Below are 116620 nucleotides of genomic sequence, written 5' to 3'. Positions count from 1 at the left end.
AGAACACTTTTTATCTTGAAATTTTAGTGAGAGATCATCTTATAATGCTACCGTCAATCAAAGCAAGATAAGATGCATAAAAGATAAACATCACATGCAATCAATATCAGTGATATGATATGGCCATCATCATCTTGTGCTTGTGATCTCCATCTCCGAAGCACCGTCATGATCACCATCGTCACCGGCTCGACACCTTGATCTTCATCTCAGCATCGTTGTCGTCTCGCCAACTATTGCTTCTACGACTATCGCTACCGCTTAGTGATAAAGTAAAACAATTACATGGCGATTGCATTTCATACAATAAAGCGACAACCATATGGCTCCTGCCAGTTGCCGATAACTCGGTTACAAAACATGATCATCTCATACAACAAATTATATCACATCATGTGTTGACCATATCACATCACAACATGCCCTGCAAAAACAAGTTAGACGTCCTCTACTTTGTTGTTGCAAGTTTTACGTGGCTGCTACGGGCTTAGCAAGAACCGTTCTTACCTACGCATCAAAACCACAACGATAGTTTGTCAAGTTGGTGATGTTTTAACCTTCGAAAGGACCGGGCGTAGCCACACTCGGTTCAACTAAAGTGAGAGAGACAGACACCCGCTGGTCACCTTTAAGCAACGAGTGCTCGCAACGGTGAAACCAGTCTCACGTAAGCGTACGCGTAATATCGGTCCGGGCCGCTTCATCTCACAATACCGCTGAACCAAAGTATGACATGCTGGTAAGCAGTATGACTTATATCGCCCACAACTCACTTGTGTTCTACTCGTGCATAGCATTAATGCATAAAACCAGGCTCTGATACCACTGTTGGGGAACGTAGTAATTTCAAAAAAATTCCTACGCACACGCAAGAACATGATGATGCATAGCAACGAGAGGGGAGAGTGTTGTTCACGTACCCTTGTAGACCGAAAGCGGAAGCGTTATCACAACGCAGTTGATGTAGTCGTACGTCTTCACGATCCGACCGATCAAGTACCGAACGCACGGCGCCTCCGAGTTCAGCACACGTTCAGCTCGATGACGTCCCTCGAACTCCGATCCAGCCGAGTGTTGAGGGAGAGTTTCGTCAGCACGGCGGCGTGGTGACGACGATGATGTTCTACCGACGCAGGGATTCGCCTAAGCTCCGCAACGATATTATCGAGGTGTAATATGGTGGAGGGGGGCACCGCACACGGCTAAAATATCGTATATCAATTGTGTGTAGAGGTGCCCCCCTGCCCCCGTATATAAAGGAGCAAGGGGGAGGCCGGCTGCCTTGGGCGCGCCAAGGAGAAGGGGGGAGTCCTCCTCCTAGTAGGAGTAGGACTCCCCTTTCCTAGTCCAACTAGGAAGAGAGGGTGGGAAGGAAAGAGAGGGAGAGGGAGAGGGAAAGAGGGGCTGCGCCCCCCTCCCCTAGTCCAATTCGGACTCCTCATGGGAGGGGGCGCGCCACCTCCTGGCTGCTGCCCTCTCTCTCCCCTCAAGGCCCACTAAGGCCCAATACTTCCCCCGGGGGTTCCGGTAACCCCTCCGGCACTCCGGTTTTATCCGAAACTTCTCCGGAACACTTCCGGTGTCCGAATATAGTCGTCCAATATATCAATCTTTATGTCTCGACCATTTCGAGACTCCTCGTCATGTCCGTGATCACATCTGGGACTCCGAACAACCTTCGGTACATCAAAACATATAAACTCATAATATAACTGTCATCGTAACTTTAAGCGTGCGGACCCTACGGGTTCGAGAACTATGTAGACATGACCGAGACACCTCTCTGGTCAATAACCAATAGCGGAACCTGGATGCTCATATTGGTTCCTACATATTCTACGAAGATCTTTATCGGTCAGACCGCATAACAACATACGTTGTTCCCTTTGTCATCGGTATGTTACTTGCCCGAGATTCGATCGTCGGTATCTCGATACCTAGTTCAATCTCAGTACCGGCAAGTATCTTTACTCGTTCTGTAATACATCATCCCGCAACTAACTCATTAGTCACAATGCTTGCAAGGCTTATAGTGATGTGCATTACCGAGTGGGCCCAGAGATACCTCTCCGACAATTGGAGTGACAAATCCTAATCTCGAAATACGCCAACCCAACAAGTACCTTTGGAGACACCTGTAGAGCACCTTTATAATCACCCATTTACATTGTGACGTTTGGTAGCACACAAAGTGTTCCTCCGGTAAACGGGAGTTGCATAATCTCATAGTCATAGGAACATGTATAAGTCATGAAGAAAGCAATAGCAACATACTAAACGGTCGTGTGCTAAGCTAACGGAATGGGTCAAGTCAATCACGTCATTCTCCTAATGAGGTGATCCCGTTAATCAAATGACAACTCATGTCTATGGCTAGAAAACATAACCATCTTTGGTTAACGAGCTAGTCAAGTTGAGGCATACTAGTGACACACTGTTTGTCTATGTATTCACACATGTATTATGTTTCCGGTTAATACAATTCTAGCATGAATAATAAACATTTATCATGATATAAGGAAATAAATAATACTTTATTATGGCCTCTAGGGCATATTTCCTTCAACTGGCACCAACTGAGGGAAGTTAGGGTTGCTCATCATAGGGAATCCACCTGCCACCTACATCTGCCCTCCTTGCATTCCCATCTGTTGAATGTTAGGATTGGCTACTGCAAAACCACTGCCAGATCCCATCTCTCCATTTTCCAACCTGAGCTCTTTCTTGCTGTCCCCCAACTCTGCCTGAACTAAACATTCCTGTCTTGCCATCAAGATCTCTGCCATTCCCCATCGATGTCCCTTCTCCCCCAGAACCACTGCTGTTCGTCCTAGATCCCCCTCTGTAATTCCCATCTCTGCTTCTCCAATCAAAACTATCCTGATCTCTCACATCTTGCCTATTGCAACGTCTCTCAGAATTGTTAGGCTTGCTGTAGTAATTACCTCTTCCCCCGAAGCATGTTCCTCTCCCAGGCCTTGGCCGCCAATTCTCCTGTCTGTTTGCCATGATCTCTTCTTCCCCCCAGATTGTTCCTCCCTCTTCAGATCTGGTCTCTCTGCTAGCCGCCGCCTTGACTTTTTTAGGGTTTGGGGAAAGGAGGAAATATGGTTCTCGAACGAGAGGTGGGATGCCTTCATTATATATGGCCACTCCCTTAGTTCTCCGTCCTGGGCCCCCAACACTGTCCACCTCATTGGGCCAGATGTCCATAAGGCCAATTTTTTGAAAACTTCTCTGAACCAAATTTGCTCCTCTGTTGTCTCCTCTGTTCCCCTTCTCAGATGTCTGCATTCTGTCTCCCCTTAGAACTTCATCAGCCACTTCCTCAATCATACAATTCTCATTAATTTCCAGCTTAATTGCTTTTTTATTAATCATTTCTACCTCTTCAATTTCCCCAAAACTAATATGATTATTATTTTTAGTTGGATTAAACTCATCCATCTCAATATCGCTTAGATATTCAGGGAATCTGGCATAATCCCAGATTATTGGATTTTTAGGTTTGATTTTGATCAGAGCCATGTCTACCTTACTACAATGATAGTCTCCCCAACTAGGAGAGTCAACATTAGTAAAAATTCCACGACACTCAGTCTGGGTTGTATCATTTCCCCCCTTATCAACATCATCCTCATGTTTCAGAAGCAAACTCTGAACATATTGATTCATTTTCTTTTTCATTCTATGATTAAGTCGCCTAATTCGGCTTTGCATATCAATATCATAGGAATGTCCTCCAGATTTACATACAGGGGGTGTATATGAAGGTGAGAGGCAATAATCATTACCTGAATCAACGTCGTCCTCGTCAGAATCGCTACCTGAATCTTCGCTAGACAACCTCCAGAAGCGGTTGCTGGCTAGAGAAGACTTCAGGCATCGTTTCCGGCGAGGCGTGCCGAGCGGCGCGGAGTCGGGGTTGGGGGAGCTGGGGCAAGTCGAGCTGTGGTGGTTGTTCCACCGGGTCTTCTCGAATCTCAATCGGCGCCATGGCCGAACCTGGAGCGGGAAGGGCCAGAACCCCCTCGCGGGATCTGAGCGCCGATTCCCTCATGGCCGGGGCGAGGCGCGCCATCTCGAAGGAGGTGAACGCCACCCACTTCCTCGCCACGGCCCTGTCCGGCGAGTTTGCCTGATCCATCGCCCACAGCAGCACCTGGAGCGGATGCTTGCGTCCACCCCGCCCGAAGAGCGACCTCTCCTCTGCCGCTGTCAGCCCCTCGAAGATTGCCTCCGCCTCCGCATACATCTCCCTTTTGCTTGTGTACCACGAACCGATCTCCCGTAGGCGAGCACGCAGGCGCGCGTCCCTGCCTGCGAACCTTATCATCTTCTCCTCGTCGATCTCCACCATCGCCGCCGCGGTCGCCAACAAGGAGAGAAGGGAACGAAGCTAGTGGAAGTAGAGGTGGAGGACAAGGGGGAGTCGGGGCAAGCTCACCATAAGTATTGCCCGAATTTAACCCCTCACCGGCCGCGATTCCTCTCCCACCGGCCGCAATTCCTCCCTCGCGGACTCCCGAGGCGTCGCCCCCGCCCGGGTCCTCCTCCTCGATGCGCGCGACATGACAAGGAAACACAGTCGTGGCACCAGGGGCAAACACGAGCCCTCCCCTGGACCGCGTGTCCATCGTGTTTCCCTGCTCGTCGACGAGATCTACCGTCGTTGGGTGCGAGCCAAGCGCGACCACACCGCGGTGGTACCCGAGAGTCGTCGCCGCCCGGAAGTTGGCGGCGAACCACGCCGGCCACCGCCGTGGGGCGAATTCGCCCAGCGCGTCGCCAAGGAGACGTGTCGGGTTCGCCATTGTCGGGATCCCTGCTAATCAAACTCCAAACCGAGCCATTTAGTTGGGGCCTGTTGAGGATATAGACCTGGGAGTCACCCGCCAGGAGGGCCGGGTTACACTAAGGGTCATTGCCAGAAGCCCGGAGCTAAGTTTCAAGATAATGGGCCAGAGATGGGCTGAGACCCGGCGATGGCTTATTGCCCATAGTTATCATCATTGTTATAGTAGACTTGTAGTGTAAGGCAAGTATTGTTTAGAGTCCGAGCCGGACACTCTTATGAGCCGGCCGGGACTCTAAGGGCCGCTGGGTGCCAACCTCCCTATAGAAAGGGATGACCCGGCAGCGGTTTAGGGGCGACAACAATCTGATCGAGAGCTGGGCATAGCTGTTTAGCTCCCTGGTTATCGAAACCCTGATTAATACCACCTCAACTGGACGTAGGCTTTTACCTTCACCGTAAGGGGCCGAACCAGTATAAACCCTCATGTTCCTTGTCCCACTTAACCCCTTCAAGCTTCCCAATTGTGATGGCTCCACGACTAAGTCCTAACCCGAGGACATCTGCCGTGACAATTCCACGACAGTTGGCGCCCACCGTGGGGCTGGCGCACGGTGGATTTGAGTTCTTGAAGGGCAGCTTCGAAGGGCTCAAGGGATACGCTATGGGCCGGATGACCAAGAGTCGTCACGGCAAGCTCTACATCGACGATGCGGACTGGGGCCCCGACGCCGGCTCAGTGGAGTACGGGTACCGGGTCCCCTTCGGTGGGATTCATGTCTTCATCGGCAAGATTGGAGAGCCGGGCCCCGAGCCGGATCTCCGCGCCGGTCTCATCGAAACGGCTCAGCGCGCACGACCCGCCTGGGCCCGGCCTGCCTTAAAGCGCGCTTTTGTGGGATGCATCCACGGAGGGCCCTCTGATCCATCTGGGTCTGGGGATGAGGCGGCTGCCGGGTCTGACGGCGAGTCGGCCGCTGATGAGTCAAACTCGTTGTACCAACTTCAAGATGGCAGGCTCATGAGTTATTCCGATGGCAGCAGTATTCCGGACCTTTTTGAGCCGCCAAGTCAGGTTGGAGTTTTTATGGCTGGTGCGCAGCCTGTTCAGAACCCCGCTTCCGGATCGGAAAACCCGGTGCCTTCCCCGGCTCAGGTGCTGATGGATCTCACGGATAATATGACGACCCTGTTAACCACAACGGTCGACCCGGTGGATCAAGTTCAGCATGATGCGGCGGTGGCACAGCTAAAATTGGATCTGATAAAAGCTAAAGAGGAACTTGCAGCGGAAGGGATCAGACTGGCTGCGGAGCGGGCGGCTCTCGATGCCCGGACTCAGCTGATTCAGGCGCAGTCCTTCCAACTCATGATGGATCAGAACGCGGCCAATGAGGTCATGAGAAGGAGGCATCAAAAGGCTCAATCTCGACTCCCGCCGGTTTACGATCCGCGCAACCTCTTCAACACACCGGGTGCAGGGTCTAGTCACCCGCCGGGGGTCGTAGCACCCGGATCTGGACCCCTTATTCAACCACGAGTGATGGGGCCTCCCCAGGGGCCCCCCGCCCCGCCTCAGTATGTGCCAATACCCCCGGGCCATTATAATAACCCGCTGGAGAACATGGTCGCCGCAGCGGCACGGCTGGCGGCTCTGCCCGTTGATGGCGACTCTCCGACGGCTATTGAGACCCGCCGGGTCAGAGAACTCCTCCAGACAGCGCTGGCGCAGCAAGAGGCGTACTCCTACAGCCGGGATAGGATCCATTCAACCCCTCGTCCAGGGCAGAGCCCGAGTTACAGCCGGCACATGGTCTCGGCGACCGGCTCAGGTAATGTCCGACGCCATGACCCGCCCCCTGGTCATGGCCCGGCTCATAATGGAGCCTTCTACGTAGCAGACCAAGCACGCCAGGAGGCGGAGCAGGCGCCTCAAGTGATGGCTTACCAGACCCCCCCCGGCTTATCCGACGATGTCCGTTCATGCGGGTATCCCTACTAGAACCGGGGGTGTCCCGTGTTTGATGCCAGCTATCCGTAATGAACGTCTACCCAAGGACTTCAAAGGACCTAGGAAGGTGCCTAACTATACAGCCGACTTACAGCCGGCAGCCTGGATCGAGAGTTATGAGATGGCTATGGAATTGCTGGAAGTCAGCGAGGCGGCCATGGCCAAATATTTCACCATGATGTTAGATGGAACTGCCCGCACGTGGTTGAAAGGGTTACCGCCAAACTCCATCGGGTCTTGGGCTGAGCTGAAAGCCCGGTTCATTCAAAACTTCAAAGATACCTGCAGGCAATCTATGTCAATCGTGGATCTGACTAACTATAAGCAGCAGGAAGGTGAATCCACGACCCATTGGGTTCGCCGGGTCAAGGAGATCATACATTCATTGGATAAGATGGATGCCGGCTCTGCAGTCTTAATGTTGGAACAAAACTGTCGCTTTGTGCCCCTAAAGATGAAACTCGGGCGGCTTAAGCGTGACTGTACTGATATGGGTACACTGATGGCAGCTCTTGTCAAGTACGCCGATTCCGATGGTACCAAGGATCCCCCTTCAGATGATGAAAGGGCAGGGAAGGGAAAGAAGAACGGCAACGGCAAGGGTCCTCAGTTTAGCCCGGGGAACCAAGGAGGAGGCAAGCGCAAGGCCGATGGCAGCCTAGAGTTTGTAGCCAACACCAACTCTCAAGGTAATAACCAGCGACGCAAGGGGAGGCCCCCTCCCCGAGGCGGCGGGTCAGGACCTTCTCTGGAACAGCTGTTGAATGAACCTTGTCCGAGACACGGTTCTAGAGAGAAGCCGGCGACTCATCTGTGGAAGCATTGTGCTATCATGAAGGCCTTTACAGGCGCCGGCGGCTTTCATGGCCCGGGCGGCGGGTCAAATTCCGGTCCTCAGAACGGTCAAGGGGGCTTTAATCAACAGTCTGGTCAGGGTCATCAACAGCAACAGGGGGGCTATCAGACCAACCCAAAGCAGCTTAGCGGTGGACAGTATCACGTGTTCACCACTAGTTTGTGCAAACGAGACGAGAAGCTTCACAAGAGGGCTGTTAATGCTGTTGAGCCGGCGGTTCCACGCTACTTACGGTGGTCGGAGCAGCCCATAGTGTGGAGTAGGGAGGATCACCCTCCCCGGGTGGATAACCCGGGCCACCTGGCCTTAGTGGTGGCTCCTCAAGTGGGAGGCTATAAGTTCACAAAGGTACTCATGGATGGAGGCAGCAGCATCAACATCCTCTATTATGAGACTTTCCGTCGTATGGGGCTAGTTGATAAGAACCTCCGCCAGTCAAATACTATCTTCCATGGTGTGGTACCCGGTAAATCGGCTTATCCAGTCGGCAAGATCGAACTGGAAGTGGCCTTCGGTGATGAGAACAACTACAGGGTGGAGAAGTTGACCTTTGAGGTGGTCAAGATAAGAAGTCCTTACCACGCCATATTTGGACGGCCGGCTTACGCCAAGTTCATGGCACGGCCGTGTTATGTGTACTTACAACTCAAGATGCCGGGTCACAACGGGACCATTACGGTTCACGGCAGCCGGAAAGTGGCTCTGGAGTGTGAGGAAGGTGACGCGGCTTATGCAGAGTCTGTTTGTGCCACAGAAGAGTTGAAATTTTATAAAGACAATGTTGACCCAACAGATATGACCTCTCTGAAAAAGCCAACCACGGAGAATGAACCAGCAATGAAGTTTAAATCGGCTGATGAGACTAAACTTGTTGATTTTGTTCCAGGTGACTCGTCTCAGCAGTTCAGCATCAGTGCAAATCTGGACCCGAAATAGGAAGGCGCGCTCATCGAGTTCATCCGTGAGAATAGGGACATCTTCGCATGGAAACCTTCTGACATGCCAGGTGTACCTAGAGAACTCGCTGAGCACACTCTCAATGTTGATCCAAAATTTAAGCCGGTCAGACAGTTCCTTCGACGGTTTAACGAAGAGAGGCGGAAGGCTATTGGTGAAGAAGTGGCCCGGCTTTTGGCGGCCGGGTTCATTGTTGAGGTTTTTCACCCAGAGTGGTTGGCTAACCCGGTGCTTGTACTTAAGAAGAATGGCACCTGGCGGATGTGTGTGGACTACACGGACTTGAACAAGGCGTGTCCGGCTGATCCTTTTGCTCTCCCCCGTATTGATCAGATCATTGATGCTACGGCAGGTTGTGCACGCTTAAGTTTCTTGGATGCCTATTCCGGGTATCATCAGATTAAGATGGCAGTTAAGGACCAGGAGAAGACGGCGTTCATCACTCCCTTTGGAGCCTTCTGCTATGTCTCTATGCCCTTTGGGCTCAAGTGTGCGCAGGCGACTTACCAGCGTTGTGTACAGAATTGTCTCCATAAACAGATCGGGCGCAATGTTCATGCTTACGTGGACGATATTGTGGTTAAGTCCATCAAGGAGGAAACCCTGATAGATGACTTAAGGGAAACCTTCGATAATCTCCGGGTCTACAAGATGATGCTTAACCCGGCCAAATGTGTTTTTGGTGTTCCTGCGGGCAAGCTATTGGGCTTCTTGGTTTCTGACAGAGGAATTGAAGCTAACCCGGAGAAGATCAAAGCTATCACTTCTCTAGCTAAGCCGGCATGTATAAATGATGTTCAGCGTTTGGCAGGTCGCATCGCTGCTTTAAGCCGGTTCATAAGCCGCTTGGGTGAGAAGGCTATGCCCTTATATCAGTTGATGAAGAAAACGGATAACTTTGTCTGGAATGATGCAGCTAATACCGCCTTCGAGGATTTGAAAAAGCAACTGGCAGAGCCCCCCGTCCTTGCTGCTCCGGTTGATAAGGAGCCCTTGCTACTGTATGTGGCGGCAAACACACGAGCCGTCAGTGTGGCTATGGTGGTGGAGCGTAAGGAGACGGGTAAGGAGCATCCGGTTCAGCGGCCGGTTTATTATGTCAGTGAGGTGCTTATTGAGTCCAAGCAGCGATACCCGCACTGGCAGAAGCTTGTATATGGTGTGTTCATGGCGAGCCGGAAACTCAAGCATTATTTTCAGGGTCATCCCATCACTGTGGTCAGTTCTGCCCCTCTTGGGGATATTATCCAGAACCGAGAGGCTACAGGGAGAATTGCTAAGTGGGCTATTGAGCTTGGGCCTCATGGCCTCAAATATGTGCCACGCACGGCTGTTAAGTCTCAGGCTTTGGTGGATTTTATTAATGACTGGACAGAGTCGCAAGTGCCTGAGCAGAAGCCGGATAACACCTATTGGACTATTCACTTTGATGGGTCCAGGCAGCTGGAGGGCTCGGGGGCTGGTGTTGTATTGGCTTCCCCTAGGGGTGACAAGTTCCAGTATGTGCTACAATTGATGTTTCCTTGCACTAACAATGCGGCTGAATACGAGGCCTTACTCCACGGTCTTCGGGTGGCTAAGGAGATGAGCTTAAGCCGGGTACGGTGCTTTGGGGACTCAGATTTGGTGGTTCAACAAGTATCAGGCACTTGGGATTCTAAGGATCCCCTCATGGCGGCTTATCGCCGCGAGGTTGATGCCATTGCTGGGCACTTTCAGGGATATCAAGTGGAGCACATTGACCGCAGGAAGAATGAGGCGGCTGATGCTTTAAGCCGGCTCGGCTCTCAGCGAAAGCCGGTGCCGCCTAATACTTTCCTGGATGTCCTATATAACCCTTCGGTTAAGTTGCCTACAGAGGAGGACTTGGCTATCCCTGACCCGGAGGCACGACTGGTGGCGGTTCTTCATGTCATACCAGACTGGACAATGCCGTACTTGGTTTATATAACCCGGGGAGAGTTGCCTGAGGATGAAACTTTGGCCAGGCAAATAATCCGGCGGGCCAAGTCAATGATTGTTATCAACGGCGAGTTGCATCATCGCAGTGTTTCGGGGGTATTTCAGCGTTGTATTTCCCCTGAGGAAGGTCAAGAGATCTTGCGCGAGATCCATGAAGGGGATTGCGGCCATCATGCCGGCTCAAAATCCCTTGTGGCCAAGGCATTCCGTCATGGTTTTTATTGGTTGACGGCTCACGCTGATGCGGAGGACTTGGTCAGTAAGTGTGATGGTTGTCAGAGGTTCTCCCGACGGGCTCATGTGCCGGCTCAGGAATTGAGGATGATCCCGATCACTTGGCCCTTTGCGGTCTGGGGGCTTGATATGGTCGGGCCTTTTAAATGGTCCAAGGATAAGAAGACCCACCTCTTGGTGGCAGTGGACAAATTCACGAAGTGGGTGGAAGCTGAGCCAGTTAGCAAGTGTGATGCAGCCACGGCGGTTCAATTTATGAAAAAGGTGATCTTCCGCTTCGGCTTTCCGCACAGCATCATAACAGACAATGGCACTAATCTGTCCAAAGGCGCTATGGAGGAGTTTTGTCAACGAGAGCATATCCGGCTTGATGTTTCTTCAGTGGCTCATCCCCAGTCCAATGGTCAAGCTGAGAGAGCTAACCAGGAGATTCTGAAGGGCATCAAACCCCGGCTTTTGGTCCCTTTGCAACGGACGCCGGGTTGTTGGGTGGAGGAGTTGCCCTCCGTCTTATGGAGCATCAACACTACTCCTAACAGGTCTACTGGCTTCACGCCTTTCTTCATGGTTTATGGGGCAGAAGCGGTCCTCCCTAGCGACATCTATCACGATTCACCTCGTGTGGCGGCTTATGTTGAGACGGACAATGAACAGGCGCGCCAAGTTGCTCTGGACTTGTTGGATGAACAGCGTGATGTGGCAGCAGCCCGTTCAGCGATTTATCAACAAGACCTGCGCCGTTATCATAGCCGCCGGGTCAAAACCCGGGTCTTCCAGGAAGGCGACCTTGTGCTCCGGCTCATCCAGGATCAAACAGATGCACACAAATTATCCCCACCTTGGGAAGGGCCCTTTGTGGTCAGTAAGAACTTGCACAACGGGTCATATTACCTCATTGATGTTCGGGAGCGTAAAGATTCGCGTAAATCTGAGGAGGAGACCCGTCGGCCGTGGAATATCGCTCAGCTTCGGCCTTATTACACTTGAGCTACCGGCTCTTGTGGTGTACATATTTATCTCAGACATATATATATTATGATAAGCAATAAAGCAGGACCGCTGTCCTTTTTTCTCCTCCAAATATACGTGTCATACTAATTTGAAAGGAGGATCCGGCTTATGATCGCATTTGAGTCTAGCCGTAAGCAGTAAGATCACTCGGGGGCTTCCTGTTCAAACATGGGTCGTATTCGAACCAAAGAGAACATAGCTGTCGATACCCATTTGATTGGCAAAGTGCCGAGCTCATTGGGAGGTTGCCTTTGGTCATATTTGAATCATAGTGTAACCCCTCTGAGAACCGACGTGGATCGTATTCGAATCAGCGTCGTTAAACAATTTTCAGAATCACTTGGGGGCTTCCTGTTCAAACATGGGTCGTATTCGAACCCAAGAGAACATAGCTGTCGGTACCCTCTTGATTGGCATCGACACACCCATTGGGGGCTATATGATCGTATCCAAATCTTGGCTTAAACCCCTTTCGGGCCGGGTCTCTGGTCGTATTCGAACTGGAAGCCCCTAAGTTCCGATTTATCGCAAAGTCTACTCTGATTATGACAACGTGTGCATGGACGGGTTTCGCTTGACCGGCTTAATTTTGGAGTTATCTTGTTAATTGAACATCCTGGATGTCATCAAGACAAGTCCATTAGGGTTAAGATACCAACCATGCTACCCGGGTCATTTAATCCGGAGGGTGGTAAGCCGTCTTGAGACTTGTGATTTACCTTTCTATGCAGATGCTTGCAGGTACTTTTTTAAAGGTTGAGAAGCACGAAGGATAATTATGACCCGGAGGAGCATCAAAAGAATGACTTCAAAGGATTTCAGCATTCATTACGTGCACGATGGCACGGCAGAGATAAATTGTTGCACTTATTCTATTACAAAAATCTTTCAAAGTTTCAAGGGTGGATCGTTGTTTCGTGAGCCGCTAGCCGGTTTATGACGCCTGCTGAGTCGAAGTCCCCGGCTCATCTTCTGCTCCGGCTAATCCCAAGGCTTCGAAGGTCGACGATTTCCAGTTGATGCCGCTGAGAGCTTCGAACTGAGCTTCTTCGTCAATTAACCCGACCGGGTCAATCTCGGGGGCGTAGGTGTGTTGGCGAGCCGGAGGAATCAGACTAAGAGCTTCATAGCGAGGGGTTGGAATCCTCTGATTCTCCGCGTTGTACCCCGGCTGATACTTGGTTAAGTCGGTGTCGTTCCCGATGATGGTGGCCACCGGGCGTACAGCCTTCACGCATGCCGCGAAATCCTTCTGGTCGAAGGTGGAGCCGTCTTCCTTCAAGCTGGGGTAACCCAGGGCGATGTCTGCCGGGTCTAGCTCCGGCAGGAAGGCTTTGGCCCGGCTCAGCGCGGCAATTGCTCCGGATCTTGCGGAGGCTCGACGTAGCTCTTGGATTCGCTGTGGCAAAACTGCGAGCCGGCGCAGGACTTCAGCCAGATGGGTTGGCACCTCATTGGATAGGGCCACCACAGCTAAGGCGCGCTGTGACCCGGTGTAGAGTTGTTCCACCAGGGTGTACACGGCCTTTAGCTTGGTGACCACGCTCTGGTTGAGGTTGGCACTCCTGGGACCTGTTTAATAAAGGTCAGGTAAGCCGGTGACAAGGGTGAATCGTAACATGTGCAGACTTGATGAAAGCCGGTGAGGCGACTTACCGAAGATAGCAGCCACCATTTGGGAAACCTGGTGCTTTAGACCGGAGAACTCAGCGGTCTTCTCAGTGAGGGCCTTCTCCGCCTGTTCTGCCCGGGTCACCAGTGCGGCTTTCTCCTCAGCCCAGGCCTTCCGCTCAGCGTCGAATTCAGTCTTCAATTTCTCCTGAGCGGCGATGCTGGAGACAAACTTGGCATTCGCCTTCCGGGTCTCCATCTCTTGAGTTTTTAACCGGCTCTTGAGACCCGCAAGGTCCGACTCAAATTTCTTGCCAGTAGCCTGTATATATTTCCGGGTTATTAAACAGTCATTATATAAGTCCCAAGCACTTTCCAAGCAAAGACACTTGGCACTTGGGGGCTAATGCATATTGAACGTGTCTATCTACGTACTGCTGGTTCAATTAAGTAAGCCGGACTCTAAGTCTACAACATATGCCAAGTATAAGTTATAGACTTGGGGGCTAGCATGACAAGGATCACTATGCGGAAAGTAAGAAGACAGCAGAAGGTTACCTCAGACTTTTGTTGGATCTGATTGACCATGGCGATCTCCGCGTCCCGGCTCTTGTGAACCTGGCTGATGTAGCCAGAAACGAGCTCTCCAATGCTCAAATCGGGGTAGCCCGAGAGATCCAGATTCGCCCGGTGGGGTCGCAGCAGCTCCCCCTTCGCGGAGCATTGGGCCAGTGCGGTCGGCCTCCCCGGCTCAACATACTCCGTCCGGGTAATTACCACGTCCGGGTCGTTAGCCGGTGGGGTTGAGCCGGAGGCCTCCGGATTAGCTGACGCTTCGGTCGTTGTCTTGGTGGTCGGGGCAGGGGCTTCAGGCGCCGTATCCATGGGAATGGTGGCCTCGGAGGCGGCTGGCGGATCTTGAGCCGTCGTCTCCGGCTCAGGCAAGTCCGGCACTCCGGCTGACCTGGTCTTCTTTGCTCTTTTGGTGAGCTTTGCCTGGGCACTGAAAAGACAGAAGTGTTAGGCATACAAAGAGTAAATACAGACAGGTAATGTAAGGTGATTGTTATTACCCGGGTGCAGTTTTGAAGGCCGGCAGACTTGACTGCATGGAGTCACCAGAAGAAGGGGAGGTCTCCTGGTAATTGGAGTCAGAAGAATTAAGCGGTTGACGGATAACACCCGCCAACGGATGAAAAGGGTACAAGTGAGAAAAGACCTCGGTGCGACGTTTCCTTGTCGCGTCGGGTAACCCGGCGGAGAGGTCGGTGTCCTTGCGGGCCCGGGTGAGACGCCGGCTTTCGTGAACCTGCTGCTTCAAAAGAAATTGAGGGTCTTGATGAGCTAATGGATGAGAAAAGCTTACTTTCCGGGTTACCCTTCGGACTTTCAGCTGTGGCAAAGGCTCCGAGTCGGAGGGGAGTAATGTTACCTCTTCAATCACCGGGTTACTGGCGCCGGTGTCATCCTGTCAATAAGCAAAATGATGGTAAAGTGGACAGCAGCAAACAATAAATATGGCAAGAGTTTAAAGGTTTAAGGGTTACCTCTGACTCGGAGCTATCGCTTAATTGCAGCAGCTCCGAAGCAGTGGGTCTGTTTCCCTTTTTGCGAGGGGCGGTTCTCTTGGCGGCTTTCTTCGCCTTCCTGGCCTTCTTGGCCGCCTCATGGTCATACTTGACCCGCCAGAATTTATCATCAGCCTGAGAAATACAGTAATGAGTTCTTAGTAAGATGACAGGTAAAAAAATGGAAAGGTTAAAGTCAGCGGCTTACCGCTGGGGCTGGATTGGTCTTGCAGAACGGGGCTAGCCCGGTTCTTCCACAGTCTGCCAGGCTCTCGTTTAATAGAGCCTTGGTCTCTTCTTCGGCAACGTCTTCTGGAAGGTCGTTGCGACTGTGCCTCTGCGAGTCATCCTTTCGCCCGGTGTACTCACACATTAAGCCGGGGCGGCGGCTCAATGGGATCACCCGCCATGAGATCCAGACCCGGACCAGGTCTATTCCGTTCAGACTGTTGCCTAGCAGGGCCTTGATCTTATTGATCGTTGGAAGCAGAGGCTGGCGTTCCGCGGCAGTCAGCTTGTCGGATAGCGGATGAGTCGGCTCCAGGCGCGTTGGGCGAAAGCCGGGCAGCGGGCTCTCATCAGCCGGGGACGTGTCTTGGCAGTAGAACCAAGTCATGTTCCAGTCCTTGGGGTGACTTGGCGGTTCTGCGTAAGGAAATAGACAGTCCCTGCGCCGTTGGATGGAGATGCCGCCTAACTCTAGACTTGGACCGTTTGCGCACTCGGTTTGGCGGTTCAAATAAAACAGCTCTCTGAAGAGCAGCAGACTCGGCTCTTCTCCAAGATATACTTCACAAAAAACTTGGAAGTTGCAGATGTTGGATATGGAATTGGGTCCTATATCCTGAGGCCGAAGGTCAAAGAAGTTGAGCACGTCCCGGAAGAATTTTGAGCCGGGCGGTGCGAAGCCCCGGCTCATATGGTCTGCAAAGATCACTACCTCCCCGTCTCTTGGCTGAGGTCTTTCTTCGGACGGGTCAGGGGCACGGTAGGACATCACTTCCTTCTTGGGCAGATATCCGGACTTAACAAAGTTGGCCAGGGTCTCTTCGGTGACGTTGGATTTCATCCAGTTGCAAGTGATGGGAGCCTTGGGAGGCATGGTGACGGTTGGTGGTCTATGAGGAAGAGAAAAGTGTCCGGGTTAATTATAAGCCGGGGATTATCATTCAAACTACAGTGACGGCTTATGAAGGGGACTAATGATATATATTGATATGGTGGGTTATCTAAGCTGTCGGGGCTTTCAGGTTAAGTTGGTCATCTACGGCTTACTGCAGTTAAGTCGGAGGATTTTACAGAGCATGGTTCTCTTTAAACCGGACATGTAAGCCGCCGAGATTCAATGGTTGCGTTTTTACTAAGTGTGGTAAACAGGTTTCACATACTACCGTAACTTTTTTTTGGATCAAAATAGTCGGAGCAGAGAAAATTTTCTAGACCTAAAAAACAGAGGCAGGAGAAGTTCTTGAGGTTGAACACAGTTCTTATGCAGTAAAAAGAGGATTTCTTGCAGATGAAATGAGTTCCGAACGTCTACCGCAGTGGTTTTACGCAAGGATAAAGATCAACCGACTACAGTGGTGACGAGGACTGCCAAGTTTCTGGGCAAAGGTGACGAACACGAAGAACGGGAGGAACCCTACCACAGATCTGTTCTAGCAAGGCAGAGAAGACTCACCGGAGTTGAGGAAGAGCGAAGGTCGCCGCCGTTATCTGGTCTGGGTCAGGGTGATGCAGCGGCCGGGTCGATGAAGATCAGGGGCGCGACGGCGGCGGCGGCGGCAGAAGCTCGGGCAGAGGAACGACAGCGCGAGGAAGAAGAAGGAGAGTGTGAGAAGAGAGTGCCGGGCCGGCCTATTTATAAGGTAAGTCATAAGTGGGCGCGAGATTCAAGGAGACCACGGCGTGGTTATCTCCCCCTCACGGCGCCTCGATTTTCGCAAAGACAGTAAAAGCAGAGATCCGTTGCGGATCTGGCGGAGTAAAAAACGGACTTAATGGAGGATGACGTCACGGCGGATTATCCGGAGTCCGGAGAATGACGTCACTCCGGGTTATGGCCTTCACACGAACGGTAAGCCGGAGATTTTTCTGTCGGCAGAGTTGAAGATTGACACGAGCCGGCTCAAGTCAATCTGGGGCCTAATGTTGAGGATATAGACCTGGGAGTCACCCGCCAGGAGGGCCGGGTTACACTAAGGGTCATTGCCAGAAGCCCGGAGCTAAGTTTCAAGATAATGGGCCAGAGATGGGCTGAGACCCGGCGATGGCTTATTGCCCATAGTTATCATCATTGTTATAGTAGACTTGTAGTGTAAGGCAAGTATTGTTTAGAGTCCGAGCCGGACACTCTTATGAGCCGGCCGGGACTCTAAGGGCCGCTGGGTGCCAACCTGCCTATAGAAAGGGACGATCCGGCAGCGGTTTAGGGGCGACAACAATCTGATCGAGAGCCAGGCATAGCTGTTTAGCTCCCTGGTTATCGAAACCCTGATTAATACCACCTCAACTGGACGTAGGCTTTTACCTTCACCGTAAGGGGCCGAACCAGTATAAACCCTCGTGTTCCTTGTCCCACTTAACCCCTTCAAGCTTTCCAATTACGATGGCTCCACGACTAAGTCCTAACCCGAGGACATCTGCCGTGACAATTCCACGACAGGGCCCAACCTTACAACACTAATGAAGGAGTTGAGGGATAAAATGTGAGAATTATCTTGTCCGTGCAGCTGCACGGATTGGCGACTAGTAAGACTAATCGAAGATGGAAACAAAGGAATGTCCCAATCGTCCATCCTATAAGTACAAGAGAATGTGAAAAGAAGACTAATGCATCAGATATTTCTGCGAGAACTACGAAGATAAGGAACCCGGAACACACGGCCGTTAAGCGACCACACGCACCCGTAACAACCACAACTCACGTTATATACTTTTTGTATATGACTTCCTCTGCAAGGCGCGTGGTATCAGCATAGTACTCTACTAGCCTGTCGCTCTACTTCACACCATGGCGTCTGCAGGCAACGTGTTCGACCATGGAAGGCACGGCACCAGCCTTGCCAAAGTCGAGCAGGCCACGAGGTGCTGTGCGACCAGTCCCGTCGACGCGCAGTCTCCTCCGAAGCCGCTGCTGGTAGCCGCCCCGTGCGACGCAGGGGAGTACCCGGTGGTGCTGTTCTTGCACGGCTACCTCTGCAACAACTACTTCTACTCCCAGCTGCTCCACCATGTGGCCTCCCATGGCTTCATCGTCATCGCTCCTCAGGTATATTCATCAAGCTAATATCGGCGTGGCAATGATCTTCTTCTTCTCAACAGATGAACACTGAACTCGAGTACGTACAATTGTAGCTGTACACGGTATCCGGACCCGACACCACCGGCGAGATAAACTCGGCGGCCGCCGTCATCGACTGGCTCGCCGCCGGCCTCTCTTCCAAGCTCCCACCTGGTGTTCGACCGAACCTAACTGCGGTCAGTTACCATCGATTGCTCTGCTCTCTAATTTAACAGAACAATTATTCGAGCTCGAGGTACTAAAAACAATTGCATCATCAATCAGGTGTCCATCTCCGGCCACAGCCGCGGCGGCAAGGTGGCCTTCGCGCTCGCGCTGGGCCACGCCAAGACCTCCCTGCCTCTGGCGGCCCTCATCGCCGTCGACCCCGTGGACGGCACCGGCATGGGCAACCAGACGCCCCCGCCAATCCTAGCCTACAAGCCGAACGCGCTGCGCGTCCCGGCGCCGGTCATGGTCATCGGCACGGGCCTCGGCGAGCTGCCTCGCAACGCCCTGTTCCCGCCGTGCGCGCCTCTGGGCGTGAGCCACGCGGAATTCTACGATGAGTGCGCGGCGCCGGCGTGCCACCTCGTGGCGAGGGACTACGGGCACACTGACATGATGGACGACGTGACGACGGGCGCCAAGGGGCTGGCCACGCGCGCCCTGTGCAAGAGCGGCGGGGCCAGGGCGCCCATGAGGCGGTTCGTCGCCGGCGCCATGGTGGCGTTCCTCAAGAAGTGGGTACAGGGGAAGCCGGAGTGGTTGGATGCCATTAGGGAGCAAACTGTGGTCGCGCCTGTGGTGCTGTCCGTGGTGGAGTTCCGTGATGAGTAGCCAGGATAGGATGCCTTGTCAGTTGTCATTAGAGTTTAATCGATAGCGGTGACTCATACTCCGTATGTTCATAGGAGTACATCAGAGCATGTAAAGTGTTTACTGAAACTGACAATTTACAACTTGATTTGCCAGTCTCTTGTAATTGCCGTATATACATATTGTTTAGCACTCCTCCTCAATCACAACTATCTATGTTAAGCACATATGGATGAGTGTATGTGCATTCATAAGGATGAGTGTACGTGCATATGTATGAGCATCTGCATCTGTACTGTGTTAAAATATATCTAAGTTAAGACTGCGCTGAAAAGCCTCTATACGGCGCACTGGTTTTGTAAATCCATCTACTACTTAAAGCTTATTGGCCACCCATTCTCAAACAAAGTGGTAGTCAATTTCAATATGGTTTGTGGCTTTGTCACCAAGATTAGCAGATAGGTATGTTGCATCAATATTGTCACAACATAAAAAAAAAAGACTGCTTTTGGATGATCACACCCAACTCTGTTAGCAAATTTTGGACCCAAATAATTTTAGTAGTAGCATTGGCTAGAGCCTTATACTCGACTTCTGTGCTTGATCAAGATCCAGTAGTTTGCTTACAAGCACTCCAAGAAATCAAATCGAGATCCAGAAGATTTTTTGGAAAAGTGAATTTTTGAAATTGTTATTATTTTTTAAGATATCAACATTTTTTGTAAAATTCAAATATGTTTGGAAATATTTAAAATAATTGTAAAGAGATTTCAAACATTATTAAAAAACGCAAAAAAATTCTGAAAAAGTGAAAAAATATGAAATTTATAACCTTATATAAAAGTTTTGCAAAAAATTCTAAAGCAACTTTCAAAACTTTGAATTTTTTTAAAATTGTGAATTCATGAAAACTGAAAATGAAAAAAAGTAACCAAAAAATAAAATAAAAGAAACCAGAAAACCAGTAAAAGAAACCAACAGAAAAGTGGTTCAAGAACCTTCTAGAAGATTTCCGAAACCTTAAAAAAAACCATACAGAAAACCCTAGGCTAAGCTAGCTAGTGGACCGGCCCAGTTTGTGGCTCGCTCCGTCGTCTTTGTGCGAAGGTACAACACATTGACGGCCTCTCTGTTTCTCAAAATAAAATAAAAAATTGACGGCCTCTCACGAAGCACACGATGATGGATGGCGAGGCGAGTTGACGCCATCAATGATGTCTGAGAGTGTACTTTTATCTAGCGTGGTTGACTCGTTGGCAATATAAGTATTTCGCACGTGTCAGCTGATTGTATATTGTCAGTAGATTAGGCAGCTAATAATCGGAAGTATGATACCATCGATGACGCTCCGCGTACACTTCTACTACCAACAGACCAACTAGTCGTATATTGTCAGTAGATTAGTGCAGTGCAGATATTGCGTCTGACGTTCACGATGACCTGGCTGAGACCAACTAGTCGTCTATTTATTCCGTCTCCTCCAGGACAAGGCAGGACATCAAGCACCTGAGCTCCACATCGATCAGTACCCACAGGACAGCCACTCCACTCTCAGCTCAGGGACTCGGTGTCAGGGCGACCCAAGACAGAAGAATCGGATCCAGAAGAATCATGGATTCCCTGACGGCGTCGACGACGGCGAAGCCCACCCTCCGAGTGGCCGCCTTCGGCGGCTCCCTCCGCAAGGACTCGTGGCACCGTGGCCTCATCCGCGCCGGTACGCACCATTAACCAATCACCATGGTTGCCTAGCTCGCTTGCTAATTATGCACCGCTGAGTGCTGACTGCTGAGTGCGCCTTACTTTGCATGATGATCGACGTAGCCGAGGAGCTGTGTGAGGAGTGCATCCCGGGGCTGCGGATCGACCACGTGGACATCTCCGGCCTGCCCATGGTCAACCCGGACCTGGTGACCGACGGCGGCGAGGGCTTCCCGCCGGCCGTCGAGGCGCTCCGCGACAGGGTCCACGCCGCCGACTGCTTCCTGTTCGCCTCGCCCGAGTACAACTACTCGGTCACCGCCTCCCTCAAGAACGCGCTGGACTGGGCGTCCATGGGCGAGCACAACTGCTGGGCTGACAGGGCGGCGGCGATTGTTTGCGCGGGGGGCGACTTCGGCGGGGGCAGGGCGTCGTTCCACCTCCGCCAGATCGGGGTCTTCCTGGACCTTCATTTCATCAACAAGCCTGAGCTCCACGTGAGGGCGTTCGCGGACCCGCCCAAGTTCGACGAGGAGGGCAACCTCATCGACGTCGAGACCAGGGAGCGGCTCAAGAAAGTGCTCCTATCGCTCCAGGCCTTCGCGCTCAGGCTCCAGCCCAAGGACGACTAACTGAAGATCCATGATACTTGGCACCGTGTACCGTACGTGCTGGTTAATTTGCATTTTCCTTCGGTTTGACGATGTTCTGCTCCGTCCACTGGTATTCATGGTTTCGTGAAATATTGTAGGAAGTTATACATATGATGTAAATGTTTTAAAATTATATGTTGTGGCTAGATCTCAGTCGACTAAGATTTAACCAAGTTTCAGTCGACTGACATAACATATAAAATAAACTAAAAAAATAAAGAAAATTTTGCACATGACAACCTGCATGTTCTTCAGGCAGGGGGGAGGGCGCTGCCCACTAGCACCTCTAGGACAAGCAAGCACACACCCGATTAGCAGCCATGTGATTGTGGACAATATATCGGCGAAAAATAAACTCCCTGGACCGATCCCCTCGCATGATGCGGAATTGTTTGGGGCTGCGTACAAACGGCTCCGAAATTAGATTAATTGTTATAAGCTTGGCGAGATTGTTCTCACACAATATATCGTTTCATAATTTATTGGCTAGCGCGTAGTGATTCTTCCCAATGGTCCAGGTAAGGGTGTGTTTGGTTGCTTGGGTGAGCCGAGCCTGGCTCAGAGGAGGAAAACGAGCCAGGCTAAGTGGAGACATGTTAAGAAAATACAGGATAAACGTGTTGTTTGGTTGCTTGTATGAGGGGTTTGTCGCCAAAAACGTGTTGTTTGGTTGCTTGTATGAGGGGTTCGGCGCCCGTGTGTGTGTGTGTGTGGGGTAGCACCTGACAAACACACCCTATCAGCCATGGGATTGCAGTCAATATGTCGGCGAAAAATAAGCTCCCTGGACCAACACACGTGATGCGGAATTGTTTGGGGGTGCATCGAAATGGCTCCCCAACTAGATTAATTGCTTGGCGAGATTGTTCTCAGACAAAAACTAGTCATCGTCTTATACGGGAAGAAAAAAAAACTAGTCTCATCGTTTGATGATTTATTGGCTAGGGCGTGCCGATTCTTCCCAATAGTCCTGTTTTGAATGAAAAATAAAGAACGAGAGAGTTAGAATGAAAAATGATTCATCGGTCTTTATTGATGACAGAAGTGAGGTATTTATACCCAGACGGAAGTACACGTGGTGCTTGGCGGTCAAGTAAACACATAGTTACTTGAGAGCCAAGGAATTACATAGTTGCCTTGAAAGCCAAGTGATGAGGACATCTCTGCTGCAGTTACACCTGTCGCCACTCCTACATCAGTTATCCCATCCGGACCTATAACTAGAGCGCGCGCGAGACAAATAAATGGCCAGGTACTATCGTTCCTTTATAAATATGATCTGGCTAATGAGGATATAATATTACGATCATATTCGGATTTACTTGTACTTAGGAATAAAGGAGAGATAAAAGATGAAGACAGTGTGCATTCAGATCAAATGGAGCAACATTCTTGCATGCATGTCACGTCCCATCCATGTACATGCATGAAGTGCACCATGGGACTTGGATTAACGGGCCAACATCACCACGTGGGTGGGCCTCTGGCTTTCGGCCACGCCACCAGGTGCTTGGCGCAACTTTCAGGAAGGCCAGCTACGTACGACGCGCAGTCCGATTCGTGGACAACACATACCGCCTTCAACCGGAAGCAGTAGCGAAACGTTTCGACCGCATCATTGCCTTTTAATAAATAGCTAGTCTAGGTTAGGGTTTAGACTTGGGTTTTATTGTATTGTCTAGCCATCACTATAATTTTGCATCTACGAGACGTGTAGGACTACTGCCTTGTCAGATCCACAGTGAAACCCCAACTTTTGATCTAGTTCGTGTGCTTAATTTTTCATCCGCAATTTCAGATTGCAATTCACCTTTGTTCTTGCCGGTTCTTCGATTGCTTGCAGGAACTCGAACCTCGTTGTTCAGGTTGATCGTGCCTACGGCAAGGTCAATAACCATCGGAGATTGGTTTAGCGATTGTCGAGGCGTATCGTCGGGTACGGTATAGCCGGATCGTCAAGGTCAAAATCCACCAAATCGATAATTATCCCCACTCTTATCGAAAGATCGGGTCACCGTCACATCAAGTGGTATCAGTTTTCAGGTTCATCGGTGAGAGATTTACAGTTTTCGTAGTTTAGTTTATTTTTCGGTCCTATAAACCCACGAAAAAGCCAAAAAATAGATTAGTTCATCCATTACACCTATCTTTTTAGCCTTTAGCAATTTTTGCATCTGGTATTTGCGTAGTTGAATTGTTGGTTGCATTCATCCTAGAATTAGTGCTGGTTTAGATTTGTTTTGGGAGATAATCATCTACTAGATCGAACCTTGTTTTTGTCCATCATATTTTCCGCCGCCAGTTCGTTCGTAATCTAAAAAATAAAAAAACAAGTCGCATCAGTTTCCACGCGTACAGGCTTTGCGCCATGACATAGTATTCCAGACTCGGTCAACCTGCGCGTGCGTACGTGCAGCCTCGTCTCGCGTGTTCCCCCAGACATCAGCCACCCAGTGTCTGCCCTCCGCGCTGTTATTCCCACACGTACGCGAGTGACCAGACATCTTTCCATCGGTGTCTGCCTTCACGCGTCACACCTCCATCGGGCTGTTCCTATCCATTCATATACTAGTCCTGACTAATCTCAAACACCAGCGCTTTTATAGCTAGCTCGCGTAGCACTTTGTCCAGTAGCCTTGCATTGTTTTTCTTTTTCTCTCTTGTGACTTAATTTCTGTCCGTGACTTGTGCTAGCAACCGGTCTGAAAAAAAAGGAAAAAAACAGAGAACAAAAAAGAGCAAAAACAAAACAGAAAAAAAAAGAAGAAAAAAAGGAAGAAAAAAAAGGTTTTGCAAAGTTCCGGCCGGTTCACATCTTTTGAAATATCTCTTGCTGTTCAGAACTGTTACTTGGTGCATATACGTGATAATTGTTGCACATCTTCTGCTCTTGTCGTCATATGCCACGTTTGTACCTCACTTATGTCTAGCTATTTAGAGCTATTTTCGTTATCGGTTTTCACTCCCTTGATTCAGTATCTAGGTTTAGATTGTTTTATCTCTTACTATTACTAGTCGTCTGCCAGCACTAGTTAGGAGTTTGAGCAATTATTCAGCTTGCATTACTTTTTTGCTTAATTGTGCCACATATTGTGAGTTGAGGAAACCTTCACCAAGCTCCACTTCCTATATTGTACCCTGTTCGGTCACTTGGTAATCGCTATATCAATCTTTTGATAACTTTTGACATCGCCAACGGTCGACAACCACTGCAGCACGGTAAGAGTTGGTAAGAGCTTGGTAATTGCTCGAGAGTTGAGAGACATTTTCCACCGCCTCACCATAGTTATTGTAGGAGCAATATACTTGTGATTTTGTTCTTGTTTCATCCTAACCATGGCAGGTGACGAAGACAACATGAAAGCCACGGTCGCATGCCTTGAGGAGGATGTGCATGCATACACCGAGCGGTTCACATCGTTCGAGGGCGCACTTGATAAGCGTCTCAAGTCGATCGAGGATAGCAACGAGACGTTCAATCAAACACTTGCATCTATTATGAAACGTCTCGATGCCCAGGATGCCCGTCTGGGTGGCACCTCCACTGCCGCTCTGCGTCTTCCAGCCACCAACACAGGTCTACAACAAGCTTGTCGGGTGCCCCCAGGAGACCTGAGGCACCCTCTTTCATACACCGATGCCGTCGACCAGCCCCGTCCTCGCAACTCCAACTCGATAGCCGACGACATCCAAGATGACAACTATGATGGTGATTCTGAGGATCCTGATGCAGTTAATGATAACAATGATCGTGATCATCGTCGGCTATGCAATAATCAACAAGGTATGGGACGACACCAGTGTCCTCAGGTACGTGGCCATGACGATTCTTTGGGTAGAATTAAATTTGTCATGCCTCCTTTTGATGGGAAATATGATCCAGATGTTTATCTTCACTGGGAATTACTAGTTGATCAAAAATTTGCTTGCCATGATTTTCCTGATGATAAAAGAGTTAGGGCTGCAACTAGTGAGTTTAGTGATTTTGCTTCTGTTTGGTGGAGACAACATTGTCGTAAACATCCTAATAATATTCCTGCCACTTGGGAAGCTTTGAAATTAGTAATGCGTCACCGTTTTGTTCCTGGATATTATGAACGTGACTTGCTAAATAAACTACAACGGTTGAACCAAGGATCTAAATCTGTGGAAGACTATTATCAAGAATTGCAAATGGGCATGTTACGTTGTGGTTTAGTTGAGACCGAGGAAGCCTCTATGGCTAGGTTCTTGGGTGGATTGAATAGAGAAATTTATGACATACTTGCTTATATGGATTATCATTCAATGACCCGTTTATTCCATCTTGCTATACATGCTGAACATGAAGTGCAGGGTCGCTCGAGAATACGTTCTCATTTTTCTACAGGTCGTACTTCCACATGGGCGCCGCGCACCCCTGCTGCCCCGTCTACTCGCACCTCTACAACAACACCTGCAACCTCTCGACCGGGGTCTTCTTCATCAACTTCAGCATCACACACTTCGGCACCACTGAAAAGTACTACACAAATTCCAACAAAAAGTTCGTCGTCATCGTCCGCTTCCTCCAAAAGAACAAAGGATATCCAGTGCCACACTTGCAAGGGATTTGGCCATGTCATGAAGGAGTGTCCTAATAAGCGTGTATTGATCATTCGTGAAGACGGCGAGTACGACTCCGCTAGTGATTTTGATGAAGACACATATGCCTTGCTTGCTGCACATGAAGACGATGACACAAGACCGGAGCAAGAGGAAGAACATGTGACCGCTGACGACGCCGATAAGTACATGAGTCTTATATCACATCGTGTACTTAGTGCTCACATTGTCAAAGCAAAGAAGGATCAACGTCACAACCTCTTCCACATCAAAGGAGTCGTCAAGGAGCGTTCCGTTCGCATAATCATTGATGGAGGGAGTTGTAACAATTTAGCAAGCATTGACATGGTGGAGAAGCTCTCCCTACCTTCGCGACAACATTCACAACCTTACTACATTCAATGGTTTAATGATGGTGGAAAGGTAAAGGTAACACGCATGGTGAGAGTTCCTTTTTCTTTAGGTTCATACCATGATACTATTGATTGCGATATTGTGCCTATGCAAGCTTGTTCTATGTTACTAGGAAGGCCATGGCAGTATGATAAACAATGTTTACATGATGGTAGAACTAATCAGTACACTCTCACACATAATGGAAAGAAAATCATTCTACACCCTATGTCTCCTGAGCAAATTTTAAAAGATGATCTTGCTAGGGCTAGTAGAAACACAAATACTGAGCGTACTAAATCTGAAAATCAGAAAGTTGTTGATGAGTTAGAACAATTTAATAAGATGCACAAATCTGATCCTAGCACATCTAAAGAAATTAAATTGAAAGGTGCTTCTTTCTTAGCTACACGTGCTGAAATTTTTGAGTTAGATGCTCATACTGATGAAAGTTATGCTCTTATTTGCAAAGAAGTTTTGTTTTCATTTGAGGATATGCCTTCTTCTTTGCCTCCTGTTGTCGCTAACCTTTTGCAGGAGTATCATGATGTTTTCCCAAAGGAAGTACCACCGGGGCTGCCACCTATGAGAGGAATTGAACATCAAATTGACTTGATACCTGGCGCCTCATTACCCAACCGTGCGCCGTACCGGACTAATCCTGAGGAGACTAAGGAGATTCAGCGACAAGTTCAAGAACTACTCGAAAAAGGTTACATTCGGGAATCCCTTAGTCCATGTGCTGTACCAACTTTACTTGTTCCTAAAAAAGACGATACTTCACGTATGTGTGTTGATTGTATTGCCATCAATAATATAACAATTCGATATCGTCATCCTATTCCTAGATTAGATGACATGCTTGATGAACTCAGTGGCTCAGTTGTGTTTTCTAAAGTGGACTTGCGTAGTGGCTACCATCAAATTCGTATGAAACTAGGTGATGAATGGAAAACTGCTTTCAAAACTAAATTTGGTTTATATGAGTGGTTAGTTATGCCTTTTGGATTGACTAATGCACCTAGTACTTTCATGAGACTAATGAATGAAGTCTTGCGAGCTTTCATTGGACGATTTGTGGTAGTATACTTTGATGATATTCTGATTTATAGTAAGTCACTAGAGGAACACTTGGACCATTTGCGTGCTGTTTTTTCTGCTCTACGTGATGCACGTTTATTTGGTAACATCGAGAAGTGCACCTTTTGCACGGATCGAGTCGCTTTTCTTGGCTATGTTGCGACAGCACAGGGAATTGAAGTTGATAAATCCAAGGTTGAAGCGATCCTGAGTTGGCCGTGTAACACCCCGGTGTAATGATGCTACAGTAACCCCTGGGGTTAAGTTAATCTTTTTGCTAAACATGTGTCTGATCATTATTATCTCATGTTTCTTTCAACTTCCCCTTTTTATGCAAATTCAAATGCTAAGTGAAATTCAAAATTTCTCAAACATGAAAACAAAAATGTTCATCATGTGCCAAATATTCCACAACTAATATTGGTGGTGAACCAACATTTTTGCAAAGGGTTTAAGTGGCCTAAACTACTTAAAATAGTGACCTAAGCAATAAATTAAATGCCTTTTTAATTTATAAAATTGGCAAACTATTTCAAAAGTCTCACAATATTTTTGTGGCAGTGCACTTTAATTCTTTGACATTGTTTTGGCCAGTGGCATAATTTTGCAGCGTCATTATTGGCTAAAAAGAAAATGCAAAAGCTGCTGAAATTAAAAAAAGGAAAACAAAAAAAAGGAAAAAGGAAAAGCAGAGAGAGAGAGAAAGCCCCTGCCCCACTTGGGCTTCGGCCCACCCGAGCCAGCTGGCCCAGCAGGCCGGCCCACTCCCCCCTCACCGGTCGCTCCCTCCCCTTCCTGTTCCTCTGCTTCGTGTCGCTACATGGGCGAGGTCGACCCCGACCACCTCGCCGGCCTCACCGGGAGAGGATAAGGGCGACGCCTCGGGCTCCCCTCGTCTCCCCTCACCCACTTGCCCTCTCCACTTGCCCCCTCCCTCTCACTCTCGCCCACGCGCTCGCCTTCCCTTCCCCGGTTCCCCATCCACTGCCCGACGACACCGTCGCCTAGTCCTCGCCATAGGCGCGGCCGCCGGCCACCCCGCGCCGTTTGCGCATGTCCAGTAGCGCCGGCGCCTTCACCTACGTTGCCTACGCCCTTGGATCGGAGCGGGGAAGCTCCACTGTCGCCGCACACATCGTCTTCTTCCTCGACGGCCGCCGGGGATCCCCTTCCTCCCCGGCGAGCTCTGCTGCTCCTAAGCCACCAAGGGTCTTTCTTGACCGCTCGGTGAGCTCCACTCCGTCCTCTCCCCTCTCCTTCCTCGCCTCACCGCGCCCCTAGCTGTAGCTACCGTCCTGGCCGTAGCGCGCCTCCGCCGCCGTACCCATCGCCGTGTCCACACTCTCCATCCAGCTCGGACGAGCACGGCATCGTGCTCAGCATGCTCCCAGTAGTCCAACGCCACCTTCCACGGTCCTTGCCGTGCCCTGCAGCGATGAGCGCGAGCACGCCCGAAAGCCACCGCCTCCAAGCTCAACGCCGGCGACCTTTCCGGCCTCCCCAGCTACTGCCGCTGCCGCCACTCGACGTGGTTGGTTCACCGCGTCCGAACGGCGCCTCTCGCGCGTCAAATAGGCACCAGACGGCTATTTCCGAACCTCGCCGGCGATGCGCCACCGCGAAATGGCCCGCCAGAGTTACTCCGGTCACCAGCGCCGGCGTGGGCTGACGTGGACGCCTGGGGCCCGTCCCCTGAGCCACTGACCGTGGGCCCGTGGGGCCTGTTGACTGAGTTGACCCAGTCAACTGCTGACTGGGCAGCTCAGTACCACTGACGTGCGGGCCCCACCACTTAAATAACTAATTAAAATGATTTTATAATTAAAAGTAATTAGTTTAGCTAATTAGTCACTGACATGTGGGTCCCAGCTGCTAATTAACCACGTTTAATTAAAATAACCCACTGTTAGCCCTCTGTCTATGACATGTAGGACCCACTGGTCAGTTTGACCAGTCAGCGGGTCGGTTGACCTGCTGATGTCATGCTGACACTCTGCTGACGTCATAATTTCTTTTCTGTTAATTTAAGTAATTCCAGAAATATGCTTTAATCTTTGAAAATTCATAGAAAATAAACCGTACCTCGGATGAAAATGTTTTCTACATGAAAGTTGCTCAGAAAAATCCAACGAATCCAAATACGCGGTCCGTTCATCTGTCACATGCCCCTAGCATGCTGAACATGGAACATTCCTCCTCCGGTCATCTGTTTGATACAGGTCCGGAACCGGGATTACATTCCCGGTTAAATTCCCCCTTCACCTTTATCGTGTGGCCATATGTTAGGTCACACCCGGCACATCATATTGCCATGTTATGCTTTGTGATGTTATGCTTGCTTTATATTTATTGTTTCTTCCCCCTCTTCTCTCTGGTAGACCCCGAGACCGATGTCGCCCCTGTGATCGACTACGTCGACGACAACCCCTCCTTGCTAGAGCAACCAGGCAAGCCCCCCCTTTGATCATCCCGATATCACCCATTCCATTCTCTCATGCTTGCATTAGATTTTGCTACTGTTATTGGTTGCTCCTATTCTGATGCATAGCCTCTTTTGTAACCTGTTCATTGTTACCTACCTGCTTATCCTAAACTGCTTAGTATAGGTTGGTTAGTGATCCACCAGTGACCCCCACCTTGTCCTTGTTGCCCCTGCTTCATCATCGGAGACCCGATCAACGGGATCGAAGACCAGGCCCCGGCACCGCATATCACTTTCCCCTTAGTTGCTCGACACTACTTGGTTACTATTGAGTGCCGAGGGTGAGACCTCTACAACACTTCTGATGTTAACCCTGTAGTGTAGCTATTCGGTCGTGGTCATCGAGGGTGATTCCGCCTTAACCACTTCCGATACGACTCTGTCGTGCAACCCCTCAAGTGTGAACCTTGGGGGTGATTCCTCTTACGTTCACCTTGATGATTACATCGAGTGGAATTCACCGGGGGTGATTCCTCGGGTTTTCCCCTTGATGTTTGGACACACAGTTACTATGGTTACTATGACTTTACATTGAACTATGTTACTAAAGACGGGTCGGCCCTGAGGGGTACCCGCGCGAGCTTAATTGCGAGTGATGTGGAGTCGGGTTGACCTGGAAGGTGCCCGCGAGATAATTACGAGGCGTGGCCGGGCATTCCTAGCCCTTGCCACAAGTCCTCGAGACGGGGCGACGGGGTCACATCTTTCGTGATTCTCTGCTTGTTACCGCGCGTTCCTAATCCACTACGATTTGGATATTTGATCGAAGGGGCCTCTGGCCTGATAGCACTAACCATCACGTGGGCATAGTATGGGCGTTCTGCGTCGTATGCATCAGCTGAAGCTTAATAGACGTCAAGCGACTGAGTGGCGCGCGTCGGGTTGGACTGGTAAGCTCTTACCTTTTTAAGGAGGTAGCTAGGTCTGCTCACCGGCCGCCCACGCAACGTGCAGGAGTTCCCGGGGCAATGGCCCATGACCCCTGGGGGCATAGGTTTATTCCGGCGTGCTTGACCTCTCTATTAAGCCTAGGTCGGGTTGCGACGTATTGTTTGGCCGAGGCCGGCATGACCCAGGAAAGTGTGTCCGGCCGGAGTTAATCGAGCGTGGTGGGTAAGTTGGTGCACCCCTGCAGGGAAGAAAACATCTATCGATAGCCTGTCCTACGGTAACAGACACTTGGAGTTGTATCCCGATCGATACAACTAGAACTGGATACTTGAGATGAGACATGGATATGAGAATTGGATTATAATTGGAACTGGATAGTATGGCTCTGGGATTGCTTTCTCGCAGGGAGTCGAGAAAGGATCTCTGGCCGAGATTGATAACACTTCTACTACTTTACTTTATGCTACTCTACTTCCTCCTGTTGCTGCAAGATGGTGGTTTCCAGAAGATGCTAGTCTTCGATAGGACTAGGCCTTCTCTCTATTCTGGCATTTCTGCAGCCCAGTCCACATATACAACCTTCCTTTGATAATGTTGCATATGTAGTGTAGATCCTTGCTTGCGAGTACTTTGGATGAGTACTCACGGTTGCTTTGCTCCCCCTTTGCCCCTTTCTTCTTCTTTCCGGTTGATGCAACCAGATGTCGGAGCCCAGGAGCCAGATGCCACCGCCGATGCCTACTACTACGTGGAGACCGACGACGACCAGGAGTAGTTAGGAGGCTCCCAGGCAGGAGGCCGTGCCTCTTCGATCGTGTTGCTTTTGTGCTAGCCTTCTTAAGGCAATCTTGTTTAACTCATGTCTGTACTCAGATATTGTTGCTTCCGCTGACTCTTGTGTATTCGAGCTTATGTATTCGAGCCCTCGAGGTCCCTGGCTTGTAATATAAAGCTTGTATTATTTTAATTTGTGTCTAGAGTTGTGTTGTGATATCATCCCGTGAGTCCTTGATCTTGATCGTACACATTTGCGTGTATGATTAGTGTATGATTGAATCGAGGGCGTCACGAGTTGGTATCAGAGCCGACTGCCTGTAGGTAGCCCCCTTTCCAACTCCTTGGCCGAAGTTGAGTCTAGTCACTGAAAAACTTTTACTAACATTGGTTGTGTGGCTTACGGGCCCACGTTGCCATTGGGTGGTATTAGGATCTTTTACTCCTCATCTATACTCTGGGACTCTGATCTCTCTTCCATTCGGGTTAAACGAATTTACTAACTCTAACATTAGGATCCCGTGACCACATTCACCCCAAAGTTGGATAAGCCATAGTTATTCCTTAGAATAGTATTTTGAGTAGTGCACACACTGTCGTGTTGACTACTAAGTGGTATCCATCGTACCTCTTTCTTTATGCATGTTTCATCATGAATGATCCTTGACTTTGCAAATGCTCAATGCTGAACTACCCCCTTGTTATTTGTTAGCAGGATGGTTAGACCCGCTGGTCGTGGCCGTGGTGCCAACGATCCACCACCGCCCGAATTCTTTGCTGGAATGATGCAACAATTTGAGCTGAACCGCCAGTTCATGGAAGGAATGATGGCTCAGTTTCCTCGTCCGAATATGAATCAACAGCCAACCCCAGTAACTCTACAGGACTTCATGCGCCTCAACCCAACTATCTACCGCAGCTCAACTCAACCCCTTGATGCTGATGACTGCTCCGCGACATCACGTATGAAATGGAGTCTGCTAGTGTTGCCCCTGCCAGCTATGTCACCTTCGCATCCTTCTTCCTCAAGGGTCCTGCTGCTCAATGGTGGGACAGCCACAGGCGTACCCTACCTGCTGGAACGGTCATCACTTGGCCGGGTTTCCAAGCTGCCTTTCGTGCCCGCTTCATTCCTCGGGGAATCATGGATAGGAAGAAGCGAGATTTCCGTAACCTCACCCAAGGCAACAAGTCTGTAGATTCTTATCAACGGGAATTTCTGGACTTGTCACGTTATGCTGAAGAAGACATTGCAACTGATGCTCGTAAGCAAGAGAAGTTTCGTGATGGACTTCACCCTGATATCAAGCTAGCACTGCTCGTTCATGACTTTGCCGACTTCGCCACCTTGGTGAACAAGGCCATTCATGTCGAAACTGGTGTGCAGGAACATCAGGGATCCCTCAGGCGCAGCCGTGACGCTGGCTCATCTTCGGGCCCGTCCGTGCAGAAGCGTCGGATATGGATCCCCCACAGCATGTATCGTCCAACTGCACCCGCACCAAGACAGTCCTATGTTGCACCTCGTGTGCCTCCTCCACCGCAGAGGCAGCCTCTTCGAGATGTACCATCCCAAGCTCATGCTCCCGATCCCAATGATGGGCTGTGCTTCAGATGTGGCCGCCCAGGTCACCTTGCTAAAGAGTGCAATCAGAAAAAGAGCCAGCTGGCTCTACCTTCAACTAGTCGTAGCAATCAGCCCAATAGCAACAATGCCAGACCTTATGGTCGTGGTCAGGCTAATCATGTTGATTTGAATGAAGCTCAAGACCAGCCTGCCACTGTGATGGGTACTATTCTCGTTAATTCAGTACCAGCTTCTGTTTTATTCGATTCAGGAGCATCACATTCATTCATGTCAGAAAATTTTGCATACGCACATGACATTCGATGCGAGCCCATGAACACTCCGATAGTGGTACGCACCCCTGCGGGTCAGTGTCGAACTACCATGATTGGTCGCGATGTCCCCGTTGAAATTGAAGGGTTGGAATTCCTTGTTTCTCCCATTATTCTGGAGTCTTCCAATATTGACCTCATTCTGGGAATGGAATGGTTGAAAGCGCATACTGCCTCTATCGTTTGCGCCACCAAGGTCGTTCACCTCCTACATCCTTCCGATGAGATAGTAACCTACCATGCTCAGCTTGTTCAAAACGCTGAAGCACGACTTTATGCTTTGAATGCGTTGAACGCAGCACCTCTTGAGGGAATTGAAAAGATTCCAGTCGTTCGCGACTTCCAAGACGTATTTCCAGAAGAACTTCCAGGAATACCCCTTGCCCGGGCTGTCGAGTTCGTCATCGACTTGAAACCAAGCACCGTTCCTATTGCCAAACGACCCTACAAGATGCCACCTCATGAACTCCTTGAACTTAAGGAGGAAATCGGCAAATCTCTTCGCAAGGGTTTCATTCGTCCAAGTTCCTCTGCTTGGGGAGCACCTTCTCTCTTCGTCAAGAAGAAGGACGGAACGAACCGTTTGGTCCAAGACTACCGTCCTATCAACCAGGCTACAATTCAGAACAAATATCCCCTTCCTCGGATAAATGATCTGTATGATCAATTGGCTGGTTCATCGATATTCTCTAAACTCGACTTGAGGTTGGGTTACCACCAGATCCATGTTCGTGAAGAGGATATTCCCAAGACCGCAGTCGTCACTCGTTATGGTTCTTACGAGTACACCGTCATGTCTTTTGGCTTGACCAATGCTCCAGCCACATTCTCCCGTCTGATGAACTACATATTCATGGATTACCTCGACAAGTTCGTCGTAGTCTATCTGGATGATATCCTCGTATATTCGAAGAACAAAGAAGAACATGCTGAACATCTTCAACTTGTTCTAGAGAAGCTTCGAGAGCATCAACTTTATGCCAAGTATTCCAAGTGTGAATTCTGGTTACCCGAAGTCACCTACCTTGTGTTAGAAATATGCCCTATAGGCAATAATAAATTGGTTATTATTATATTTCCTTGTTCATGATAATCGTTTATTATCCATGCTAGAATTGTATTGATAGGAAACTCAGATACATGTGTGGATACATAGACAACACCATGTCCCTAGTAAGCCTCTAGTTGACTAGCTCGTTGATCAATAGATGGTTACGGTTTCCCGACCATGGACATTGGATGTCGTTGATAACGGGATCACATCATTAGGAGAATGATGTGATGGACAAGACCCAATCCTAAGCCTAGCACAAGATCGTGTAGTTCGTTTGCTAAGAGCTTTTCTAATGTCAAGTATCATTTCCTTAGACCATGAGATTGTGCAACTCCCGGATACCGTAGGAATGCTTTGGGTGTACCAAACGTCACAACGTAACTGGGTGGCTATAAAGGTGCACTACAGGTATCTCCGAAAGTGTCTGTTGGGTTGGCATGAATCGAGACTGGGATTTGTCACTCCGTGTAAACAGAGAGGTATTTGGGCCCACTCGGTAGGACATCATCATAATGTGCACAATGTGACCAAGGGGTTGATCACGGGATGATGTGTTACGGAACGAGTAAAGAGACTTGCCGGTAACGAGATTGAACAAGGTATCGGGATACCGACGATTGAATCTCGGGCAAGTAACATACCGATAGACAAAGGGAATTGTATACGGGATTGATTGAATCCCCGACATCGTGGTTCATCTGATGAGATCATCGTGGAACATGTGGGAGCCAACATGGGTATCCAGATCCCGCTGTTGGTTATTGACCGGAGAACGTCTCGGTCATGTCTGCATGGTTCCCGAACCCGTAGGGTCTACACACTTAATGTTCGATGACGCTAGGGTTATAGGGAATAGATATACGTGGTTACCTAATGTTGTTTGGAGTCCCGGATGAGATCCCGGACGTCACGAGGAGTTCCGGAATGATCCGGAGGTAAAGATTTATATATGGGAAGTCCTATTTTGGTCACTGGAAAAGTTTCGGGTGATATCGATAACGTATCGGGACCACCGGGAGGGTCCCGGGGGTCCACCAGGTGGGGCCACCAGCCCCAGAAGGCTGCATGGGCCAAGTGTGGGAGGGGACCAGCTCCAGGTGGGCTGGTGCACCCCCCCACCAAGGCCCAAGGCGCATGGAGAGTGGGAGGGGGCAAACCCTAGGTCCAGATGGGCCCTAAGGCCCACCTAGTGGTGCGCCCCCCTCTCTTCCCCCCTTGGCCGCCCCCCTAGATGGGATCTAGGGCTGGCCGCCACCCCTTGGGGTGGGAACCCTAGAGGGGGCGCAGGCCCATCCCCCCTATATATAGTTGAGGTCTAGGGGCTGCCCAACAGATGAGTTTTCCCATCTCCCTTGGCGCAGCCCTATTCCTCTCCCTCCTCGTCTCCTGCGGTGCTTGGCGAAGCCCTGCCGGAGTGCCACGGTCCTCCACCACCACCACGCCGTCGTGCTGCTGCTGGACGGAGTCTTCCCCAACCTCTCCCTCTCTCCTTGCTGGATCAAGGCGTGGGAGACGTCACCGGGCTGCACGTGTGTTGAACGCGGAGGCGCCGTGGTTCGGCGCTTAGATCGGAATCAACCGCGATCTAAATCGCTACGAGTACGACTCCTTCATCCCCGTTCTTGCAACGCTTCCGCATCGCGATCTACAATGGTATGTAGATGCACTCCCCTTCCCCTCATTGCTAGATTACTCCATAGATTGATCTTGGTGATGCGTAGAAAATTTTGAATTTCTGCTACGTTCCCCAACAGTGGCATCATGAGCTAGGTCTATGCGTAGTTTCTATGCACGAGTAGAACACAAAGTAGTTGTGGGCGTTGATGTTGTCAATTTACTTGCCGTTACTAGTCTTATCTTGATTCGGCGGCATCGTGGGATGAAGCGGCCCGGACCGACCTTACACGTACACTTACGTGAGACAGGTTCCACCGACTGACATGCACTAGTTGCATAAGGTGGCTAGCGGGTGTCTGTCTCTCCCACTTTAGTCGGATCGGATTCGATGAAAAGGGTCCTTATGAAGGGTAAATAGAAATTGGCATATCACGTTGTGGCTTTTGCGTAGGTAAGAAACGTTCTTGCTAGAATCCCATAGCAGCCACGTAAAACATGCAACAACAATTAGAGGACGTCTAACTTGTTTTTGCAGGGTATGCTATGTGATGTGATATGGCCAAAAGGATGTGATGAATGATATATGTGATGTATGAGATTGATCATGTTCTTGTAATAGGAATCACGACTTGCATGTCGATGAGAATGACAACCGGCAGGAGCCATAGGAGTTGTCTTAATTTATTGTATGACCTCCGTGTCAATGAATAACGCCATGTAATTACTTTAATTTATTGCTAACCGTTAGCCATAGTAGTAGAAGTAATAGTTTGCGAGACAACTTCATGAAGACACGATGATGGAGATCATGGTGTCATGCCGGTGACGAAGGTGATCATGCCGCGCCCCGAAGATGGAGATCAAAAGGCGCAAAATGATATTGGCCATATCACGTCACTTTATGATTTGCATGTGATGTTTGCCATGTTTACATCTTATTTGCTTAGAACGACGGTAGCATAAATAAGATGATCCCTCACTAAAATTTCAAGAGACGTGTTCCCCCTAACTGTGCACCGTTGCGAAGGTTCGTTGTTTCGAAGCACCACGTGATGATCGGGTGTGATAGATTCTAACGTTCGAATACAACGGGTGTTGACGAGCCTAGCATGTATAGACATGGCCTCGGAACACATGCAAAACACTTAGGTTGACTTGACGAGCCTAGCATGTACAGACATGGCCTCGGAACATAAGAGATCATCGAAAGGTCGAACATGAGTCGTATAGTAGATGCGATCAACATGGAGATGTTCACCGATGATGACTAGTCCGTCTCACGTGATGATCGGACACAGCCTAGTTTGACTCGGATCATGTATCACTTAGATGACTAGAGGGATGTCTATCTGAGTGGGAGTTCATTAATAATCAGATGAACTTCATTATCATGCACATAGACAAAAGGTCTTTGCAAATTATGTCATAGCATACGCTTTAGTTCTACTGTTTAAGATATGTTCCTAGAGAAAATTTAGTTGAAAGTTAATAGTAGCAATTATGCGGACTGGGTCCATAAACTGAGGATTGTCCTCATTGCTGCACAGAAGGCTTATGTCCTTACTGCAACGCTCAGTGTGCTGAACCTCAGCGTCGTCTGTAGATGTTGCGGAACATCTGACATACACGTTTTGATGACTACTTGATGGTTCAGTGCGTAATGCTAACGGTTTAGAATTGTGGCACCAAAGACGGTTTTGAAACGTCACAGAACATATGAGATGTTCCGAAGACTGAAATTGGGATTTCAGACTAGTGCCCACATCAAGAGGTATGAGACCCCCGACAAGTTTCTTAAGCCTGCAAGCTAAGGGAGAAAAGCTCAATCGTTGAGCATGTGCTCAAATTGTCTGAGTACTACAATCACTTGAATCGAGTGGGAGCTAATCTTCCAGATGAGATAGTGATGGTTCTCCATAGTCACTGCAACCAAGCTATTAGAGCTTCGTGATGAACTATAACATATCAGGGATAGACATGATGATCCTTGAGAAACTCGCGATGTTTGACACCGCAAAAGTAGAAATCAAGAAGGAGCATCAATTGTTGATGGTTAGTAAAACCACTAGTTTCTAGAAGGGCAAGGGCAAAAGGGGATACTTCATGAAACAGCAAATCATTTGCTGCTCTAGTGAAGAATCCCAAGGTTGAACCCAAACCCGAGACTAAGTGCTTCTGTAATAAGGGGAACGGTCACTGAAGCAGAGCTACCCTAGATACTTGGTAGATGAGAAGGCAGGCAAGGTCGACAGAAGTATATTGGATATACATTATATGAATGTGTACTTTACTAGTACTCCTAGCAGCACCAAGGTATTAGATACCGGTTCGGTTGCTAAGTGTTAGTAACTCGAAATAAAAGCTGCGGAATAAATGGAGACTAGCTAAAGGTGAGATGACGATATGTGTTGGAAGTGTTTCCAAGGTTGATGTTATCAAGCATCACATGCTCCCTCTACCATCGAGATTGGTGTTAAACCTAAATAATTGTTATTTGGTGTTTGCGTTGAGCATAAACATGATTGGATTATGTTTATCGCAATACGATTATTCATTTAAGGAGAATAATGGTTACTCTGTTTATTTGAATAATACCTTCAATGGTCTTGCACCTAAAATGAATCTCGATCACAGTGATACACATGTTCGTGCCAAAAGATATAAAATAGTAATGATAGTACCACATACTTGTGGCACTGCTACTCGAGTCATATTGGGATAAAACGCATGAAGAAGCTCCATGTAGATGGATCTTTGGACTCACTCATTTTTGAAAAGATTGAGACATGCGAACCATGTCTATTGGTATATATGCATGAAGAAACTCCATGCAGATGGATCGTTTGGACTCACTTGATTTTGAATCACTTGAGACATGCAAATCATACCACATGGGCAAGATGACTGAAAGGCCTCGTTTTCAGTAAGATGGAACAAGAGAGCAACTTGTTGGAAGTAATACATTTGATGTGTGCAGTCCAATGAGTGCTGAGGCACGCAGTGGATATCGATATGTTCTTACTTCACAGATGATTTGAGTAGATGCTGAGAATATTTACTTGATGAAACACAAGTCTGAATTATTGAAAGGTTCAAGTAATTCCAGAGTGAAGTTGAAGATCGTCGTGACAAGAGGATAAAATGTCTATGATATGATCATAGAGATATCTGAGTTACGAGTTTGGCACACAATTAAGACATTGTGGAAAGTGTTTCACAATTAATACCGCCTGGAACACCACAGTGTGATGGTGTGTCCGAACATCATAACTGCACCCTATTGGATATGGTGCATACCATGATGTCTCTTATCGAATTACCACTATCGTTTATGGGTTAGTCATTAGAGACAACCACATTCACTTTAAAAGGGGCACCACGCAATTCCGTTGAGACGACACCGTTTAGAGAAACCTAAGTTGTCGTTTCTTAAAAGTTTGGGGCTGCGATGCTTATGTGAAAAAGTTTCGGGCTGATAAGCTCGAACCCAAAGCGGATAAATGCATCTTCATAGAATACCCAAAACAGTTGGATATACCTCCTATTTCAGATCTGGAAGCAAAAGTAATTGCTTCTAGAAACGGATCCTTTCTCGAGGAAAAGTTTCTCTCGAAAGAATTGAGTGGGAGGATGGTGGAGACTTGATGAGGTTATTGAACCATGACTTCAACTAGTGTGTAGCAGGGCACAGGAAGTTGTTCCTGTGGCACCTACACCAATTGAAGTGGAAGCTTATGATAGTGATCATGAAACTTCGGATCAAGTCACTACCAAACCTCGTAGGCCGATCAGGATGCGTACTACTTCAGAGTGGTACGTAATCCTGTCTTGGAAGTCATGCTGCTAGACAACAATGAACCTACGAGCTATGGAGAAGCGATGGTGGGCCCAGATTCCGACGAATGGCTCGAGGCCATAAAATCCGAGAGAGGATCCATGTACTTGATGGTCGTAAGGCTGTTGGGTGCAGATGGATTTTAAAAGGAAGACATACAATGATGGTAAGTGTCACCATTAAGAAAGCTCGGCTTGTCGTTAAGATGTTTTCCGACAAGTTCAAGGAGTTGACTACGATGAGACTTTCTCACTCATAGCGATGCTAAGAGTCTGTTGGAATTGTATTAGCAGTCTTGCAGATAGGATGTCAAAACATTGTTTCCTCGACGATTTTCTTGAGGAAAGGTAGTATGTGATACAACCAGAAGGTTTTGTCAATCCTGAAAGATGCTAACAAGTATGCAAAGCTCCAGCAATCCTTCTAAGGACTGGAGTAAGCATCTCGGAGTTGGAATGTACGCTTTGATGAGATGATCAAAGTTTTTGGGTTTATACAAGGTTTATGAGAAACTTATATTTCCAAAGAAGTGAGTGGGAGCACTATAGAATTTCTGATGAGTATATGTTGTTGACATATTGTTGATCAGAGATGATGTAGAATTTCTGGAAAGCATACAGGGTTATTTGAAAAGTGTTTTTCAATGGAAAACCTGGATTAAGCTACTTGAACATTGAGCATCAAGATCTATAAGGATAGATCAAAAACGCTTAATAGTACTTTCAAATGAATACATACCGTGACAAGATTTTGAAGGAGTTCAAAATAGACCAGCAAAGAAGGAGTTCTTGGCTGTGTTACAAGGTGTGAGTATTGAGTAAGAGTCAAGACCCGACCACAGCAGAAGAGAGAGAAAGGACGAAGGTCGTCCCCTATGCTTTAGACGTAGGCTCTACAGTATAATATGTTATGTACCGCACATGAAGTGTGCCTTGCCATGAGTTGGTCAAGGGGTACAATAGTGATCCGGGAATGGATCACATGACAGCAGTCAAACTTATCCTTAGTATCTAGTGGACTGAGGAATTTTCTCGATTATGGAGGTGAAAAGGAGTTCGTCGTAAAGGGTTACGTCGATGCGAACTTTGACACTAATCCGGATGACTCTGAGTAGTAAACCGGATTCGTATAGCAGAGCAGTTATTTGAAATGGCTCCAAGTAGCGCGTGGTAGCATCCACAAGATGACATAGATATTCGTAAAGCACACACGGATCTAAAAGGTTCCGACCCGTTGACTAATAACCTCTCTCACAAGCATAACATGATCAAACCAGAACTCACTGAGTGTTAATCACATAATGATGTGAACTAGATTGTTGACTCTAGTAAACTCTTTGGATGTTGGTCACATGGTGATGTGACCTATGAGTGTTAATCACATGGCGATGTGAACTAGATTATTGACTCTAGTGCAAGTGGGAGACTGTTAGAAATATGCCCTAGAGGCAATAATAAATTGGTTATTATTATATTTCCTTGTGCATGATAATCGTTTATTATCCATGCTAGAATTGTATTGATAGGAAACTCAGATACATGTGTGGATACATAGACAACACCATGTCCCTAGTAAGCCTCTAGTTGACTAGCTCGTTGATCAATAGATGGTTACGGTTTCCTGACCATGGACATTGGATGTCGTTGATAACGGGATCACATCATTAGGAGAATGATGTGATGGACAAGACCCAATCCTAAGCCTAGCACAAGATCGTGTAGTTCGTTTGCTAAGAGCTTTTCTAATGTCAAGTATCATTTCCTTAGACCATGAGATTGTGCAACTCCCGGATACCGTAGGAATGCTTTGGGTGTACCAAACATCACAACGTAACTGGGTGGCTATAAAGGTGCACTACAGGTATCTCCGAAAGTGTCGGTTGGGTTGGCATGAATCGAGACTGGGATTTGTCACTCCGTGTAAACAGAGAGGTATCTCTGGGCCCACTCGGTAGGACATCATCATAATGTGCACAATGTGACCAAGGATTTGATCACGGGATTATGTGTTACGGAACGAGTAAAGAGACTTGCTGGTAACGAGATTGAACAAGGTATCGGGATACCGACGATCGAATCTCGGGCAAGTAACATACCGATAGACAAAGGGAATTGTATACGGGATTGATTGAATCCCCGACATCGTGGTTCATCCGATGAGATCATCGTGGAACATGTGGGAGCCAACATGGGTATCCAGATCCCGCTGTGGTTATTGACCGGAGAACGTCTCAGTCATGTCTGCATGGTTCCCGAACCCGTAGGGTCTACACACTTAAGGTTCGATGACGCTAGGGTTATAGGGAATAGATATACGTGGTTACCGAATGTTGTTCGGAATCCCGGATGAGATCCCGGACATCACGAGGAGTTCCGGAATGATCCGGAGGTAAAGATTTATATATGGGAAGTCCTATTTTGGTCATCTGAAAAGTTTCGGGTGATATCGGTAACGTATCGGGACCACCGGGAGGGTCCCGGGGGTCCACCAGGTGGGGCCACCAGCCCCAGAAGGCTGCGTGGGCCAAGTGTGGGAGGGGACCAGCTCCAGGTGGGCTGGTGCGCCCCCCACCAAGGCCCAAGGCGCATGGAGAGTGGGAGGGGGCAAACCCTATGTCCAGATGGGCCCTACGGCCCACCTAGTGGTGCGCCCCCCTCTCTTCCCCCCTTGGCCGCCCCCTAGATGGGATCTAGGGCTGGCCGCCACCCCTTGGGGTGGGAACCCTAGAGGGGGCACAGCCCCATCCCCCCCTATATATAGTTGAGGTCTAGGGGCTGCCCAACAGATGAGTTTTCCCATCTCCCTTGGCGCAGCCCTATCCCTCTCCCTCCTCATCTCCTGCGGTGCTTGGCGAAGCCCTGCTGGAGTGCCACGGTCCTCCACCACCACCACGCCGTCGTGCTGCTGCTGGACGGAGTCTTCCCCAACCTCTCCCTCTCTCCTTGCTGGATCAAGGCGTGGGAGACGTCACCGGGCTGCACGTGTGTTGAACGCGGAGGCGCCGTGGTTCGGCGCTTAGATCGGAATCAACCGCGATCTGAATCGCTACGAGTACGACTCCTTCATACGCGTTCTAGCAACGCTTCCGCATCGCGATCTACAATGGTATGTAGATGCACTCCCCTTCCCCTCGTTGCTAGATTACTCCATAGATTGATCTTGGTGATGCGTAGAAAATTTTGAATTTCTGCTACGTTCCCCAACACCTTGGTCATGTCATCTCCAAGGATGGTATTGCCATCAACCCAGAGCGCATTCAGGCTATTCTTGACTGGACCCCTCCGAAGACTGTCAAGCAAGTCAGAAGCTTTCTCGGACTTGCCAGTTATTGCCGCCGTTTCGTCGAGAACTTCTCCAAGATTGCCAAGCCCCTGACTAATCTGCTGCACAAGGGCGTTAAGTTTGATTGGACAGACAAATGTCAGGAAAGTTTCCAGGCACTCAAGGACAAGCTGACTTCTGCCCCAGTGCTTGCTCCCCCTGATTCTCGCAAGGACTTCGTCATCTATTGCGACGCTTCACGTCAAGGATTAGGCTGTGTCCTAATGCAAGAGCGCAAAGTAATTGCGTATGCCTCCCGTCAAGTGCGTCCTCATGAAGAGAACTACCCAGTTCATGATCTCGAGCTTGCTGCGGTTATCTTTGCACTGAAGCTATGGCGACAGTACCTTTTCGGTAATCGTTGTGAGATCTTCACTGATCATCAAAGTCTGAAGTACCTGTTTACTCAGCCAGACCTGAACCTCCGTCAGCAGCGGTGGATGGAAGCTATTGCTGACTACAACTGCGGTATATCCTATACCCCTGGCAAGGCTAATGTAATGGCCGATGCCCTGAGCCGTAAGTCTTATTGCAACAATCACATGGTCTACAAAGCTCAACCCCGCCTTTATGAAGAGCTATGCAAGCTGAACCTTCAACTAGTTCCACAGGGTTCTCTGAATAACCTTGTCCTGGAACCAACTCTGCTGAAAGCAATTAAGTCTACTCAAGCCAAAGATGCTCACGTTGATTTGATGAAAAAGGATCCTGCCTTAGAGAAATCTAGAGATTTATCACTTGGTGAAGATGGAACCTTATACTTCAGAGATCGCATTGTAGTACCCCGGTTCGAGCTTATGACAGAGAAGGTGATGAAAGAAGCGCATGACACCCCTCTCTCTATTCATCCGGGAAGTACCAAGATGTATCTAGACATCCGTCAGAATTACTGGTGGTCTAATATGAAGCAAGACATTGCTCGATATATTGAAGAATGTGACGTTTGTCGTCGCGTCAAAGCAGAACATCAGAAACCGGCTGGACTTGTACAACCACTTCCGATTCCTGAATGGAAGTGGGATAAGATCCAAATGGACTTCCTCACTGGCCTTCCCAAGTCTCAGAAAGGGAACGATGCTATCTTTGTCGTCATCGACCAATTCTCGAAGGTTGCTCACTTTCTGCCAGTCAAGGAGACAATCACTCCTAGTCAATTAGCAAACTTGTATATCTCCAGAATTGTGTCACTCCACGGCATTCCGAAGGAGATCAGTTCAGATCGCGGCAGTATATTCACTTCGAAGTTCTGGGATAGTTTCCAAGAGGCAATGGGAACTCATATTATCATCCCCAATCCCAAGGCCAAGTCGAGCGAGTCAATCAAATTCTTGAAGACATGCTTTGGGCTTGTGTTATTTCTTTCGGCAAGAAGTGGGAAGAATCTCTCCCTTATGCAGAGTTCTCTTATAACAACAGTTATCAAGCCAGCTTGAAGATGGCACCCTTCGAAGTGCTCTATGGACGTAAGTGCCGAACCCCTCTGAATTGGTCAGAAACTGGGGAACGGACACTCATTGGTCCAGACATTATTCAACAAGCTGAAGAGCAGGTTCGCATTGTCCGGGATAATCTCAAGGCGGCCCAGTCCTGCCAGAAGAGCAACTATGACCGGAAACACTGGGGTTCGACTTATCAACCTGGTGAACAAGCTTATCTGCGTGTCACTCCATTGAGAGGCACTCATCGATTCGGAGTCAAGGGCAAGCTAGCTCCGCGCTACATTGGTCCTTTCCGCATTCTGGCCCGTCGTGGACTGGTGGCTTATCAACTGGAGTTGCCACCTCAGTTCTCTCACGTTCATGACGTCTTCCACGTATCGCAACTTTGTCGATGCTTCAAGGATCCGGAACGTGAAGTGGATCCGGAGCTGATTGAAGTGCAAGATGATCTCACATACAAAGAGCATCCGATCTGCATTCTTGAAGAAGCTGAACGTCAAACACGCCAGAAGGTTACTAGGTTCCTCAAGGTGCAATGGTCAAATCATTCTAAAGATGAAGCCACTTGGGAACGCGAGGATAACCTCCGTGCTGAATACCCCGATCTGTTCCCTTCTACCTCTTAATTCTCGGGACGAGAATTTCTTTTAGAGGAGGAGAGTTGTAACACCCCGGTGTAATGATGCTACAGTAACCCCTGGGGTTAAGTTAATCTTTTTGCTAAACATGTGTCTGATCATTATTATCTCATGTTTCTTTCAACTTCCCCTTTTTATGCAAATTCAAATGCTAAGTGAAATTCAAAATTTCTCAAACATGAAAACAAAAATGTTCATCATGTGCCAAATATTGCACAACTAATATTGGTGGTGAACCAACATTTTTGCAAAGGGTTTAAGTGGCCTAAACTACTTAAAACAGTGACCTAAGAAATAAATTAAATGCCTTTTTAATTTATAAAATTGGCAAACTATTTCAAAAGTCTCACAATATTTTTGTGGCAGTGCACTTTAATTCTTTGAAATTGTTTTGGCCACTGGCATAATTTTGCAAAGTCATTATTGGCTAAAAAGAAAATGCAAAAGCTGCTGAAAATAAAAAAAGGAAAACAAAAAAAAGGAAAAAGGAAAAGCAGAGAGAGAGAAAGCCCTTGCCCCACTTGGGCTTCGGCCCACCCGAGCCAGCTAGCCCAGCAGGCCGGCCCACTCCCCCCTCACCGGTCGCTCCCTCCCCTTCATGTTCCTCTGCTTCGTGTCGCTACAGGGGCGAGGTCGACCCCGACCACCTCGCCGGCCTCGCCGGGAGAGGTAATAAAAAAAGGAAAACAAAAAAAAGGAAAAAGGAAAAGCAGAGAGAGAGAAAGCCCCTGCCCCACTTGGGCTTCGGCCCACCCGAGCCAGCTAGCCCAGCAGGCCGGCCCACTCCCCCCTCACCGGTCGCTCCCTCCCCTTCATGTTCCTCTGCTTCGTGTCGCTACAGGGGCGAGGTCGACCCCGACCACCTCGCCGGCCTCGCCGGGAGAGGATAAGGGCGACGCCTCGGGCTCCCCTCGTCTTCCCTCACCCACTTGCCCTCTCCACTTGCCCCCTCCCTCTCACTCTCGCCCACGCGCTCGCCTTCCTCTCCCCCGGTTCCCCATCCACTGCCCGACGACACCGTCGCCTAGTCCTCGCCATAGGCGCGGCCGCCGGCCACCCCACGCCGTTTGCGCATGTCCAGTAGCGTCGGCGCCTTCACCTACGTTGCCTACGCCCTTGGATCGGAGCGGGGAAGCTCCACTGTCGCCGCACACATCGTCTTCTTCCTCGACAGCCGCCGGCGATCCCCTTCCTCCCCGGCGAGCTCTGCTGCTCCTAAGCCACCAAGGGTCTTTCTTGACCGCTCGGTGAGCTCCACTCCGTCCTCTCCCCTCTCCTTCCTCGCCTCACCGCGCCCCTAGTCGTAGCTACCGTCCTGGCCGTAGCGCGCCTCCGCCGCCGTACTCGTCGCCGTGTCCACACTCTCCGTCCAACTCGGACGAGCATGGCATCGTGCTCAGCACGCTCCCAGCAGTCCAACGCCACCTTCCACGGTCCTTGCCGTGCCCTGCAGCGACGAGCGCGAGCACGCCCGAAAGCCACCGCCGCCAAGCTCGACGTCGGCGACCTTTCCGGCCTCCCCAGCTACTGCCGCTGCCGCCACTCGACGTGGTTCGTTCACCGCGTCGGAACGACGCCTCTCGCGCGTCAAATAGGCCCCGGACGGCTATTTCCGAACCTCGCCGGCGATGCGCCATCGCGAAATGGCCCGCCGGAGTTACTCCGGTCACCAGCGCCGGCGTGGGCTGACGTGGACGCCTGGGGCCCGTCCCCTGAGCCACTAACCGTGGGCCCGTGGGGCCTGTTGACTGAGTTGACCCAGTCAACTGCTGACTGGGCAGCTCAGTACCACTGACGTGCGGGCCCCACCACTTAAATAACTAATTAAAATGATTTTATAATTAAAAGTAATTAGTTTAGCTAATTAGTCACTGACATGTGGGTCTCAGCTGCTAATTAACCACGTTTAATTAAAATAACCCACTGTTAGCCCTCTGTCTATGACATGTAGGACCCACTGGTCAGTTTGACCAGTCAGCGGGTCTGTTGACCTGCTGATGTCATGCTGACACTCTGCTGATGTCATAATTTCTTTTCTGTTAATTTAAGTAATTCCAGAAATATGCTTTAATCTTTGAAAATTCATAGAAAATAAACCGTACCTCGGATGAAAATGTTTTCTACATGAAAGTTGCTCAGAAAAATCCAACAAATCCGAATCTGCGGTCCGTTCATCTGTCACATGCCCCTAGCATGCTGAACATGGAACATTCCTCCTCCGGTCATCTGTTTGATACAGGTCCGGAACCGGGATTACATTCCCGATTGAATTCCCCCTTCACCTTTATCGTGTGGCCATGCGTTAGGTCACACCCGGCACATCATATTGCCATGTTATGCTTTGTGATGTTATTCTTGCTTTATATTTATTGTTTCTTCCCCCTCTTCTCTCCGGTAGACCCCGAGACCGATGTCGCCCCTATGATCGACTACGTCGACGACGACCCCTCCTTGCCAGAGAAACCAGGCAAGCCCCCCTTCGATCATCCCGATATCGCCCATTCCATTCTCTCATGCTTGCATTAGATTTTGCTACTGTTATTGTTTGCTCCTATTCTGATGCATAGCCTCTTTTGTAACCTGTTCATTGTTACCTACCTGCTTATCCTAAACTGCTCTTCTCTTGTCCGGCCAAATCGCTCGATAGGAGAGCAAAGTGCATGATAAAGTGTTTTAAGTGAAAAATAAAAAACGAGAGAGTTTGAATGAAAGATGATCCATCAGTCTTTATTGATGATAGAAGTGGGGTATTTGTACCAGGCGGAAGTACACATGATGCTTGACGGTCAAGTAAATACATAGTTACTTGAGAGCCAAGGAATTATATAGTTGCCTTGAAAGCAATGGAAGGACATGGTTGCTTCTCGCTTGAGAACCAAACAACTTATCTAATAGTTAACTTAATTCTAATTAACTTAATTAATAAGCAACTATGCTATTCTTAACAAGTCCAAGTGAGCCTGTCATCATCCTGTAGCTATCTTCATATAGACCACACGTGGAAAGGCCAGAAGTCAACGTGTCGAGAGAAGACAGCAGCAGGACTACCAGTATGTACCGCTCTCCTCTCCGAGAGAAAATACAGTCCACATAAATATGAAGGATCATTTTTACTCCCTCGTAGTTTAGATTTTTATGTTGTTCATCGTCTTTATTTTAACGGCGACAATAACGGCGTTGAATAAAGATTTTTCGGATCATTCTTTAACGAGCCATCTGTCCTATGGTTTGGGATGGATATGGAAACCAGTTTGTTCAAGTAAGGACGGCGTGACGGCGGCGGCATCCTCATGATGGACCTGTCTCCTCGGGCTCCGCCGTTGCGACGGCGTTTGCTTCAGCAACGGCGCGGAGCTTGGGAGGTAGTCCAGAAGCGGATGCAGATTGTGGTCTGCATCGACAAAATCTGGAAGACAGAACATGTGCTGGGCTCGTGGTTCGTGGATGTTGGTATGGTTTCCTCCTTCGGCGTCTTAATCATGGTGGGGTGCCAGATCTGGAGTTCGATGACATGTCCGGGGTGTTGTCTCGGTCTGTTTCGTTTAACGACAAGGGCTTCATTTTTGATGAGCCACCTTGAAGGTCCACGAAGCTGCATATCAGCGATGGAGCCGTCTCGAGCTTGGGTGGGGAGGTGATTTTTCATTCTTTTCTTCGGTGGCTGCTATGGTGGTGCCGGAGACTGGTGACGTGCATTGGTGTCAAACTCAGAAATGTTCTGCTATCTTTTCAGTTTTATCATATCGGTCTTTACGTGACTTATACTTTATTTTTTATGATATAAATGAGACTCGTATTATCATAAATAAAAAGCTGACCATTGACTTAAGGTCTTAGTCTTTGCTCGTGACTGGACGTGGCACACCCATGACCGCGGCGTGTGCGGCTCTGCGCGCGCGGACCAGTCGTTGCTGGCCATCGTTACCGCCTAGTGCACGGTCCAATAAACTGTCGCCAGCTCGCTAGATACATCGATCATACTTGTGTTGTGTACTACATATATTTTTTTTCGAACTCAAACCTTGTATTACTCAATCACAGTATCATTACAATCCTCAGCAACTAACTCCAGAACTTCCGGAGGACCCGACCCTAACCAAGTCATAGTCCTATTATTTAGACGACCAAAGGAAGCTAACAAGTCGCTCGCCTTATTCCGTGAACGAGCTACATGAGTAATACAAGTTTTATGACGGCTTAATAAATCTCTAATCTCATTAACTAAAGACGAGTAGATCGAACGATCAATATCTCCACATGTGATCATAGCCACAGCAGCAGAAGAGTCAAGCTCAACTTGTATCGGCAGCGTTGTGCGTTGAACCGAAGAGGATAGCCCCTCCAAGCAAGCAAAAAGCTCAGCCTCCAGCGCATCTCGGCAGACCCGTAACGCCCTGCACGCGGAGAAGATGATTCTTCCTGCCTCATCTCTCAAGATCATGCCTGCCCCAGCATCTTCACATGACACAAAAGCTCCATCCGTGTTTAGTTTTGTCCACCCATGCTTCGGTTTTTCCCATCTAGGCAACGTAGCCTTAAGAGTAACCGATTGAAGACTATTGTCCATCATAATGCTGGCTTTTCCTTTCACTGAATCCACACCTTTATCGTTCTTGATGGCCATCAGAGAGCCCAGATAACTCTGCAGGAATCGGACCGATACTTCCATCTGTGGTACCGGTTTATGATGCACCACCTCATTGCGTATGAACCAACTTCTCCAGAACACAAGAAGTATCATACACCTCTCAATATCGCTCATAGACGCGAGTACTTGCAGTAGCCACTCCCTGCCACAATTAACAAAAGACTGTATCCGAGGTAATCTCCAGACTTTTGCCATTCTCAAATATAGATCCCTCCCGAACTGGCAGCGCACGAACGGGTGAAAGTTATCCTCCGTGTCTAGTCCACAAACTGGGCAAACACTTGTGGTCTCCAATCCGATCTTATGCTTATTTTTCCACGTTGGCAGCCCATCGGTCGCGACTCTCCATGCAAAATTTGCCACTGTTGGCGGAGCACCACAACTCCAGATGAACTTCCAACAGCTTCTCGCACCTGACGGCGACGAACTAGATGATTCTGCATTGGCCCTGTGTATCTCGTCGAACGCCAGATGATACGCACTCTTCACAGAGAAGACACCCAACTTGTCCGGCCCCCATGCAAGAACATCCTCGCCACGCCTAGGTGACACCCTGATCTTTACAATCTCCATCACATCTGCTTGCATGAAATATTGGTTCAGAGTTTGAACTTTCCAGGTCCCATTGTCATTCAAAAGATCGGACACATATCGAATGCGACAGACACCCTGCCTCGAGATCGGTTTGTAAGAGAAAGGCCTTGGTATCCAGCTATCCCGCCACACCCGAATGCTTCTCCCATCGCCTATTCTCCAAATCAGACCTTTCTTTAACAACTCCAAACCATGGCTAATAGCCTGCCAAGATGATGAGGCATTTCCAGCAAACACCGTGTCCTCTAACTTGCCCGCTGGGTAGTATTTGGATTTGAGCAAACGGGCGCACAAGCTATCCGGCCTTGTGATCAACCTCCAAGCTTGGCGAGCTAGCAGGGCTTGGTTGAATAAACGAAAATCTCGGAAACCAATTCCACCTCTATCTTTTGGTTGCATAAGATGATCCCAACCCTTCCAATGCACCTTCCTCTTCCCCTTCTCCGACCCCCAATAAAAGTTCCTCACCATTCTAGTGAGATCGTCGCACACCGAGAACGGAAGCTTAAACACTCCCATTATATATGTGGGTAAAGCTTGGGTGACAGACTTTATAAGCACTTCCCTCCCCGGCTGCGCCAACAATCCGTCACCCCACTGGACAAGTCTTTTGGTAAGGCTTGTTTGAAGGTTTTGAAACTTCCCTTTAGACATGCGACCCTCGGGTGTTGGAAGACCCAAGTACTTCTCCTCAAAAACCAGACTTTTGACTTTAAGAACATCCCCGACCTGCTCCTGATCGGGGGCCGGACATGCTTCCCCGAAGAAAATAGAGCACTTTTCATAGTTCAAACTTTGGCCCGTGGCCACACTATAAAGATCCAAAGCTGCTTTAACCTGCTCCGCTTGATCCCTCGTAGCCTGAAAGAACAACATGGGATCATCTGCAAACAACAAGTGGGATATGCCCGGGGCTCTCCTACAAATTTTCATGGGAGCAATATCGCCGGCTTGCACCTTGCTTTTCAAAATAGCTGAAAGTCCATCTGCCACAAATAAGAATAAAAACGGAGAGAGTGGGTCTCCTTGCCGTAGCCCATGCGGCGGTGCAAATGAATCCAGGAGAGTTCCATTTAATTTAATTGAATACCTCACCGATGTGACACACGCCATAATCCAATCAATCCATCTGTGAGAGAACCCTAACCTTTGCATCACCTGCTTCAAGAAAGCCCAATCAACTCTATCATAAGCTTTTGACAAGTCTAGCTTATATGCACAAAAACTCCTTGAGGGGTCCTTTTCTTGTTTAATATAATGCAAGCACTCGAAAGCAACCAAGGCATTGTCTGTAATCATCCTGCCTGGTATGAAAGCACTTTGCTCTACCGAGATTATGTCATCCAACAAAGGCCTTAATCTGTTAACAAGGCACTTTGAAATTACCTTGTACGTGACATTACAAAGACTTATTGGCCTATAGTCCGACATCCTTGAGGGATTAGATTTTTTTTGGAATGAGCACAATTGATGTATCATTAACACCCTCAGGCATAACACCGGAACTGAAAAACTCCCTGACCGCACCCATGACTCCCTCCTTCACCGTACTCCAATTCCGCTGAAAGAAACGAGCGGGAAAGCCATCCGGCCCTGGTGCCTTCAAAGGCCCAATTTGAAACAATGCGTCAGAGATCTCCTTGTCCGTAAATGGCGCGCACAGCCTATCATTATCGGCCGACGACACCACTCGTTCAAACAAACTTACTACTTCAGATGCATTCAAGGTAGTATCTACAGCAAATGTATTATGGAAATACTCATTTGCGATATTGCTCATCGTTGCAAACTCAGTATGAACGGTTCCAATGCTGTCCGTCAATTCCCTGATCTTATTCTTCCTCGCTCTCCAAACTGCTTTGCTTTGAAAGTACTTTGTATTTCGATCTCCTTCCTTCAGCCAGGATATCCTCGATCTCTGCATCCACAACATCTCTTCCTGATACAACAACTCATTCATTTTATCCATGACACTTCTTATTTCTTCCCTGTCCGCATTCATGTGCATAAGCTCCTCTAGTTGGCTTCTAGACCTCGCAAGTTCTCTAGTTACATTACCAAATTTCCTGCTCCATGAACCTAGCGCAGTCATTGTTTTTGACAGGGCCTCTCTCATTGCGCTAGGTTATGAATCTCCCCTACTACTGTCCATGCTTCTTTCACCACTTTTGGCAGCGCCAAATCTCTCTCCCAAAATACCTCGTACCTCCGGCATCTTTCTCTCACCGGTCCCGGGTCCGGTTCCCCTTTAAGGAAGACCACGAGGTGATCGGAACATGGGGACGGTATATGCTCAACTGCAGCAAAAGCGAACAAATTTCGCCAATCATTTGTAGCCACTGCTCGGTCAAGTCTCACCTTGACATTTGCCGACCTCCCTCTTCTGTTATCATACATGAAAGGAAGGCCAGTGAACCCAAGATCTACTAATTCACACACCTCCAGCGTATCCCTGAACGCTACCATCTGTGCTTCCGCCCTTGGCGTGACCGATAAATGCTCGAAATCCCACATAGCTTCGTTAAAGTCACCAATTACTAGCCAAGGCAAATTATTAGCAGTTTTCATATCCCGTAACTTAGTCCACATTAGGTGTCTATTTTCCACCCGCGGTTCTCCATATACAAAGGTAGCTCTCCACTCTGGCACTCCTTCCCGAACCCTGATAACTATATCAATGAACCTGTCATCCTTGTCCAGAATATCCACCACACATTCTTCTCTCCAATATAGTGCCAAACCACCACTTAGACCATTGCTATCCACTCCACAAAAACCCTTCACACCAAGTTTTGCACGGATCCTTTTCATCTTCTCCTCCTTTTGTCTTGTTTCACACAAAAACACCAGCATGGGGGAACGCGACTTACACAACGTCGCTAGCTCACGAATTGTCCGGGTGTCCTCCCCTCTCTGGCAGTTCCAATTTAGGCAATTCATTGGATCCGACGGTCCTCCTCACCGGAGGCCGCCTGCGTAGTGGTGTCCATGTCAACTCCCTCACTCTCCTCCCCCACTGCTTCCCCTTGCTTCCTCCTTTTCACTATTGGGTTCTTGCCCGGAGTGCCCTTAGGGTCCGACGGGATCCCTACACCATTGGCATCGCCAAACTCCAAGCGAAGGACCGCATCTGCCACCTTTCCTCCTAGGTTCTGCACACCCTGGCCCCGCGCATTGACCACGCCATCCTCATTCACCAGCCTCTTCCTCGCTGTACGTTCCTCCGCCGCCTTCATCATCTTAAACTGCATGATATCCATCCCCACAGTCAGCTCCAAACCTCCCTCCCTTTGAGAAACCACCTCCTCCTTCTCCTCCGCAGCGTCAGCCCTACTTCCTCTAGCTTCACCTCCTCTACCACCCCTTCTTCCTCCACGCCCCCACCCAGCAGGGCAAGCACCTCCTCTACCTCCATCGCTCCCTCCACCTCTACCTCCTCGACCACCTGAACCCACTGGTTCACTGACCCAATGCAGCCAATCCCCCCATTCACAAAGTGCACTGTCATGTACTCCGTCTCCGCATTCCTCCACAACATGTCCCATACGCCCACAAAAAAAGCATAAATCTGGGAGTTTCTCATAAAACACCGAGTACCTCTTCCTCTCCTTCAAAGTAATATGCACAAACCTTACTAATGGTATTGTTACATTGACGAACACACGGACTCTCAAGAAGTTTGATGGGTTGATCCTTCCTTCATTCACCGTAACTGTAAACGGAGCTTCTCCTACCTTCTTTGCAACCTTTTCTGCCAACTCCTTCTTCCTAGTCAATCTGTCCGGCAATCCTTTAATCCTAGCCCATAATGGATACATGTTCAACTCATATTCTTCTACATCTGAAAATCCATCATACTCTACTAAAACCACCGGATCCCTCCTGAACTGCCACGCCCCCCCCCCTTCCATCACTCGCTTCCAATCTCCCAAACAATGACATTGAGCCAAGAACAAGTTGGGGCCCTTAATGTTGAAGGTCACCCCCTGCGCACACGCCCACGCGTTCCTCATGGAATTAAGCAGAGAAGCATGGCTAAACGGCCGTAGGGTATGAACCCTAAAGAGCGCCATCCAGCGAACATCCTTGATCAGATTCTCAAACTCCCCAGATAGATCCAAATCTTCTTCCTCCTCCCCTTGCAGCTTGAGGTTCTCAAACGCACCATCTAGATCTTCGTCTGCCACATATTGCTCCCAATCTGCCTCCTCATCGTCCTTCTGAACGTCAGCCTCACTCCCGCCGATCGTCTTCGCTACATCCTCATCACCCTTTGCCTTCGTGTTCCTCGGGCCCAGCCCGCCGCCCGAAGATGGATCTTCAACCCTAGCCGCCTCTACTTCCGGTATCTCCATCCCTCCTCTCACCCCCTGACTGCTCGGGTCCCCCATGCAATCGTCGGAGTCCACTTCTACCAGCCCCTCGTCGTCCTTCGCTCGAGAAAACGCCGTCGATCGGTGGGATTTGACGTAGATTTGGTGTACTTCGGCGGCGCCGCCGAAGGAAAGGTTGGACCCTAGGAAACCCTAGGGGAAAGACTTCTATGCGACGGGGTAACGTGTACTACGTATATAACAGGGTGCTGGTACATCACACAAGTTACACCACGCAAATTTAACCTGCCATCGCACATTGCAAGGGATCATTTGCACGCACATCTCCTCCACAATTAGCGATGGCATGTCCCAAGCCATTCCGCTTGCTGCTTCTGCTCCTACAACTCCAGCTCATTGCCGTGAACTCGCTTCACCGTCCGGAGGCTACGTTCACTGATCACACCCCGGCGTCGCCGGACCAGGCGTCAGCGCTGCTCTGGCTGAAACAATCCTTCTCCGCCACAAATCACTCCACCGCCGCCTTCCTTTCATGGAAGGCCGGCTGGGACTGCTGCCGCTGGGAAGGCGTCCGCTGCCGTGGCGCCACCGGCCGCGTCGCCTCGCTTAATTTGGGCGATCGCGGCCTGGAGAGTCCCAACCTCGACCTCTTGCTCTTCGAGCTAAGCTCGCTCAGGTATCTCAACCTAGCCAGAAACGACTTCCGTATGTCCGAGATACCGTCCGCCGGGTTTGAGCGGCTCACCAAGCTCACCCACCTCAACCTCTCAGCCACCAACTTCTCAGGTCAGGTGCCACCCAGCATAGGCCGCCTCACCAACCTTTTGTCTCTCTCGACCTTTCCTTCCACTTCGAACCATCAATTGGGCCGTTCCACGTCGACGGCAAGTTTCACGCCGACATAACTCGCCAAGGGCAGCTCACACTCCCAAACTTAACAGCCATACTTGCAAACATGGGTGGTCTGAGGGAGCTCCATCTTGGCTTCGTGGATCTCTCTGGTCAAGGGGGTGAGTGGTGCACTGCTTTGGCCAGGTACACTCCGAATCTTCGTGTTCTTAGCATGCCATACTCTGAACTCACCGGTCCCATATGCGGATCAATTGCCGGTTTGCAGTCTTTGTCGGTGATTGATCTGCAGCACAACCATTTGACCGGTCCATTTCCCGAGTTCTTTGTTGAATTATCCTCTCTGAGTGTTCTCCAACTCAGTTATAATGACCTTCACGGTTGGGTCCCTCCGTCTATCTTTCAGCACAAGAGATTGGTGACTATTGATCTTCACCAAATTCCTGGCCTATCTGGTACTCTACCAAATTTCTCAGCTGATAGTAATCTTGAGAATTTGCTCGTCGGCAACACCAATTTCTCCGGTTCAATTCCAAGTTCCATCAGCAATCTCAAATCCTTGAAGAAGTTAGGCCTTGGTGCGCAGGGTTTTGTTGGTGATCTTCCCTCGTCAATCAGTGAGCTCAAATTCTTGAGTTCATTGCAGGTCTCTGGCTTAGAAGTAGTAGGATCTATGCCACCATGGATCACAAACTTAACTTCCTTGGAGGTTCTTGAGCTCTCCCTTTGTGGCTTGCATGGACCAGTACCTTCTTCCATATGTGAGTTGTCGAAACTGAGAATATTGTCACTTTATAGTTGTAACTTTTCAGGGAAAATACCTCCATGTATTTTTAACTTAACTCAACTAGACACCCTATTACTTCATTCGAATAATTTTAGTGGCGAAGTGGAACTTAACTCGTTGTGGAAATTACCAAACTATCTAACTTAAAGCTCTCAAACAAAAAACTAAATGTAATAGACGGAGAAGATATTACTTCTTCCGTGTCTTTTCCAAACATAAAGTTCTTAGAGCTAGCATCTTGCAACATAAGTAAATTCCCCAATGTATTGAAGCATTTAGCTGGGATTTATGTGATTGACCTTTCAAACAACCAAATTCAAGGGGTCGTGCCACAGTGGGCTTGGGAGACATGGAGCAATTCACACCTTTTCTATCTAAACTTATCGCACAATATATTTACTAGTGTTGGCTATGACAGCTTTCTCCCTTTGGGCCCAGTAGACGTGTTGGATCTCAGCTTCAACATGTTCAAGGGGCCTATACCCATACCAAGATCCTCTGGCAGTGTGCTAGATTACTCATGCAACCATTTTTCATCCATGCCACGTAATATTTCTACTCAACTTGGAAAAACTGCCATTTTCAAGGCATCAGGAAACCAACTGTCTCGGGATATTTTACCGTATTTTTGTGGTACAAAGATACAATTTCTTGATCTATCTTACAATATCCTCCATGCCACAATACCCTCATGTCTAATGAAGGACACAAAAGCATTGAGGGTTCTAAATCTGAAAGAAAATCAGCTTCAAGGCAAGTTGCCTCGTGATGTCAACAACAATTGCATGCTTGAGGTGCTAGACTTCAGTGGAAATTGGATCCGAGGGCAATTGCCTAGATCTCTCTCTTCTTGCAAGAAGTTGGAGGTTCTTGATGTGGGAAATAATCAGATGAACGATTCTTTTCCATGTTGGATGAGTGGACTTCCTGGTCTTCAAGTACTTGTCCTGAATTCTAACGAATTCTTTGGACAAGTGGCACCATCTGTTGCTAATAATAAAAACAATTGTCAATTTCCAAGACTGCGAATTCTGGATCTCGCCTCCAACAACTTCTCCGGTACATTGACAGAGGAATGGCTTATGAATCTAAAGTCCATGATGGTCGATACCGCTAACGGGATATCAACGATGAAATACACATTTGAACTACAAAGGCTCCAACAAGAATATCAAGTCGCCACTACACTCACTTACAAAGGGTATTCCATCACACTTCCAAAGATCGCAAGGACCCTTATACACATTGACGTGTCAAACAATGCATTCCATGGTAGCATCCCCCAAGCTATTGGGGATCTTGTTTTGCTCAACATTCTCAACATGTCACACAACTCCTTGACTGAAGGAATGCCATCCCAGCTTGGTCACTTGAAGAAACTAGAGTCTTTGGATTTATCTTCGAACGAGCTTACGGGAGTGATTCCTCAAGAGTTAGCATCTTTGGACTTCCTTGGGACACTAAACTTATCCAACAATAAACTGGAGGGAAGAATACCAGGATCACCTCATTTTGAGTTATTTTCCAACAGCTCATTTATGAGGAACGATGGGTTATGCGGGCCTCCATTATCCAAAAAATGCAGCAATGAGACAACACCATATACGACGGTTCATCCTTTGAAGGAAAACCCTGCAGACATTGTGTTATTTCTCTTGTCTGGATTGGGATTTGGTGTTGGGTTTGCAGTTGTAATCATAGGGACATGGGTTCTCCCTATTAGAAAGAGAAGTTGAAATGGTGCTCTATTTTCATTTAGAAGCAGTGGGGTAACAGGTGTGAAGATTATGAAAACATATGTAGTACATAATTGGTAGTAGTTACTGTTTTTCTTAGGTGAGGAGGTAGTAGTTAATGTTGTACTGTTGTATTACTGTTGCAAGTCATCTGCATCAAGGCTTATAAGTTAAGGGGAAATGGTGTGACATGTTGTATCATGAAAATAGATAGTGATGTGCTTCTTTACTCAAATCCTGATCGAATTCATAGTTGGGTGACCGAATTTTCAGAGTTACAAGATTCCTTTCTCTCCCTGTAAAAATATTTATGCTTTTTTAGCTCAAGTTTTTCAGTTAGTACTGCAGACTTGAGATGATATACTACTGTCTAGTACTCCCTCCGTTCCAAATTAAGTGACTCGACTTTGTACTAACTTTAGTACAAAGTTAGTACAAACTTGAGTCACTTGTTTTGGGACGGAGGGAGTACTAAAGTAGACAGACACAACATGGCAATAAGAACTACCGGGCTACGAACATTGTGGAAGTGCTAAAGCACGGCTGTACAAGTTGGCAAAAGAAAACATTGGAGAATGATCCGGCCATACAAGGTAATATATACTTGGCTGAACAGGTATGTAAGCAGGTGCTAAAGCAAAAGTGTCCTGATCTAGTTCGTAGACTGACAGAACATGGAGATGATATGCTTTTTCTAGATAAGTTTTTATTTAGTACTTCTGCATACTGGAGATGATATGCTGGAGTAGTAGACTGACAGAACATGGTGAGTGATATCAGAACTACCAAACAATTCCATGAGAGGTATATGTAAGCAGGTGCATAAGCATAAGAATACAGGCATGCATAATCCCACATTTGGCAAAAAAAAAAAGCAGGTAAAAACTCGAAGGTAACAGGGCAACACCAATAAACCGTCTAAAGGACCGAAAACCAAAAGATACACAACCGGCAGGATACCAAGGATTCAGCAGATATATGAAACTACTAGTACGTACCAGCGTCAGGGAACGAAACACAGCTCATGCTCTCGATCGAGCGGAAACGAAACATCGGCCACCGCCAATCAGAGGACAACTATGACGTCCATGCTACCGGTTGAGCCCCAGAAATCGTCCGGTACGAACAGGAAGCGTTTGGCCTTGTACCCCTGCAGCATACGGACGAACGGCACTTCCCCACACGCCGACAACGACCACCGCCGGTGGCCATACACCTTCAAGTATATTGACTCCGCCTCCTGATCCACCTCGGCCCCGTATGGGCATACGCGGACCACCGAGAGCGAGCGGCCCGTGAGGAGGTCGCCGCCGTTGAGAGCAGGAGGAACACGCTCTTGCCGTCGGGGTGGAGCAGCGCGCGCAAGGGCGTCGACTTCTGTAGCGTCACTGTGACGATCATAGTGTTGGGAGTGGTACTCTTGGTGAAGGTGGCGGCGTCGCCGGCTGGCGCGTGGGCGTCAAGAATGTGACTGTAGAGGAGGCGGCCGCGGTAGGCGCAGCCGTCGAACGGACAGAGGTACGGCGCGAAGCGGCATGCCTCCTTCTCTGGATGAAAGCATATGTCGCACACCAGAGTATCCATCTCAAGGGAGAAGACGTCGAAGATCTCTTCATCCTCCTTCTCTGGATGCTCCGTGTTCGTGTTGCCCTTGCTTGTTGTTCTCGCCTTCTTTGATACGCTGCCACCACTAGAATCCATGGTCTTCTTAGGTTCGCCAACACCCTTGGTGCTTTTCTTGTCCCTCTCTTTCTGCATCGCCGAATCTCGTACAAGATCTGTATCCAAATTTTCGTATGCACTTTTTCTGTATGCAAGCAAAATAAAGCAGTGACGAACTGACGAATCGATTCAGTAAGAGAAAAGGCAAACCTGCAAGTTGAGATATGCTAACCTGCAGATTGAGATGAAGATGGAAGCCCAGTCGTCGTGATATCGTATTGGCAATGGCACAGGCGCCGCCGGCCACTCGGAGAATTAATAGGCAAATCTCGAGAGGCGAAACGAGCAGACGACGGGGGTCAAACTCCTCGAGCCTGGTGCAAGGCGGCCATTGGCCGAGATGCACGGCTGTGCCAGGGACCTCTTCCAAGTCTCACTTTATAGGATTTGGACAGACTCAAGAGGGAGAACCCCCAACTCTTCTTCTTTTATCTCCTCATTTTTAGAATCAGATACATCCACTGACCTTAGCACATTCTCACAGTATTCCATACTACCAGCACTCTTCTCAGGAGTTATGTATGTATCATTCTTCTCAGATGGAGAGGGGTTTTTTGGGTCACCACTCCTTCATCCTCTCTTCCCTCCCCATCAGCATTTTGGTGTTGTTCTGGAAGGTTACCAACACAGCCAGATTTAGGTTCATGTCCATCAGAAGATGTAACACCAAGGTCAACAACAGCCAAAGCACATTTCATAATGAAATCCTCCAGATCAGCATCATGGTCATGTTTCATAGGTGTAACCACCAAACTTTGAACACCATACTTATTTGAGGACCCATATTTGGTTGAGAAGTTAGCTTTGTCTAATTCATCAATGGCCAGATCACCATCACCTGACCCTTCAGAAGCATGTTCTCCATGAGTTCCATTATCCTTTTCAGCATGCTCTTCCTCAGCTCTCTCATCCTCCTCATTACCATCTTCATCCTCATCTACATCAATGACAGAGTCAACACCACCTGTCTGTTCAAAGCCCTCAACAGTGAAACCAAGCAGGAACAACTTTTTCTTCATCTCAATTAGTCTCTCAAAAGGAATCTTAGTTGGATCTCTGCAGGCTATTTTAATTCTAACATTCTCAAAAAAGGTTCTGAACATTCCAATCCAACCCACATCTGTAAGCACTCCAAACAGTGAAGCAATTTGGGCAAAAACTTTCCAAGTACACCACTTTGGGGGAATCCCCTCAATTAGTACCCATGCTTCAACCAGCTCTCCAAAAGGTTCACATCCACCCTTCCATTCAGTTAATGTTACATTCACATCCTGTGGCAGGGAGAATCCAGGCAGTTCAATGAGGTCTTCCACTTTCTTCCAAGGGGGGAATCTGATCAAAAAGGTTTGCTGGAGAGCCCTCTGATTTGCCATGGCCAGTGGTTAGTCTTGCAAAAAGTAGCAGACAGTAGCTCCATCAGTTTAGCACAATCCGCTTCTCCTTTTAAGATATTCACCACTGCACAATTCTGGAAGTTTAACCACTTTATCACCACACTCTTAATCTAAACAGAATTACTCGAGCACTACCCACACTACTAATCCCGCGAAGAAACCATCGAGGTCCCCTTTTAGTAGTCCCGCTTTCCTCCAAGCTCTTCCTTCACCGTCGATCTTCCATGTGAGCCTATCGAGCGACGGTGTTGCTCCATTGAAAACGATGTCATTCCGGTGCTTCCAAATCTCACACATGCCCAGCTGACACAAAGCATGGCTGTTTCTTCGTTGGTCACCCCTCTGCTCTTGCCTTGCGCACTAATCTTCGAGTGTCTCGCCATCCAATGGATCAAACTCTGACCTCCCGCTCGCCAAACAAAACCGATGATAAAACTCATGGGATGGTGAACAGTATGTTTGTAGCATGCCGTGAGAGAAAAAGTGACTTTTTTTTGGAACGGAGGCTTCAGAGGAGCCCGACTTTGAATTAACAAAGCCATCAACCGGCCAGGAGTACAAGCAGACCACGAACAAAGCAACGGCTAAAGGAAACAAGGGAGAAAGCAGAACAACTAACAACGCTACACCTACAACCAGCAAACGGAAAATTACATTGAAGTGCAGCTAATTGAGGATAAGCCCACTACACAAAGGCCCTGAAACGACTACGGGAGAAGCCACGAGGATCTGCATCCGCTAGAATAGGTCGGGCACATGACTGAAACCAGGAACTGGAGATGACATAACACATGCTTTCTCTAACACCGAAGGGGAACCCTTCCCCTCGCCTAGGCTCGAAGGCGCCGAACCGTCAAAGTGTAGAGACGCTCACCCGAGAGCTAAAGCAAGGTTGGCCTCAAGTCCGGGCCAGCCATGGATCACAACCAACATCACGCCGGAGCACACTAGGTATGATAGTACTTATGCATGACACAAAATCTCCAAGCAAATCCAAAGGCTCTCTCATGCACGGGATCTCCCGTGCATGGGATAATTGCTTTTCTCGACCCATGATCCTCGACGTAGAGGCAGGGCAGCACACAGTGTTCTGTGTGCAGCCATGTGTTTTTTTCCTCGGGCCTTATTTGGCCTACATATGATCATTGGAAAAAGATATAGACTAAATTGAGCAATTCCCTTAGTATTTGCCCTAGTGTGCAATCTCTTTTGAGTTTCTAAACTAGTAACGCATTTCAATTTTTGCCAGATCAAGGAGTGCATGCATATTTTTCTAGGGTCTGGCTAGGTCTCAGTCGACTTACACTTCGGCTGACATCATGCATGTGTACGTGGGCTCAGGCGGTGTACGCTCTCCTTTGCAGCTGGCTCGTGACATGTCTTGTTGGGCTAGGAATCGGCAGTTCCTTTCTTTTTTGCTAAACCTCAAGTGCGGTCGCTCATGGGCTAGGAATCAGCTAGTTTCTCTTTCTTTATTCCTTTAGCAAAACAATTCTATACCTTCCCTCCCGGTTCACTTTTTCTCAGGAAAAAAAAACTTCCAATCCAGTTTCCCATCATTTTTCTAGGTTTTGATATTATTTTTCTTAAACCTTTAAATTTTATTTTGTATTTTTAATAAAAAATAAAAAATGACAAATAATTTTTTTTGAACCGCATTAGTTGCAAATGCGTCGCACTCCTTGGAGTTGGCGGTAGGATATGACACGTGTAGTTGCAACTCTAGTGATGAAAATGCAACTGGCCAGCATCCCACTCCTTCAGTTCCAGTCGCAGTGCATCCCTTGCCGTTGCAGGTGGATTGTGACACGTGCAGTTGCAACTCTAGTGATGGACATGCAACTGACCAAGATCCCTCCCCTTCAGTTGCAGTCATGTGTACCCTTGCAGTTGTAGGTGGGTTGCGACACATGCAATTGCAACTCTAGTGGTGGGCATGTAACTCCCCCTCTCCAGTTGCAGTCTTGCAGTTGTAGGCAAGATGCGACACATCCAGTTGCAACTCTAGTGGTGGATATGCAACTGGCTAACATCTGTCCCCTCCTGTTGCAATTGTGTTATACCCCTTGCAGTTTCAAGCGACTTGCGACACGTGCAGTTGCACCTCTACTCATGAACATGCAGCTGGCCGACATCCCTCGCCCTCTAGTTGTAGTCGCGTTGTACACTTGGAGTTGCAGGCGGGTTGTGACACATGCAGTTGCAACTCTAGTGGTGGACATGCAACTGGCCAAACATCCCTAGCCGATCCAAATTGCAGTGGCGTAGTACCCCTTGCAATTGCAGACGATTGTAGGTTGCAATATGAATATTCACACAACTCACATTACATAAAAGATATCAAAAACAAAAAAATACCTAAAAAATGAGACAAAAACACAAAATACAGGAAGAAAAGAAAACATAAGAAAGAAAATCAGACACATACTGTACAAAAGAGTAAATGGAAAATGAAAAATCCCCCGCCAAAAAAATGAAAAATGAAAAACAACCAAAAATAAAAATGGCAGCGCAACCAAAAACGAAAAAGAGCCACTGACAACGAAAAAGGCTCCAGCCCCTCGCTAGCCCATCACGCAAGCAAACCCAAGCCCGACGGGAAAAGACAAGCAAAGACAAACAGCAGGCCAACCAATCTCTGTACCAGACAACCAGTTGACTGCCCCTCAAAATTGGCCCGTGTAGACACAAAGCCAGCAGCGCACTAATCTTCAAGCAGACAAACAATACAACAGACAACCAGTTGACTGCCCCTCAAAAAACAAAAAACAGGTTGATTGAGACTTGACTAAATCTTAGTCGACTGAGATTTAACGGTTCCTATTTTTCTATTACAAAAAGAGAGTACGTGTAAGCCTTGACACAATAAATATATATATATATATATATATATATATATAATTCCACATTTGTTATCTCAACAGGATCAAATACTATATGACGAAAATATAAAAAGTTCCCGCATCTGATCTCTCAAGGATCAAATACTACTTCTTGGCGGCATGTCTGATATATAGCGACAAGTACTACCATATTACTATACTTTTATTGCTTAATTAATTAAGCTTGGCAAGCTTGGCAATGAGATCTTTCAGAACAGAGGGGCAGCATGCAGCAAGACTATCCAAACCACCGGACGCCATGACTTTTTGCAGGTTTGCAGGAGAGTTGAGAAACTCCAAGCACGTCTCCTTCAACCCGCGACAGTTGTGCTGCTCAGCTAGCGTCAAGATGGTCGTGGCCGTGGTCACGTCGACGTACTCGGACAGCTTCTTTTCACACATCAGCCTTAGTCGCCGGAGATCATACCTGTCAGCAGCGATGAGCAGGTGCTGCCACATCACATCTGCATCTTCTTCCTCCTCTATCTCCGACGGCGAGTCACTGTAAATGAACCCAAGCATCGCCCTGAAAACTTGCGCGTCCATGTCGTCAACCTGTATGACGCTTGTAGTCATCATGCCTTCTTTCATGGTGCCAAAGAGCTCTGCCTTGAAGACGGCAGATCGGGCCGCCAGCACACAACGGTGTGCGGCGATCGTCTCGCCGCCGACCTTGAACGTCACGTCCGTTCCCTCCTCGGCCAGAAGAAGATCGCTGAAATGCTGTTGCATGTCCGAAGAAGGCACCTTGATGGACGGAGAAGTGGTGGCAGTGTCCCTGCTGTTAGCATCGCCAATGACCACGATGTCACAACGGAGGGTGAAACTGTCATCCTTAAGGTACTTTGATCTTTCCAAGGTGTCCCTCTGATTAACTGGTGATAGGCCGCACATAGATTGCTTCTAGGCAATTCATATACTTGGCCAGCGCGAATCTGCGTGGATTCTTGATTGTAAATCTGATCGACGAAACTAATCTCGAACTGCAACTTCAATGGGCTTGCAAGTGCAGCATCGTCATTGTTAAGAAGACCAAGATAAAGAGATATAAAATCTGCGTTCTCCGACTTGGCGCCATTGGGGTAGTACTGGATGCACCAAAGGTAGCCGCCAACCATGAAAGGGCAAGACCTGATGCACTCTCCCGTGTGTGTGCTGCTCTTGGTGCGCGAGTACCCCTCGACTATGAGCAGGTGGTAGCCGCTGGAGGTGTTGCTGCTTGCGGTTGGCGAGGAAGATCGTGGCGCTCTTCCATCGGTGATGACAGACACGCCGGTGAAGGGCATGATCGTGGCGTTCTCGATCACTTGGCAATGAGGGAAATTGGAGACGAGGAAGACGCTCCATTTATACGCAATGCACACCCGCTATATATACTCTGCTATAGGGAATGACTCTTTCAGTACGGGAACCCATGCGTCTCGTATGTGAACGTAACTGCAAAAGTTTAGGAAGGTTGCGCCGTCCGTCTCCTCGAGAGCTGAAACAGTCATCGTTTCCACTCCCGAGGGCACAATGAATAGATAGGTGTCGTTTCAATGCAACTTCCAGTTAAATCTGACGAGCAACTGAAGCCAACAAGATTCTCGTGCCTGTAAAAAACAAACGTTCGTCGCCCGGCATGTCTTAAGCCCGGCATGAAGGAGCTCTTGTTACAAACCAAATTTGGGCATAACTGGACAACAAACGACCACGACTACGTCCACCGAAAGCTAACACCATGAATGCAACACCACGACACATCCAAGAACACCTAAGGTCCACGACAACACCCTCGGGGGGAGAAACGACACTAGGTGCCGCCGCTGTCGAGTCCAAGACAGACAATGGTCTTCACTCGGAACTCTGATACGAAGGGAAGAACAAGAACCACATCAATGTCTTCAAGAAGATAGCGTCACCTGCAAGCGGCACCGTCGTCGGCACCAAAGTGCGAAGCTTTCGCTCGACAGCTCACCCGTGTCACCACGAGGTACCCAGGATAGTCGCGACGAAAACAAGTCTTCGGGTCCTAGATTTGAGCGTCGCCACTGCCACAGCAGAAGGCGAGCCCGAGCAACCCCCACTACACCCCTCGCTGCCCACACTACCAAGAAGCATAGCTACCGCCGCTACCGCCGCTGCCATGATGCCCGCCGGAGAGCCAATCATGTAGACGCCATCCGGGGTCGTCGCCTTGACACCCATGTCTTGAGCCACCGCCAACTCTCTGCCTCACAACACACCAACCATGGAAGGTAGACCGAAAGGCACCTCCTCCAGGCCAAACCTTGGTTAACCCTCCACTGTAGGAAGCGTACGCACTGAGTCCTCAGCCAGTCCCAGTGAACCTATGGGGAGGGGTACAACCAGGTTGCTGCCGACGTCCGCGGCCGAGCAAGCCTCAGCCCAGGCCCAGGCGACCTCGCACGACGCCACACCCATAGACATTGTCGCCGATCTGACTGATGGCACCGCAATGTCACGGGATCCCGACACAGATGACCGCCACCAACGAGCAGTAGGAAGGAGAGAACAAACGTGACAGCTTGCACGCTAGGTCGGCTCCCGTGCCTACGCCCGATGAACGATATCGACCATCTTCTACCAGATCCGTGCCACCCCACCCAACCAGTAAGACCATGCTAGGCCACCACTACGAGCCGGAACCACGGGTCACCGCCTTCCGAGTGGAGCAGGCCGCCCGGGCATCTCCCGGAGGAACCCGAACGACGCCACTATGCCAGATCCGAGTGGGATCCATGTTGCCACCATGCGCCGGACGCACCCCGCAGACGCGCCAAGCCACCAGCATCACTACGTCACAGCGACTCACACGCCAACCGACAGTCACGCCAAGCTGCCGCCACCCTCCCCCCTCACGCTGCTTGTCGACGCCGAGCTGCCGGATCCTTTAACCGAAGAAGACCAAGCACACGACATCCAACCCCCTTGACCAGCATCGACCACGATCATCCATAGATTTGAGCAGGAGGTGGGGCGATGACCAGAACCACCGCCAGCCAACCTCCTGCGTGAGCCGAGCCAACCTGGCCATTGTCAGCCCGTGCCACCCGCGGTACACCAGGCGCCAGATCTAGGTGAGCCCAACTCTAGCCGCTGGTGACACCCCAGGCATGACCGTCGCAACAAGCCTCTCGCACGAGCACCATGACCAGCCGTCGCCACCCAGAGCCCATCCAGCGCGCCCCTCATTCATGCAACGCTTCCGCCTGGTCGCGCCACCCGTTGCCATGTGAGGAGGAAGAACCGCCCCGTCGCCGCCAGCTCCGGTCAGGCTTCGCCCGGCTACGCCCTCTGGCGGTGGTGAGGGATGGGAAAAGAGGATGGGGTTCTCGATGGCGGCGATATGTTTTCCACCGTGACGCGCGTCGCAGGAGCTCCTAGCTCTCCTGCACTTGTAACTCCTTTATTTTGAACATGGAACATTGCCAACCTTCTCAACTACCCACTTAGATCGTTTTTGATATCTTATTAAGCCTGTTGTGATTGGAGAATCAACATGAAGGATCTTAGTCCATTTTGTTGAAAGGGTGCAACACCAGGTAGACCCGTGTCAGGGAAGATTGGTCTCTAAGGCTAGCAAATCATTACTCATTAGCCAACCTTCAGGCAATATTTGTCTCTAAGGCTAGCAATTCATTACTCATTGTCCAGCCTTCTGATGTTTGCCATGGGCTTGTATCTATTTCTTCATAGAGCGCAGACAAACATTGACAAGTACCAATCCAGATTTTCCTGGCAAGGGGATGCAGATAAGAAGAAGTGTCGTATGGTAAAATGGAAGGACATTTGCATGCCGAAGGACCAGAGTGGCCTTGGCATAACCTCAATAAGCCGTTGGATAGGACCGCCATCGAGGAGTTGACCAAGAATTACAAGGAGATGGCGGTGCGTCTACTAATTATCACTTGTCCGCCTCGAGATCTTATTGTTATTTTGTGGGCTTGTTGAGTTATTGGCACTAGCATGCACCTTGTTCCTCTTTTTTGAACTCTTTTTGTTACTTTATGGACCTTCATTTTCGGTTGTGGTAGTATCGCAGTCGTGGCTTTATTTATAACAGCGGGGTGAAAACATTGAAGGGACACAAGTGTTGATGGAACAACATGGCTCCAACCAAACAAACTGACACTTGCGACCAGAATGGTCCAGGTATGCATGCATTATGCAAAGGTTGATCTTGTCCAGGATGGTAATCAAACATATATCATTCAATCATAGCAAAGTAATATTGTAAAAAGGAAATCTGTGTATATGTGTTGTTGTAGGAATAATATGCATCACCATATATAATTTGCAATTTTATATACAGTTCAGCGGAACACACTTCAAATTTATAAGGTTTTGGCACCAGACAATGCATAGGCTACTATATAATCTACCTAAATACATAATACTAGTAATAATAACCTAACTTCCATGGCATATCAAAGTTGTTGTCCACCATCCGTCGTAGACCTAGAACTCATATAGAAAGCAGCATGCATGTTTGTTGATTCGTCTGTCTAAGCGAATTACATCCTCTCGCCACGGATCCTCCTAGCCAGATGAACATCTTTGGACATAATGGTCACGCGCTTCGCATCACTAGTAGAAAACTGGGCTGTGGTCACAGGGCAATATTCACATTAGCCCCGGTTCAGTCACGAACCGGGACTAATGTGAGCATTGGTCCTGGTTCGTGCGGCCAGGGGCCTGCCGGGCCTCGTGGGGGCATTGGTCCCGGTTCGTCCGGACCCTTTCGTCCCTGTTGGTGGGACAAACCGGGACCAATGGGCCACGCTCCTGGCCCACCACCCTTTAGTCCTGGTTCATACCACAAACCGGGACTAAAGAGCTGGTCCTAGTTGCGGCCAGTGTTTAGTCCCACCTCGCCAACCTAAGGGCGCTCACACCAGTTTATAAGCCCGTCCCTCTCTGCCTTGTTGAGCTCCTCTCAAAGTGAAAATAGATGCCCTTATACAGGGAATTTGACCTAAATTCACAGTAAATTTCTTTGAATTTCATAGAAATTTATTATGAATTTAGGTTGAATTTTCTCTATAGGCGCATCTATGTTCATTTTTTATAGTAAATAAATAAATAAACCTTAATAAAATAAATAAAAATAAATAAACCTTAATAAAATAAAATAAAGTAAACTATAGTAACTAAAATAAATAAACCTTAATAAATTAAATAAAAATAGCAGCAGTAAAATAAATAAAAATAAAATAATAAAAATAAAATATGTTTTTTGTTGTAAGTAGAAACAAAACAAAACAAATAAAGCAAAAGAGAAAACAAAAAACAGAGAAAAAAATTATGCCACCTACTGGGCCACCACGGCCTGAATACGACTTGAAACCCATCCATGGGCCAGGATTCAGGCCCGCAGAAGGCCCAGTAGGCCCCACAGGCAAAGAGAACGGTTAGGCCCGAAAGCCTGCAGTTGAGAGGAGCTCGAGAGGGTGGGCGCAGCAGTGCTTATAAACCACTCTCGAGCTCTCTCAACTAGCGAGGTGGGACTAAACTTTTGACGCGGGGCAGCACAAGGCCTTTGGTCCCGGTTGGTGCCACCAACCGGGACTAAAGGGGGCATTGGTCCCGGTTCGTGGCACCAACCGGGACCAAAGGCCTTTAGTCCCGGTTGGTGCCACGAACCGGGACCAAAGAGTTCCCTATATATACTCCATCGCCACAGCAGAGCACTCCACAGTGCTCTGTTTTTTCTGGCCGGCGAGGGGAGGGCATTTGGGTGCTCTAGCTCACCTCCTATGCACATGAGGTGTTCGATGAAATGTCTGAGGCACACTAGTTAATCTTTCTCCTCTCGAAACTCGACCTCCGAGCTCCATTTTCCCCGAGATTTGTCTAGGTTTAGCGGTCCATCACGTCCCGTCCCCGTCTTCACCGCCGTCGATCGCCCGCGCCGATCTCGTCGCCAGCACCACCGTGGTGAGCCTCTTGTTCTTATCTTCTTTCTGAAAGGAAAAAAAATTCTTACTTTAGATAGTTACTTGTCTAATTTTGTTACTTTTATTATTCCTTCTTATTACATAGTGCGATGGTTTTGGTATCCGCCCCCGTCGGCCCTCGTCCTGTCTATGATTCGGATGTGGTATATATTATCTTTTTATAACTATTTGGTTCATTTATTGTTTATGAAAAATATACCGACCAACGTGACATAGATTTTATTTATCTAGGAGGTGGTTGAACCGGAAATTCTAACCGACCCTATTGTCGAGAGGTTAAATTTAGTTGAAGAAGAAAACAATTACTTGAAGGAAAAAATAAAAAAAATTGAGGAGGAGAAGATGATATTGGAGTTGCATGTTGCGGATGTCGTCGATGATCACAAGATCAAGATGGATGCAATGCGCTTGAAGATTAGAAAGATTAGAAAATATGCCATTCATACCGAGGCTTGGTATCATTATGCCGTTGGATCAATTGTTACCTTGGTTGCGATTATGATCGCATTTGTTTTCGCATTGAAATGTTTTACATAGTTTCAATGTATGGTTTAATTAATTAGATGCTCTGGAGAGCTATATATATGTTGTTAGATGAGAACTATGTATGTACTTTGGTTTTAATGTGATGATGAACTTCTATTAATTTGGTCACTTAATTATCTATTCATGATGTTCTGTAATGGTTTTTGACACACTTAATTATATATAATGCACGCAGATGAACCGGCAATGGATGTACGGTGACAGACACATCTCCGAGTACATTAAGGGCGTGCATGATTTTCTCGAAGTGGCTGAGGCAAACAAGCAGAATGGTTTTATGTGTTGTCCATGCCCTATATGTGAATACGAAGTCTTACTCTGACCAGAAAATCCTTCACACCCACCTGCTTTACAAGGGTTTCATGCCACACTATAATGTTTGGACGAGGCACGGAGAAATGGGGGTTATGATGGAAGACGGCGAAGAAGAAGAGGACGATGACAACTATGTGCCCCCTGAATACGGTGATGCTGCAACGGGGGAAGCTACTGAAGATCAAGAGGAACCAGACGATGTGCCCAATGATGCTGCAAGGGGGGAAGCTGCTGAAGATTAAGAGGAACCAGTACCTGATGATGATGATCTCCGCCGGGTCATTGTCGATGCAAGGACGCAATGCGAAAGTCAAAAGGAGAAGCTGAAGTTCGATCGCATGTTAAAGGATCACAAAAAAGGGTTGTACCCCAATTGCGAAGATGGCAACACAAAGCTCGGTACCGTACTGGAATTGCTGCAGTGGAAGGCAGAGAATGCTGTGCCTGACAAAGGATTTGAGAAGCTATTGAAAATATTGAAGAAGAAGCTTCCAAAGGATAACGAATTGCCCGACAGTACATACGCAGCAAAGAAGGTCGTATGCCCTCTAGGATTGGAGGTGCAGAAGATACATGCATGCCCTAATGACTGCATCCTCTACCACGGTGCGTACAAGGATCTGAACGCATGCCCGGTATGCGGTGCATTGCGGTATAAGATCAGACAAGATGACCCTGGTGATGTTGACGGCGAGCCCCCAGGAAGAGGGTTCCTGCGAAGGTGATGTGGTATGCTCCTATAATACCACGGTTGAAACGTCTGTTCAGAAACGAAGAGCATGCCAAGTTGATGCGATGGCACAGTGAGGACCGTAAGAAAGACGGGAAGTTGAGAGCACCCGCTGACGGGTCGCAGTGGAGAAAAATCGAGAGAAAGTACTGGGCTGAGTTTGCAGCTGACCCAAGGAACGTATGGTTTGGTTTAAGCGCGGATGGCATTAATCCTTTCGGGGAGCAGAGCAGCAATCACATCACCTGGCCCGTGACTCTATGTATGTATAACCTTCCTCCTTGGATGTGCATGAAGCGGAAGTTCATTATGATGCCAGTTCTCATCCAAGGCCCTAACAACCCGGCAACGACATTGATGTGTACCTAAGGCCATTAGTTGAAGAACTTTTACAGCTGTGGAATGGGAACAGTGTAAGTACGTGGGATGAGCACAAACAGGAGGAATTTAACCTGCACGCGTTGCTGTTTGTAACCATCAACGATTGGCCCGCTCTCAGTAACCTTTCAGGACAGACAAACAAGGGATACCACGCATGCACGCACTGTTTAGATGACACTGAAAGTATATACCTGGACAAATGCAGGAAGAATGTGTACCTGGGCCATCGTCGATTTCTTCCGACCAACCATCAATGTCGAAAGAAAGGCAAGCATTTCAAAGGCGAGGCAGATCACCGGAAGAAGCCCGCCATGCGTACCGGTGATCACGTTCTTGCTATGGTCAATGATTTACACGTAATCTTTGGAAAGGGTCCCGGCGGACTAGCTGTTCCGAATGACGCTGAGGGACACGCACCCATGTGGAAGAAGAAATCTATATTTTGGGACCCACCCTACTGGAAAGAGCTAGAGGTCCGCCCTTCAATCGACGTGATGCACGTGACGAAGAACCTTTGCGTGAACCTGCTAGGCTTCTTGGGCGTGTATGGGAAGACAAAAGATACACCTGAGGCACGGGAGGACCTGCAACGTTTGCACGAAAAAGACGGCATGCCTCCGAAGCAGTATGAAGGTCCTGCCAGCTACGCTCTTACGAAAGAAGAGAAATAAATCTTCTTTGAATGCCTCTCAGTATGAAGGTCCCGACTGGCTTCTCGTCGAATATAAAGGGAATAATAAATATGCCAGAGAAAAAGTTCCAGAACCTAAAGTCTCATGACTGCCACGTGATTATGACGCAACTGCTTCCGGTTGCATTGAGGGGGCTTCTACCGGAAAACGTCCGATTAGCCATTGTGAAGCTATGTGCATTCCTCAATGCAATCTCTCAGAAGGTGATCGATCCAGAAATCATACCAAGGCTAAGGAGTGATGTGGCGCAATGTCTTGTCAGTTTCGAGCTGGTGTTCCCACCATCCTTCTTCAATATCATGACGCACGTCCTAGTTCATCTAGTCGACGAGATTGTCATTCTGGGGCCCGTATTTCTACACAATATGTTCCCCTTTGAGAGGTTCATGGAGTCCTAAAGAAATATGTCCGTTACCGCGCTAGGCCAGAAGGAAGCATCTCCATGGGCCATCAAACAGAGGATGTCATTGGGTTTTGTGTTGACTTCATTCCTGGCCTTAAGAAGATAGGTCTCCCTAAATCGCGGTATGAGGGGAGACTGACTGGAAAAGGCACGCCTGGAGGGGACTCAATAATATGCAGGGACGGATATTCTTGGTCTCAAGCACACTACACAGTTCTACAGAACTCTACCTTGGTGACCCCGTATGTCGATGAACACAAGAACAGTCTGCGCTCCAAACACCCGGAGCAGTGTGACGACTGGATTACATGTGAACACATCAGGACTTTCAGCAGTTGGTTGGAAACACGTCTCAGAGGTGACACCACTGTTTGTGATGAGTTGTACTCGTTGTCCAGGGGACCATCTTCAACTGTATTGATTTACAAAGGATACGAGATAAATGGGAATACATTTTACACGATCGCCCAAGATCAAAAGAGCACCAACCAAAACAGCGGTGTCCGCTTTGATGCAGCAACCGAGAGGGCAAAGGACACATATTATGGTTACATAATGGACATATGGGAACTTGACTACGGACATGATTTTAAGGTCCCTTTGTTTAAGTGCAAATGGGTCAATCTGTCAGGAGGCGGGGTACAGGTAGACCCACAGTACGGAATGACAACAGTGGATCTGAACAATCTTGGGTACACCGACGAACCGTTCGTCCTAGCCAATGATGTGGCACAGGTTATCTATGTGAAGGACATGTCTACCAGACCGAGAAAAATAAAAGATAAGGAAGCGAATACATCATACGATGAGCCAAAGCGCCACATAGTTCTTTCAGGAAAAAGGGACATTGTGGGAGTGGAGGGCAAGACTGACATGTCTGAAGATTATGAAAAGTTTCATGAAATTCCTCCCTTCAAAGTCAAGGCTGACCCAAGCATCCTGATAAACGATGAAGATTATCCATGGTTACGGCGCAATAAGCAAATGACACAAGCGAAGAAAAAGTGAAGACTTTCTCCCGCAACTATTATGATGATACCATGCCAACTTTGTAACAGACGAGTATGATACCATTGTCCGTTTTGTACACGAAGTGCATCCAGTTTTTGCCGTAACCCTCTCAACTTTCTTGCACATGCTATGTGGATGAAATGATGGTACCATGCCAACTTTCAACCTTTTCAGAGTTCATTTGAAATGCTTTTCAATTTTAGGGTCTTATAGCTCAAAATAATTAGTAAATGCATGAAAAATAACAGGCCAAAAATTAAAAATTATGCCACCTACTGGGCCACCACGGCCTGAATACGATTAGAAACCCATCCATGGGCCAGGATTCAGGACCGCAGAAGGCCCAGTAGGCCCACAGGCATGTACAGAGAGGTTAGGCCCGTAAGCCTGCTTTAGAGAGGAGCTCGACAGCTCAGGCGCACCGCACCTTATAAACAGGTGTGGCTCTCTCTCAGCTAGCGAGGTGGGACTAAACTCCCACCTCCATGCCACTGTGCAAGGCCATTGGTCCCGGTTGGTGGCACGAACCGGGACCAATTCCACCCTTTGGTCCCGGTTGGTGCCACGAACCGGTACTGATGAGGCTGTGGCCCCACGAGCACCTTTAGTACCGGTTCGTGGCACGAACCGGTACTAGAGTTTCTTACTAAGCAGTTTTTTAGTGCCACCTCGCTAGCTGAGAGGCACTAGGAGCGGTTTATAAGCCCTGAGTGCAGAGACGATGAAGAAGAGGTGCAATGCTCACCTTCACGTTGCTTAGCTTCAAGCCTTGAGGAATAAGGTAGACTGCATGGAGCTATGTGCAGTGCAGTCTACACTATTTCGAAAGGCTTGAAGCAAATCAACGAGCATTGCGCCTCTTTTTTATTTTTAATAACTTATTACAACTCCGGACTTCTTGTGTTACGACAAAATAAAATAAACTTTAATAAAATTTATGAAAGTAAAATTAACAAAGTATTTTCTGTTCAAAACATTATAAGAAACCTCTAGTATTATTGAAACTAAAATCATATAAAATTGATGCAACCAAAATTATCGAAGTATTTTCTGTTCAGAATCATTAAAAGCAAAAAGAATTTTCATAAAGAACTTTTTTTGATAGAAACTTTAATAGCAAAAAGAATTATCATAAAGTAAAATAAATAAGTAATTAGAAACAAAATAAAATAAAATAAATAAGTTTTTTTGTTGTAAGTACAAACAAAACAAAATAAATAAAGCAAAAAAGAAAACAAAAAAACTAAATACAGCAAAAAGAATTTTCATAAAGAACTTTTTTTGATAGAAACTTTAATAGCAAAAAGAATTATCATAAAGTAAAATAAATAAGTAATTAGAAACAAAATAAAATAAAATAAATAAGTTTTTTGTTGTAAGTAGAAACAAAACAAAATAAATAAAGCAAAAAAGAAAACAAAAAAACTAAATACAGGAAAAAAATTTGTTGGGGCGCTGCCCGCTGGGCCCTCCAACCCTCGGGTTTGCAAATACAGGCCCAGAAGGGCTAGAGGGCTCAACGGGCAGCGCGCCAAAGTTAGGCCCAGAAGCCTTCTAGAGGAGTTCGAGACAGCAGCCGCGCCGAGGCTTTTAAACTGGTACGGGCGCCCCTCGGCTAGCGAGGTGGGACTAAACTTTTGGCCGCGATGCGGGCAGCAAGAGGCCTTTTGTCCCGGTTGGTGCCACCAACCGGGACTAAAGGGGTGCATTGGTACCGGTTCGTGGCACCAACCGGGACCAATGCCCCCCCCCTTTAGTCCCGGTTGGTGCCACAAACCGGGACCAAAGGCCGCCGGTTCCCGCCCTTTGCGCTGCTGAAAATGGCCTTTGGTCCCGGTTGGTGGCACCAACCGAGACTAAAGGGTGGCATTGGTCCCGGTTGGTGCCACGAACCGGGACCAATGCCCTTGCTATATAACCAGGACTTGTGAAAATTTCACATCTCCCTCGCCAGTTGCCCCCGCCGCCAGGCTGCCCAAATCGCTCGCGCGCTCCTCGTCGCCGTCGCCGCCGCCGACCGCCATCCCCGTCTCCCCGTGCCCCTGCCCCGCGCCCGAGCCCACGCCGGCCGCCGCCCCGTGCCCCTGCCCCGTCCCCGAGCACGCACGGCCGCGCCCCTGCGCCCCGGCCCGCCCCCACCATTGTCGTCGTCGCCGGCGCCCGCCCCCACTGCCGCCCCTGCCTCGACGCCGCCCCTCCTCCCCGTTCGGTCCGGCTCCGGCGACCCCCTTTCCTCCCTGTCCCCTCGATCCTCTTCATATAATTTTTTCATATTTTTTTTCATATGCATATGTTGATTATATGGATGGATGGATGATGTATATGTTCATTATATGGATGGATGGATGATGTATGCTTTTTTTTCATATAATTTTTTTAGGCAGATTTTTAGAATTTTTTTGTATGTATGTTATGTTTATATGTATGTATGTATGTATGTATGTTCATATGTATGTATGTTTATATGCAAAGCATATGCAAAGAAAATGTATGAATGGTCATATGCAAAATGTATGTATGGTCATATGCAAAGAAAATGTATGTATGTATGTTCATATGAAAGAAAAATGTATGTATATGATGATATGTTCATGTATGAGTATATGTATGTATATATGTTCTCTGTGTATATATATGTTCATGTATATATGCAAAAGATAGATTTTTAGAAAATTTAGGATTTTTTTCTGTTCATAGATTTTTTTGGTGATATTAATTATTGTAGAATATGCAAATGTTTGTATATTCATATGAACAATGCATTAGGCAAAACCTTTACTATTTTTCGAAATTTTCTATTTGAACATTTTTTTATGAATGAGAGGAAAAAGGAAAATAAGAAGAGGAAGAAAGGAGAAGAAGAGGAGAGGAAGAAGAGGAGAAATAAATAAGAAGAGGAAAAGAGAAGAAAAAGAAGAGGAGAAGAAGAAAGGAATAGAAGAGAAGAAGAAAAAATAGAAAAAATTCTATTTTTTCTTCTTCTCTTCTATTCCTTTCTTCTTCTCCTCTTTTTTTTTCTTCTTTTTTTTCTTCGATCTTCTCCTCTATTCCTTTTCTTCTTCTCCTCTTTTTATTTCTTCTTCGTTTTCTTATGTTTTATCGGGTCTGTCGTCGTCGATATACCCCTCTCCCGATAACTTCAACACGAGGGGGGGTCGATATACCCCCTCCCTAATAATATTATTTTCCCATGTACGTATGTCGTCGTTGTCGATATAACCCCCTCCCGATAACTTCAACACGTGGGGGGGGGTCGATATACCCCCTCCCCGGTAACATTATTTTCCCATGTATGTATGTCGTCGTTGTCGATATATATAACTCCCTCCCAGATAACTTCGACATGATGGACGGTCGATATTTATACCCCCTCTCGACCGTGATAACTTATACCACAGGAGCACCCCCCGGCCCTCTCGCTCGACCAAAACTCTCGAGGACACCCAAACCCTAGAAAAAAACGATGTCGGTCTCCTACCCCCTCCCGCCGCGCCCCTACCCTTGAAGCGTTGCCGAGGCCACCCCAAACCCGGAATAAGCTAGGTCTACGTTTGCACTAATATATCCACCTGCTGTCATGTTTGTGTAATAATTGCCATGTTGTAATATTTGTAGAAACAATGGAGCACGGACGAGACGAGCAAGCAGAAGAGGTGTTGGGGGACATAATCTTAGCCGAAGGTGATATCTTGTCGTATCTTAACGACAATGATGGTCTGGAAGAACAGGGTGAAGAAGCAGGCTACGGTGATCGAAGAGTGGAGGAGGAAAGACATGATTATGATGGCTCCGGTGACCAATGCTGGTGCAAGAAGGAGCCCGTGGTGACGGCTCCGGTGACCGAACAGAGTCCGACCAGGGAAATATATTACTTAAGCCTGTGCTGACTAGCTAATTGATGCATTCGTTGTTTTGGTATGTACACATATTAATTAACACTCGTCTTTCTTCTTTTTTCTAGCCCTCCGGATCGAGCACAACTGCGGTAAAGAGACGAGGCCCGAAGAGAAAGTTGCGCTCGGATGAAAGGTTTGAGATCACAGCAATCGCGCGCGACGGCCAACCGATTGAACCCATCCGGACAAAGGATGCATTTGCTGCTCAGTGCGGGGTTCTAGTTAGGGACAAGATCCCGATCAGCATCCACCAATGGTATAAGCCTAAGAAGGAAGACCCTGAGGTGTCTTATGTCAATGATATGCAGAAAGATGATCTTTGGACTGAGCTGAAGTCAAATTTCACCCTACCGCCAGAGGAGGATCCGGAGAAGCCAGTTAAAAAGCAATTAATCAAGTCTCATGCTCTTAAGAAGATGGTAGACCTATTCAGGAGGTGGAAGAATGAGCTGAAAACGTTTGTCGACAAAGAAGAGACACCAGAATTCATCGGCCGGTATGAGAAGATCAGAGATCACTGGCCCGCATTTGTGGCCCACAAGACATCGGAAAAGAGTAAGAAGATGTCAGCGACAAACAAGAAGAATGCTGCGAAGAAGAAGCTTCACCATCGCACGGGGTCAGGTGGCTACCTCAAAGCCCGACCTAAATGGGCCAAGCTGAGAATGATCTGCTTGAAAAAGGGATCGAACCACAGACAATCTACTGGACAGACCGTTGCCGGACTTGGTTCTTCGGGGCTGGCGGAACCTTGGACCCTGTATCAGGGAGGTGCGTTTGGACGAATGAGCTTTTGAGAATACCAGTCAAGAAGATTCAGCAATATATCGATGCACCGCAGGAAGGGACGTTCGTTCCAGACAGAGAGAACGACGAGCTCACAATGGCCCTCGGGAATCCTGAGCACCCTGGATGGACACGAGGCACGCCAGGCTCCGTTCTGTGGAAGGCTGGTTTTCCGTACGCGGGCGGTTACAAAAGACAGGAGAGGAGGAAAAAAATGGAGCAGATCCAAATTCAGAAGCTGCACGAAAGGGTTCAAGCGCTAGAGGAACGAGACGGCAATCGACATGCCGAAACTGCCCCCGAAGCTACACCGCCATCTCAGCGGAGAAGCAGCGTGGCTTCCATCGAGCTGCTTCAGCTGGAGCATGCGGCTCCTGCTACCTACCCTGTGGATGCTATCACGGAGTCTCAACATTGCCACCTTATGGCGGAATGGCAGAACTTCAAAGTCAAGGCGGCTGTTGGCTCTGGTTTACCTCCTGAACTCGGCGCAACCTACCACTGCCGGCCGATTCCAGAAGGATATGCTAGGGTGATGGTGGATGAAATAATGGAGGGATTTGAGGAGCTCCAGCTTGACCACCCTACCGGTGAAGGGGAGACTCGGCTGGGTTCTGCTCTGAAGACTCCATGCCTATGGCGGACGGAGCTCATCAAGCTTCCGAACTGGACGGCTCCGGCGAGTAAGGGCACTCCGCCTCCTCCTCCGGCGAGTGATCAGGGCACTCAGCCTCCTTCTCCGGCGCGTGGCGGCACTCCGCCTCCTTCTCCGCCCGCGCCGGCGCACCAGAGCAGCCAGCCTCCTCCTTCTCCGCCTCGTCAGCAAGGGCGGAAGAGACCCGCCGCCGCTGCGGCTGCTCCGGCGCGTCGTAGTCCTTCTCCTCCGCCTCGTAAGCAAGGAAAGAAGACAGCCGCAGCCGCTCCGTCTGCTCTGCCGGCGTCTAGCAGTACAGCTGCTAGAGGCGGGAGGCAATACAGATTCGGTCCTTCTCTGAAGACTCCAGAGAAGTTACCATACGAGAGGACCGAGGAGGAAACCAGGGAGATCGTGCGAGCCGAAGTGACAAACTTCTTTGAAGGGGTGAAAGCAAAGAAACATCCACCTCCGGAGGAGAAGGTAGATCCGGTGAAAGCAAAGTGCACTCTGGCTGCCCTGACAAAACCACCAAAGTCTCCGCCGAGAGGCAACTATGAGCGCATTCTTGCAAAGACATATGCCGAAGCGGAGCGGTCGGGAAGTACTGTCAGTGATAAGAGGTTAAAAGAACGACGAGCTGGGAAAAAAATTGCTCAGCTCAGCAAACAAGCGAACCAATCGTGCCCCCCGCTCAAGGTGTCAAAAGACATCGTCGCTAATGATCCAAGGATGGTGGCCGGTTATAGCAATCTTGGAGATTACCTGCCCGACGATGTACAATATGAAACCATGGAGGTGGACGAACACAAATACCATTACGGGAAGCCTCTCGTCAAAGATGAAAGATCTCTAACAACGATGATGCGAAGATTACATGATTGGTACATGAAAACCTGCAAAGAGTCTGATGGGATGGATACTTTGACGCTGAGAGTTAAACCGGAGCATGACCTCGTTGGAATTGAACTGCTGAATGTTCCATTTGATAATTTCTTCCAGTTTTACAATCAAAAGGCCCTCGATAAAATAACGATCACTTGCTACTGTCTGTAAGTAGTACTACTTCTGTCATTAAGTCTCTCTATATAGGTCAACTCTTTCATTGCATGTATTTATAATTATCCTCACTATATTATGCAGATTGAAGATCGCCGAATTGAAGAAAAGACAAATCGGTGATATTGGGTTCATTAACACAAATCTCATAGATGCATATACGGTTGAAAAACATCCCAAAGAAGCCGAGGCCAACTTGCTACAATCGTTGGTATTAAATCAAAACAAAGATATAATACTCTTTCCTTACAACTTCAAGTGAGTGTTACTGTCTTGTGCATATTCGGTTTCCCTTATTAGTCCAGGTTATGGTAATGTAATTGATGACTTATGCATGCATGCGCATCTTTCACTATATTCTCCTAGAGATTAAGCTTGAGCAGGGAGTAGTAACCGTCTTAGACTCGAGACAAAAATATCCACAGGACTATGCGAACATGACTCAAATGCTCGAGAAGTAAGTTAAATCGATCATTATCCACCATATCAGCAACTTTGTTCATTTCCTGATATCAAGTAATTGTTTTCTTTGTCTGGCAGGGTTTGGAGAAAATTCACCACAAAAGCTCCGGGACTGCCGAAGAAGCTGCAATTTAAACACCCGAAAGTAAGTACTATAGTAGCATGTTCCGCGCATCTCCTAGTGATTCAAGCGCTAGTTTCATCAATACCATTTAGCATGCTTGCTTATCAGTTTGATTGACCTCTATTTCTTGTAAAGTGGTTGTGGCAGGAATCCGGGAATAATTACTGTGGATACTACGTTTGCGAGTCCATCCGCTACACGACCTGTGAGCGGGGCTACACTGAAGAACAATATGAAGTGCGTGAGCAATAATATTCACAATTTTATTTTATTACCATCATTTGTGTTGAGTTTCATTTATTCATATATATATATATGTATTGACCCCCTTCTTCAAATTAGATGTTTCGGAAGCGGGATGAACTCCTAGCACCAGATCGTATGCGAGGAATTCAAGAGGAATTGGCGGCATTCTTCCTTGACCACGTGATCGCTGAAAACGGAGAATACTATGTGGACCCTGTGTTCCTACAATTTAATTAGGAGATTGTATTGTAAGAGATAATTATGTATATATGTAGCCGGTAGTGTCGGATAGATATACGAGAACTTGTTGTTCGACCAATCTCTCGGAGAAGGAGAGGTGGTCGATATCACTTCTCTCTGTATGCATATGTTCATGACGATCTTCTGTTTCCTTCATTTGATTACTAGCTAGCGTGTCTAGTCCTCTTCACACGTATATAGTACGTAGCGTCGACCACGCACGGAGATAAGAGAGGACACTTCTCTCTATTAGCTAGCTAACACAATATATGAAACACCTAAATTAACCCGCCAAAACCCCTCAACCACCCCCTTTCAAAAAAAAACAAAAATCTCAGCTCCTGCCAGCTGCTGACGCGTGGATGCCTATTGGTCTCGGTTGGTGGCACCAACCGGGACAAAAGGCCCTGCCTATTGGTCCCGGTTGGTGGCACCAACCGGGACCAAAGGCCCCCCTGCCTGGGCTGGCAGCAGCGGCCACGTGGAGGACCTTCTGTCCCGGTTCGTGTAAGAACCGGGACTAAAGGGTTAGGGCTTTAATAACGACCCTTTAGTCCCGGTTCGAAAACCGGGACAAAAGACCCTTACAAACCGGGGTAAAAGCCCCTTTTCGTACTAGTGCATGAACGGCACATAGATTGGTGTCCTCAAATAGTCCCACAAGGTATGCTTCCGCTGCCTCCTGCAAAGCAAGCACCGCATGGCTTTGGAAGCGCAGATCAATCTGTAGATGTGGCCAAAGGAAAGCATTGTAAGCATAACTACTTAGTTTCTTATTTCAATTGAACAATAATTTATACACCCTAATCTGTCATGAACAGTCCAGGAAAGGATTGAGCTGGATTTAAATGTATCTCAAGTGAGCCGAATGGAGTGCATATAATCCAAACAGATTGTACCTTGAAAACTTGAGCAATCTCCCTGACGAGCCTTTGAAAAGGTAGCTTCTTTATGAGCAACTCGGTGCCCTTCTGATACTTGCGAATTTCACTACAAGAGCACTTGTATGAATGACAAGAACCTCACAAGGCACACTAATAGTAATACACATATTCTGGAATTATATATGTTGCACATACCGAAGAGCAACAGTTCCAGGGCGATATCTGCGGGGCTTCTTGACTCCTCCAATTGCTGGAGCTGTTTTACGAGCGGCAGCCTCTCGTCGCAAAACAAATAATTTTGATTTATTGTCAAATAAATTATAGTAACAACTCTAACATACAGAGTGGTTTGGATCATATAGTAGCGCGGTATTATATGTAGTAATGTAAATAGCAAAGATAAGGACTGAGAAATATTACATAGAAAGCCCTAAGGTTCTTGGTAGGAGCCTTCCCTCCAGTGGAGTTACGAGCTGTACACTTGGTTCGAGCCATCCTGCAAACAATATAGCAAATCATGCATAAAAGTAACCTTTTCAACAAACAAGTTAGACTATAACTTAGTGACTTATCCTTCAGGACATCAAGTGTAACCGCTCACTCCCCTAAGCCAAACATTAAGACTTGGACTTACAAATATGTGGTAGATTTTTGTTGATAACACTATCATCATGTTGGGATTTTAGGCTTCTAGTTTCACGAAATCAGTATAGCTTCAAACGTAAATTATTTGTCTCAGTCGTCACTTCCTTTCTCCATTGTTGCTCATCGGCCCAAGGACACACCCATCAACCAATATCACAAAGAACACAATTCTCAAATAAGAATAAAAATCACAAAGAACACAGCGGAAGGACACATAGTAAACCGGTAGTTCATACTCGCTCTGTTTCTAAATATAAGAATATGGACTACATACATATGTATGTAGACGTGTTTTAGAATGTACATTCATTCATTTTGCTTCATATGTAGTTCGGTCGGATCATATCAACGATTGTTAGCTACAAAACATATGTGCAGCATCTGCTAAAGTATGCATATGCATGTTGAGACCAGACCAAGACAATGAAACCAAATAAGAAATACCAGCGGAAGAAACAGCAAGGCCAGACTACAGCTACGGCTACCAGAACTAGAAGAGTTGAAATTGTTTACCTCTCTCTCTAACGGTTGCTACGTCGCACGACTTGTGAATTCTCAGGCTGATGGAACCCTGCTCTGGAGTAGTAGAAAGTAGCGAGAGGGCAGGGTATTTATAGGGAGGGGGGCTGGGGTGGTCCTAACAGGCATACGAACGAACTGACTTAGATCAGATGCCGTAATTCGTGCGACTCTTAGATTGATTGGCACTGGCGTTGCTGATTGAATTAATTGGACGGCTCAGATCGGTGGTGACACGGATCGGTGTGCACATATCGCGCCCTGCTATTGGCCTGTATTACTATGACACGGATCAATTTGCATATATCGCGCCCTGCTATTGGCCTGTATTACCATGACACGGATCGTGGCAAACTTCTGGAACACTGCATGCGGAGGTTTCCAGTTTGGGTGGCACCACGATTCGACCTGCTCTGCCCAGGAGGAACAAGAGTAACGGCCTGCACTTCCGTTTTTTTTTTGCGTAAATAGAGAATTTCATTCAATCATGGTGGTTCATTACAATCCTCTTGACAGAGATTGCTAATCTCATCTGGTTCATGGCGGATCCAGACGGCAGTACGAGTAGATACTCTACCCATTTGGGCAAGTGCGTGAGCTACCTTGTTCTGTCCCCTACCCACATGTGTCAATGAGTACTCACGCCCACACTTCAGGAGATGCTTTGCCTCCTGCACCACCGTGGCCACCGGCGATCTATTGAGCTTGTCCTCGCTGAGCATGTCAATAGTCACCGAACAATCTGATTCTAAGATGAATGGATCAGTGCTCCATTCCAGCGCAAGTGCTATGCCCTCCGCACATGCCGCCATTTCCGATTCGAGAGCGCTGGAGCACGTATGGAGGAAACGACACAATGCAAAGGTGGTATTTTCCTTCGTGGTTCCGCAGAATCATCCCTGCACCTCCTGTGCCGTCCTCCTCCTTGAACGCACCGTCCGTGCTCAGCTTGTTCCAGCCTAATGGAGGCCGTGTCCAGCGCATGCTCGGTTTTGCTCCACTCGCCGGTGTAGGTCTGCATGCGTGGCTTCGGCTGTCCTGTGTGACCAACATCTTCCCCTTCTCTAGGTTTGCTTCAGGGTTTTGCTTGAGGCACAACAGCGAGACAATATAACTGTTCAGGAAACGACGGGACACTGCGATGGGGGTCACCGGCTTGTGGTGAGTCAGCTCATTATGGACATGCCATATCCTCCAGAGAGTCATCAGTATAGGGAGACGTTCATCCTCGTTGCACTGGTTGGGTAGCTGCAGTAGCCACTCGGGCCCCGTGTTCTTGACCTCTTCAAGCTTGGGCATCCTCCAGTGCTCACTCATCGCTAGCCAAAGTCCCTGAGCCATCGGGCATCTGCAAAACGCGTGGAAAGTATCCTCGCGTTCGACCCCGCAGATCATACATATGTCAGATTTCTCAATCTTCCTCTTTGCTTTATTTTCCAAAGTAGCAAGAGAGTTTGTGACAAGATGCCATGCGAACACGCGTACCTTAGGGGGGCAGGGCACCCCCGCAATCCTTCCCAGACAGCACGTGTGCCGTCCGGTGCCCTGCTCGTGGCGCACGACAATGTGCGGTTTGTCTCATCAAGGGCGAGGTGGTGGATGCTCCGTGCCGAAAAGACGCCCTTGGGGTCTGGCGCCCAACCAAGCACGTCATCGAGGCCGCGTGTGGAAGGCTTGATCTTCATGATAGTGGCAACGTCCATGGGGAGGAAGTGGCGCCGCAAGAGCTCCCCATTCCACCTTCCATTGTCATCCAGTAACTCCGCCACACGTCGCAGGCGGCAAGTGCCCCGTGGCGACACCGGTCTGTAAGAAATAGGTCGAGGCAGCCACGGGTCCCTCCATTTGCGTATTTGCTCCCCGTTGCCGACACGCCAGATCAACCCCTTTTTTAGGAGCTCGAGGCCATAATGGATAGCATGCCATGTCGACGAGGCGTTACCTGAAAAAACAGCATCTTCCAACACACCATTAGGATAATACCCGGCTTTCACAGGGCACATAACGAGTCCGGCCTAGTGATTAGTCGCCAAGCTTGCCTTGCTAACAAGGCCTCATTAAAAAGACGAAAGTCCCTGAAGCCCATTCCACCTTTGCACTTTGGCTCGAGGATCTTATCCCATGACATCCAGTGTACCTTCCGTTTGCCCTTTTTCGACCCCCACCAGAAGTTTCGTACCAATCTTGAAAGGTCATCACAAACAGACATCGGTAGTTTAAACACACCCATAATATACGTCGAGATAGCTTGTGCAACCGACTTGATGAATGTTTCCTTCCCGGCCTGAGAGATAGTGTCACCCCAAATCAAAATACACCGAGTTAGTCGCTCTTGCAAGTTTTGGAATTTTCCCCTTATGCATTCTGCCGTCCGGCGTGGGTAGACCAAGATATTTTGCTTCAAACTCCTCCTGTACCACTTCCAAAACTTGTCTGATCTCTTGCTGGACATTACTAGGGCAGCTCTCTCCAAATTGTATAGAACATTTCTGGGGGTTTATGAGCTGACCAGTCGCATTGGCATACCTTGAAATTACTCCCTTGACAAAATTTGCTTGCTCAGAATTTGCTTTAAAAAACATAAGGGTGTCATCTGCGAACATGAGGTGGGATACACCAGGGGCTCCACGACATATCTTAACAGGCTCAAACGCACCCGTGTTTGCACCATCTTTGAGAAGCGCCGAGAAACCATCAGCCACAAATAAGAATAAGAACGGGGAAAGGGGATCACCTTGCCGAAGCCCACGCGACGGTGTAAACGAATCCAAGAGAGCTCCATTAAATTTAACGGAGTATCTCACCGAGGTAACACATGTCATTATCCATTGTACCCATTGGTGAGCGAAGCCCAACTTTTCCATCGTCTGCCTCAAGAATTCCCAATCCACATGGTCATATGCTTTTGACAAGTCCAGTTTATATGCACAAAAACTATTATGAGGTCTCTTCTCCTGCTGGATGAAATGCATGCACTCAAAGGCTAACTGTGCATTATCTGTTATAAGCCTTCCAGGCACGAATGCACTCTGAGCAGGGGAGATAATCTCATCCAAAATTGGCCTGAGCCTATTGACCAGACACTTTGCCACAATTTTGTAAACAACATTGCATAGGCTTATTGGTCTAAAATCTGTTAAATGTTGTGGATCATTAACCTTCAGAATCAGGACAATAACTGTCTCGTTTACCCCATCTGGCATGAAACCTATCCGGAAGAATTCTTTAACAGCATGAATGATACCATTCTGTAAAACAGCCCAGTTCCTTTGAAAAAACCGGGCAGGGAACCCATCTCTTCCCGGCGCTTTTAACGGGCCGATCTGAAAAAGACTATCTAAAATTTCCTTATCAGTAAATTTATATCTATCTATCTATCTATCTATCTATCTATCTGCACTTCCCTTATTCTTGGTCTAAAAAGAACAAAAAAGATGACAACGTACAAGCGCCGTATATTTATATCTATATCTATCTATCTGTCTATGAGTGCAGCGACTCGGTGCCCAGTCACATCTGCATTCGGCCAGAAAATAAATCATAAAAAATTAAGAAAATTTCAAAAAAATCCAAATTCTTTTTGCATGGTAGAAAAGTTAATGCGTGAGGTCCACTCCAAATTTCAAATCATTTGGACAACTGAGCAGCTCTCGGCAGAAAAGACAAATCAAGTCAGAACAGTGCATGAGCAATAATTTTTTTATAGACCCTGAATTTGTTTCTTTTTTGCTGAGAGCTGCTCAGATGTTCAAATAATTTGAAAATTGGAGCGGACATCTTGCATCAAATTATCTACCATGCAAAAAATATTTGGATTTTTTTGAATTTTTCTAGTATTTTTTTGATTTTTTTTGTCAGGACGAGTGCAGAGTCTGGGCTTAGAAGATGATTAGCGTCTATCTATACTCTTTATCTTTACCTAATCTCTCCTTAATAATAAAGCACGGATTGACTTCCCTAATAATAAAGCACGGATTGACTTTGTCAGGTTCACCGTCACAATATGCTTCTTTCCATGAATTTACGCTTTCAGTTTGAATTTAAAACATATATGCGAGGTGGTACTATTTCGGAAACCGTTTCGTCCGTGGATTTTCGTGGTCACCAGCAGGCTCAACCGGCTGGGCCTCGACCTGAAGCGAGTACTTCCTTCGGGCCGCGTCCCTGTGGTTTTAGAAATCAACCCGCGGTCCACCGTAGCCCAAACATAAGTGAAAAAAACGGTTCGTACGCAGCCCTGACTCGCCCGTCGCTGAAATTGCTGCCCCGCACGAGGGTTTCTTCTGCCGCCGCACGCACGAGGGTTTCTTCTGCCGCCGCACCCCCATCCCTCCGCCGTTGCCGTTCCTCCACCTTGTGGTACCCGTCCTCGATCCGTGGTCACCAAATCTGGACGAGATCGGCAGAATCCGCCGCATGTCCCGCGACACCTAGCCGCAGCTGCTCGTCGGCCATGCGGGGAGCACGGACGAGCTGCTCGTCGACGTCCATCCCGCAGCCCCGCTGACGACCGTGCCCAGCCTCCTCGACAGCGCGCCTCTCCAACTTTACGCATGGTATGTCTCCCCTGTTGCATAGATGATTGACAAGCACCGCCACCGCCAAGATCTGTTGACTTGACCCCTACCCCATCTCCGCAGTTGTCAATGATTAAATGTTTCTGATTGCAGCCAAATTTTAGTAAGGGAAGGATGGATACCGCAAGGCTTTCATATGTGTTTTGATTTTGCGGATAGGGATTTCTAATATTCTGACAAGAGTCAAACTAGCAATCGTGAAGATGGAGAATTCATGCAACTCCATCTTACTTCAACCCTCAGGTTTGTCTTTTCCCATCCTTAATCACATGTATTTTTTTGACATTGATTAATCACATGTATGTGTTTCTACAATCTTGATCAGGCATGAATAGAATTACTAAACGGAAGATGTTTGAAGTGCAAACTAATATAATGTTTAGGTTCAGATTTGGTGAGAAAGTGAGAACATGAACACATCAGAGATCACACTCTATGCTCTGTAGCCAATAGCTTTTTTCATGTAATTATATTAAGAAAAGAGAAACCATAGCATGCAATGCCTACCAGCCATCTGCTAATAAGCACCTTCCAGAGCTCCTGTGAATGTCTACTCTCAGCACACGGTCGCACTGTCATTGGGGCAGTCCTATAGTTTATAGATGGGGGCATGGGGCATAATTGCCCACTTAATACTATAGAAATAAATTAAGATTCCAGTTACTAATCTTTTGTGCATTATATCATAAAGCATAGGCATCAGGTTTCAGTTTGACTCATGCATGAACAGATTCCCCTATAGCTTCACTACACGCATACTGCCACCACTGCGTACACCTCAGTACCCACGACTGGTCGATCAGGTGTCCACGAAGTACACAACGGGGAGCTGTCAGATTAACCTTAGGTTTCAAACTTCATGCCTGCATCTACCGCCCAGTTCTGGTTGCTCGAGATCACAACCCGCACCTTGGCCCCCAGCCTGTGTGGAGGAATAGAGCAGTCTTGATCTAGAATTTCTTCCCGCGGTTGTGGGCCTTGTGGCAGCAGAATTTCAGTTTTTTCCGATTGTTGTTGGACCTTACAGTTGTAATCCTTGAGGTCTATCTAAAGGTGTTTATATATACGCATGCTTGCATTTTGATACCTAATCAGAATAGGTTTTTAGAATTAATTCATAGTTTGTTAACGAAATTGGTATACCATTGCAGCCATCTAATTGGTGGTATGGTGTGCTTCTGATGGTATTTCGCGGCGTTTGTACCAGCAGCATAGTAAAAAACTCCCGTGAACACGGCTTATTTATCGTTTCTGGAGGGCCTCACAGATGAGCTATTCATCGGCGGCACCCTGCCGGTCATTTAGAGGATCTGCGGGAACAAACAAACAAGCAGAGCGTCATCAGTCAGGGACCAGCATCCATGCCAACTGCCCAAGATGACTGCTAAGGCAATTCATATTCTCTCTCAATCTTCAGCCACCATCTGATGTTAATTGATCTTGATCTTCCCCACTCGCCAATTCCGAAGACACTTCGGATCTCACATTAACTTCATTCAGTCTTTAAGAATAATCAAAGGTATGTTGTACAATAATTTTACAACTAAACGAACCTTCCAAATGTCTCGATATCATTTTCACTAATATGCATAGTCTTCTATTGGTAGAATAGACATATGGATCTCAAAGCAATGGATCATGCGCCCATACAAAAAAGGACAACTGACTAGATTGATGATACGTTATGGCAAGAAGGCTATATATTCATGGTATTCTTAACCCTACTCTTGACATTTTAACCGATGCCCATAGGAAACATAATTAAGCATTTTCAACTATCAAAGTTTCTTTCAGCATGCTTTCCATAATATATTGAAATTTGACCAAACAATTGTTTTCTGTGATGTTATGTAATCAATTCAGAGTGTGTAGAAGATGTTGTCCTGGTTGTGTAGAGTATGCGGTGCGTAGCTTCTTGTGTGTGTGTGTGTGTGTGTGTGTTAATTGGTGGCTGTGCATATATGTTAATTGGTGGCTGGTGTGTGTGCAGGGTGCAAACGGGGCCAGTGAGTAGGCGGCGAGTATACTACGCCGAGAAGCGATACAGGGGCATGAAGCTTGAGCCGGTGTGCGCAACAACCTGCGCTACTGCACTAATAGCCTTGATGGAGCACTAGGGCCGGCTCGACAGGGCATGCAGCCCGTCGGTGGACGCCTGAATGTGCGCGACGGAGATGAACCCCACGTCGTCGCCTCTGTAGCCTGGACAGAGCTCCGCCAGTGCTCGTGATGAACCCCATGTATGTGCTGGTGATGGCGCTCTCCGTCTACTTTCTCCACCGGCTATCAGAGAGTAGAGATCACATTGTGGATTTGGGCTTTCTTCAGAGATGTGCTCCTGTCGTTGTTGGTTGTCGAATTTGTGATGGAATCCGTCCCTATGTCGATGTCTTAACCACTTCGTACTTCCGCACAATTAACAAAATAGAGCAGCTGCCGCAATTTACCCATTGATTTCTTGGAGTGATTCAAACCTAGGAAAGCCTGCTACTTGTGCAAGCAACAGGGTAAGAAGTTTCACTTTTCTTACTAATGCACCTCAATTTGTAAGGTTAGAACAATGTCAGATTACTTTATGTTGGTTTTCTAATTTCTACATATTCCTTTCTTACAGACTTTGCCTTCAAGCAATTCTAATTATCTAGGTAGTATGGAAAGCAGGCCAATTATGTATCTATTTGGGTGTACTCGTGCTCTGCTATGTCAAATTGAGGAGAAATAATTATTTTATTCACCCATCCTATTTTTTATCTATAATGATGATCATTTTTCCATGTTGTGATCTTTGCTCCAGTTGTGCTAATACCATGTTTATCATGTTTTATCTTAAAAATTGGCTTCTATTTTGTTTCTAACCTATATCTCAGCATGGTTACTTTCTCCGAACATGCTTTAGCTGCAGCATTGGTCAACTGGCTTGAACACAGCTCACATGAGTCATCGCCAAATGACCCTTTTCTGAAATTCACTGAGAGAGGAGTTACTCCATGTCAGTATGTACATACAGATGCAAGCAATGGATAAATTCATGCAGACCATGTCTATTAGTCCTTCAGTAATTTTTGGAATGAGATGACACGTTGTATGCCAGGTAACAAGCAACTGAAGCAAGGGAAAGAATGAGCCCCTGAACCCAGGATGCATGGCGAAGGATCCAATATGTCAGGACCAATGAGGGAATTGCAGAGCTTCATATACAGTTGCCTTCTTCAAGTGTCTAGATTACATGAAACATGTTTCTTCAAGTGTCTACACACTACAGGAAATAAGTTTCTTATGGAAGTAGTCAAACCTGGATACCAATTCATTGGAACCATTATATTCCTTATAGAAGTAATGCAATATATTCTCTCTCTTGTGCCTACTTGAAATACCGTTGTGGCTCTGTACTTTGCTTCTCATATTGCAAGGGTAACACATTGTATGCCTATTCTCTCTCTTAGCTGTAGCAAGGATGGAGCAAGAAAGTGTGGTGGACCTTCTAACATTCATATTGTACATGTACGAGCTATGGGCCATTATTGTTTATCATATGGATTGTAAATGTAGTGACACTGAAGTTTATATCATATCCGCAAATTCCTTTATTTTAAAAGTGATGATATACTGACACATTATGTTGATCTAAAAATCTGGTAGCCGTGACCTTGATATTCCCTGTAGAGCCAGCAAAAATTAGAATAAAAAGGTTTATTAGAGAATTATTACAATTGGCGATTGAATGCAAGTGGCAGTGATTTTACATCTATGTGTGGGAGCTTGATGAAAGATTACTTGCAAAGTATATATACAAGTGAAAAATAACATTTATTTAGATGAGTTATTACCGGAGTAGATATATTGTATTTCTAGCTGAAGTTAACATTGCTATGCTAAACTATTTCACTATGCGACAACTGCAGGGAAAGAAACATACATATAAGCCTAATGTTAAATGTATGGAAATGTTGAAGCTTCAGTGCCGTGTTCCAGCTTTCGTGGAGGGCTTGCACCATTTGGGACTTCTGTTGGATGAGGGGTTGGCCACGAACATATCATAGGTCGACGGCAGGGAGGGGGTCTATGTTGGTGAAGAGGGTGACGCTAGGAAGGAGGCCAATGGTGTGAAAGAGGGTGATGGAGGGAGGAGGACGACGGGAGGAGAGGGAGGCAATGGAGGGGCGACGACACAAATAGAATTGAGGTGGAGGGCCGGTGGCTGGACAGTGTGTGGGCTTGTGAGAATGGAACAATGGCGACGTCATCGATAGCGCTTCGTGGCGGACTTGTGAGAAGGAAACAATGCCGACGTCATGGATAGTGCTTCGACCGGGTTCATGAAAATGGAGATACACAAGTAAGTATAAAGCCACTTGGCGATGGCACTATCATCGTAAATATATTAAGCTCTGTGATTTCGACTTGACGAAGATAAGCTTCGGCAACTTCACCAAATTGTACTATGAGAGGCCTCTGATTCGTGTAGTTGGTGAAGCATGGCGTTGAAGGAGATCCGAACAACCCCTAAACTAAAATTGTGCTCTTGGACATCAACTTATCAAACTGAAAAAAGACTGATTGATGCGCCTAAGCAATCAATGGTTTAATAAAATTTTGTAGGTCTACCTCATGATACTATCCATGCATTCCATCTTTTAGAAGTCATTCAAGTAACTTAATCATTTGTTCGATTCGTTTAGCTGCATTGTCACCCGTAACAACGCACGGGCATATTTACTAGTAATAATAAAGCAGCGATGCCTTTTGGTCGTACGTTGTTAACTTCTCCCGTAAGGTTTTCTTTTAGAAATAACTTCTCCCGTATGTAAAAATGTTCCTTAATTGTCGTTATAATTTTATAAGCACGTCGCTCTGGGCCTCCGCCTGACCGCTTTGGTGGGCCTCTGTCTGGGCCTGCGTCCGCGGTTCAGAAGCCCGACGAAGCCGATAGGCTTGTACGTTGTGGGCATAATCTCCTCCCGTGATCGATCGTGTTTCCTTTGCTGAGAGCATCTCCAACAGCTGGCCAACGCGCGGCGCGCTAAAAACCAGTTTGCAGCGCGTCCATCGCCTGGTTTGGCGCGGCGGGCAGCGCTGGCTCCAGCAGCCGCGGTAAAGTGCAGCGCGCGCGCGTAGCTCCAGCAGGCGCGCTAAAATGCAGCACGCGCTCTCGCACAAACACTACAGTGCATATAAAAATCATACATATTCAACATAGCATTGATGAAAAAACGATAAAACGATACATAGCATAGATAGAAACGATACATAGTTTCTAGCATAGATAGATAAACAGAACTATGGTGCAACTATAAAATTAAACTACGGTGCAACTAAATAAAAACTACGGTGCAGCTAGAACTACCCCGAGTCGTCCTCATCATCATCCTCATCCTCAGGTGGTGTTGTCCGAGGTATCGATCCATATGTCGTGCCAACGGTCATCGTCTGACGTGAAGATCGACTGCCCACCTGCTTCAACGATATCGCACTGCGATATGGCCAGCGCCTTCCGCCGATGCCAGTCCGCCCGCTCCGCACGGCGCCTTGCCGTCCTCTCCGCCCAGTAGGCGCGCTCGTCGGCGATGTCCTCCGGGTGGGGCCGGCGCCACTCCGCCATGGCTCGCTCATCCTCCTCGGCGATGAGGAGGCGCCGCCGCCGCCGACGGTGCTTCGCACGGTCCTAGACCGTGATAAGACGAGGCGGAGGGGCGACGGCCTGCACCTGCTCGCGCGTGTAGACGTCGCGGAAGTTCATCTGCGCCGGAGGCCTCTCTAGGCGCCACGCCGCCGCGTCGTACGCGCGGTCTCGAACGTGCCGAGGCCGAGCCGGATGTCGCCGGACCGGATCTCGGCGTAGTACCAGCCGTTGGGGCGCAGGCGGACGCCGCGGTAGCCCGAACTTCCTCGGCGGCGCGGCGGCATGGTGGCGGGGCGCTGAAGCGGCGAGGAAACGGTGAGAAAGCAGTGGAAGCGGCGAGGAGGGGGGGGGGGGGGGATGCGCGCGTGGCAGTATGGAGGAACGCGTGGCGAGCACCGCAATTTATAGGCGCGCCAAATCTACCGCGCGACCGACAGCTCTCTCCCGCACGCGCGCAAAAGTTTACAACGCACACTTGTTTCCTGCTGTCACTGGAGCGCGAAAACTTCCTCCCGCGCTAAATGGGCTTTTTACCACGCGCGCGTGTCTTTTGGCGCGACTGTTGGAGATGCTGTGAGTCCACGTCTGTCTTCTGCTGCTCTCTCACTTTCGATTCAAACTCTCCTCTGATCTCTTCCTATTAAATCAAATCCATCGAAATAAAGAAATCTTGGCTCGCTATCGGTCCCTCCATGACTAAACCGCCGAAAAACTCTTCGCTCTCACTCTCCGTCCATGGCCGACGCCTCGGGATCGACCAGCTGGGCTCAGAGGAAGGGTGGATTCTGTGGAGGTGGAGACGCAGCAAACAAAGATGTCAAGCAGGAGGCGTACGGCCTTGGGCGCCATCTCTGCGGCTGGCTGTGGTGGGTCTACCTAACCATGCGCATCATCTCCGTCGACCCGTTCATGACTGGTGGGAGATTGCTTCGTCAAGTTGCTTGCCCGCCCCGCGTGGGCCACGTCCACTCCGACCCGGTTTTCTTTTCTGCGCGGAGGAAACCGCAATCGACCCTCATGGCAGGTCTTCCCCTCCGTCAAATCCGGTGATGGCAACCGAGGAAACTGCAATCGACTCCATGTTTAGGTACGGCATCTACAGTCGCAAGGTGGAGAACAAGAACTACCGGTCGGCCTACCTGTGCACCGCGACGCCAGGAAGCTGACGACCACCCACGCCGCGACGGCCATCCAGGTGCAGGAAGAATCCTCGGTCGAGGAGAACCGGTATGGTGTTCCGTGAGAACGTTAATGACAGGTGTAGCCGGTGTCGTACATTAGTTGCGGCGGCAACGAGTCCAGTCTCTAGTGCAGACTATGAAATGAGCGACACCAGAACGTCCGGTACTGCTACGAGCCTATGACGTGGAAACGAACGAGTAGTACGTCTACGACAACGAATCCAGTGCAGACGACGCACCCCGAGTCCGCGGACAACGGTTCCGGGGTATGGCCGCCCGAGCGGAGGTTGGGGAGGTACGATGACATGCGTCTGAGGCCGGATACAAATGTTGAACATGTGTACATGTACATAGGTCTGGGTATCGTATGCAGTACATGTAGTGTCTGTCTTTCCTTATATGTACGTGTATCTTAGGAGACAAGATACCGGTCGCACCCATTGTATATATATATGTGTGTGTGTGTAGTGCATGATTAATCAATTATCGATGCACCAAATCATTCTCTACATAGTATCTATCGCAAGTCGATCCTCCCGCTTCCGCCAACCGCCAACCCTAGCCGCCGCCGCGATCTGCCGCCGCCGCCACCCCACGCCACCGCCGCCACCCCTCTCCACGCGCACCTCCTCGCGCATCCTTTCCTCCCCGCCGCGCCGCCCTCCCGCCGCGCCGTGCCTCTCCCACCGTCGCGCCGCCCTACCACAGCCGCGCCGCCCCCTTCCCCAACCCCTCGCTGCCATGTCGTCCAACGCCTCCTCCTACTCCAACCCCTTCGCCGTCGACCCTGCTGATATCCGCGACATCAACGTCCACGCACGCGTCCCCGTCGTCCTCGACGCCTCCAACTCCACGTACTTCGCGTGGAAGACGTACTTCTCGCTGCTCTTCCGCGAGAACAACCTCGTGGATCATGTGGACGGCACCATTGACTCCCGCGCCATGGTGGACGACCCCGAGTGGACCACGATCGACGCCACGATCATCCGGTGGTTCTTCACCACCATCTCCAAGGACCTGTTCCACACGGTCGTGAGCGCCGGCTGTCGTGGTTCTAAGCCTGACAGTAGAATGGGGGTAGGTATGAGGAGCCAAGATCCTAGCTATGGTGAAGTTGTACACACAAGATTTACGAGTTCAGGCCCTTCACAGTGGAAGTAACAACCCTACGTCTCGGTGCTCGGGAGCTCGGTCGATTGGATTATGAGTGTGTAGTTACAGGGGTGCGAACCCTTGTGCCTGAGGAGGGGGTGGCTTATATAGAGTTCGCCAGACCCCTCCGGCCCTCAGTTACATAGGGTTCAATGTACATAAAGATAGGAACGTTACTGGTAACGCCAGCATTAAAGCTACATAAATGACCATTAAGACTACGGAGTGAAAGCCCGACCGTTGTCATTCAGAGTGACTTTAGACCTTCTATTCTCCGAGTGGATTCTGGTATGGTCGAATGGAATTGGTGTATCCGAGTGAACACTCAGTCGAGTGAGTTGAGTACTGTGGTGATTCCCGTCGGTAAAATTTGCCGTCGTTTGGATGTCTTTGATTGTAGGGCAGTGTCCTTGGGTAAGATGCTTAGACTAGGTCTATTGCCTTACCCTAGGTACATATCATCATCATTAGCCCGCGAATGGTTCAGGGTCTGAGTGAAGATGAAGTAGAAGATGGTTCCGACTCAATTTTCATGCTGCGGAAGCATTCTATTTGGATTGGAGAACCATGCAGAAAACTCTGACCTCATTCTCAGTTGCCTTGAACCATTCAGAGGTTGTCGAGTGGATTTTGCCAATAAGCTTCGAGTCTTTGATATGGTATAAAATCTCCGGCATGATTGACCGCTCTGCCGTTCCCAGATCTCGCGGGATTTGAAATTTGGGGAAGTGTGCGGGGCGGAGAGGGCCGCGGTAATCGGAATGGATTAGGTAGGGGCGCCTCGATCTCCGCGCCACCTTTATCGCCACGCGTCGCGCACGCGACTGTTGCGGGATTTGACGGGATTGCTTGGACCCACAGGTCAGTCACTCGGGAAAACAACCCATATAAGGAGTTTGGGCCAGCGTTTTTGCACCATGCGCCTCATTTCCCCTCCTCCTCCTCTGTTTCTCCTGTGCACCCGTCTCCTCTCTCGACGCCGCCGCCCCGCCCGAGCGCACCTCGCTAAGATGGCGAAAGACAAGACGGCGGCCCTGCAGCGAGCGAAGAAGGCGACGGCGAAGGCGAAGGGCAAGAAGTCCAGCCGGGGGGATCGTCGTTGAGATCTAGCCTGCCGCCCGGCTGGATCCAGGGCGACTGGATTCGCTCCACGATCCAGCAGGAGCATCTGGAGGATCTGGTGGAGGGGGGGGTCTGATTCCCCACGGCTCCTGGCGGCTCCCGGAGGACGAGACCGAGCCACGGCCGCAATAGGGTGAGTGTGTGCTCCTCGCCACCCACGTCGACCGCGACTTCTCTTTGCCACCGCATCCTTTTTTTCGGGGTTTTCTAAATTTCTTCGGGGCTCAACTTCATCATTTCTCTCCCAACACCATCACGTATCTTGCCGCGTTCGTGTCCATGTGCGAAAACTTCCTGGGGTGTCGACCGCACTGGGGTCTCTTCAAGCACATTTTCACTTGCCGTTCTCAGGCCATAAAAAAGGCCAATCCGAGTGATGAGAGGACGCACGTGATCCAGATGTGCGGCGGATTAGGGATCCATATGAGGGGAAAAAGCACCTTCCTAGCCATGACCCTTCCCAAGTCGGTTAGAGGTTGGCAGTCGACTTGGTTCTACTGTAAGGATGAACCAACTCCTGGTCAGTCGACCGGCCTCCCTCCGTTTTCCATGGAGAGAGTCGAAAAGCCCTCTCCCTTGAGAGTGACCTCAGCTGAGAAAGTGGAGGTGTCGATGTTGGTTGAGCGAGTGGTCCAGCTTGTCCGCGACGGTGTGACCGGCATGGATTTGCTAGAGGTGTTTCTCAAACAACGCATCCAGCCACTCCAAGCTCGCGATCATCCAATGTGGTTGTACTCGGGCATTGAAGACAGCACTCGGATCCACCCGGAAGAAGTCGATGAGGAGACGGTGGCACAGTGGTTGCAGGGCATCACCGGCAATAAAGACAACCCCAGGGGGTCTAGGAGAGTTCGTCCATTCGACATCACCAACGAACCAGACAAGGTCTGACTCTTTTCTCCCGAGTGTCTTTTCCTTCTGGCATGTGATTTCTTTTGGAACCGACTGACATCTAGTCGACTCTGTGTCTTGCAGATTTATACTGAGACGTACTCGATGCCCAAAGGAGAGCAGGAGCAGGAGCCGGAAGGGGAGGCGAGTGGAGGCGAAAGTGGCGAGTGACACTGACGGAGGAGGAGACGATGAGCGCGACGACTCAAGCGATGGTGAGGAAGTCGACTCGCCACCTCGCACCGAAAGGCAATCCAAGCACACCCATGATCCAGCAAGTATCCATGGCAAAGCGACTGCGCGGACTGGGTAGACTTCGAAGTGCCTGATACGTCTCCGTCGTATCTACTTTTCCAAACACTTTTGCCCTTGTTTTGGACTCTAACTTGCATGATTTGAATGGAACTAACCCGGACTGACGCTGTTTTCAACAGAATTTCCATGGTGTTATTTATGTGCAGAAACAAAAGTTCTCGGAATGACCTGAAACTTCACGGAGATTATTTTTGGAAATAATAAAAAATACTGGCGAAAGAATCAAGGCCAGGGGCCCACACCCTTTCCACGAGGGTGGGGGCGCGCCCCCTGCCTCGTGGGCCCCCTGGAGCTCCACCGACCTCAACTCCAACTCCATATATTCGTGTTCGGGGAGAAAAAAATCAGAGAGAAAGATTCATCACGTTTTACGATACGGAGCTGCCGCCAAGCCCTAAACTCTCTCGGGAGGGCTGATCTGGAGTTCATTTGGGGCTCCGGAGAGGGGAATCCATCGCCATCGTCATCATCAACCATCCTCCATCACCAATTTCATGATGCTCACCGCCGTGTGTGAGTAATTCCATCGTAGGCTTGCTGGACGGTGATGGGTTGGATGAGATTTATCATGTAATCGAGTTAGTTTTGTTAGGGTTTGATCCCTAGTACCCACTATGTTCTGAGATTGATGTTGCTATGACTTTGCTATGCTTAATGCTTGTCACTAGGGCCCGAGTGCCATGATTTCAGATCTGAACCTATTATGTTTTCATGAATATATGTGAGTTCTTGATCCTATCTTGCAAGTCTATAGTCACCTACTATGTGATATGATCCGGCAACCCCGAAGTGACAATAATCGGGACCACTCCCGGTGATGACCGTAGTTTGAGGAGTTCATGTATTCACTATGTGTTAATGCTTTGGTCCGGTACTCTATTAAAAGGATGCCTTAATATCCCTTAGTTTCCATTAGGACCCCGCTGCCACGGGAGGGTAGGACAAAAGATGTCATGCAAGTTCTTTTCCATAAGCACGTATGACTATATTCGGAATACATGCCTACATTACATTGATGAATTGGAGCTAGTTCTGTGTCACCCTATGTTATGACTGTTACATGATGAACCGCATCCGGCATAATTCTCCATCACCGATCCAATGCCTACGAGCTTTTCACATATTGTTCTTCTCTTATTTACTTGTCCGTTGCTACTGTTACAATCACTACAAAACCCAAAAATATTACTTTTGTTACCGCTACCGTTAGTTCCATACTACTTTGCTACTAAATACTTTGCTGCAGATACTAAGTTATCTAGGTGTGGTTGAATTGACAACTCAACTGTTAATACTTGAGAATACTCTTTGGCTCCCCTTGTGTCGAATCAATAAATTTGGGTTGAATACTCTACCCTCGAAAACTGTTGCGATCCCCTATACTTGTGGGTTATCAGCGTCCTCAGACGTCTTCTCCTGTGCCGACTGAGAATGCTCCGAAGCAATCCAAAGTTGCGCCGACAAAACCTCGGAAGGCTTTTCCCAAGATCAAAGTGGTGGTTCCCATTGCTTCCGGGTAATATTTGAACTCGGTTTCTTAGCTTTGGCATGAGTTAGTCTTTGGTCGACCCAATTCGGAAGATCTGACCGACTGAAATTTGTAATTTGCAGTGCTGCTACCTTTGGGACTTCTGTTTATAAGGATGAAGATGAAGAGATGGAGGACTGATAACCCACAAGTATAGGGGATCGCAACAGTTTTCGAGGGTAGAGTATTCAACCCAAATTTATTGATTCGACACAAGGGGAGCCAAAGAATATTCTCAAGTATTAGCAGTTGAGTTGTCAATTCAACCACACCTGGATAACTTAATATCTGCAGCAAAGTATTTAGTAGCAAAGTAGTATGATAGTAGCGGTAACGGTGGCAAAAGTAATAGTTATAGTTTTGTAGTGATTGTAACAGTAGCAACGGTAAAGTAAATAAGCGTAGAACAATATGTGAAAAGCTCGTGGGCATTGGATCGGTGATGGAGAATTATGCCGGATGCGATTATTCATGCAACAGTTATAACATAGGGTGACACAGAACTAGCTCCAATTCATCAATGTAATGTAGGCATGTATTCCGAATATAGTCATACGTGCTTATGGAAAAGAACTTGCATGACATATTTTGTCCTACCCTCCCGTGCCAGCGGGGTCCTATTGGAAGCTAAGGGATATTAAGGCCTCCTTTTAATAGAGTACCAGACCAAAGCATTAACACATAGTGAATACATGAACTTCTCAAACTATGGTCATCACCGGGAGTGGTCCCGATTATTGTCACTTCGGGGTTGCCGGATCATAACACATAGTAGGTGACTATAGACTTGCAAGATAGGATCAAGAACTCACATATATTCATGAAAACATAATAGGTTCAGATCTGAAATCATGGCACTCAGGCCCTAGTGACAAGCATTAAGCATAGCAAAGTTATAGCAAAATCAATCTCAGAACATAGTGGATACTAGGGATCAAACCCTAACAAAACTAACTCGATTACATGATAAATCTCATCCAACCCATCACCGTCCAGCAAGCCTACGATGGAATTACTCATGCACGGAGGTAAGCATCATGAAATTGGTGATGGAGGATGGTTGATGATGACGACGGCGACGGATTCCCCTCTCTGGAGCCCCGAACGGACTCCAAATTAGCCCTCCCGAGAGAGATTAGGGCTTGGCGGCGGCTCCGTATCGTAAAACGCGATGAATCCTTCTCTCTGATTTTTTTCTCCCCGAACGTGAATATATAGAGTTGGAGTTGAGGTCGGTGGAGCACCAGGGGGCCCACGAGGCAGGGGGCGCGCCCAGGGGGGCAGGCGCACCTCCCACCCTCGTGGACAGGGTGTGGGCCCCCTGGCCTTGATTCTTTCGCCAGTATTTTTTATTATTTCCAAAAATAATCTTCGTGAAGTTTCAGGTCATTCTGAGAACTTTTGTTTCTGCACAAAGATAACACCATGGCAATTCTGCTGAAAACAACGTTAGTCCGGGTTAGTTCCATTCAAATCATGCAAGTTAGAGTCCAAAACAAGGGCAAAAGTGTTTGGAAAAGTAGATACGTCGGAGACGTATCAACTCCCCAAGCTTAAACCTTTGCTTGTCCTCAAGCAATTCAGTTGATAATCTGAAAGTGATAAAGAAAAACTTTGACAAACTCTGTTTGCTCTTGTTGTTGTAAATATGTAAAGCCAGCATTCAAGTTTTCAGCAAAGATTATGAACTAACCATATTCACAATAACACTTAGGTCTCATGTTTACTCATGTCAATGACATAATCAAGTAGAGAGCAATAATAATAAATCTCGGATGACAACACTTTCTCAAAACAATCATGATATGATATAACAAGATGGTATCTCGCTAGCCCTTTCTGAGACCGCAAAACATAAATGCAGAGCACCTTTAAAGCTCAAGGACTGACTAAACATTGTAATTCATGGTAAAAGAGATCCAGTCATAGTCATACCCAATATAAATTAATAGTAATGGATGCAAATGACAGCGGTGCTCTCCAGCTGGTGGTTTTTAATAAGAGGGTGATGACTCAATATAAAAGTAAATAGATAGGCCCTTCGCAGAGGGAAGCAGGGATTTGTAGAGGTGCCAGAGCTCGATTTTTGAAACAGAGATATATAATACTTTGAGCGGCATACTTGCATTGTCAACATAACAACCGAGAGATGGTGATATCTTCCATGCTACACATATTATAGGCGGTTCCCAAACAGAATGGTAAAGTTTATACTCCCCCTCCACCAACAAGCATGAATCCATGGCTTGCTCGAAACAACGAGTGCCTCCAACTAACAAGAGTCCCGGGGGAGTTTTGTTTGCAATTATTTTGATTTGATTTGCATAAAGCATGGGACTGGGCATCCCGGCGACTAGCCATTTTCTCGTGAGTGAGGAGCGGAGTCCACTCCTCTTGAGAATAACCCGCCTAGCATGGAAGATACAGACAACCCTAGTTGATACATGAGCTATTCGAGCATACAAAACAGAATTTCATTTGAAGGTTTAGAGTTTGGCACATACAAATTTACTTGGAACGGCAGGTAGATACCGCATATAGGAAGGTATAGTGGACTCATATGGAATAACTTTCTAGTTTAAGGAATTGGATGCACAAGCAGTATTCCCGCTTAGTACAAGTGAAGGCTAGAAAAAGACTGGGAAGCGACCAACTAGAGAGCGACAACAGTCATGAAGATGCATTAAAATTAATAAACATTGAGTGCAAGCATGAGTAGGATATAATCCACCATGAACATAAATATCATGAAGGCTATGTTGATTTTGTTTCAACTGCATGCGTGAACATGTGCCAAGTCAAGTCACTTGAATCATTCAAAGGAGGATACCACCCTATCATACCACATCACAACCATTTTAATAGCATGTTGGCACGCAAGGTAAACCATTATCAACTCCTAGCTAATTAAGCATGGCATAAGCAACTATAATCTCTAATTGTCATTGCAAACATGTTTATTCATAATAAGCTGAATCAGGAACGATGAACTAATCATATTTACAAAAACAAGAGAGGTCGAGTTCATACCAGCTTCTCTTATCTCAATCAGTCCATCATATATCGTCATAATTGCCTTTCACTTGCACGACCGAACGATGTGAATAATAATAATAGTGCACGTGCATTGGACTAAGCTGGAATCTGCAGGCATTCAATAAACAAGAGGAGACAAGGCAATATGGGCTCTTGGTTAAATCAACAATAATGCATAATAGAGCCACTTCAACATTTTCATTATGGTCTTCTCCTGTCGACCCCCAAAGAAAAGAAAAGAAATAAAACTATTTACACGGGAAAGCTGCCAACAAGAAAAAGAAGAACGGGAAATCTTTTTGGGTTTTCTTTTTAATTATTACTACTACAGCAAGAAAATAAGCTAGCTAAAAGCTACTACTAATTTTTTTTAGTTTTTCTTAAGGTTTTTCGAACACACTAGAAGAAAGCATAAAAAGGAAACTAGCATGTATATTACAGTGAAAAAGTATGAGCACCGACATCTAGCAATGAGTGTGTGAACATAAATGTAATGTCGGTGAGAAATACCACTAGTAGAAAAAGGGTCAAATGTCAAGCACATTAGTGCCTTTTTGCTTTTGAGCCGGCACTAATGTGTGCATTAGTGCCGGTTCCAACGGCTAGCCAGCCGCTTTCATTAGTACCAGTTCGTGGCCGACCTTTAGCACCTGTTCGTGCCACGGACCGGTACTAAAGTGAGTGGTGGCAGGATGTTGTCAGTCCGGGGCCCCTCCAGCACCTTTAGTACCGGTTCATGGCACGAACCGGTGCTAAAGGTCGTCCTACATAAACCCTTCGTCCACCCGAGCTCGCTCTGTTCTTCCCCTTTCCCCTCTCCTCTCTGTTCTTCCCCTCTTCCTCTCGAGCTCATCACACGTTTTGCCCAAAAATTTTCAAGATTTGAAGGCCTCCATCCATTCAAATGATCACAAAGGTTAGCAACTTTGTCCTTTCATCTCTCATTGCTAGATTAGCTCTTGAAATGCTTTGTATAGTGATTAATTTATGAGTTTAGGAATTTGATAGAAAATATATGTGCTAGTATTTGATTTATATGCAATTTGTGGTCAAAACTAACACTTAGTTTGCATATTTAGGTGTGGTTTACTTAGTGCCTTCTAAATCTCCGTCGTAACCACAGTCGATCGCCCGCACCGTTCCGTCGCCGGCACCACCTTGTGGTGAGCCTCTTTTTCATGAATGTTTTACATTACCAAATTGATGTTTGTGTGATTTGGATATATAGTTACTCGTATAATTATCTTACCCATACGTTGTTTGTTATACATAGTGCCATGGTTTTGATATCCGTCCCCGTCGGCCCTCGTCCTTGTTATGATTCGGATGTGGTATATTCTCTTTTAAAACTAGTTGTTGCATTTCGTGTTTATGACAAATTATGCCCATCAAGTTGACATAGATATTTTTGTCTAGGAGGTTTGTGAACCGGAAATTCCAACCGACCCTATTGTCGAGAGGTTAAATTAGTTGAAAGAGAAAACGAGTATTTGAAAGAAAAATTGAAAAGAATTGAGGGGGAGAAGATGGAATTGGAGTTGCATGTTGCCGATGTCGTCGATGATCACAAGATCAAGATGGAGAAAATGCGCTTGAAGATTAGAAAGATTAGAAAAATATGCCATTGATAGTGAGGCTTGGTATCAGTATGCTGTTGGATCAATTGTTACCTTAGTTGCGATCTTGATCGCATTTGTTGTTGCATTTAAATTCTTTAGTTAGAGAGTTATTTGTTTGTTGCATTTAAGTCTTGTATGAACTTTATGTATGAACTTGTATTAATTTGGTCTATTCGGTGTTGTGTAATGAAGATGAGCCGACAATGGATGTACGATGACCGATGCTCTCCCGAGTTCATTACTGGCGTGCAAACTTTTCTGCTTGCTGCTGAGGCAAACAAGCGGGCGGATGGTTTTATGCCTTGTCCATGTTTAGTCTGTAAGAATGATCACAATTACTCTACGTCAAGAACCATTCACGTCCACCTGTTTAAGTCCGGTTTCATGCCCCACTATAATGTTTGGACCAAGCACGGAGAAAGAGGGGTTAGATGGAAGACAATGAAGAAGAAGAGGACGACGACAACTATTCTGGCCATGGGTTCCCTGAATACGATGATACAACAATGGGGGAAGAAGCTGAGCCGGCAATGTGGGAAGAAGCTGAAGAAGAGGCATCAGATGAGCCCGCTGATGATCTAGGTCGGGCCATTGCCGATGCAAAGAGAAACTGCGCAAGTGATTTGGAGAAGAAGAAGTTGCAGCGCATGTTAGAGGATCACAAGAAATTGTTGTACCCGAATTGCGAAGCTGACAAGAAAAAGTTGGGCACCACACTGGAATTGCTGCAATGGAAGGCAGAGAATGGTGTATCTGACAAGAGATTTGGAAAGTTGCTGGTAATGATAAAGAATATGCTTCCAAAGGACAACGAATAATAAACATGGCAGAGAAAAAGTTCCAGAACCTAAAGTCTCATGACTGCCACGTGATTATGACGCAACTGCTTCCGGTTGCATTGAGGGGGCTTCTACCGGATAACGTTCGATTAGCCATTGTGAAGCTATGTGCATTCCTCAATGCAATCTCTCAGAAGGTAATCGATCCAGAAATCATACCAAGGTTACAGAATGATTTGGTGCAATGTCTTGTCAGTTTCGAGTTGGTGTTCCCACCATCCTTCTTCAACATCATGACGCACGTCCTAGTTCACCTATGCGAAGAGATTAGCGTTTTGGGTCCTGTATTTCTACACAATATGTTCCCCTTTGAGAGGTTCATGGGAGTCTTAAAGAAATATGTTCATAACCGTGCTAGGCCAGAAGGAAGCATCTCGAAGGGCCATGAAAATGAGGAGGTCATTGAGTTTTGTATTGACTTTATTCCTGACCTTAAGCCGATTGGTGTTCCTGAATCGCGGCATAAGGGCAGACTGGATGGAAAAGGCACGCTAGGAGGGAATCAAAAAATATGTATGTACGGACATTCTCTCACTGAAGCACACTACACAGTTATACAGAATTCCGCCTTGGTGGCTCCGTATATGGACGAACACAAGAATTTTCTACGCTCCAAACACCCGGAGCGGTCTGATGACTGGATTACACGTGAACAAACCAGGAGTTTCGCCGGCTGGTTGCAGACACGTACCATGCATGACGCCTCTATTGAAGATGACATGTACTCGCTGTCCCAGTTAGCATCTTCGAAATAATGACTTTCAAAGGGTACGAGATAAATGGTAATACATTTTACACGATCACCCAAGATAAGAAGAGCACCAACCAAAACAATGGTGTCCGCTTTGATGCAACAACCAAGACGGGAAAGGAAACATATTATGGTTACATAGAGGAGATATGGGAACTTGACTATGGACGTGATTTGAAGGTCCCTTTGTTTCGGTGCAAATGGGTCAATATGACACGATATGGGGTAACGGAAGACCCGCAGTATGGAATGACAACAGTGGATCTCAACAATCTTGCGTATGCAGACGAACCATTCGTCCTAGCTAATGATGTGGCACAGGTTTTCTATGTGAAGGATATGTCTACCAAGCCGAGAAAAAGAAAAGATAAGGAAGCGAATGCATCATACGATGAGCCAAAGCGCCACATAGTTCTTTCTGGGAAGAGAAACATCGTGGGAGTGGATGACAAGACAGACATGTCATAAGATTATGAAAAGTTTGATGAAATTGCTCCATTCACAGTGAATATTGACCCGAGCATCCAGTTAAATGATGAAGATTTTCCATGGCTACGGCGCAAAGGGACATATGCGAAAAAAAGTTTCACACCCAAAGATCTGGGATGTGATCGGCTTCACTATCATCAATTTCTTCTGTGTTTCACACCCAGGAGGGAATCTCTGTAATAGTTAGGGTAGTTATGTGTTTTGGCGTTTGAAACGCGAAGAAATTTTATGTGCAAACAAATTCTTTCATGCATTTACTGATTTTTTCACCTAAATGACCCTGAAATTGAAAAGCATTTCAAATGAACTAAGAAAAGGTTGAAAGTTGGCATGGTATAATAATTTCACCCACATAGCATGTGCAAAAAAGTAGAGAGGGTTACCGCAAAAACTGGATGCACTTCGTGTATAAAATGGACAATCTCTTTCGAAGTATCAGGGTTTCGGACGAAAACTCATCCGTTACAAAGGGATTTCATTTTTTAAATAACCTAAGCATTACCAAATTGAATATAATGATAAAACACACTAATATTAAACATAAAAAAAGAATCACTAAAAATCTATTTTCAAAGTTAAGTTATTCACAAACTAGTGATTCACACAAATTTCAAATAATTCAAAATGTAAACTATTCAAATTTGTAAACTACCGGCACTAACAGAAAGTTTGTAATTTTTTGTACCTAAAGAAAAAATATTCCCAAAGAAACTCTAAATACAGCAAAAAACAACTCAAAAATAAATAAAGCAAAAAAATAAGAAAATAAAAAAGCCCACCTACTGGGCCAGAGCGGCCTGCATACGACTAGAAACCCAACCTGTAGTTGGGCCAGGATGCAGGCCCGCAAGCCCAGTAGGCCCACAGGCAGAGTAGGAGAGGTAGGCCCAGAATGCCTGCTATTGATAGGAGGTCAATGTAGTGCCCGCGTCGGGGCTTATAAACTGGTCCTGGCGCTCCTGAACTAGCGAGGTGGGACTAAACTTCTGCGCCCCTGGCCTGGCAGCGCACACCCTTTAGTACCTGGTGGTGGCTCCAACCGGTACTAAAGGGGGGTCTTTAGTACCGGTTAGTGCCACCACCCGGTACTAAAGGGGTGCGCTTCCCGCCGCTTGGGCTGGCCAAATTTGACCTTTAGTACCGGTTGGTGGCTCCAACCGGTACTAAAGGCCCATCCTATATAAGCAGCACTTAGAAATTTCGTCAGTTTTCATATGCTTCTTCTCCTCTGCCCCGTCCCCCGCCGCCCCCCGTCGCTGCCCCGTCGCTGCCCCCGTTGCCACCCCTCGTCGACGCCCCCGTCGCCGCCCCGTCCCCGTCGTCGCCGCCCCGGCCGTCCCCGTCCCCGTCATCGCCGCCCCGTCCCCGTCCCCATCGTCGCCATCCGCGTCATCGCCGCCCGTCGCCGCCCCCGTCGCCGCCCCCCGTCGCCTCGCCTCGCCAGTGAGCGCCTGCCCCGGCCGCCATGTCCACACACACACACATTGTTAATTAGTTGTAAAATTGTTAGTAATTTTTATGTTTTTAGTTATAGAAATATTTATAGAAATGTTAGCATTTTTTGTTTTTTAGTTATAGAAATATTATTAGAAATGTTAGAAATTTTTCTGTTTTTTAGTTATAGAAATATTTAGAGAAATGTTAGAAATTTTTTCTGTTTTTAGTTATAGAAATATTAGAAATGTTATAGAAATGTTATAAATTTTTCTGTTTTTTAAGTTATAGAAATATTTATAGAAATGTTAGCAATTTTTCTGTTTTTTAGTTCTAGAAATATTAGAAATGTTATAGAAATATTAGTTATATATATAGAAATGTTAGAAATTTTAGAATTAGTTTTAGTTAGATGAATTAGATTAATATCAAATTGTTAGAATTTGCATATAGAATTTTAGTTATCACAATCCAATCATTTAAAAATGTTACTTTTTGCGGGCATATAGTATTTGTTCTCGACGATGCCCGGCCCGCATCCTCGCCGTCGACCCGTTCGCGACGACGTCCGGCTGACCCATGTCCGGGATTGGGCTCCACCGGGATGGCACTGGGAGGTGCTACCTGGAGGGGCGCGCCGCTTGGTGAGGAACCCGGCCTCGGGTCCCGTCGTCGATCCTGATCTCCTTTGGTGGCGTTCGCGTGGGCCACATTCGGTGCAAAGGGAGCCGGCCCCGCCGGAGGTGGTGCGTCGTCGTGTCAGGGAGGAGGACGAGCACGTCCATCGCTACATGGCTGCTATGGACGTCAGGTTCTCCAATACCTGGCAGGTTCTTTGGGCAGATTACCGGAGATATGATCCTCTGATGGTTCCTTGTCTTTGGATGTCCACCGCCCGCGCCCCAGGAACCGCGAGTGGCCTAGATTCTTCTATAGTATTCGATCTTTATTAGCTACCTAGCCAGTGATGTATTCGAGATTATATATTATTCGAGACGATGTATTCGAGATTATATATTATTCGAGACAATGTATTCGAGATTATATATTATTCGAGACGATGTATTCGATATTATATATTATTCGAGACGATACATATTATGTACTATATGATTCGTCTTTTCCTTATTGATTGCATCCATGCATTATAATTTGAATACTAAATTGTTTTATATTTCTTCTGTATTAGTTAAATAAAAGCTATGGCGGACAGTACCGACAGAGAGGGAGAAGAGGCCCTGTTCGAGATCATACGCAGCCCTAGCAGGCCAGATGATCTGAATGAAGCAAATGACGGCTCCCAATATCTGAACAATACCGGGGAGGGTGATGACAAGATATTCGATCTCGACGACCGAGCTAATGAAGTCATGAACTATGATTATGGTTATGATGACGCAGACAATGATTATGATGACGAATACAATGTTGATCTTGAAATAACAAAGACTACCGGCGAGGTATATTTATATAAGCAGGCATCTAGTTATCATCACATGTTTTTTTATTTGAAGATATATTAACGAATCGATCTTTCTTCTTTCAGCCCTCCGGATCGAGCAAATCTGCTTCTACAGACAGCAGGACAAAGCGCGGCCCGAGCAAAAAGTTGAAGGAGGATGTAAAGTACAACATCGATTCCATCAAAGCTAGTGGCGAACCCCTCACGCCTAAGAACATTGCGAGCAAGTTCGTTCGTCAGTGCGGAGTTCTTGTGAAGGACCAACTCCCGATCTCCATTCAAGAATGGAAAGAGCCAAAAACTAAACGCCCAGATGTTACTTGGGTCGACGACAGAGCAAAACAAAAGCTCTGGGAATCTCTGATGGAACATTTCACCCTACCAGATTATTTCACTGATGCAGATGTGCAGAAAGTCAAGGACGCTGCTCTTAAGAAGATGGCAATTGCATTCAACACCCACAAGAAAACTGTATGGGCCAACTACCTCGCTGCAGAAAGGAAGACTCCAGAATTCAAGGGAACACTGGAGAAGCAAAGAGAACATTGGCCCGCTTTCGTGAAATTCAAGGAATCAGAATTATCTAAGGAACGGTCGAGAAAAAACAAGGCCAATGCCGCAAAAAAGACGCAGTTCCATAGGCTGGGTCCAGGTGGCTACGCAGTGGCAATGCCTAAGTGGGATAAGTCTGAGCAAGAGATGGAGGATGCAGGGGTCACTCCGGTTACTAGGAGCTGGCCCCCCAAGTGCAGAACTTGGTTCTATGCGCATGGGGGGCGTTGGACCCGAAGACAGGCCTGGTTTCGAAGAAGGCAAGTCTAAACGAAGCAGAACAAAAGTTACTTGACGCAATAGAAGATGCTCGAAAGGGGGTGTTCACGCCCAACAGAGAGAACGACGAGCTTACGCGCGCCCTGGGAAATCCCGAACACCCGGGAAGAACACGAGGCAAGGGCGTTATTCCCTGGTATGAGGGCTTTTCGGAATGGAACGACGACTACAGGACCCGTGCAAGAAAGAAGATGGAGGAGAAGAAGAGGAAGCTCGAGGAGGAGCAGAGGAAGCAGGACGCGGAACGCCTTCAAGGCCTAGAAGCAAGGCACGCGGACTTGGCACTCAAATTCCAATAGCAGCAGCAGCAGATCGACTCACTTAGCCAGGAAAGGGGGTCTCAGCAGCGGCAGCAGCAAGCGGATGATCATCCAGCATTGGATAGCACCGTGCCATCCATGCCGAGAAGCAGCGTTGGTTCCACCCCGGGCGACGCACTGCTGGATACATACCCTGTGGATGACATCATAGAGAACACTAACGGTGAGCTACACTACAAAATGAAGAACATATCCATGAAGGTGGCAAACGCCGTTGCTTTTACAATTACCCCCGAAGCAACCTTCCATTGCGCCCCGATTCTAGAGGGCTATGCTCGTGTCTTGGTTGATGAGGTGGTGGGCCCATATTCGGGGCTAGAGCTTGACATTCCTGGAGGTGACGACGAGCAAACACTGGGAGAGGACATACATCATTTCATCCTATGGAAAAAGGAATGCATCATCTTTCGAAGTCCACCGACACCGCGTCTGCCGACTCCTCCTCGAAGTCCGCCACCGTGTCAGGTCACACCTCCTGCTTCAAGTCCGGCACAGCGTCAGGCCACACCTCCTGCTTCAAGTCCGACACCGTGTCACGCCACACCTCCTGCTTCAAGTCCGGCACAGCGTCAGGCCACTCCTCCTGCTCCAACTAAGCCACGTCAGCCGTCTCCGCCGCCTAAGCAATCGCAGAAGAGACACGCCGCGGCTATGGTGCGTAGCGGTACGAGTCGAGGTAGTACAGAAAGTACAGGCGGAGACAAGCGATATAAATATGGCCCAAGCAGCCTCGCTCCTCTTCCTCAGAGGCCTTACGACATGACCGAGGAGCAAAACGATGCAATAGTGCGGGCCGAAGTGGACGCTCATTTTCGACCGAAATCGGCAACGCCGCCGAGGGAGAAAGTGCTTGAGGAAAAGATTGACCACTTCATTCGTATGGCTAGACCACCAGCTCCCAAGCCTGTTGACTCAGGCTATGAGCGCCAAATCAAGAAGGCACATCGAGCACGACTACAGAAAGAAGCGAGCTCGAGCTCGAGCCAACAAGCAGCTGTCAAAAAATGCGGGAAAACCGTTCCCCAGCTGGGAGAACAGGCGGCGCAATCGACCCCCCCGCTTGTTGTGCCAACAACACATGAGAGTACGCGCGCCCAATATTATTGTGGGCAAACCATTTACGTTCCCGAGCTGGGCGATGTGGTAATAACCGAGGAGCATATAATCCAGGCTGAAATGCTCAAGATCACTGTTGGACAACTCCTCGAGATTGAGCCCATGCCTCCGCTTAGAGAGGAGGAAATAAAACGGAAATATGTCCGGGGCCAACCTTTGGTCGAGCCCGAGGAGGTCAAGAACCTCCCAACGAGAATGTATGAATTGCATGATTGGTACATGAAAATTACCAAGATTTCCAATCGAGAGTACCTCATGGTGCAAGTCGAGGAAGATCATTACTTCCATAAGAAAGCTCTGGCCATTGAGTAATCAGAACTATTTCAGTTATTCAATCAAGATGCACTCGACAAATCTATCGTCAGTTGCTATTGTCTGTAAGTGATTTCTTTCTGTAATTGAAGTCTCAAGCTAGCTCTAGTGCTCATTGATTGATCATTAATTACCCGTAATTATATATCCTCACTATATATTCTTTTTTGTGGTATTATGCAGGATGAAGATGTATGAAATGAAAAAAGCTGGATGCTATGGCATTGGGTTCATTGACCCAAATACCGTTAATGAATACACATGGAAATTGGAATGGTGTAGACAAGATGTAGAGAAATGCATGCTAGAGTTCTTGAAGCGCCTCAATAGCAATGAAGATATAGTACTTCCTTACAACTTCGAGTGAGTCACACTGTCTTGTACTACAAATTCTGTTTTTGCTTACTAGCTAGATGTTAATAAGTGTATAGGGTTTAGGGTTATAGTTGATTAGTGTTATGCACATGCCCGCTTAATTTATACATGCAAACGTATGCGCATGCAGCTTCCACTGGATCTTGTTAGACATTAAAGTTGACGAAGGAAAAGTTGAAGTACTAGACTCACTACTTCAAAAAATAGTGACTACAGCATCGTGAAGGGGATAGTCGACAGGTTATTTCAATCATTATTAACTATATCTCGGCCTATTTAGTTCGTCATTTCCTGATATGAACTATTTTTAATAACCCCTTTATTAATTTTCTTTGCCGGCGGGCAGGGCTTGGGCAAAGTACATCAAGGTGACTCCAGGAAAATGGCGACAAAAGCTATGTTGGTATCGACCCAAGGCAAGTAATTAAGTAGTACTAGCTAGCTAGCTACCATCTCTTTAATTCTTGTTTCAATACCATTAATTAATTAACATGCTTGATTAATTATTATCTGATTAAATTCTATTGTCGTAAAGGCCCTGAAGCAGGTGCCGGGGACTGAAGTGTGTGCATACTACGTTTGCGAGAACATTCGCATGATGGCGTCCGAAAGGAGCAGATCTGATAGACAGGACTGGGTACGTTTGCCAGAACACTATTCACAAATCTTACATGACTGTCGATATCTAGTCACACAACTAATACACATGCATATTGATCTCCTTCTTAACAGTTCAAAGAGGTGCGGGACAAGCTCCTATCAGAGGAGCGCATACGAGCACTTCAAGAGGAAATAGCGGGATTTTTGCTCGACCAGGTCATAGATCCCAAAGGAGAATACTATTACCCGCTACCACCCCCATGAACCACTTGTCATCGTGCTCCGAAGGCACCAAGGCAACATGTAGGAGAAATTGTATATATATATATATACATGTGTATGTGTGAATAATTAATGGTGGTTGTGAGACATTCGATTATATATATATATATATATATATATATATGATCGGTTCTACGAGAAAATATATTTATATATATGCATAACGTGTACAATATGTAGTATCGTAAAATACCAGCAAACAAAAAAGAATTAAATGGAAAACACAAAATTAATGAAAAAATTAAAACTAAAACCAAAACCCCCCCAAACATTTAGTACCAGTTGGTGCTACCAACCGGTACTAATGGTCTACCAGCACCTGGGCCTGGCTCGTGCCACGTGGTGGCACTTTAGCGCCGGTTCGTGCCGAACCGGTAGTAAAGGGGGGGCCTTTAGTCTCCACTCCATAGTACCAGCACTAAAGGACCTTACGAACCGGTGATGAAGGCAAGTTCTGCACTAGTGTACGTACTCCCCCAAGCTTAGGCTTTTGGCCTAAGTTGGTCTATGGCCACGGCTGGCCTGGCGGATATCCGAAGTTGTAACTGGGGTCATACTGAGATGCAGTGGCTATTGCATCGTGGGCTGCAGCTTGGAGGCGAGCTGCCCTCGTCCTCCTCTCGTACTCATTTGCCTCCTCCCTGGTTATGAAATATCTCCCCTTTGCCTGAAAGTCAAAGAGAGTAGGAGCAGGGAAGACAATATTGACGGTGTGACGCCTGTCAAAGATTAGTCGGTACTGGAGAGGCGGTTCATTCCTCTCAACAAAATGATGGTGAACCATGGCATTAAAATCTAGATAAGAAGGAGGCAATTCCGTATCATAATCACGAATAGGTATATCAAGAAAATTAGCTAGACGGGTTGCATAAATTCCGCCAAAGAAATCTCCATTAATTCTATTATTATGCAAATTACGTGCAACAATGGCTCCCAAATTATAATGTTTATCTCCTAATACAGCACTCCTGAGAACACTGAGGTCAGGGACACACATGTGACCTGCTTCATCCTTACCATTTATGCACCTACCTATGAAGAGAGCAAAATAATGTATAGCAGGAAAATGAATGCTCCCTATGGTAGCTTGTGTTATATCTCTAGACTCCCCCACAGTTATACTAGCAAGAAAATCTCTAAATTCAGATTTGCGAGGCTCACTAGTGCTACCCCATTGTGGAAGTTTGCAAGCAGTATTAAAATCCTCCAAGTCCATAGTATAAGAATTTTCATAAAGATCAAACAGGATAGTTTGAGAATTGAGTGATGATGAAAATTCAAACCTTCTCACAAAGGAGTCAGTGAGATAGTGGTACTGGCGACACTTATCTGCCTCGAAGCTCACAAGATCAGCGTTACGCACATATGCATTAAATTCTTCCTTGATTCCTGCTCGATCCATGAAGTCATCTGAAGGCCATTCACAAGCCCGCACTTGAGCTTCCCTTGGTGGTTCATCATCGGCATATTGGTACATTTTCCTAAACATATTTCTTCCTCTGAAAAATTTCTGAAAATTTTAGTAACTTCAAATAAAAGCGAACCAAACTCAACAAAATTGATAGCAACTACTCCTACAAGTGCCTAGAGACTATATCATGCATCAGAACTACTTGGAACCATATAAATTTGACATGCAAGCTCAAGAACATGGTCACCTAGGCAGCACAAATTTTCAATGAATAAAGCACTAGAACAAAAACTAATTGGACCATTGGAGGAGTCACATACCAAGGAACAATCCCCCAAAGCAGTTTTGTGAGAGGTGCTTTGAGCAAGGAGATCGAAAATCGCAGCAAAATGAGCAAGAACTCGTGCTTGAGCTGGTTGGTGATTTTTTTGGGAGGAAGAAGGAGTGTGTGGTGGCTGGAATAAGTGGAGGGGGGCCACCATGGGCCCACGAGGCAGGGGCTCACCCTGTAGGGGTGGGCGCGCCCTGGACCCTCGTGGCCAGGTGCTTGCTCCCCTTGCTGTGTTCTTAGTGCCAGATATTCTCAAATATTCCAGAAAAAAAATCATATTTCAATTTCGGGGCATTTGGAGAACTTTTATTTTTGGGGTATTTTTATTGCACGGATCATTCAGAAAACTGACAGAAAATACTATTTTTGCTTTATTCATTCTAAATAACAGAAAGTAAAATGAGGGTACAGAAGGTTGAGCCTTCTAACTTCATCCATCTCATGCTCATCTAAAGGAATCCACTAACAAGGTTGATCAAGTCTTGTTAATAAACTCATTCCGAATAACATGGAACCGGAGAAATTTCGAATAACACTATGTTACCTCAACGGGGATATGCACGTCCCCAATAATAAGAACATCATATTTCTTCTTGGCAGTAGGAAGAGGAAATTCAAAACCTCCAATAATAATCGATGGAATTTTTCCAATAGAATTGATACTGTGGACTTGAGGTTGTTTCGTCGGAAAGTGTACCGTATGCTCATTACCATTAACAAGAAAAGTGACATTGCCTTTGTTGTAATCAATAACAGCCCCTGCAGTATTCAAAAAGTGTCTTCCAAGAATAATAAACATACTATTGTCCTCGGGAATATCAAGAATAACAATGTCCGTTAAAATAGTAACATTTGCAACCACAACAGGCACATCCTCACAAATACCGACAGGTATAGCAGTTGATTTATCGGCCATTTGCAAAGATATTTCAGTAGGTGTCAACTTATTCAAATCAAGTCTACGATATAAAGAGAGAGGCATAACACTAACACCGACTCCAAGATCACATAAAGCAGTTCTAACATAATTTCTTTTAATGGAGCATGGTATAGTTGGTACTCCTGGATCTCCTAATTTC

The 116620-nt window shown here is 47.6% G+C and overlaps 5 protein-coding genes, 1 long non-coding RNA gene and 1 pseudogene across 7 annotated transcripts; 5 read left to right on the top strand and 2 right to left on the bottom strand.

The window, feature by feature from the left end:
• The first annotated feature begins 17905 nt into the window (after window positions 1-17905).
• On the top strand, window positions 17906-19262 carry LOC109776391 (chlorophyllase-2). Its single transcript, XM_020335032.4, has 3 exons — window positions 17906-18276; window positions 18363-18485; window positions 18574-19262. Exons 1-3 carry the CDS (start codon window positions 18019-18021, stop codon window positions 19126-19128), a joined length of 936 nt encoding a protein of 311 aa, XP_020190621.1. The 5' UTR covers window positions 17906-18018; the 3' UTR covers window positions 19129-19262.
• Window positions 19263-20594: 1332 nt separating this feature from the next.
• On the top strand, window positions 20595-21790 carry LOC109776390 (probable NADPH:quinone oxidoreductase 1). The gene is made up of 2 exons (XM_020335031.4): window positions 20595-20824; window positions 20932-21790. Exons 1-2 carry the CDS (start codon window positions 20719-20721, stop codon window positions 21438-21440), a joined length of 615 nt encoding a protein of 204 aa, XP_020190620.1. The 5' UTR covers window positions 20595-20718; the 3' UTR covers window positions 21441-21790.
• A 3007-nt stretch (window positions 21791-24797) lies between these two features.
• Window positions 24798-27755, top strand: LOC141042710 (uncharacterized). Its single transcript, XM_073511589.1, has 4 exons — window positions 24798-25245; window positions 25797-25962; window positions 26018-27621; window positions 27685-27755. The coding sequence occupies exons 1-4, from the start codon at window positions 24798-24800 to the stop codon at window positions 27753-27755; spliced, it is 2289 nt and encodes a 762-aa protein (XP_073367690.1).
• A 27630-nt stretch (window positions 27756-55385) lies between these two features.
• LOC109769700 (receptor-like protein 7) lies at window positions 55386-59060 on the top strand. The gene is given in 3 exon segments (XM_073511588.1): window positions 55386-55868; window positions 55871-56813; window positions 56816-59060. Coding segments are annotated over 3 exon segments (3027 nt in total). The 3' UTR covers window positions 58417-59060.
• Window positions 59061-59309: 249 nt separating this feature from the next.
• LOC141020925 (uncharacterized) lies at window positions 59310-60478 on the bottom strand (annotated as a pseudogene).
• A 4110-nt stretch (window positions 60479-64588) lies between these two features.
• Window positions 64589-65700, bottom strand: LOC109769701 (BTB/POZ and MATH domain-containing protein 2-like). The gene is made up of 2 exons (XM_073495896.1): window positions 65448-65700; window positions 64589-65289 (listed from the first exon to the last, which is right to left on the bottom strand). The coding sequence occupies exons 1-2, from the start codon at window positions 65698-65700 to the stop codon at window positions 64589-64591; spliced, it is 954 nt and encodes a 317-aa protein (XP_073351997.1).
• Window positions 65701-88186: 22486 nt separating this feature from the next.
• Window positions 88187-92093, top strand: LOC109739509 (uncharacterized). 2 transcript variants are annotated; one of them, XR_012204278.1, is made up of 6 exons: window positions 88187-88503; window positions 88618-88767; window positions 89676-90043; window positions 90132-90233; window positions 90515-91031; window positions 91616-92093. It is a non-coding gene; the product is annotated as an uncharacterized lncRNA (long non-coding RNA). The 2 variants fall into 2 exon arrangements; XR_012204279.1 differs by lacking the exon at window positions 91616-92093 and adding an exon at window positions 91139-91308 and having other exon boundaries at window positions 88196-88503.
• Window positions 92094-116620: the final 24527 nt, after the last annotated feature.

The sequence above is a fragment of the Aegilops tauschii genome, chromosome 3, assembly GCF_002575655.3.
Source record: "Aegilops tauschii subsp. strangulata cultivar AL8/78 chromosome 3, Aet v6.0, whole genome shotgun sequence".
Taxonomy (NCBI): Eukaryota; Viridiplantae; Streptophyta; class Magnoliopsida; order Poales; family Poaceae; genus Aegilops; species Aegilops tauschii.
The sequence above is the reverse complement of the archived record's forward strand: the minus strand, read 5'-3'. Positions and strand labels throughout refer to the sequence as shown.

Coding starts and splice junctions, on each gene's coding strand:
- LOC109776391 (XM_020335032.4), top strand. CDS start 18,019: ATGGCGTCTGCAGGCAACGTGTTCGACCATGGAAGGCACGGCACCAGC. Junction 18,277..18,362: donor TCATCGTCATCGCTCCTCAG/GTATATTCATCA, acceptor GTACAATTGTAG/CTGTACACGGTATCCGGACC. Junction 18,486..18,573: donor TTCGACCGAACCTAACTGCG/GTCAGTTACCAT, acceptor ATCATCAATCAG/GTGTCCATCTCCGGCCACAG.
- LOC109776390 (XM_020335031.4), top strand. CDS start 20,719: ATGGATTCCCTGACGGCGTCGACGACGGCGAAGCCCACCCTCCGAGTG. Junction 20,825..20,931: donor CCGTGGCCTCATCCGCGCCG/GTACGCACCATT, acceptor TGATCGACGTAG/CCGAGGAGCTGTGTGAGGAG.
- LOC141042710 (XM_073511589.1), top strand. CDS start 24,798: ATGGCAGGTGACGAAGACAACATGAAAGCCACGGTCGCATGCCTTGAG. Junction 25,246..25,796: donor GCTATGCAATAATCAACAAG/GTATGGGACGAC, acceptor CATGAAGTGCAG/GGTCGCTCGAGAATACGTTC. Junction 25,963..26,017: donor CACTTCGGCACCACTGAAAA/GTACTACACAAA, acceptor TTCCTCCAAAAG/AACAAAGGATATCCAGTGCC.
- LOC109769701 (XM_073495896.1), bottom strand. CDS start 65,700: ATGCCCTTCACCGGCGTGTCTGTCATCACCGATGGAAGAGCGCCACGA. Junction 65,290..65,447: donor TTTTATATCTCTTTATCTTG/GTCTTCTTAACA, acceptor GCCTATCACCAG/TTAATCAGAGGGACACCTTG.